Source organism: Pinus tabuliformis, chromosome J, assembly GCF_031772625.1.
Source record: "Pinus tabuliformis cultivar Carrire ecotype Pingquan chromosome J, CPIR1, whole genome shotgun sequence".
Lineage (NCBI taxonomy): Eukaryota > Viridiplantae > Streptophyta > Pinopsida > Pinales > Pinaceae > Pinus > Pinus tabuliformis.
The window spans coordinates 1,505,826,159-1,505,970,337 of NC_142295.1; the positions used below are offsets into that span (position 1 = coordinate 1,505,826,159).

Sequence of the window (144,179 nt, forward strand, 5' to 3'; positions counted from 1 at the left end):
TTCTTATGTCAATCATCTCATTGGACATGGACTTTAACACTTTTTTTAATCCTTCCATATCGAAAGGATCTCTCATTTGCTTCTTCTTGGTGTCTTCTTTGAAAGAGATTTTCTTAGATTTGCATTCTTCTATTGCAGATCTCTTTTCTAGGGCAACTACGCGTTTTTCTACTGCTAATGCCTCTGTCAAGTTTTCAACTAAGGTCATCTTGTTTGCCCTATCTACGAAGATAGCCAAGTTTGATGGTAAGGCCGTGATGTACCATTCACATCTTACTTCCTCGCTGGGTTGAGAAGCAGCGGGAATTTTGTTGAGGATCTTATTGAACCGTAAATTAAAATCTTTAATGGGTTCTCTAGCCTCAGCTTTAAGATTAGATAGGTCATTGATCAATGTCGCTGTTGATCTGTCGTCGCCAAACTTGGTGAGGAATTGACTTTGAAAAATGTCCCAACTTGTGATGGACCCGGAAGGTAACGAAAAGTACCATGACCCGGCTGTTCCTTGCATTGTATAAGGAAAAAGCCAGACGATAGCATCCTCGTTGGTAACTCCGTTGAGATTAACAGAAAGCATGAAATTATTGATATGCTCTTCAGCTAGCATGCCTATTTCTGGATTGAATTTAGGTAGCCATTTCTCAGGATGGGCCGGTATTGGGCTTAGGGGTGGAGGTATTAAAACCGCCCCAGGATTGTTCCATGGAGACTGGGCCATCGTTGAGCCGCTAGTTAATGAAAGTGCAGAAGATGATCCCTGATGCTGAGAAGATGAAGATATTATGATCTTTGATGATTGAAGAGGAAGGGTTGTGGAAGATGGATGAGTGATTTGGGATGAGGATGTGGGTGGTTGACTTCGCGGTGAGGGGGTTGAAATGGACGAAGTAGATGAAAGAGTCTCACGGTCAGACTCTGGTGGTGTTTTCCTTGCTCTTTTCCTAGTAGGGAGAGGGAGTTCACTTGGTTGAATACCAAATTTTTCAATCTTCAATCTGGTTAGGGGATGAGTAGGATTGTACTGTGAAGTCACGCTGCTGTGAGATTTATCAGACCTCTGAGAAAAAATAGAGAATCCCTGGAGTTTACGAATCAAAGTTTGAATTTCAGGGGGTTCAATGATGAGTTGGTCTGATATATTAGGGTAGGTAGCAGCGGTGGATACTCGAGCGACTTCTAACTCCAGGTTTAACTGTACTGGAGAAGTCGGGGGAGTTGATGAGGGTGCTTTACTCTCAGAATGGTATTTGGATTTTGACTTAGTTGCCATTCATAGTTCGTGCCCTCCTTCTAGCGCCAAATATGTTGAGGGCCCTAAAATCGGGTCAACAACAAGGGGGATACCCACCTGGTCCGGAACCTGGTTGGCGGCTCCTTGCCCGTTTGGTGTAGCGGGTCCGACTGGGGATAATGGGACCAACTTCCCAATCTAAAGGATGTGTGTGTGTGTGTGTGTGTGTAGATTTTGATGATGCTAATATAGAGGTAATTTTAAGCTAATTTAATTCTAAAACTCTAAACTGACTCTATGCTACTGTAATCTAACAAAAATAGCACATCTAATCTATACTAACCCGGGGTAGAATTCTTCTATTATGCGATCTAAAAAGATTTCATACAATAACTGGTAATAAATATCATTCAGCTATCATAAGAATATAAATCAATTAAGATAAACCATTCTCCATAAGAAGTTAGGCAAAACAGTTGTGAACATCATATCGCATAATCAGTTATTCATATGTCAAGCACAAACAAATGACTCCACCATACAAAAGTGCCAAATGGTAACCCACACATTCATACATTAACATATAAACAACTCAGCTGTATATCACTCTAAGAATATGAGCAAAAATTAATCAAGAGATAAAAGTACCATTTATGACTGATTTCACTCACAAACTTCAAGCAATAACGATTTATCTCTACTTACTTCTAACATCTACTAAGAGTACAGAAGTGCAACATCAGTAGCAGACATTAAAATGCAAACATAAATAAATCTCGATCCATCCATTCATCAAAAACCCCCTCCGAGGGTGCCAAAGTGCATGTTCTGAGGACAAGTTTTTTGACAAATTTCCGGACCCTTCTCCAAATGCCATGAGAAGGGTTAAATACTACTAACTAACTAATCTTAATTACACAAATTTAGGAAATGGCTTCAAATGACCGCCCTTTTACTAAAACAAATTTATTTCTAAAAATTGTATCTAATTTCTAACCGTTTCTGTATCTGCTCCTTAGTGCTATAAGCAATGCAAGGTTCGCCTGGAAAGAGTCGGCTGGTTGTCTTTTCCTTTTGTTCGAGCGATAAAAGTAGAAATAACAAAAGTTGGCACCTCTTTCTGACAAACTAGAAGATATTTTCGAAAATCTTCCTCTGGCTGGGTGTATTTGCTCTGTGTATACTTAGTATAACCCAGATTTCTTTCAAACTGATTGTGCTGTTGCTATTTCGGTTTTCGGCCGTGCGAATGACTTAATGAGTTAGGGATTTCGTTTCCTGAAAAATCTTCCGTATTGAAAATTGCTTCCGTTCTTTGTTCCAGGCTTTTCTGGAGCGTCCTCCCTCTTTAGCGTCTTTCTTTTTGCTTTACCCAGTCTGAGCTTCAGGATCTTTTGCAAACATGCTGCTTTTGCGCGCCTTTGACTCTGAGTCTTGGATAGTCTATTTTCATCAGTGTCAGTTGAGTGATACTCTGGAATCCGCGGCCCTGTGCATGCGGCATCCATTTGCTAAGGCATCTCCTCTCTGTTCTTCTAGTATTGGCGCTTTCCCCTCTTCCTTAGATGTTTCCTGCATATAGATTTATATTAGTTGCTGCCTTACAGTTTACGCAAAGGAAAAAAGAATTGACGAAAAGATTGACATGAAAGCTTTAAGCTCTAATGAATTCATAATCATGACACTCATAATGACTTGACTCTTCGAAAAATGCAACAAGATCATCCTTGGATACTCAGGCGTGCAATCATTAATTTCCCTTAAGGTGTGCGCTCAATTTTGGGTTTACAGATCATGCCGAGGAAACTTTGCGATGAGTGGTTTCTGCGATTCACATCGCAGCATCGAGGATTGTGATGTCGAGAAGTGTCATCGCAGCAATCGATAGTCTCATCCATCGTAGATCGCAGATCGCAAGATCGCAGTTTGTAAGATCGCAGATCGCAGTTTGTAAGATCGCAAATCGCAAGATCGCATTTTTCATTTGATCACTGTGCGTTGTTTATGCGACGTTGCGATATGCGACGTCGCATATCGGCCGTCGGCGATTCCTTAGGTTTTCTTTAAAGGGCGCTTTCAAAATATGCGATGCGATGAATTTCGCATCGCTTCTTTGCAGCTTATTTATGTGCATAGGAAAACGCTTCACTCTCTCTTTGCGATGCGATATAACTTTTAGGGAGTTAAATACAAAAATTTTGTCAAAAATATTTTTGGGATTTTTTGTTAAGGGTCCCCCTTTGCTTGATGTTATTGCTAATACCAAACAAAGAGGGGGGTTGTTGGTGACCACAACAGAACCTTTGTAGGAGTTTGTGTCTTCCCTTGTCTAATTCTAGTACTCTTCCTAGTTCTGAAATATATTTGACTTGGTCCTGATTGCTTCCTCTTAGGCTTGAAAGGAGTGCCCAATGTATCTAATGTTTCAACTACTTCTTGCTTAGTATATTATACTCCTTGGGGTGGAGAAGTCTCCTCAAGGCTTACTCTTTCTTCTCCTTTCTTCTCCCCCTCTTTTCCTTTCATCTCTACTTTTCCTTCCTCAGCCTATGTTGCTTCTTTTTCCTTTGTTTTCCTTTCTTATTCTTTTATTATTGTTGCTTCTTCCTCCTTTGTCTTTTATCCTTCTTCTTCCTTTTTTTTTCCTTCTCTTCCTCCAATACTATAGGCTAGAGTCTCTCCTGAGGTGAAGGCTTGTGTTTCTATGAAAGTGTCCCTGTCCATGCCCATAAATTTGTTCCATATGACAGGGATCCTCAAGTGGTTTAGAGAATCCACCACTATTAACTTGATGAGGCCATGGTGAGCTAAATTTTGGTGTTTTTCTTCCCTCACCTTCTGACTCACCTCCATGATTAACTGTAGGAGGAAATCAGGGACACTAAGTCTTTGAGGAATGGATAATTCATCCTTGAATCTTAGCTCTTAGAGCAACCTGAAGTGGTAGGCATAAACCATACTTAATCTCCCTGCATATAATATATATATATATATATATATATACATATATATATATATATATATATATATATATATATATATATATATATATATATAGATATATATATAAGGGTATGGTAAGCTACCTCAACCCAAGGGTAAGGAAAACTTTCTCTTCTCACTCCGTTGTTTTTTTTTCTGAGTAAAGACTAATTTTATTAAGAGAAGCAAAGTATAATACAATCAAGATTGCATGCAAGTGAAGCAGAAAATCAAGGGAGCCAAAGGTGAAAGGCTAACCACTTCGCTCCACAGTGACAAACATGGAAAGGACCATAGAGAACATGGGAAAACAAAAAGCTATAACTTCAAAGAGAGAAGCTACCTTGAGAGGGCAGTTGCTGCCACACGACATTTTTTGCCTTTTGTCTTGCTTACTTTGACCCATCCAGAAGAGTTTGGATGAGCCGTAACAAGTTGTAGACTATTCTGCCCTGGGGACTGAATATCCTTATTAGAGTCTGAGGACGAAGATGAATGAGAATGTTTCTGAGAGTTGTGAGGGGCGGAGGGGTTTGCCGGACCGACCGAGGGAGCTTCCAGCGTAATCTCCACATTCTGCCCATCTGCTACGATTTCTTCCTCATCCGAACTAGAGGAATCTGTATCATCCATAGGAGGGGGAGGCACACATGGATTCCAGCTTTTGGATTTGGGTTTGCGATCCAGATTCTTCTTTTTGTCGAGGAACTGTGTACAGGAACTCTAGAGGTGCCCCGTTTGATGACAATGGTGACAGCGGAAGGCTGTGTTCTCATAATCCAAGGTTTGAGTCGAGAGGAAATCGCCATACTTGATATTATTCTGATTCGACAGTCCTTTGCTAATATCTATTTCTACACAAATTCTGCCGTAGGTGAAGAGTCCATTTCCCCTTCGTGTAGAATCTACCTGCAGGTAGCATCCTAAAGTGTCTGCAATGGCTAAGAAGACAGAGATATGCCATAGATGCGCCGGAAGATTTGGGAGCCTGACCCAAATGGGAATCTTGGTGATGACAACTATAGAAGGGTCGAAGTCTGGAAACCAAGGGGTGAGAAAGAGCCAAGCCGAGCCCCAAAACTAGGGGCCTCCTATTAAGGCCTTCTGGTAATCTTCATTTGAGTCAAAAGCCACAATGAAGAATCATTTTGAACATAAGTAGATCTCGCTTTTTTTAGTCCGGTGCGAGGCCAGAGCCCGTTAAATTTGCATATAAGTGCGGATTCTACAAAATGCTGATAGCAATCGTCAATCCCATAATGTGAGGAGATTGATGGAAGGAATTTCCTCTGATTTGTCTACCAAAAATGGCTTTGGAGCCCCAGAAGGTTGGGCTGCTTCCGCAGAGGCCTGCAGATGGGCAGCGTCTTTGTGGACTGCATCTTTATAAGAGAAGGAGGGGGCTGAGGAGGATTGCCTAAAGGAGCTACCTCTTAAACTAAAGGTAGCCACAATAGAAGCGTCCTTGAAAATGTTGTAAGTAGAGAGAGGAAGGGAATTCATAAGTTTCTTACCCTTATATAGCAATCTGAGGTAAGAGGAGGGGATCCTCAGTCGGTGTTTGAGATTTTGCAAAAGATCCTGCACGAGATCTGTTGCACGTACCCATAGCGATGTTGTTTTGCCCAAGAGATTGATTTGGATCTGAAATGCATGTTTCCCTTCAGGCACATTCCGCGTTATGACCTTTGAAGCCGGTGTGTTGCGAGGCTTCAAACCCTCGGCTTTGACCCTCGTTGCCACCTCCTTGTCAGTTATGATTCCAGAGCGAAAGGCGCTGTGATCCGTGAGCAAAGCAGTGTCAACCCTGCGCATGGCCATACGACAGCCAACTTCATTTACTAACTTGCCCTCTGTAATGCTGAGCGCCTTGAACAATCTTAGCCTTTTCACGGTGTCTTGGCACATCTATTGATTGTGAGCTGGATTGGTTAGATCCGGGGCTAAACCAAGGATTTTATGCCTTTCCACGGTGGGAGAGGACAGCACGGCTCCATACAGCAGCCTTTCTTGGGTTGCAGTGGCCGATCCGGTGAATGGACTTGCAGATCCAGCCTTGTTGGCACCGAAAACCCCAATCCTTTGCTTCCTTCTATTATTGCTCAGTGAATACGGCATTCATATATGTTGCTGGAGGTGGTTTGCTCTGGCCCCTTCTGCAGTGAGCTTGGATGCTACTTCAGTCTTTATTATTTCACGTTTCAAGACATTCCATTCTCCAGAGCCATGATAACTTGCAGATGTGTGAGCGTAAAGGGTCATGGCGCAGATCTGGGTGCTGTGCATTGAGTTCTCCTGGCCTGGAAAGCCCTCCCCGACATCTTTTGAGCCGAACCGTTGGGTTGTAGAGGCAGCCATGGGAGTCGATCTATCACCACTGTATCCGGAGCCCAAATCACTCAACACCAACAACATGCGATCTTCTCATTCCATTGTTGTCTTCTATACGATTCACTTTTGAAAGGAAGAATGCTTTCCTAGTTGTGACACTTGCTTGTCTTATTTTCTCCATCTAAATCCTAGAAGCAAGGCGGTCACTCTGTTGATGGTTTCCAGGCTGAGAGAGACGACCAACCTTCTGAAAAAAATTGTAGCATTGTCTTCCTCTTGAGAGTGTAATGTCATGGAAAATTCATGGGAAAGATAATCATCATACCCATTTAGCAACTCAAAGAAACCCAAACACTAGTTCATTCTGGAGATGTCAACTACAGGAGGGTGTTGGTGAATTCTCTTGGTGTCTGAGGGTTCCCTTATGATCCATGAGGATCTCATCAGATCATTGCATAGGTGTTCAAGTGTCGTCATCAGTGTTTAGTGTCATCGTCAATTCAGTTCAGTTTTGACAGTTCGACAATGTTGGTTATAGATCAGGTTGTTCAGGTAATGTTATGGTTTCGTGGCGATCAGTTAATATGGGTTTGTACCTAGCTGTCGACTTATGTTCATCGACAGTTCTTCTAGGATTGGTCAATGACATGTGTCTTGTCATTTGACTCACATAATTTGGTGTCAACATGGGTTGTGTCGTCCGTTGCAAAGGTTCAATATGGTTCATCGTTAGGTTATCGTCGCAACTATAGATTGTGTCGACAATATGCATTAGTTTTGTCACATGGTGACAATATGTTTTACATGGGTTGTTAAAACAAAATGTAATCCAAATGCATTATCAAATCTAAAACCTAAGTCCTAACCTATTGAATTACAACTATAACCTAATGCTCAAACCTAACACCAAAACCTTTGGTATTAACCCTTGGGCATATGTTATAAAACATTACAAACATTATAAAATAATACATAGTCACCTCTGACTGCATGGGTGACCTAACCACATCATAGGTCATGTGATTAGTCATGTGTTAACCATAATGAATGACCATCGGAGTTAAGCTATTGGGTTAACTACAATCCTAACCATGTCGAAAAGTTGGCATGTGAATAGGAAGCAGTAAGGTTTGGAGTTGACTGCGTGGGGTTTCCAAACTATGGATAGGCCACATGTGAATGCTGCATCGTTGATCGTCGGGGTCTTCATAACTACAGAGCTTACCTCTAACTGTGGAAAGGTAACATGTGACAAGCATGTGTTGACCGTCCAGGTCCCGGGGAACCGTCAGCGAAACTGTTGGCGAGTTAACTGCGAGTTCGGTCACCTCTCACATAAGATGTCCAACCTCTGCCAAATTAACCTGACCACCAGTGGGTTTAGTTTTATAATATGTTTATTTTTGGGTTTTTTATAAGTTTTGTTAAAACAAACTAATTCGATGACCATTCCAACCTAGCCTAGGTGTCAAATACCAACAAGACCGAGCTCCAAAAATCATCCAGAAGATAACCTATTCATCTGAAATTTAGAAAAAGGTGGTTTGATGTACCTATAGGCCTTTAAAAGGTGGTTTTCCTTCATTAAATAGGAGGGGGGTAGTTTTGGTTTTTGTATGCAGATTCTGGAGGTCATAGGCAGTGTTGTTTTCAGTGTTATAGGAGCATCTAGAGTCAGAATTGGGAACTGTGAAAGGCGTTGGAAAGCTAGTTCAGAGGGCTATCTAATGACAGTGATCAAAAGTGCTTGAGTGCACATTTAGACTGATCAAAGCTCTATGTAATCAACTCCTTCTTTTATTTCCTAATAAAAACGGTCGCCCATCTTGAAAGCGGACTTGGAGATGTAGTCCATAAGGGACGAACTCCGTCATCAATCTCACTGTCTAGTATCATTGTGTTTTTATTGTTTCCACTTCTGTTATGCATCTATATTGTGTTTAATAATTTGTCGTAAAGTCACCTTCTCAAGCAGTTTTCGTTGATTTTCGCACTTTTCAGCTAGCATTCAATTCAATAATGGCTAATCAATTCTACATCAGTTTTAATAAATGATCATTTCAGATGATATAATTTGGTATCAGAGCAGGTTGCGTTTGTATAATTTTCCATTGAATGTTAACCAGGTCAAAGTCGCAACGAGGAGAAGGAATCCTTGTGCAGATTGATCCAGAGATTGGAAAGCGACGAGTCGATCATAAATCGACCATGTCAGGACCTGATGCAAGTGAAAACACTAAAAATAAGATGATTGAAGAATAGTTTCAGCAAGAATTCTTGACTATGTAGCAGATGTTGGGAGAATTGTACGAAGACAAGAAGGTGAGAGATGCATCTTCTTCTTCAAAGGCATCGAAGAAGGACAAAGGTAAAGGCAAGGTTGATAAACCTCCTTCATGTCCATCATCTCCATCATCATCATCATCTTCTTCTTCTTGTAATGTAGAATCTGAAACAGAAAAGAAACCTAAGAAAATATCTCTTTTGAAACTTGATGTGAAATTTGAGTTACCTGTTTGTGATCGTGAAATGAATCCTAAAAAGTTAGATAACTGGATAAAGCAGTTAGAATTTTATTGTCGAATTCAGAACATTTCTAATGATAAAATGAAAATTCAGTTAGCTACACTTAGAATGGGGGGAACAACTTTAATCTGGTGGGAAAGTAAAACTCAGATAGATGTAAAGCATAAAGGAATAGTCATCTCTTCATGGTCTAAGTTTTTAAAAGCTCTTAGGAAAAAATTTTGTCCTTTAGGATACATGCAGCAAGTTGTTATTGACTGGAAGCATCTAAGGCTAGGTAAAGGGCAGAGTGTTCAGGAGTTTACTCAGGAGTTCAGAAAGAAAGCATTGGTGCTTGGTATTTCATTGGATACAAGTGAAACTTTGTTAAAATACATCGGCAATTTACTTTCATATTTGCAGCATACATTATTCATGTTTAATCTTGATGATTTTGATGAAGTGTGTGTTTAGGCCATACATATTGAATCAGGTGGCAGACCATTCAAGTTTTCGTTGCAGTCATCCAAAGATTTGGAAATCAAAGATTCCAATGACAGTAAGGGAAGAACATTTCAAAGAGAAAGAAATTAGCGATTGTTCAGAAGGAAAGACTGTTAGGCCCCTATACTACTAGTGTAACCCCTTATTGTTATTAGTATAACCCACTTATTATATTGATGTACCCATGTAGTGCCCATATTGTTACTATTGTGCCCCATAGAAGCCCACTATTGTTATTATTGTGCCCTTACATTATTATTGTTATGTCGGCTCTGATTATGTTATAACCCCTTAGACTCCTATATATAGAAAGGAGGTCTTTTCATTTGTATCATCGAAGAATTGTTCATTTATGTAATGTAAAGGAGGTTGCCCCCTCGAAGAGGCTGAATTCTAAGGCGTTGATCTATCTTTTCTATCTTTTCTTGAGCTGGTTTCATAACATTTGGTATCAAAGCTTTGGATTCTAGGGTTTCGCTGCTCCAAACAGGTCATCGTGGCATTTTCGCTATAACTTTTTTTCTGTGACGTTTCAGAAGTCGCAAAAAAGACCCACTTGAGAAGAAATTGCGCTGAACCTTGGGTCCAAATTTCAAAGCTTTTCGCTCGATATTTGCGGAGATATGATCTGAGGAAGTTGGTCTTTTTGCAGACTCCTGAATTACATTCAAAACAGGTGACCTAGGGAAAATCGTCATAACTTTCTCTCTAGAGATCGGATTGAAATTTCGTAAGAAGGTACAGAAATAGGATGGACTGTAGTTTCTTATATGCATGTTTCAAATCCAAAGGTCGAAACAGTGACTCGTGGCACGTCGTACAAGTTCGCTCTACTGAACTAGTCTATAAGAAAGTCACTGTGGGAGATTTCACATAACACTTCCTTGGAGAATCCAATTTGGGTCAGACTTGTGGCATTGGAAAGAGGACACAGAGGGCTACTACAACTCAAAAATTCAGAACTAGATGATTGGAAAGTATAGAGTTACAGTCGTTTCAAGGTTGAGCTCCTAAAATCAATAAAAAGCAAGATGAGGAAGTTTGATGGCAAGGATCCGGTAAATTGGATACTTCAGATGGAGCAATATTTTGATCTACATGGTGTACAACTGTTACAAAAGGTATGTATTGCATCTTCATATTTAGAACCAGATCAATTTTTATGGTATGAAGGGCTTTGTTCTCGTAAAAAACTTGTTACGTGGTCAATTTTCACGGAGGAAATGATAGCACATTATGAGGATACAAAGAGCAACACCTTCTTTAGAGCAACATCACAACAATTGGAAAGAGTAAAAGGGCTTTGTGACATAATGGAAAGCAAAATTATGGAAACCAGGAAGCATACCCCTCACAACTATAAAGATGGAAGTGTTGTTTCTCCCAGCCTTCCACAACCTACAAGGGTTACACCACAACAATTGGAAGAAAAAAGAGAAAAAGGGCTTTGTTACAATTGTGATAGCAAATGAACTAAAGGTCATAGGTGTGCTGAGAAGAAATTATTTTACATGGAATATGAAGAAGAGGAAGAAAAGTATCAAGAAACATCAAAAGAAGAGGATATACGCTAGGACACCACCCCAGAGAAAGAAGAAATGAATAAGACCATATCTTGTAAAGCATTGGCAAGAATTACCACTCCTCAAACTCTCAAGATAGAAGGATATATCAAGAATAAAAAGGTGCAAGAAGTGAAATATCACATCGAGAAAGAAGAAATGAATCCAGCCATATCTTGTAATTCAATGGATGAAATTACCACTCCTCAAACTATCAAGATAGAAGGACACATCAAGAAGAAAAATGTTCAAGAAGTGAAAGATCACATCGAGCATCAAGAAATGAATCCGACCATATCTTGTAAAGGACTGGAAGAAATTACCACTCCTCAAAAGATAGAAGGACATATCAAGAAGAAAAAGGTTCAAGCAGAGAAAGATCACATCGAGCATCAACAGCAAGTTCTCCAACTTTTAAAGGATAATGCCACTTCGGTGCAAAATCAAACGAAACAACAGGTAGATCAACATCGTAGTGAAAAATGTTTTGATGTAGGTGATTGGGTATTTTTACTACTACATCTCAAGCAAGCCATTTATGAGAAGGAAATTTTGGCAATACTACATGCACTTAAAAAATGACGACCTTACCGAATGGGAAGACTCTTCAAGGATGAGGATGTGGAAGCATTGGCTTGTGATATTTATATTATCCAACCAGATTGGATAAACAAAGCAAGGGATGAATGGAAGAAGGACAAAGAAGTACGACCACTTATTCAAAAGTTGCAAAAGATCCCAATTCAAGCAATATTGCTAGAAATTGAAGAGGAAGGAAAAATCATATTGGAACCTAGAGCAGTCACAGAAAAAAGAACCCGACAGCTACGAAATCGATCAATTTCAGAGTATCTCATCAAGTGGAAGAACTTACCCGCTGAATATTCCACATGGGAGGACAAGAATTTTATACAAAATCATCAAGAACTACTCAAGCGTTGAGGACAACGCTTTTTGAAGGAGAGGGGCATGTTAGGCCCCTATGCTACTAGTGTAACCCCTGATTGTTATTAGTATAACCCACTTATTATATTGATGTACCCATGTAGTGCCCATATTGTTACTATTGTGCCCCATAGAAGCCCACTATTGTTATTATTGTGCCCTTACATTATTATTGTTATGTCGGCTCTGATTATGTTATAACCCCTTAGACTCCTATATATAGAAAGGAGGTCTTTTCATTTGTATCATCGAAGAATTTTTCATTTATGTAATGTAAAGGAGGTTTCCCCCTCGAAGAGGCTGAATTCTAAGGCGTTGATCTATCTTTTCTATCTTTTCTTGAGCTGGTTTCATAACAAAAACCTACTTGTTCTCATTGCCAGAAAATCGGCCATGATGAATCTAAGTGTTGGAAACTTCATCCAGAAGTTAAGCCCAAAAAGTTCCTTAAGGAGAAGGATGAAAAGAAGGCCATTGCAACAGTCCAGCAAGATCTAGGTTCAGATTCAAGTGACGAAAGGAGGATAACCACCATGGTTATGACAGGTAAAACTTCTGACACTGGTTCAAGTTCGAAAACTATTGCATCTTCATCAAACATAAATCCCTCAAATGAGGATAAAAGAGTTGAATTGTTTAACATAAGGATAAATTATAAGCATACAAAGATAGATACAATGTTTGACAGTGGATCACAGGATAATCTAATATCTGAATATTTAGTTAAAAGTTTGGGTTTGGAAAGACAGAATCATCCATGACCTTACCCATTAGGATGGCTAAATAAATCAACTCAAATAAAAGTCACCAAACAGTGTCGATTAAGGTTTGCCATTACAACTAATTACATTGATGAAGTGGAATTATATGTGGTTCCAGTAGACATATGTGGAGTTGTCTTAGGAAGTCTTTATCTTTATGATCATGATGCAATATTTTATAGGAGAGAACATAAATATCACCTCAAGAAAGATGGGGTTGAATTTATTGTCAGGGAACATCAAAACAAAATCACTTGAATTCAGTTAATGTTAATCAAATGAAGTGATTAATAAGTTCAAACAAGTTATTTATAATCATGTGTGTGAAAGGACAACATAACAATCGACATGATGGTTGTTTAAGTTATGATACTCAGCTTAAATATGGTTTGTTTAAAGAGATAGAAACAATTCCAGTTCTATGTAAAACCAAACATCTTATTCATAAGCAGGGATTACAACATGAATTACAGTGTGTGCCTAAAGCTCCTATTCCTAATGTCAAAATGAATCAATTCAGTTTAAGTTTGGAACTTAACAGTTGTAGGGATATAGGTCAATATTGGGGAAAGTCAGTGTTCAATTTCTCTTGTATTATGTCACCATTTCATGTCTCAAACAATTTGGAAACCTCGTTTGAACTGGAGAGGAAACCTATTTGTTTTCATATTCAAGCCTTTCCTAAAGCAGTGTCAAAGTTTCTAAGGGAACTTATGCATCAGAGGAAAGTGTTAATCAATGGAAACATCATTTAATGAATGAAGAAAAAGTGATTCAAACAAATCAACAACTAATTCAATACTTTCAAAGACAAACTATGTTGCAACAAATTTCACCTTACAACTTGATAGGTTCATTGCAACAAGTTCACTTAGTAAACATGAAGCATGAAAGTATTTTTAATCAAGTAGCTGGTTTGATGTCAAGAGTATCTTTTATTGTCTCTATTATTCCACAAAATAGATTGTTAATACATGTTGATGGTATTGAACAATGTCCAGTAGAGACTGTTTTCAAAGATGATTATGAATTACTAACTCATGGTTCTTCGTGGAAAGAATTCAATTGCCATGTTCATAACAAGTTATTTTCCCATCATCACAAGTTGTTCAAATTGCAGATGGAAGAAATAGATCACCGACTCAAAATGTGCCATGGTCAGCATCATCAAGATCATCACTTGCAAGTGATTGATCTAATGTATTTATACATTATCAGGTCAAGGTGGAAAGAGAGGGAGTTATACCCTCATCGAATATTTCATTAGTCAAACTTTTTTGGTCCAAAATCTTTCAAGTGGATAGGAATGATCCAATAGGATCTCATCAGATCATTGCATAGGTGTTCAAGTGTTTTCGTCAGTCACATTTAGTGTCATTATCAATTTAGTTTAGTTTCGACAGTTTGACAATGTTGGTTATAGATCAAGTTGTTCAAGTAATGTTATGATTTCATGGTGATCATTTGATATGGGTTTCTACCTGGTTGTCGACTTATGTTCATCGACAGTTCCACTAGGATTGGTCGACGACATGTGTCTTGTCATTCGACTCATAGGATTTGGTACAACATGGGTTGTGTCGTCTTTTGTAGAGGTTCAATATGGTTCGTCGTCAGGTTGTCGTCGCAACTGTAGATTGTGTCGACAATATGCATTGGTTTTGTCAAATGGTGACAATATGTTATACATGGGTTGCTAAAACAAAATGTAATCAAAATGCATTATCAAATCTAAGACTTAAGTCCTAACCTATCGAATTACAACTATAACCTAATGCTCAAACCTAAGACCAAAACCTTTGGTATTAACCCTCGGGCATATGTTATAAAACATTACAAACATTATAAAACAATACATAGTCACCTCTGACTACACAGGTAGCCTAACCGCATTGGAGGTCATGTGATTACTCATGTGTTAACCATAATGAATGACCGTCAGAGTTAAGCTATCAGGTTAACTGTAGTCCTAACCGTGTCAGAAAGTTGGCATGTGAAAAAGAAGCAGTCAGGTTTGGAGTTGATTGCGCGGGGTTTCCAAGTTGTGGATAGGATGCATGTGAACGCTGCATTGTTGACAGCTGGGGTCTTCATAACTGCAGAGCTTACCTCTAACCGCGCGGGGTTCTAACCACGGAAAGGTAACATGTGACAGATGTGTGTTAACTGTCGTGTAACCTCCAGGTCTCGGGGAACCATCAATGAAACCGTCAGCGAGTTAACCGCGGGTTCAGTGACCGCTCACATGAGCTGTCCAACCTCCACCCAGTTAACCTGACAGCTAGTGGGTTCGGTTTTATAATATGGTTATTTTTGGGTTTTTGATAAGTTTTGTTAAAACAAACTAATTCGATGACCATGCTAACCTAGCGTAGGTGTCAATTGCCAATAAAACCGAGCTCTAAAAACCATCTAGAAGATAAGCTATTCATCTAAAATTCAGAAAAATGTGGTTTGACGTACCTGCAGGCCTTTAAAAGGTGGTTTTCCCTCATTGAATAGGAGGGGAGTAGTTTTGGTTTTTGTATGCACATTCTAGAGGTCATAGGTAGTTTTGTTTTCAATGTTACAGGAGCATGTGGAGTCAGAATTGGGAACCCTGATAGGCGTTGGAAAGTTGGTTCAGAGGGCTATCTGATGACAGTGATCAAAAGTGCCTACATGCACATTCAAACTGATCAAATCTCTATGTAATCAGCTCCTTCTTTTCTTTCCTAATAAAAACGGTCTCCCATCTTGAAAGCGGACCCGGAGACATAGTCCATCAGGGACGAACTTTGTCATCAATCTCGCTGTCTGGTATCACTATGTTTTTACTATTTTCACTTATGTTATGCATTTATCTTGTGTTTATTCAGCTGTCATAAAGTCATATTCTCAAGAATTTTTCCTCGATTTTCACACTTTTCAGCTACTATTCAATTCAATAATGGCTAATCAATTCTACATCAACTTTAATAAATGATCATTTCAGATCCCCTTATGTTAAATTCTCCACCCATTTATTCTCTATTACTCCTCGATGCTATGTAGGTGTGGAATTCGGAAAATTTCTAAATAGTCTTTGTGGTGAAATAATGGGAATGTTCTTGGTAGTAGTGCGGAAGAAGGGCGGCTTGAATTGATATCAACCAAACTATTTTCTCTTCTCTTTACCAAAAAACAATTCAAAAGGACCTCCTACTGGTCAATTGACTATTATAGGCTCTTAATTTGAAGCAAACTTCTCATGCAATTGTGTGTAGAAACAAAGAAGGAGGGTGTCACTTCTTTTCAGAGCAATTCTGGTTATTCATGAAGGTTTTGAGACAATATCGAGCCACTATGACTCTTTTTCCCAAATCTTCCTGTAGCTCCTCTCAGCCCTCCTATATCAATTGCAAGCCTGCATGTAGCTTTCTCTTGTAGCACTTGCAGACAGGGTTCGAAACTCCTCGGTGGCACTCTAGGTTGCTCGATGCACTAGCTCATCCTTCCTCTACCTGTTTTTGGAATGAGTGATGGTGAAAATGAAGTCGAGCCAACACATAATATCCTATTTTGGTTAAAATCTTGGAGCACTCTAGTGACTTGGCATTAACATGAGTTTCCTCTTTTGGACCGTTGTCCCCACTAACTGTAATCATTTCTCTCTCCTCATGATTATCACCCCACTCTTCAAGGACACCACTTCATTTTGAGTTGAAATTTCCACGTTGCATGGGTGACTTAACTCACACTTGAGTTTACTAGTCAAGGGTGGCCAAGTTCACTAGCCACCTCTAGCTTATTAAAACACCTTTTCTCACTCAAAACACATTTTTGTCATTTTTATGTAGAGGGAGGAGGTTAGGGTTTCCATACCTGAGCCTACCTATGGATCAAATTGTTGCATAGGTTTGCATGTTGGAGTTGGACCATATATCATTATGATCAAGGGAGTTGACCTCTTTGACTTGTTTCCTGTGCATGTCTTCATTCTTGATGATACCTTGATTGTTTTATTTCTATTTTTTGTTTGAAGTTGCCTCTTTTGATATCCAAGTTGCTAATGTTGGTAGAAATCATCCATGAGAATGAGGTGCCTCTTCATAGTTGAAAAAAAAGCTTCATCATCCCTTCTAGTGGTGAAAAAAAATAATATCAATGATTGTTGTTGTGGTTGAACATGGCGCTACAGGAGGAGTATATTCCTGTAGCAATCTTTTTATCTCCCCTTTAAGTCTTTAGTTTGCATGAGAGAGATGATCATAAGCTATGAAAATAGGGTTATATTCATGGAGGAGTAGTGTAGACACTGTATAAATAGAAAATAGTAGCTTTTGTGTCTTTTTTTAAGGTAGGATAGAGTGGCAAATTTGATCAAATTATTGGTGAAATGGAGTGGATAGTTGATGGATGGATGATGGAAAAATAATAGGAGGACTCCATTTATCATTTCTTAGAGTCAAAATGGTCCTTTTGGCTATTCTCCTCTTCTTATCTCCCTCCTATAGCTCCACAGGATCCTCCTGTAGCATTACATGACCTTCTTGTAGCAATACAGGTCCTTCCTATAGTATCACAGAGAGGAGGTGAAATTTGGATTTCTTGATGATGGTATTGTGGAGAGAGATAGTAATATGAATGGAGAGGATGGATATGAGGTGTATGGATGGAGGAATGGATGATGGATTGTAGGTATTGGCCTGTAGCCATGAAATCTTCCACTGTGTGCAATTCTGCAAAACAAGAGAAAGGCTAGAAGACATGATATAAGCTTCTTCCTTGTTCTCCTTTTCCTCCTTTTTTTAATTTTTCTTGAGAAACATAGGATGCCTTAGAGGAGGTTTTCAACTTGCATGCCTACACCTAGGTTGTTAGCCCCCTATAATACTAGTGATTCCCCCATTACTATTGTCATTATATCCCTCATTGTTATTATTGTGCCCCTATTTTCCCCATATTGTTATTAGTATGCCCCATAGAAATCCACTATTGTTATTTTCGTGCCCTTATGTTATTACTGTTATGTCGGCTTGATTATATTGTGACCCCTTAGAATCTTATATATCGAAGGGAGGTTTAGTCATTTGTATCATCCAAGAAATTTTCATTTGTTTAATGTAAAGGAGGTTGCCCCTTCGAAGAGGCTAAATTCTAAGGCGTTGATCTATCTTTTCTATCTTTTTGTGAGTTGGTTTCCTAACATTTGGTACCAGAGCTTTGGATTCTAGGGTTTCGTTGCTAAAAATAGGACATCATGGAATTTTCACTATAACTTGTTTTTTGTGATGTTTCAAAAGCTACAAAAAAACCTATTTGAGCAGAAATTGTTCTAAACTTTGGGTCCAAATGTTAGAGCTTGTCTCGCTATATTTGCGGAGATATGATCTGAGGAAGTTAGGGTTTTTGCAGACTCCCGAATTACATTCCAAACAGATGACATGGGGAAAATCGTCATAACTTTTGTTTTGAGCATCAAATTTAAATTTCATATGAAGATTCATAAAAAGGACATCCTATAGTTTTATGTGTACCAGTTTCAAGTACTAAGGTTGAAACTGTGACACGTGGCATGTCGTACAAGTTCGCTCTACCGAACTAGCCTATAATCCAGTCACCGTGGGAGATTTGGCATAGCTCTTCCTTGGAGAATCTAATCTTGATTAGACTTGTGGGGTTATAAATAGGACTCAGAGGTCTACCATAGGACGAGATTTTATAGATTCAATATCCGCAGTTACAAAGATACAACAGATTCAATATCGAGCTCTTACAAAGAGAAAAAAAAGGTGTGTAGTTTTTTTAAAATAGCATAAAATTGGGTTGAAAAATTAGTTTGAATGAATTCAAAGGGAATAGTGAAGAATTATTAGCATTAATTAATGCACCAAAGAAAGAAAATGGAAACATCTAGTAAGAAACCTAAAAGCTCTAGCATGACTCATGAAGAAGAGGAAAAAATGCAACTTGATATATCAAAATTACAAGACCAAGTACAAAAAATTTCACTCTCACTAAAGGTAAATGAAGCCAAGATGAATGGCGTGGAAGCTAATATGAATGACATGCAAGTTAATATGGATAGCGTGGAAGCTAAGATGAATGGCATGGATGATAAGATGGAAGAATTGAAGATAAATTTGAATAAGTTGTTACAAGAAATGGTCACTAATGGTGAAAGGGTAGTAAAGGAAACTCATGATGAGAACAAAAGAAATGTTAATCATGATTTCATAGACTCTAATGTTGGATTGAAGACCCACCATGTTCCAAAAATCGATATGAGGAAGTTTGATGGCAAGGATTTCAGAACATGGATACTACAGATGGAGCAATTTTTCGATCTCCATATTGTGCAAAACACACAAAAGGTACTTATTGCAACTTTATATTTGGAACCAAATCAGTTTGTATGGTATCAATGGCTTTGCTTTCATAAACAAATTTTCACTTGGGCAATTTTTACGGAAGAAATGATAGCACATTATAAGGATACAGAAAGCAACACCTGTTTTAGCTAATTGATAAATCTCAAACAAAAGGGTTTAATGATGGAGCACATTGAGGGCTTCCAAAAATTGAACATAAGGGTAAAATATATTCCAGAGAAGCATAGGATTGATGTGTTCATAGGGACTTTAAAGGATAATATCCAACATGAGTTTCGCCTTTGGGAACCTGTTTCATTGGAGAAGGCATTCAAGTTAGCAAGAAAAATGGAAAGAAAAAGTATGGCAACAAGGAAGCCTACCACTCACAACTATAAAGATGGAAGTGTTGTTGCCCCTAGACTTCCACAACCTACAAGGTTGACACCACAACAATTGGAAGAAAAAGAGCAAAAGGTCTTTGTTATAGTTGTGATAGCAACACTAAAGGTCATAAGTGTGTCGAGAAGAAATTATTCTACATAGATTGTGAAGAGGAGAAAGAAAAGGAACAAGAAATGTCAAAAGAAGAGGATATACTCCAGGAACAAACCCTAGATAAAGAATAAATGAATCCAACCATGTCTTCTAATGCATTGGCTGGAATTACCAATCCTCAAACTATCAATATAGAAGGACATATCAAGAAGAAAAATGTAATAGTGTTGATTGATTCGGGAAGTACCCATAATTTTATTCATTGTAAGATAGCAAAGGAATTGAATTGCTTCCTATATCCAACACTAGAGTGTCAACTGATGGTTGCAAGTGGATGAACCATAAATTTCTCTAGAAAGTGCCATAGTATCAAGCTATCCATGGGAGAATATCTATTGAATAGCCCAATGCTTTCCATTCCAATGGGTGGTGCTGATGTTGTACTAGGAGTCCAATGGCTACGATCCTTGGGTACAATAGCTTTTAATTTTCAAGAACTTTTCATGAAATTTTGTGCAGAAGGAGAGGAATTTGAATTAAGGGTATTGCAGGGAAACCAGGAAAGATAATCAGCTCTAAGGGTATGACAAATCTTCTAAATAAGGAACAATGAGGTGTAATTGGAGGTTCCCACATCAAAATAATCTATTTCTCCAGATCTCCAAAAAGTCTTGGACAATCATTCCAAGGTATTTGAGGCTCCCAAAGGTCTCCCACCTATTCGTGATCATGATCATGCTATTTATTTGATTCCAGGAAGTGTTCCTCCAAACATTAGGCCGTACAGATATCCCTATGCCCAAAATAGTGAAATTGAACGTATGGTTGCAGAAATACTAGAGGTTGGTATAATTCAACCTAGTCAAAGTTATTTCTTTGCTCTAGTAGTATTGGTGCACAAGAAGGATGGATCATGGTGCATCTGTCTGGACTATAGGGAGCTCAACAAGCTCACTATTAAAGATAAATTTACCATTCTTGTCATTGATGAATTATTGGATGAATTGCATGGATAAATTTACTTCACCAAGTTGGATATTTGTTTAGGATATTATCAAATCAAAATGAAGACTTAAGGCATTTTGAAAACAATATTTAGAACTCATGAGGGTCATTATGAATTTTTAGTCATTCCTTTCGGCCTTACCAATGCACCTTATACATTTCAAGGTTTGATGAATTCCATTTTCAAACCCTTCCTTAGAAAATTTGTGTTAGTATTTTTTGATGATATACTAATCTATAGCAAGTATTTGAAGGATCATGTTGAACATGTTGACAAGGTGCTCAAACTCTTGGAGGAGAAACAATTATATGAAAAAGGATCCAAATGTTTCTTTGGAGTACAAGAGGTGGAATATCTGGGTCATATTGTATCTCATGAAGGTATTAAGGCAGACCCTGGCAAAATTAAAGCCATTAAGGAATGGAAAATCCCCACATCCATAAAGCATCTGTGAGGATTTCTTGGGTTGACAGGGTATTATCCCAAGTTTTTTAAGTATTATGGGAGAATAGCAGCACAACATTATTGAAGAAAGATGTATTTTCATGGACTCCAGAATCAACAAAGGCCTTTGAACATCTTAAAGAGGCAATGTGCCAAGCACCGGTATTAGCTACACCAGATTTCACAAAAACCTTTATTATGGAATGTGATGCTTTAGAAAATGGAATTGGTATTGTTTTAATGCAAGAAGAAAGACCCATTGCTTTTGAAAGTCTTCCAATAAAGGGAAAGTATTTACACAAAGCTATTTATGAGAAGGAAATGTTGGCAATACTAGATGCACTTAAGAAATCATGACCATACCTAATGGGAAGACACTTCAAGGTAGAAAAGAATCATGATAGTCTTAAATACCTTTTAGAACAAATATTATCCTCTGAAGAGAAACAAAACTGGGTCACAAAGATGTTGGGTTATGACTTTGAAATCATCTACAAAAAAGGGAAGAGAAATGTTGTGGCAGATGCACTCTCAAGAAAGGATGAGGAAGTGGAAGCATTGTTGTGTGCCATTTCTATTATCCAACCAGATTAGATAAACGAATCAAGGGAGGAATGACGAAGAAGTGTGGGTAATCATTCGAAAGTTACAACAAGATCCTAGTACATCTGGTACATTTAGCTAGAAAAATGATTCATTATGGTACAAAGATCGCTTATACCTATGTAAGAATTCTGAACTCAAACAAAAGATTCTTATGGGATTGCACAATTCTCCCTTAGGAGGGCACTCAGGATTTTTTAAAAATTACCACAGGGTTAAGAAGGAATTTTTTGGGGATGGCCTTAAATCAGATATTCAAAAGTTTGTGGTGGAATTTTTGGTTTGCCAACAAAATAAAGTTGAAACAATTAAGACACTAGGTCTATTACAACTTTTATCCATTCCAAGCCAACGTTGGGAGGAGATTTCAATGGATTTTATCACAGGTTTACCCAAGTCTGAAGGAAAGAGTGTCATCATGGTGGTAGTTGACATACTTACCAAGTATGCACACTTTTGTGCAATATCACATCCATTTAAAGCCAGTACAGTTTCTGCTACATTTATGGAAACAATTTAGAAGCTACATGGAAACCAAATGATTATTGTAAGTGATAGAGATCCAATTTTCACTGGAAAATTTTGGACAGAATTATTTTCTTGTCTTGGCACTCAGAGATCTCATAGCTCATCTTATCATCCTCAATTTGATGGGAAAATTGAGATAGTAAACAAATGTTTGGAAGGATATCTTCGTTGTTGTGTATCTGATAAACAAACACAATGGGTCAAATGGTTGCCTCTGGATGAATGGTGGTATAACACTTCCTTCCATACTACAGCAAAAATGACTCCATTTATTGCACTTTATGGATATCATCCACCATCCATCACATCATATTTAAGAGAAAATTCTAAGGTTCAAGAAGTAGAAAATCACATTGAGCATCAACAACAAGTTCTCCAACTCTTAATTGATAACCTCATGTTGGCGTAGAATAGAATGAAACAACATGCAGATCAAAATCACAGTGAAAGAAGTTTTGATGTAGGTGACTGGGTATTTCTACAGCTACGACCATATAAACAAATGTCCCTCAAGCAAGCTAAGAAGGATAATAAATTATCACCAAATTATTATGGTCTATACAAGGTGTTGCAAAATATTGGTACTATGGCATACAAATTGGAGCTTCCTGCAGCTTCCTAAGTGCACCTAGTTTTCCTTGTTTCATGTTTAAAGAAGGTTATGGGTGACAATCTCCCAGTTCAAAAAATATTGCCAGAACTTGACGAGGAAGGAAAAATCATATTGGAACCCGAAGCAGTCACAAAAACAAGAACTTGATAGCTATGAAATCAATGAATTCCAAAGTATCTCATCAAGTGGAAGAACTTATCCGCTAAAGATTCCACATGGGAGGATGAGAATTTTATACAGAAGCATCCATAACTACTCAAGCATTGAGGACAACACTTTTCAAAAGGAGAGGGGCATGTTAGGCCCCTATAATACTAGTGATTCTCCCATTACTATTGTCATTGTATCCCTTATTGTTATTATTGTGCCCCTATTTTCCCCATATTGTTATTAGTATGCCCCATAGAAACCCACTATTGTTATTTTTGTGCCCTTATGTTATTACTGTTATGTCGGCTTGATTATATTATGACCCCTTAGACTCCTATATATAGAAGGGAGGTTTAGTCATTTGTATCATCCAAGAATTGTTCATTTGTGTAATGTAAAGGAGGTTTCCCCCTCGAAGAGGTTGAATTCTAAGGCGTTGATCTATCTTTTCTAACCTTTTGTGAGTTGGTTTCCTAACATAGGTGCCTGAAGGGAGGTTTTCACCTAGGGATCTTTATTATTTTTTTCTTTTTCTTTTCCTTTTTTTGCTCCTGGGCTACCTCAGAGAGGTTTTCAACCTTGGAGTTGGCCTCAGATGCCTCATAGAGGTTTTAATCCATGCCTTTTTATTATTTTAATATTTCTAGGAATCTTGTTGACTGGAAGCTATGAAACTCACAATCACATTTAATTATTTGATGATGGAACTGATAAATCCTTCCATGGACAAAGATCTTCTATATAGCTTCAACCTGTAACCATTTACAAGTAAGGGAATTTCTTACTCATTAATGCTTTTGATCTAGACAAATCCATTTTCATGAAATGTTTCTAATAGGTAAGGTCCCAACCATCTTGGTATTAGCTTCCCCTTAAAATATTTGAACCTAGATGATGAGCCTTAGTATTGTAACAAGAATGCTACAACTTCCAAGGCTACCAATTTTAATTATCAACTCGAGGTTCATAAAAACTTAATAGGTATCGACACTATATGTGCAACATAAAATGTGTCATTCTTTTGTTGATCTGATGTAATAGAGTGAATTTCATGAAATCAAAGCCTAAACTAATTGCAAAAATGGAATTGCTACTCTAATTGCAAGAAATGGAAATGCTAGTTGCTCAACTTGTAAATGCTAACTAATCAATTCATGTAAGGAAAAAGGTTAATATAATTGCAGAAAGAAAGCTATTTTATCTTTCAAAATTCATCAAACTACCAATCATAATTGCATGTATCATCTACATAGTTCACATTTGCTTGTAAATTAGTAACCCACTTGCATCATACTTGTGATAAAGAAACTAAGTCTACTATGTTTTTGTAGTGAATAAAAGGAAGGGTTGGAGTGGCTTATGAGCTTCCTTTGATGATGAAATCATAGATGTGGGTCATTATTCATCTATACTAAGTTATAGTTGTAGTGGGGGTCAAAATTGATGAAGGAAAGTGGTGTTACAGGTTTTCTATAAGAAGGGACAAATTTGCTACAGGAGAAGACATAATTGCTACAGGAGGAGATAACTCACCGAATGACCAAGTAAATCAAATGAAAATGGTATAATTATTTATTTATTTATTGATTAGTATGTATTAGGTCTCCATTCCAAGCCAAAGCATTCCAAAATACCCTTGTTCATACGTGCTAAAAAATAACAGAAAAATTACCAGTCTAAAATCTGGAAATTTGAGAACTAGTGAGCTAGTTAACCTATCAAAATTCCTAACATAATCAAGTGAAAATGAAATGGGGTGAATTCTATTATTAACTTGAGTGTTTTTATGATCTAATGCAAGTGGAATAAACTCAAATGAAGCTCATTAAGATGTTCTAAAAAATAGCAGAAACTTACTACTATTTTTCTACATGGACTTCCAGAAATTCTAGATTCATGAGCTAGTTGTTGTTGGGAAAAGTATCCATTCGGAATGCCCCTATCCCACTCTAAGGTGTGATAGTGCCTTAGCAACAAAAAAGGAAAACTAATTGAGTATTTCTTCTTTATGAAATGTAAATGAGGAGAAAGGATGTAACTAACCTGTGTCTTCCGCTAGTTTGTTGATCCAATCACTCCTCTCTTCAGTGGCTCTCAGCTCCTTGCTCCTTTACCGGCCCAACTTCACCGAATTCCTGCAAGATCACAAGAGAGAGAAACTACACAAAGATACAGATATACATTCATAAAAAGCTCAAGATCAGATTAAGCTAAACATGTAAGCATAACAATACATCATTGATACACAACATGTAGGAGAAACTCAAATAGTTTATTGATAGAATAAGAAAGTCCAAGAGGAGATACAACCAAGTGAGTTCCGATCCAGCATCTACCTCCCAGCAAAGGAATCCCTTCCTCTCCTCCAACAAAGCATAAATCACCCAATGTACTAATCTCAATCTCAAACCAACAACAATTCTCTGCAAAGTGCAAAATTCCAGCCTTTTGAACCTCTGGGTGAGAGATCCATATATAGATGTAAGCAGAGAGGATGAGTCAGCTTATGTTTTGACTTGTGGCTTCTCTCTGTCAGTTCTTGCTTCCACTTGGAGGTTGAGAACCTCTTACTCATCACTAGTCGAATTCATTGAGGCAAGTGTCATTGGAGAAGATTCTGGAAGCTTCCATGGTCTTTCCACCTCGTTGAATGAACTTGCCATTTGTCATTTCCTGCTCAACGCACCCTGGTAGTGCTTCCACCTGTGTTGCAACGCACCTAGCCAGTGTAGCCTCTGCATTTCAACGCAGGCAGCTAGTGGAGCCTCTGAATTGATCCTGATTTGACTAGTTTTGGGCAGTTTCTGGTGGAGAACTTCTAGGAGAAGCTGTCATTTGTTGACCTTGTTCCTTTAGGGGTAGGAACAACTCTTTTAGGGACTTTGGATCCCTTGGATTATGGACATTTCATGCTCAATGCTGTAAGGCACAAAAATGTCTATAACAGTTGCCCCCTAAAGTATGAGGCCGTTTATCGGGTGAAATGCTTTATTAGGAGGATCCGAAGTTCTTTCAATGCTGGGAGGAGACCTGTAATAAGATACAATACAATACATTATTTTTCATACTGTTTTCATGATCTAGCTGAGGCGGGCATTCCCATGCTCAGCTTTATAAATTCATTTTCCTGTACATAGAACAGACAATCGTCTGATGGTAGACTGATGATTTTGATGAAATCATCATCCTTTTGGTAGGATGATTATCTGCTGCAATGCTGTACATGTCAATGTCTTTATTTTTCCTGAATATATATCGCAGCCCGGATGGATGAAACTAGATCCGGGGTCTTCAATCTCGTCCGATCTTCACTCTAAGTACAAGTCGATCCATGTGAGAAATGTTCTGAAGTCGAACATGGAAAGACATCGCTTGATTACCGGTCAATGATGTAAACCGTTAACAAGCGCGAGAGGAATCACCGATAATGATAATGACCCTCAAGGTACTGCAGTACAATTCACGTGGTGTGAATAAAGGACTTGGCGTTGAACACCACGCAAAATCTTTCGGTCGAAGGTCATTGATGTATACCTGTCGCCGGAAGTGATAAACTTGCCATTGAGGCATGCAAGCTTCAAAGTACTGAAGGGGGTGTTCCTAGATCAACTTCTTGGATAATGAGCTGATGTCGACAAGAAGCGATCCATCAAAGGAGGGCCTTAATGTATCCCACATCAGTGACACGGAACGGAGCAAATGATTTTGATGGAGGTGAAAACGATCTGATGATATATGGTTCAGGGTGGCAGTCATGAAAAGAATGAAGGATAATTTATGGTAGTGGATGGGACACGGTTGACTTCTCTGGATGACTTCTCTTGAACATATCGGCGACACTTATGTGATGGATTGGTAGCATTTACCCTAAAGATGGATGGTATGGCGAGACCATGGCGATGTGACCGGTGAATGAAACAACCCAACCCGACTCAAGCACTGAGTGGAAGTGTCATGTTCAAGAGCGACTTGCTACCAATAAAGTTCTTTGAGTTTCTTCCCAATTTTTCCCCAGTCATTGCTGACCAGTACCTCTTTATTTTTGTCAAGCTTGAGGAGGATAACATATGCTTGTTCTATAATTTTCCCTTCGGGCAAACCCATCGCTATGTTTTAACGAGCCTAGCGATAGTGAAACTCGTTCTCGTCTAAAGACAAGTTTGTCGCTATTAATGTTTTTTAACGAGTCTAACGACAAAGATAACTCGGTCCTTTTCATTTTTAGAGAGTCTGAAAAGGTACGTAAAGGTAACTCCAAAGTTCCTTTTTCGTCATCTAATCCCTTAAGTCCGAAAAAGTATAAAACAATACAGAAGGGATGAGTTTTCGATAGTTTTAACGAGACGAACAAAACAAGCGCTCGATCTTTTTGTGCAATAATCCCTCAGGTCCAAAAAGATTAAAATCTAGAGGAGGGATAGCACTTCCGGTCGCTTTAACAAGCTGGAAGGCCAAAACTCGGAAATCTTTTCATATTTTACGAGTCAGATGAAAAGAGCTTAAAGAAGACTCGTCTTTTGAGGAACGAGTGATAAAACGGGTTAGCAGCTGATTCCAGGTAAGGGTTGGAATTTTCCAATCACGGCAATGTCACAAGGATGGCTAGTGAAATCACTCTTCGCAGCTGTTCCTCAAAATGGGTAAACATTCAAATGGAGGTGAATGATCGGCCAATGGAAAAGTGGAGGTGACGGTGCAAACACGACCAAGGCTTTAATGGCTGATACTGTTACATTCACGGTGGTTATTTACCGGAGGATAGTTCATTTTTTAACGAGCTTAAACGCGGGTTGAAACACTTGCTCGATATGTTTATTTTTTAACGAGCATGAACTATGCGCTAAAACTGCTCGATGATAAGTTTGTATGCCCCCAGCATAATAATGCAAAACGAGGTGCATGCCCCCCAAGCTTCATTGCATTCAACTCGGTGGTTGGAATGAAGGTTTACCTTTGAGAAAGAGGATTTGTTTCATTTTTTAATGAGGTTGACACAGTAAAAGAACTATCCTCATGACTCCTTGTTTCATTTTTTAACGAGGTTGACACGAGATAAGAACCGTCCTCGGAGTCCAAATCCATTAGATATAAAAGGCTTCATATTCCACTGTGGCCACTTCCGCCAGATTACTCGGAGGCGGTAGGGCAAAAGTACCCATTAAGGCAGGGTCTTTTAGGAGACCTACTCCGATATTTTGGAGTGAATGATTGCTTCCATGGACCATTGGAATGCTTCCAGTAACTTGAGAACCATTGGGGAGGAAGTTTTGCTGATCGACGATTGTAATCCCTCCTTGAAAGGGAAATGCAATCTTTCTGAAATAGGTCGACACAACAGCTGCCATGGCATATATCCATGGTCTTCCTAGTAGGATGTTGTAATCAAGATTCCCATCTATGACTTCAACATCTATTTCTACTGTTTTTCCTCCTAGTTCAACTTTCAAGTTATTTAGAATACCATATGGGGTATATGTCCGTCCATCAAATGCTTTTAATGTCGTCGAAGATTGCGACAAGGTTGGAGATCCTAAAGTTTTCCAGCAATTCATCGACATAATGCATGTAGATGCTCCCTCATCAATAATTGTTCGATGAACAGTTTTGTTGAGGGATTTCACTTGAATAAGGAAAGCTAGTTGAGCTGGTAACTAAGGGTCATATCCCTTATGATTAAAGGCCACAAGATTGGAATCCATTGGGTCAATCCCACCTATTGCTGATAATAAAGCTTGCTCTTGGGAGAGGCAATTTTGTGGTACCTCAAGCGTCGACATAGCGGACGGCGATTGGGCCAGGTCCTCTATTATATTATAACTGTGCTATTTTTGCACGAGGATTAAATGTCGACTTGTGTACTACCCCCTTTGGCGACTTTATCATTTGTTCAGGAATGATGGGTGGCACAACTTTGGTCAAAGTTGTTGTCGAACTACTAGGTTGTTCATTAGCCTTGTTATTCGACACCTGTGGATTCCCGTAATCTTTATTCCTTGCCAAAGCATCATTTTTCTGCTTTGAGATAGGCAACATAAGCACTTGGGATTGGGAAGCATTTTGATTAGCAACCAGTTTGGTTCCCGAGCTTGGAAACGGATCAGTCAATACTGCTGAGGTTTTTGAACTCTTAAAGAGTTTCTTAACTTCAGCTATATGTGGACAATCTCTCGTCCAATGATCCTCATCTTATATATGACACCTCGCAGGGGGTTTCCTTTTTCTCCCTTTCTTTTTCTTCTTGCCCCCTGGTTGCTTCAGTTGTTTGCCCTTGTCGGTCGACACGGCATTTACTTCCGAGGTAAGAAGTTCCTCATTTGCATTTTGACTGGAAATCTTACGGGCCATTTTAGATGTAGCCTTTGTCGATTTGGTGTCTGTCACGCCAATCACGCCATCGCCGGCGTGAGAGTCATTGTTCGATTTAGGAGGAGGAGGAATTGAGAATTCTGGTCTAGGGGCGTCCGGTATTTTGTCGTAGAGCGTGCCAGACTGAGTATAGATTAAGTCCAGATATTATGCATGAGCTATAACTTGCTCTTCCGTTACGACTCCCCCCTTTGCCACATCTTCCGTGATGGAAGGTAATAACGACTTGATAAACCATTCAGCTAATAGCTGATCGGGAACGTACGTTTTTACCATCCTGCGACGACGTCGCCACTCATGTATATGATCAGATATGTGAGTGGCCGTTGTCTGTTTGAAGTTGGTAAGGAGTTCTGTTCCCGTTTCATACCTTATCAGTAATTGAAAATGGGTTAAAAAGGTTGTGGCTAAGGTATTGAAGTTGTCGAACGAAGCTCTGGGCAATTCAATATACCATTTTGCCGCTGGACCCGTTAACGTCCTCTGAAAAAGGCGAAGCCTAATCGAATCATCGTTTAGGGTGTTTGATGAACACCACAGATGAAATGTCATCACATGATTCGACGGATCTTCACCCGGATTTCCATTAAATTTAGGAATATCTGACGGAAGTTTATGTGGAATCGCTGGCCACCAAGGGGCATAAGCAATTGGATCATTTGTCAGCCGGTTTAGATCTGGTAATTCTAGAGTTGCTACAAAGGGCAAATGTTGATTCAGGTTAGGCGAAGCATACCCAGGATAAGATGGAATCGCCTGAGCAATGGGTCTTTGCATACCAGCATAATGTATTTGATGTTGGCAACTTTGACAAGGTTGATGGGCATAACCACTATAATATGGTTGTTGATAACCGCTTTGGAAATGTGGTTGCCCATTACTTACAAAGACTTGTTGCTCAGGTCCTTGATATGATTGCTGGAATGGCGGTTGTTGAGTTTGAACCAGCTCTGGTTGTTGGACCATTTGCTGTTGACCAATACTGGATGATTGACCATGATGAGGAGTCACAGTACTTGTTTGATCCTGAGTCGCTCCAGATAAGGAGGCACTAACCTGAGGTTGTGATTGAGTCGTTGAGACAAGAGGCTGTTGTATTGCAACCTGAGAAACTTGTGGTTGACATACAACAGGTAACGCTTGTACTTGCGATGCAGTCACCATAGCAGGTATAGTGGGAGTATTCGACACAGGGTGGACTGGTTGCATTGAATATACAACCCTTGGTTGCTGAGGCAATATTGGTACCCAACCGCTGGATGTAATTCCAGTTTGACCTGAACTTTGTTCTAAACTCTCATATGGTTGTTCTCTGGGAGGGAACAATGAAAAAGCATACTGCCCTCCATATGGTGGCAATCCAGTACTTAAAGGGTGGATTGGCCTTTGAAGACACATTGAATCAATTTGTTGAGTTTCAACATAAGAAATACCAGATGATAATCCGGATGAAGAAATAGGAACTAACCATTTCGTCGAAGCAGTCCCTAATGGGACTCCGGCTTGTTGTTGATAACTTGCCAAGACAGATGGTATACCATTGAACATCGTTGGAGTAGCAGTAGGAGGCTGTGCGACTGCTGTGTCGGATGACACAGTCCTGGATGTTGACGGTTGTTCAGACATTTTGAGTCTATCCAAAAGATTACCTAGCGATTGTACAGGAACTTCCACTGGTGGTAGACTAACTTCTGATGTCGAAGGAAATAGAGTGACCCCGACTCCAAAATGTGTTGGGGTACTTGCTTGCGGATCTTCTACAATTTCCTCTATCACAATCAAACCAGGTGGAAGGGGAAGACCGTCAGGTCTGTAAAATATTTCTGGTGCCGAAGAAGGGGTTGAATCAACAGCGACAGATGTTTGAGGAACAAGACTCTCTGAACTGGTTACAGATGGAACTGGTTCAGTAACACAAGTGTTTGCTCTCAGACTAGGATCAATATCACTGTCCCTCTGTGGCTGTTGAACTTCTTCTGTGGCTCCTTTACCGGCCCAGCTTCACCGAATTCCTGCAAGATCACAAGAGAGAGAAACTACACAAAGATACAGATATACATTCATAAAAAGCTCAAGATCAGATTAAGCTAAACATGTAAGCGTAACAAAACATCATTGATACACAGCATGTAGGAGAAACTCAAATAGTTTATTGATAGAATAAGAAAGTCCAAGAGGAGATACAACTAAGTGAGTTCCGATCCAGCATCTACCTCCCAGTAAAGGAATCCCTTCCTCTCCTCCAACAAAGCATAAATCACCCAATGTACTAATCTCAATCTCAAACCAACAACAATTCTCTGCAAAGTACAAAATTCCAGCCTTTTGAACCTCTGGGTGAGAGATCCATATATAGATGTAAGCAGAGAGGATGAGTCAGTTTATGTTTTGACTTGTGGCTTTTCTCTGTTAGTTCTTGCTTCCACTTGGAGGTTGAGAACCTCTTACTCATCACTAGTCGAATTCATTGAGGCAAGTGTCATTGGAGAAGATTCTAGAAGCTTCCATGGTCTTTCCACCTCGTTGAATGAACTTGCCATTTGTCATTTCCCACTCAGCGCACCCTAGTAGTGCTTCCACCTGCGTTGCAATGCACCTAGCCAGTGTAGCCTCTGCATTTCAACGCAGGCAGCTAGTGGAGCCTCTGAATTAATCCTGATTTGACTAGTTTTGGGCAGTTTCTAGTGGAGAACTTCTGGGAGAAGCTGTCATTTGTTGACCTTGTTCCTTTAGGGGTAGGAACAACTCTTTTAGGGACTTTGGATCCCTTGGATTATGGACATTTCATGCTCAATGCTGTAAGGCACAAAAATGTCTATAACACTAGTAACCTGATCCAAGTGAATGTTGGTGGCCATCCACCTATTCCACTAGGACCCCCACCCCTGTCTCTTTCAATTTTTCATTTTCCTTAATTGTAGCACAATTTACTATTTTGGCAATTTTTCGGGTCTTGAACTTCCGAAGACATTTTGAGGCCCTAAACAACATTTTTTTTTGGAAAACTAGGGCCAACATTGGGCTTTGACCAATGTTGGCCACTCAAAAGTTGTATTTCTTAGATATATCTTTCTAGTGAGGTATTTTGCATGTCAAACAAAGATCGTATGCCAAAGTTCTGACCTCGGGAAGTTGATGTACCAATTTACCCAAACGAGGCCCATAGTTTTGGCACTTCATCCCATAGGGTTAGGTTTTTGGATGTTTATGGTTTTTCCTTTCCTCTCAATAATAAATAGAACTTCGAGCCTCATTGTAACACAGTTCAGAGGCATGTATCCACCACATCTCGTCTCAGAGATAAGCTACCATTACTCGAGCTAGTTTATTTCCATTCTGTATGTAAAAATATTTAAGTTCTTTGGTATTTATGAACTGAAGTTTTATTTTTGCTGCATCTTTATGTTCATGTTTATATATGTATTTTGTTACATCTCTGCATAAGTTCGGATCATAAATCAATCCAGGTAGCTCAATGATGACGATGAATTTTAAAATATATTCTAAGGATTCATGATGCTTGTGTCTCTGTGAATAACCTACTAAACAACTCACTTCAATGATTTAACCCCATTCCTACAACAAAATAAGCATCAATACTAAATGTAGAAATAGGAAAAACAAGAATAAGAGATGCATGTGAATAAGAAGTAATATATATTTTTTTAAAGGGATTTTAGGCTCCATTGATGTCCAAGCCCAAGGATACCCATAGCCCTACGAAGGAGGCCAAGCTTTAGAAGCTAAAAATGGCTCCAAACTTCATTATTTGAATCAATCCAATTACATACCTACTAGAAATAAAAGTGGAGCTGCAAAAATACAAGTTTTCTTCACAAGAAGACTAAGAAATAGATGCCCCTAGATGAAAATTGGAATTGGTAATTATACAAAATGATGAGGAAGCATTCTCCTTGAAAGGAGGCCCCTCCAAAATCCCTCAAATAGTGTATCTGTTTCCCAACACAAGGAATCTACATTAAATGAGAGGGAACACATTCCTAAATTTTCTCAATCATTGGAGCTCCAAAATTTGTGCAATAATTTCATAATATCCTATTTATTTATTATCAAATATTGATCCTCCCATAGTAGGGAGCAAGTTCCTATAGTATCTCCTCCTCCAAATATTCATAATCTGCCTAATATTCTCACAATATTCTACAAAAATAAATAATATTAGGCACAAATATGAAATTATCTTTAAACCTTCCTAATGAACATATTAAATCTAGAAAAACATTATTAAATGTAGAATGAGAGGTTTAATGTAGCCTTCATGTGCCTAATAAAGGTTAGATGGGCCTTAATTTATGTCTAATTTAGAGGCCCATCATACCCCCCTATTGAAACTATTGCTCATCCTCTAAGAAACCTATCCATCTTCTTGCCCTGTTGTTCTTTTCTTATGCCTCAGATGACTTTAATGATATCCCATACTGATGTGGATGTAACTACCCCTGTTGGATAAGATTTGTGTTTATCTCAATTTCCCATCATTCCTTTGATTCTCCCTCTCCTTTCATGACTTCAATAAACTTTTATCAATGTAGAACAAGGAGTTTCTTTTTTCTGCTACATGATTGAGAGTGTTTATGGAAAAAAGGTAGAACAAATGTTCTTTTTATGATGATGAGGAGAAGGTATAATTCAACACGCAACCCAAGACAATTTATCCTTAATGACACAAATTCATTGAACTTTCTTACTGATAATTAAATGTGGCAGCTACAGAGTATTCTTTTGAGAATTGAGAGATTTTTAAGGGTTTTCATGCCAAGTATTGGTGGATAAAATTTGTACTTACCCTTTTCCTCATGATTATTTCCACCTTCATAGGGTTTGAGGGCAATGTTGTCCACTACCAAGCTTCCTGTAGAAACCTGTAACTTTCCTGTAGCACTTTTTGCAGACCCTGTAGGTTCCTATGCAGTGGAGGTTGTTGTAACAAAAGAAGTTTTTGACGTTCTTGTTTCAAGGTTGAGGAAAGAAAAATTACAAGATGCACCCTATCCCTTTTCAACACACCATATTCTTAAGCAAATTCTCAACCAATCCAATTGTTTTCTCAAACTGTAAATTTGCAGAGTACTTTTTCTTGATGATTGAGGTGCTTTTGGAATCCTTATGCCAAATTTTGGAGAGAAGGAATTTTTACTTACTTTTCCTTTGAATATTTCCTTTCTTCGCAAATCTCTAGTGGATTTTCTAGGCAAAATTTGCCATCCTGTAGCACTCTGATAGCTTCCTGTAGCAAATTGTTTCTTCTTGTAGCCAATTTGTCCTTCCTATAGAAGTTTTGTTTTCTCTTGTAGCAACCAACCCAAATCCTATAAAAACTATTCCTTGCATGCCAAGAGGTGGTGGGTCCACCTTTTTTTATTTTTATTCATTATTTTTCCTTTTTCAAATTTTGTCTCTCTTTTTTTATTGCATGCAAAATAAACTCAAAGTGCTTTGATTTAACTGAGTTGGCCCTCACTTATCCCTTCACATTCCTTGTCCTCCATCATTACTAAATGATTACAACCCACTTTCTCAAGTCCTCTTCACTTTTGTCTTGTTCCTCTCCCACACATGTGGGTGTGTTGGCAAAAGGGTGTAGTTATCTACTAGATAAGGCTAAGGTTGCTTTGGTCTTCATTTTGGCTATCAAAATTCCTTTTCCTTCATACACTTACAACTTTTTCCAAGCTGAAATAAGTTCATAGGAATTCTTTAGAGGATTTCATACCTGAGCCTTACCCTTGATGTGTTTTTACAAGTGATATTGAGGCTATTGATATGATTCTTGAAGCTACCTTTGGTGGTTTTGAAGCTACTGCTAATGATCCTGGAGCTGCATGTGATAATTTGTTGGAGGTCCTATTGCTAATATCCTTTAATCTGGAGGTATTCTTGGTTTTTGTTGTTGTTGTTGCTACCAATTCACATCCCTAGCTAAAATGTTGCTGCTAAGATGCTCATGATCTGAGTGTTGTAGTTGATGATTCACTTGATGCTTACATGAGGCTGTTGGAATTATCTTTGAGGTACAAAATGCCACTTTCATCAATCATGTTTCATTGGATGGAATCTTCTCATTGCTCATTGAAGTTCCATGTGATCAAAATATAGGTGCCACCATGGATCAAAGGTTGTTGTTGGAGATGAACAATGATCTTGAAACAATTTGTAGAAGTCCTGTAGCTTTCCAAAATTGAGGGAGTGACTCTCCAATATCTTCAAGATTATTAGTTCTTCATTCTAGTGCTAGCAATTGTGGTTTTGTAAGGTAACTACAGATTGTTATAGAAATGTAGTTCTCCTTGTAGCAGTTACAAAAACCCTTCTATGACAAAAATATCCTTTAGATAATTCTTTCAAAAACACTAATAATTCATGATCAATCTATGGAAAAGGATAAAAAACCTTTGTTGTGGTGAAAGTAATGAAAGAAGGGGTGAAAATGAAGTTTTTTCATGGACAGGGATGAAAATGAGAGTGGAGAAGAGGTCAAGTGGTGTGGAAAATTAATGATGAGGCTATAGTGGACTTATATCAACATTTCTTAAAGAATACATGACATTTTGGCTTCTCTCCCCAATCGGATTTTCCTCCTGTAGCAATTTTGGTCCCTCTTGTAGCATTTCAGGACAACCTCCTGTAACAGAATTGTTTTATCCATATCTCTCAAACAATAGACTGGATTGACTTGAAATTTTTTGATCCTGTTTCCATCATCCTTATGCACCTCCCCATAACCGATCTTGGCCAATGGATGCATGAATCTTGAGAAAATTTAAAAATGGCTGTAGGTGATGCAGGTCAATTTCTTGAAGTGCACTCAAATTTGCTGAAATTACTTGAGCATGTTACCATCATCCAGATGCATCTCTCCATGAAACAAATAGGTAAATAGATGCATGATTTTCAAGATATGATAAAAATAATTTTATGCTCTGTGCATTTTGGCCTCTTGTAGCAAAATAGAGCCCTCCTATAGCATTTTAGGACAATGAGATAATAGGTGAGGGTGATGGATTGACATGGCCTTGGTCCTGTTGGAGCATTTGGGCAAAGGAGGAGAAAGCCCAAGTTTGACTTCCTTTGACTAGAATTTTTTATCATTTTTTTCCCTTTTCATGCTAAAGTGTTCTTGTTTCTTGCAAAGTTTGGAGAGCACTTGCATTCATTAGAGAGAGAAACACGAATTTTTTTTTTCCTTTTCATTTTTTTCATTTTTTCTCTTTTAGGCCTACTAGCTATCTAAATAAGGTTTTCATCTAGTAGGTTTGCCTAGGTTCCTCAATGGAGGTTTTCACCTAGGATTTTTTTTTCTCCTTTTTCTCTTTCTTCCAACCCATTAATCACCTCATGGAGGTTTTCAATCAATGATCCAATCTTAGGCACCTCAAATGAGGTTTTCACCTGATATTTTATTTTTTCCTCTATTTTTTTAATTTTTTTTTATCCTACTCTACTTGAAAAAACAAAATTTCTTTCAAGTATAGGAATACTTCCAATGAAGCCATGTGCACATTACAGATAAACGGATGTGTAGGCTTGAAATATATGCTTTGACATGTACCTAAAATTCAGAGTCCAAATGCTTTGACTTCGACAATATCAAGCATAGTTGAAGAAGAGAGCAATGCTCCACCTTGTTGATTTTCTGGAACCAAACCTCAATATAGTTTTGATGCCCTTGGTTATCTCACTCATATGGATCATTCTTCATGTCTTCTTCTACCATGACATTCAAATATTCCTCTTTTTGCAAATTATCCTCTTGAACACATGGAGGATATGATGGTAAATAAGAGGGAACTTTCTCAATCTCTGATTCTGATGTCTGCTTTTCATCAAGTGCAGCCTGTGATTCTTTGGTATTGATGTAGGAGGTTGATGAAAATGAGTTGGTAGTTTGGAATTATACTACTGGTTAACTTTGTAACCAATCTGTTGCACTTAAATCAGAATCTGTACATGTATTTCCTCTTGAGGGTCCCACTTACCCAACTAATCATCGTTGGTCCTTCTTTGACTTTTTCTTTTTTCAGATGCTTCAATCCACACTATCGATTTCACTCCTTCAGATCCAATGGATATCACGCAATCTCGCGTGGAATCTTGCACTACTGATATCAGGTCAAAAGCGCGTAAAATTTCTGGTTTTCTCATGCTACATGTCACCCACTTAGGCTAATCACATGAATTTTAGGAGTACTGTTTACCACTTTCAGGGTGCGCGAGATACCACTTCCCGCTTATTGAACACTACCCACATGCTTAATTCATAATTTAAGAAAGGCTCTTAAGGAAAGGTTTAACGCTTAAGCTCAATATTAACCCTTAATACTAATCGACTATTATTTATAAATAAATTGTTAAATAGAGAAAAATACTCGATTAGGGTCTAGAACGTCGATACATAGTTATAACAGAATTTTTGCACCAAAAATAATACGCAACAACAAAATCGATCAATTATTCAATAGAATATAAATTACAGAGTCTTGGCCCTCTTGGCTTGATTACAACAGTTTTTCTGACCTCTGTTTCATTCTCAACCCTATCTCTCACTTAGTCTCTTGCTTACTCACTCTACTCCCGATTATCTAATCTCTTTGTCATTACATTCTTTCCTCATCAAATCCTATCCTAACTGAATTGACAACTCAATATCTATTTTTATCAACTCAACCATTAAATCTCTATTATCAAGCTTTGATACACACCTATACTAACAACTTATCCCCTATTATACAAATAATACAATATTACAATTATTACAATAATTGGAGTAAAGATAATTTTTGGGAGATCCAACCCTCTCTACTAAGAATTGATTTTGACCACTCAGGTCAATGAAATTCATCTATTGTTAGCCACACCATGTGAACATACAATCACATTGCTAGCTAAGTCCAAATGCTCCTGCATCAGACTCCCAGGGAAGAAAAGAATCCTTCGCCAAACTTTTAGTATTGACTCCATACTTTTGTAATTCCTCTGTTGTTATCCAACTGGCATCCTCTATTGGTTGTCCCCTCCACTTGACTAAATATTGAAAATAAACTTGTCCTCGGGTTCTTTTAGATATTCTTTTCTCCAGAACAACTTCCACCTCTTTCTTGACTATCTTTGGCATTTGTTCTTCCCAATTTAAATTTTGAACTTCATCTCCTGCAGCTTCCTTCTGTAGCTCTGAATCTGTCTCCTTGTATGGATACAAATCTGCAACATTGAAGATAGGTGATATTCCAATCCCTTCTGGAAACTCAATTTCATAAGCATTAGTTGAAAACTTCCTCAAAATTCTGCATGACCCTATCTTTTTGATCTTTAGTTTATTATACGTCCCAACAGGAAATATTTCTTTTCTCAAGTATACCATCATTAGATCTCCCACTTGGAATTATTTTTATCTCCTCCTCATATCAGCTCTCTGTTTGTATTTTCCACTACTTTCCTATAATCTGTCTTTGACATCTTCTTGTAGTCTCTGCATCTTCTCTGTAAACTCTTCAGCCTTTGCACTTCTTGTCTCCTGTTTTCCTAAATTTCTAAGCTCATAGACACCTCTTGGATTCATTCCAAAAAAATCTGAAATGGAATTATTCCAGTACTTCAGTTTGGAGTTTCATTATAAGCAAACTAAGCTTGAGAAAGTGCTAAATCCCACCGCTTAGGATGGTTATACACTAAACTTCTCAATATGTTTCCCAAGATTCTATTTACCACTTCGGTTTGTCGATCTGTTTGAGGATGATATGCTGAATTAGATTCTTTCAAAGAGTTCTCTAGAAATGACCAACAAACTTTGTATCCCTATCAGACAAAATACTTACAGGAAATTCATGTAACCTTACGACCTCTGAAAAACAAATTAGCAATATGTGTTTCATCGCTAGTCTTTTTACATGCAATGAAATGTGTCATTTTGGAAAATATATCTACCACAACATAAATGGAATCATTCCCTCTTTTAGTTCTAGGTAACTCCAAAATAAAGTCCATACTAATTGCATCCCATGGTCGGTCTGGTATTGGAAATGGCTGGTACAATCCTATATTTTGGCTTCTCCCTTTAGCATGTTGACAGATTCTGCACTTCTCCACAAATTTCTTAACATCAGTTTGCATCTTTGGCCAATAGTAAAAAGCATTTACCTGAGCAAAGTTTTTGTCTTGTCCAAAGTGACTAGATAATCCCCCATTGTGTTTCTCCTTGATTATGTTTTCCCTCATAGAACATTTGGGAATGCACAATTTTTTATCTTTAAATAGTAAACCTCCTTGGATAAAATAATCTAACCACTGACTTCTATTATGAACTATTTGATTTTGTACAACTGCATAAATATCTTTGAATTCTGCATCATCTTTATACATATCAACCATTTCTTCAAATCCTACAACACCAACTCTTAATTCTTGTACAATGAAATTTACCCTGATCAAAGCATCAACAACTTTGTTCAACTTATCACTTGTGTGTTTTATCACAAAATTAAAACTCTGTAAAAATGCTACCTACTTGGCATGTTTCTGGTTTAATTTTGGCTGGTTGTTTATGAACTGTAATGCATGATTGTCAGAATATAATACAAACTCCTTTGGTGGCAAATAATGTCTCCATTTTTTTAAACTTGCACAATAGCATAAAATTCTTTATCGTAAGAAGAACACTTCTTCCTAGCTTCATTTAGTTTCTCACTAAATTAGGCTATTGGTGTCTATTCCTAACTCAAAATTGCTCCAATTGCAACTCCACTAGCATCAATTTCAACTTGAAAAACTTTTCCAAAATCAGGCAAAGCTAAAACTGGTTTTTATGTAATTTTCTTCTTTAACAACTTAGAATTTTGGTTTGTTGCTTCTGTCCATTTGAATGGCTGATTAGTCTCTTTGATTGTTTTAATAATTGGTGCACAAATCTGACTAAAAATTTTGATAAATTTTCTATAAAAACTTGCAAGACCATGAAATCTTCTTACCTCAAATATGTTTCTTGGAGTAGGCCAGTTCCAAATTGCTTGGACTTTCTTTGGATCCATTTTCAAACCTTCTTTAGAAACTACAAATCCAAAATAGATTAATTCTTCTTTCATGAAACTACATTTCTTCAGATTTATCAGTGGTTTCTCTTTCTGCGGAGTTCTTAGAACCAACTTAAGATTCTCTAGATGTTCTTCTTTTCTTCTACTAAAAACTAGAACATCATCAAGATAAACAATGAAAAAATTGCATGTATATTCCTTCAAGACTTCATTCATTAATCTCATGAATGTGCTAGGTGTATTATTGAGTCCAAAAGGCATCACTAACCAATCATACAACTCACTATTTGTTTTAAATGCAGTCTTCCATTCATCTCCTTCTCTAATCCTTATTTGATGATATCCACTCTTCAGATATATTTTAGAAAAATACTTTGACCCACTTAAACAATCCATGAAACCATCCATGCATGGTAAAGGAAATCCATACCTGATAGTAATCTTGTTTATGAATCTGGAATCTGTGCACACACGCCATTCACCACCTTTCTTTGGACAGAGTGTTGTTGGTACAACACATGGACTAAGACTCTCTTTGATTAATCCCTTATCCATCAATTCCTATACTTGTCTTCCAAATTCTGCATTTTCTTGAGGAGTTAACACGTATGCTCCTTTGTTTGGCAAACTTTCTCTAGGTATTAGATCAATATGATGACTAATACTCTTGATGGGTGGTAATGCATTTGGAAACTCATCCAAAATAATATCAACAAAATCATTCAACAGAGTTTTGATTTCTTCAAATAAATCATCTAAGTTTGTGGAAGTTAAAATTACCTTAGGTCTCCTCATGACAACAAAATGCATTTGTTCATCCTTCTTGACTTCTTGCAACAATTCTTTCCCACTCATCAGCATAACACTGTTTCTAGGCGCTTCTTTGCCTGATTCATCCTTCAATGGTAGCAGTGTGTGTTTATTTCCATCCTTCTCCAGAGTGTAAGTATTTCTTCTCCCATCATGAATAGATTTCTGATCAAACTGCCAAGGTCTTCCTAGCAACACATGGCATACATCCATTGGCATTACATCTCACAATATCACATCCTTATAAGTACCAATCTGTATCTCTACCTTGCATCATTCTGTCACAATAAGTTGATGTCCTTTTTGCATCCATGATACTTTGTAAGGAGTAGGGTGTATTGGTTTCACTAGTCCTAACTTTTCCACCATCTATGTAGAAACAAGGATATCAATGCTTCCACTATAAATTATCACTTTACAACATTTTCCTTTGGACTTGCATGTAGTTCTGAATAAACTCTTTCTCTGAGCTGGGTCTCCTGTCTATTTCTATGCTTTAAGCAATGCCCTTTTCAACAACAAGGATTCTCCTACTTCAAGTGATTCTTCCTTGTTTGCAATTTGAGGTTTTTCTTCCCTTGCCTCAGCCACATTCACATTCCTCTGATTTGTTACTTTATTATGAGGACAGTCTCATGATCCATGTCCCCATTCTCCATATGTGTAACACCGAATTTCTCTTCTTTGGCCTCTTCCTCTGGGTAAAAATATTCCTCTACTAAATTCTCCTCTCTATCGTGGTATATTACTTGAACCTCCTGCTTCACCTTGAGGGTGCTGAAATCTTGATCTGGTAGTTCCTCTACCTCTTGCTGAACTTTTTCCTCTATTCCTCTGATTTTGCTTCCTCAACATCTTCTCTTCTGCCTTTAAAGTTGCTTGATATGCATCTTCAATTGTCTTTAGACTTAGCAAGCTGATTTCATCTTGTATGTCATACCTTAAACCATTGATGTACTTGGCTACCTTTTCTACATCATCCTCTGCATGTCCTGCTCTAATGCTCAACTTATAAAACTCTTCTGTGTATTCTTTGACAGTCATTCCTTTTTGCCTCAAATTTTGTAACTGTCTAAAAGGATTTAATTTGTAATATTTTGGCATAAATTTGGCTTTCAATCTACTTACCATTTTATCCCATTGTTTGATCTTGGGATTCCCTTTCTCCCTCGGGCTTTCCCTTTCTCCCTTTGGATGTTTGTAGTTCATCCCACCAGATAGCTACATGATCCTTCAATCTGGTAAATGCAAATTTCACCTTCATTTTGTCATCAACATCCTCATAGTCAAAATAATTGTCTAATGAACTGATCCAGTCCATTAATTCTTCTACATTGAGATTCTCATCATACAAAGGTATTTCCACCTTTGGTCTCCCACTTGCTTTGGCCAATATCTTGAGAACTTTATTAGCTTCACTTTCATCCTCCTCTTCTTCCTCAGAAGATTTTTCTGCAGCACTGGCATCTCCTTCATCAGGTGCTCTCCTATGAGCAGTCTCCATTGTCTCCATCCTTGTACACAGATTTCAGATCTGATCCAGCAAAACTACATTTGCTACAGGTCTCCCATGACTTGTGCCAGCTCCTCTCCTAGGTGGCATGTTTATGGTAGCAGTCTTAATACTTGGTCTGATACCAAAATGATGTAGGAGGTTGATGAAAATGAGTTGGTAGTCTGGAATTAGACTACTGGTTAAATTTGTAACCAATTTGTTGCGCTTAAATCAAATTCTGTATGTGTATTTCATCCTAAGGGTCCCACTTACCTGACCAATCACCATCGGTCCTTATTTGACTACTCATTTTGTTAGGCACTTCAATCCACAGCGTCGATTTCACTCCTTCAAATCCAACGGATATCGCACAATCTCGCGTGAAATCTTGCACGACTAATATCAGGTCGAGAGCGCACAAAATTTCTAGTTTTCTCGTGCTACGTGTCACCCACTTAGGCTAATCGCGTGAATTTCAGGAATATTGTTTACCACTTTTAGGGCGCGCGAGATACCACTTCCCGCTTATTGAATACTACCCACGTGATTAATTCATAATTTAAGAAAGGTGCTTAAGGAAAGGTTTAGTGCTTAAGCTCAATATTAATCCTTAATACTAATCGACTGTGATTTATAAATAAAATGTTAAACAGAGAAAAATACCCGATCAGGGTCCAAAACGCCGATACACAGTTATAACAGAATTTCTGCACTAGAAATAATATGCAACACCACACTTGATCAATTATTCAATAAAATAGAAATTACAGAGTATTGGCCCTCTCAGCTTGATTACAATAGTTTGTCTGACCTCTTTTTCAATCTCAACTCTATCTCTCACTTAGTCTCTCACTTACTCACTCTATTCTCGATTATCTAATCTCTCTGTCATTACATTCTTTCCTCTTTTATGAATCAAATCCTATCCTAACTACATTGACAACTCAATCTCTATTTTTATCAACTCAACCATTAAATCCCTATTCTGAAGCTTTGAAACACACCTATACTAACAACTTATTCCCTATTCTAAAAGTAATACAATATTCTAATTATTACAATAATTGGAGTAAAGATAATTTTCGAGAGATTAAACCCTCTCTACTAAGAATTGATTTTGACCACTCAGGTCAATGAAATTCATCTCTTGTTAGCCACAACATGTGAACATACAATCACATTGCTGGCTAAGTCTGGATGCCCCTGCATCAGGTCTTCTCATTTGAATCTTCTTTTTCTACATGTTGTCCTTCAATGGCATCAAGATATTCTCTCTTTTTCAATGCTTTTCCTAAGCTAACATGAATACCAATGAGATCGAGAGGAGATGTTATGAAGTGTTTTACCTCAACATTGTAAGTGGGTTGAGCTACTTCCTTATGTGGGTTTCAAAATGGTGGTACAAGTAGTTGAGTGAGAGAAGATATTTGAGATGGATGTGGTTGGGGTTATGGTTGTGGTGGAGGTGGATGATAGGGATACCATGGATTTGGGTATGGAGAATATTAAGGATATTGTGGATTTATCTCATAAGGTTCTTTCCAACCTTGTTGCCAAGATTTGTTTTAGGGTTGAGATGGCCAAGGTTTCCAAGGAAAGGGTGTGTTCCAATTACTTTGAGATGGATGTGCATAACCTTGAAATTATGAATTAGGCTCTTGCATCATACCAGGTTGACTAGGTTGCCATGGTCCTTCTTGGAGCTACATAACATAGCTTCTTTGGTGATTGACTTGCTCCATTGTCCTCTAGGTAAACTTACTTCAACCTTGGTAATGATGGGAGATATTTAATAACATGTGATTCTACATGGACAAAACAAATATCAACATCTTCTTTTTCCTCATATTGCATTCTTAACATTTCTACTTGTTTTCTTAGATTGCTAAGAATTTCTATTTTAAAATCATCAAACAAATTTCCAAGTTTAGCTTGACTTACTGATCTTGATGCTGACTTATTTACTGTTGCCCTTTCTCTTCATATGTTTGCATGTTTAAAAAAATTCTTCAAATGATAATTGGTATACATCACCTCTACTCATGAGATCAAGGAGTTCAATCAACTCATCCATAATTGTTCTAAGTAAGAGGGTTTTTAGTGTGTCAGATCCTAAACGATTTATTTTTTCCCTCTTAACATTATACATGAACCTCTCTATTAGATCCTCAAGGCTCTCATATTCTTTTTGAGTCATTCTAAAGATATCTTCCTTTAGATCATGGTCTTTATATTTTTTATAGAAATATATTTTTCATATCATTCCATGATCTTATTGAAGTAGTCTCTAAACTCATGAACCATTTAAGAGCTCTATCCTTCAATGTTGCTGGAAACAATCTCAATTTTTGAGTGTTTAATAAGTAAATATAAGATTTGTAAACAATTTCAAATTCAAAGAGAAAGGTTTCTGGATCCTTCAACCTCATACCATGGAAGTTGGGAAGGAAAGATGGAGGGATGTTCTTCATATGCATAATGACATCAACATCTTGAATGGGAAATCCAAGAGGATCTTCTTCATTGTCATAATTTCCATCCATTTCTTCTACCTTCTCTTTCACATGCTCTTCTTCTACATGCAAAAGTGGATGGTGATGTGGCTCTTACTGCACCACGTGATCAAATGGGGTGGTGGTGTTGGAGAAGTTTTTTTTTTTTTGAATATGAATGCTAATGCAATGCAATTTTCTATTTTTTAAATAAAATATACCGACTGAAAATATTTTTTGTTTTCATAGAAAGTAAAAGAAATGAATCAACAATGGAAGAAAATAATGCATGATTTGACACCTCCCTGACAACGGTGCCAAAAAGTGATGAGCCTAATTATTGCAACAAGAATTCTGTAATTACCAAGGCTACCAACTTTAATTATCAACCCGAGGTTCATACAAACTTAAGAGGTATCGACACTGTATGTACAACATACAATGTGTCCTTCTTTTGTTGAGTTGATGTAATAGAGCGAATTTCATGAAATCAAAGCCTAAACTAATTTAAAAGATGGAATTGCTACTCTATTTCCAAGAAATGGAAATGCTACTTACTCAACTTGTAAATGCTAACTAATCAATTCATGAAAATACAAAGGTTAATATACTTGCAGAAAGAAAGTTATTTTATCTTGCATAATTCATCAAACTACCAATCATAATTGCATGTACCATCTACCTAGTTCACACTTGCTTGTAAATTAGTAACCTCCTTGCATCATACTTGTGATAAAGACACTGATCTAGGTGGATCTCCAAACACCAGTCGCATGGAAAAGGCTCAAAATTCAAAGTGGCAGAAAGATGATGAACTTGACATCAAATCGAAGTGCTCATTGCCCTGATTCCAATGGTGTGAAAAACACTCTAATCCGAGTTCGGATCAAGGAGATAAAGGCAGTCAAAGTTGGGTTGAATTTTTTATGACTGAGAAGGATTAACAAGGACACAATTTGAACTTTTCCAACGGACAAAATCCAGCCAATTCTAACCAAATTTCGAGCGAAATTGTCGCCTAGTTAAAATGACTCCTTCAGTCAAAAATATAATTTTTCAAAAATCGCACATGGTTTTGTTTTAAACAAAAAAAAGATAAAAAAAGGGTGGTGGGCCACCAACCCCACCACCCCAAATCTATCTACATAACAACAATGTTAATTATGGAGGGGCAGGCCACGATCCCTGGCCCATCCCCCCATCCCACGAAACTGTTACAATAACAAACAAATGGGGTGGGCAGTCATGACCCTACCACCCCACACCACAACTGAATGATAACGGGTGGTGGGCCGGCCCTTGGGCCATGGACCCAATCACACCCAAAAAGAACCACTGCCAACCTTAATTGCGATGGAGCCAATCGAGGTATGGTGGGCAGACCGCCCAAGGTAGGCCCAGCCCAACTATATGTTAAATAAAGGACTTGTGGTATTAGAAAAGGAGGAGGCGAGGTTTGACTGCCTGACATCCTCCATCATAACCAGATCATAAACCAACATGCCAACCATCAAATTTGGAAAATCCACTAGCAAATTTATATTTAAACACAGTTTATCAGTGTGCCCAGGAGAGGAGGTAGTGCACGCAGTTCGAGGCAAAATTTTGCAGGAGGGCTGAATTTCCACTTTGTCAGATTTTGAAAATTTTTATATGGTTTTAGAATTTCTCGATGCCACGAATGCAATGGAGTTGTCCATTTCTCCATCAGAGTTCTGTATTTTTTGGTCATTTTTCAGTATGGAGGTATAAAACTCCTTTTTGTAACTGATGCTTGCACTCTTCTTTCTCATGCCACTTAATGAATGAAGGCCTCCACATTGATCGAGTAGGGCCCGGAGATGTAGTCCAAGTCAGACGAACTCCAATATCAATTCTTGTTGTCTTCTTTCATGCTTTATGTGTTTCTCCTGTACTCTCATGTGCACATTAAATTTCTATGTTAAGCTACAATTTATGCATGTAATTATTTAACACATCTATAAGCAAAATATTTTGGATCAAGTGGTATCAGAGCAAGTCTTTTTAGATGTGAATTGCATGTTTGTATGCTAACAAGAAACAGGCTCTGAAGAGGCGAAGGGAAACTAAAGTCTTTCGATCCTGAAGCAGGGAATGCACATCAAAGGAGAAACATGGCAGATGAAGAGGCTCATCATGAAGAGGAGCGCACTTTCCACAAAACCTTCTATACAATGGCAGAGAATGTTGGTTAGTTGCTTTCAAGTCTGGAGAAAGCAGAACAGAAAAATCTAGAAGAACAAGGTTCAATGCATGGAAATGGTGGAGAAGAACCCCCTCCTTCTCCTTCAACGAGTGAAAGTTCGTATTCCTCTCATCACCATTATCATAGAAATTCAAGGGATGCATCTATGAAACCTTTCTTTAAATTAGATGTCAAATTTGATCTTCCCATATTTAATGGTGAAAGTAATGTAGAAAAGCTTAATAACTAGATTAGGCAGATTGAAATCTACTGCAAGATTCAGTAGATCGAAAAGGACGAAGAAAATATTTAGCTGGCCTCTCTTCGGCTGAGTAGCACCACTCTCGTTTAGTGGGAGAGAAAATTGCGAAGCAGTGAGAGTGTGGGTAATCTTCTTTCCTCATGGCCTAATTTCATTTCTACATTAAAGGAACAATTTTATCCCTTGGGTTATAAACAAAAAGCCTTAATGGATTGGTAATACTTAAGGCAAGGCAGAGGTCAGGATGTTCAAAGCTTTACAGAGGAATTTAGAAAAAAAGGCACTTAATTTGGGCATTTCACTTGAATCACTTGAAGTAGTAACTAAGTATATTGGATCATTACATAGTTACCTTAGACATTCATTATTATTGTTTGAACCAACTACTATTGACTCGGCCAATGTAAAGGCCATCCATCTTGAGAACAAGAGAAAAAATGAAAGAGATGATCATTTCAAGAAACCACCTTTCAAACCTCCAAATGGAAAACCCAAAGTGAAAGGAAAAGGAAAGGAGAAGAGGAAAACATCAACCAAGAGAGATGAAGAAGAAAGACCTTATTGCACTCACTGAAAAAAGGAAGGTCATGATGACGATCATTTTTGGAAACTATACCTGGAAAAGAGACCAAAGAAGTATGGAGGAAAAGGCAAACAAAAGATAGTGGATACTGTGCAGCAAGACCATGGATCTAATTCCTGAGATGAAGCATTGATCACAGCAGTAGGAACACAAGGTACTCTTACACCTCATGTTAATTCTAAATCACATGAAGGCACTAGTTCAATAGATGAGTCTCTTCCTAATGAATGAAAGAAAATTGAGCTATTTCATATTAGAGTTGTCATAAATCATACAAAAGTGGAAACTCTATTTGATACCGGATCCCAAGCAAACTTAATTTCAGAGTCCTTGGTAAAGAAGCTAGGCTTAGGAACCAAACCACATCCAAAACCTTACCCACTTGGATGGCTACATGATAAAGCAAAACTGAATGTAACTAAGTTGTGTAAGGTTAAATTTGTGATCTCTTCTAAGTTAGTGGATGAGGTAAAACTTGATGTGATACCATTGGATATCTATGGCATGGTGGTAGGGAATCCATATCTATATTATAGAAAGGCAATATTTTTCCGTCATGAAAACAAATACCTGATCTGAAAGTCACTCGTGAGTGATCTCAGTTAAATAATTAATGAATGAAGGTATTACAGAATCATGTGCTGGTGTGTGCCTATGTTATGTTAGGCAACGGATCGATCAGATTGCAAAATACATAGACACTGGAAAATGGAAAACAGTAAGAGAACACAATAAGCAAATACAAGAACACAACACATTAATAAAGAGTTCACCCTATTCTCCAGGGCTACGTCTCCGGTCTAGCTTTCAATGGTGGCCTTTTCTTATTGTGTCTTTAAAGCAGAGATAACAATGATGAGCTCAACTTGAGTTTCCTGAAACAGAGGATGCTTGGTAGGGTGGTTCTTGGATTCCCCAAGCCACTAGAGTGCACAGACTCTTTCCTTACCAAGTCTCGACCTCTCTGGTCTTTAATGGGAGGAGCCCAATGTGGTACTCAATTCCCGACAGATCCTCACAGGGATTGCTTGAACCTCTCAAGCCTTTTGTCTGCTTGATGTTGCCTTACGCTGCAGGTCAGCTCGGCTCTATGTTTTTCTGCCTCTTGCTTCACTGTCTCTTTCGTCTTTTTTCATTATTCCCTTTTCTGGTTCTTTCTTCTCTTCTCTATTTTGTTCTCTATCTGTTCATGGCTTAAAGCCAATTTGTCTCATGACTGCTCACTTCCTCTTCTGCCCCTTCGGATCGCTTACTGCTGTTCGCTTGGAGTTCCCTGCCTTTGCGTCATCGCCAACGTCTCACAGGGAGGTGGCCACTTGTCCTCTCACGAACTGCGCCAGCTCTTCCTCAATGGTTTGGTATTTTGGTTACGTTGTGAGATGATTCGTCCGCCAACTCAGCGGTCAAATCAGACTTCAGACTTTTATATGCCACGACTTAATTCCCCCGTCACATCCAGTTTTCCATTGGCGCAATCTCCACCATCAGATCTGGAGCCCCTAGATCCTATGGTGTTCGCTCATTTTGCCCGGTTGACTTGCTCAACTATTAGCACGTGATGAGAGGTGGTTTTCTCTCTCATCCGCTGAACATGCGTCATGCGATGAATGGAATCGCTCGTTCTCTGCCAAATCTGCTTAGCGCCCCAAAGTGCCTCTGATATTCTGCTAGTTTCGGAGCGCGAGACCCGCCTTTCGCATTAGTGCTTTCCCTATGGTTTCCTGGCTTCCCATGCGACCGAGCGCTCGGGACCTTTCCTTCTCGAGGGGTTTTTCCCAGTGATGGCCTCTGTTTCCTGATCCGGGCTTCCCAACTACCAATTTTCCTCCTATGCGGTCTCCATGGGCCTTGGTTAGCGCACTTTGACTAAGGTCCTTGTCATTCTTTGCTGGCTACAAATTGCCACTGTCTAGAGGTCTTCCTGATAGCTCTTTGTTCATAAATTCGAAGTCTATCCTGATTTGATATGGTCATGGCACTTTGATAATTTTCATGGTTCCAATTTGGATCATGGCCTTCTCACTGAAAAAATCTTTTGGACCACCAAAAGTTGGTTTTCAAGCATCAACTAAGTGAGGGTACAATTGTCTCACTTGTCCAATCTCTATCCACTTTGCATTGCTCGACTTTGAACCCTTGAGCCCAATTTTGAGGTACTCAACATCTCCCCTACGCGTCGTCCTCACCTTCCTGTCTAGAACTGTGTCTTCCTGCAATTCATTAAGATATTCAGGTAATAGGTCATCAATAGAGGGCAATTGACTCTGCTCTTCGCGATCCTCAATTAGTGAAGGTTCAAACAATCTCAAGCAATCTACATTCACGACCGAGTAGATGTGCATGTAAGTTGGTAGATCAAGGTGAAAAGCATTCTCACCAATCTTCTCAAGTATCTTAAAAGGTCCATACTTGATAGGCTTTAGCTTTTTATCTTCACCTTGCATCCTATCCTTTCTGATTTACAACTAGAATTGGTCACCAACTTGGAAACTATGCTCCATCCGATGCTTGTCATGCCTTGCCTTATATTTGGCTTGGCTCTTTTCCAGCTGTTCCTGTACTGCCTAGTGGATCTCTTGGATTTGTTCAATGAACCTAGTTTCCCTGTCGACATCACTGTTTCCCTCAACTATGGTGTCTTTACCAAAGACAAAAGCCAAAGAAGACCTTGGTGTGAAACCAAAACAGGTCTCAAAAGGAGATCTCTGTGTAGAAGAATTTTTTGCTCTGTTGTAAGCATGATGCACATAACATAAATATTCATCCCAAAGCTTAGGATGCTTGCTGCAATATCCCTAGAGTAACTGGATCACTGTCCTGTTAACTACTTCTGTCTAGCCATCAGTTTGTGGATGAATTGCTGTGCTTTTCTTTAGTTTGGTGTCCATCAGTTCCCACAGACTTGACCAAAACTTCCCCACAAATTGGGTGTCTCGATCAGATAAAATGGATGTGGGTAATCCAAAATGAACCCATACATGTTGAAAGAACAGCTTTGCAGTTTGTTCAGCTATAATCTGTCTATTACAAGGTATCAAAATACACATTTTGCTGAACCTATCCACAACAACATACAAATAATCATGACCTTTCCTAGATTTAGGCAGCCCTCCAACAAAATACATGGAAACACTTTCCCAAGGGTGAGAAGGAACTGGTAATGGAGTTTACAAGCCTAGTTTTCTGTTGCTGGGATTGCTTTTAGTACACATAGTACACCCTCTTACATATCTAGAAACTGTCTCGTTCATTTTTGGCCAATAACAAAATCTTTGCAGCTGTGCAAATGTTTTACTTACCCCAAAGTGACCTAATATTAGAGAAGTGTGTGCTTCTTGAATTATCTTTACTCTTTCAGTTTGTGGAATGCATAACTTCCCACAATGGTATAAGAGTCGGTCCTTTACATGATAATCCAATTCTTCTACTCATTTGCCTTGACTTAAAGTTGCATTTACATATTTAAAGTCTATATCCTGAGCATATTGTTCAATGTAACTCTCATGTAACACAGAATTATGCTTGAGTATAGTAGATGCATTTATAATGGTTTTAGATAACATATCTGCAACTTTATTATGTATGCCCTTTTTATTTCGGATGACTAAATGAAACCGTTGTAGAAACCCCATCCACCTATAGTGTCTTGATTGTTGCAACTTAGTTTGTGAGTGTAAATATTGGAGTGTGTTATCTCAAAATCAGATCCTGATAGGCTGCTGGTCAGGTTGACTCTAAGTAACTATTTCAGACCTACTTTAGGCCGAGGCTTAGCCTCCTCAACCTGAGAGGGCTCTCTCTTAAAGGATTAATGACTTTGATTAAAGATAAGATGGCTAACTCTTATTGAACAATTGTGAAAAATATGAATGCTGGAAATACATTAAACAACTATCCATTGGGCTTATGGAGTCAACAACACCTCAATACAACAATGAAATCAACCTTACATAGAAGTCAGGGCGCTCAGCATTTAGACATTCAGAACACAACTCATATGGGACCACAGTTTATAAATGCATACAGGAAATTATAGCACATTCAGTGAATTCTGAGTGATTATACATCTATACCACTGTAAAAATTATGGAAAGGACAAGATCACATATTCTGAACATAGGAAATCCTTCATGAATCCTGAGAAGTAAAGTCAAAATTATATTACTGAAAATGAGTCTTATACATAAGCCAAATACAAGCTGTATCATAAATTTTTTCCAACCTTGATTACATTGCTGTTTCAGCTATATATAGCCTTCTTCTACCTGACTGAGATTCCTCCTCAAGCATGAGGGGAAGTCGAAGTCTACTTCTAATGACACCTATTAAACCTTTAACTAACTAATAAATACAACTGACTACTAATTGACAGCTTTAGAAACCTAAAACAATTAGGATTCTAATTCTACATCATGCTGAACATAGCATTTATTACAATCAAGATTTATTCCCTGACAAGTGGTCTCTTTTAGTTTGGCTGTGATAGATGTCTGTAGCTGCTTGCTGGCCTTTAATGTCATATCCTTTTACCTCTGCTGAGAAACAGGAAACTGCCTTGGTACTATGCTTTTGGTTTCCTTAAAATTATTCGAAAGTAATTAGCCACGTTGATTTTCTTGAATTAGTAATGAGTGCCACGTCCTTGGTGTGTTGTAAGCCTTTGCCATGTACCTGTGTGATGACAAACCATTCAAAAAGATTTGTCGATTTGTCAATCATAATTGATCAACTCAATTGTAACATGCAGCTACAGCAATTTCGTAGCGCGCTACGAAACTGCTGTGTAATTTCAAAAACACAGTCTTCCTTTCATAGCTAAATGATCGCCGCTGTTCATGGCTTAAGCACCTTACTCCCTTGATCATTTTGACAAGATTTGCTTGCAACTTTTCAAGAAACAGATATTTCTCCTGAGGAAAAGATGCAATGACACCAATAACACCATTCACTGTTCCAAATATAGCTGTATGAATCTGGCTACAAGAACATCATTCAGAACTGAACCTTGCCCTAGAAGCATGCCATTTGGTGTAATATTGAAGTCATTTGTAGCTCGAGTGACAACTCGGAGGTACTTAGATATGTTATTGAAATAGCCCTGGAGATAAGAATCTCTTGGAAGTACCACTTGTTGCTCTAAACCTGATTGAAACCTTGTAGTTAATGCAATGCTTGCAAAAGCAAAACCACTGAACACCAATAGGACTGCAACTTTCACTGTTGGAATGCTTAGTACAGGTGCATGGATATTCTTCATGTACTGCATCAAAAGGCCAGGTTTTTGGTGCCTCCTGCCCAAATTATCATGTTCAAGTTCAGTTGTTGATGGACTAACTCTAATGCAAGGAAAGCAATCAACTCTGTTTCCTTCTGTTCTTATCAAATCAAATGTCATAAGAGGAACAAATGCAGTCACTTGCAGTAAGAAGTCCACTAACACCGCAAGAGCTGCAAACATCGAGAACACTCGACACGCAGGCATAGGGATGAAACTTCCAACTGCAAATGCCACAACCTCTGAAAGGGTTGAAAGTGTTATAGATGGCCCCACTTCAGCAAGTGTGTTTCCCACTCGTTCTTCCAAGGCCAATTCGACTGGCTGGCATTTAAGTGCATGCACTAAGATGCACATATTGTCAACTCCCACCGCAAGCACTAGAAATGGAATAACTTCAACAATAATTAAAGTGGACTTCACTCCAAGTGCACTGAATAGCCCAATAGATCCAAGTACCGAAAGGACAACAACAAGAACCCCTGACAAACCAAGTAACACCTTCGATGAAACATAAAGAGGTGAAAAGTGTGGTGAAATATCACCCAGTGTCACTGATATGTAGGCAAACATGACAATGTAGCTGATCAATATGGTTACAACATCAGCAGTGCTCTCCCTCTTAAGTTCTTCCTGCACAGAACTTTCTGCAGAAAATGCAAGAGTAAGATTGTGCAACTTTGCCATTGGAATAAGCTCTTCTTTCACTAAATGAATGAAAGAATTCTCCCATGCTAACGCTTTTCCATTTTCATGTCCTGTCTTGTCCACAGCATTATTAACAGGATATGTGATAACAAATGCAGTAGCCTGTGAATAGTTGCTTCCCTTGTAACCCCCTAATATTGTGCTTGGGTCAACAGGAGCATGATATGAACTCAAGCATGGCTCCGAAGATGTGTAATGCTCAAAGCAAAACAACGCATGTGAAGACCCTTCATAATCATCAAACAGTTCTGGTTTCATTTTATAGTATTGTAAAACAGTTTGACTAGCACACTCCTCACCAACCGGCTTCATGCAGATATCCTTTAGAGATACCAATGATCCAGAGTAGTTTCCTTGAATTCTATCCACCTTTTTCTGCATTTCAAATAATAACTTGATGTTCTTCTCTGTCACAATACTTGGAGCTGGATTATCTTCTGAAAGAGGAATAGTAGCCAAGATAAGCTGTTCTATTCTATAGAAAGGAGACAAGTGGGTGTCAAAGAAGGATGACGCAGAACAGCGTTTACATCCTCTGCTAATGTTCTTCTCAAAGACTTTACAAAGTACATATGATTGCTGCACAGTATTTGAATTGCTATCGTTGCAATAATCAAGAATGTACTCATGCATCTGCCAATTGGTTCTTTCTCCATGGCGAACACGCCCTCTGTAGAAAACTAAAGTCTTCTTAATCCCTAGAACTTCAGAGGATGCAACAATAGTTCGATTTTTTTGAGTGACCTTTCAGTAACCCTTTCAACCTTTCAAATTTCTTCCTTATGCTACTGCCGGTGGTTGTGGTGAATTGAAATCATTACCAAAACTTTCTACTTGCACGATTGCCTACATAAACAACAACATTCATTTCAGGCAGCCAATTGAGGAGTACTTTGATTTCTTTGCAAATAGCGCCACTTCAGAGCACGTCCAGGGAACTGTAGATCGCATGGAATTTCTCAGCCTGCGAGGAGGGTAAGCAACGCAATGAGGAGAAGATCTTAGAGCTTCGACATTCAGATGAAAGGAACCTCTCAAAGTGAGAGAGGGAACAAACCACAAGCAAAGACATATGGCACACAGAGTGCTGTCAAAAGCTTTACGAGTATTGGTTTGGCGAAACACCCATAACCCACGTAAGCAAGAAAACCCATCTGCTTTGACTTGCTTGAACTTTATCCACCAACTGTCATCTGTAAGGGGTGCCATTTGACCCAGCAATACCAATTTTTTCCATATCTTGAGAAATATAAGCCCAAAAGTGCAATCCTGATAGAGAAGAAACAAGGGACTTTCATCCACAGGAACCTGTAAAGGGACTACCACCAGAAGATGAAACAAGAGTCTGATGAAACAGGTATCATGATGATCTATAATGATAGAAGAATACGACTTTTCAGAAGCATTAAAGACCATTTTATGAACTACACGAAAAGAACTCTGAAGCTGTAAACTCTCAAATAGTCTACTAAATATCCAACTCCAGCTTTCGCAGCCCAAATGACATAATATCCGATATTGAAGGCATAAATATCGTTGCACTTAATGCCATGGGTAATTGGAAGCCATGGAATTGAAGCAAACATTTCCCACCCTAGCGAAATAGATATCACAAAGATTGCTAAGTTGAAGCAGAGCATAGTGATCACTGAAGAAAGCGTTGTTTCAAAAGAGAACTAAACTCGGACTAACACTAACCTCTACAATCAAATTGATGTTCCAAATTTTAAAATATTTTTTTCTTGAGTGATAACAGGTGGCTCCACTTGGGATAGTGTGCCCTTGTGGTACACTAAGAACATGCAGGTCCAGTGCTTTGTCCTCTTTATGAAAAACATAGATTTGCTTGACAAACATCCCTTTCCAACTTCTTGAGCTTTCACCTCGGGGTTAAGCTTGATGATTACTGTAGGAGAAAGAAATCTACATCTACTGAAAAAAAATAAAAAAAAATGCTCAGTCAACCTTGAGCTTATTTGCATTTTCCGACCTACCTACCCTAACAATTCAAATTTCTTTCAGCTCAATCAATGTGAAATTTCCAATGTAGCCAATCATTTGTCTTATCTGATATTTGAATTTTTTTACTGCATCGGAGTTCAGAGTAACTATGATATTGTGATGACCACTGCCACTGAAATTTCCTCTGATCTTCATAGAAAAACTGAAACACTGGAGAGTAAAACTCTTCCATATATTTAGCTATAGGATCCCAGAATACATGATCAGCTTGATGATTCTTGTAACTTTCAGGTTGTGCAAACTGATCTTCAACAACAGTGTACACTTCCTCAATCGTGAAAGAGAAAGGAAGCAACACTCTCTCCTTGTGTTCTGCCATAGAAAGCTTCTGAAAATAATGATCATGATTATGAAGATTATATGCCTGAATTTGACCTTGTAAACCTTCAATGTCTTTCTCAATATCTTTAGCAACTTCATCCAAAAATTTCATCTTATCCTCTGCCTTGCACTTAAATGATTTTAGATACGAGGACAAGGACAAAGAAAAATTTTCATCCATTTCTCCATTACTATGATCATCATTCCATTGTTTGAAACCTTGAATTGAAGGAGAGTTTGCCACCACATCTGATCTATCTATCCATTCCTCCAAAAACATAAGCCAAAAGCCTTCAAATGACTTAATGGATTTGGCCGGAAAGCTTTCAATCCACCGTTTACATTTCCCTTGAAATGAATCATAGAACAACATAATGCAAACATCCTCATGTTTAACTCTAAGAAGCTCAGTAAAATCACAGAAATCTGATATATGCTTCAAAGTTAAACTCAAATCTTCTCCATTGAATTTTGGACCATTCTTTAGAAAATATGCATCCTTGGGAAAATGATTTGGGAAACCATGAATTCCTGAAAAATTTATGCATGCATACCTTGGAATAAGAATGGTAGCATCTGGGTCCTTCATAACTCCAGTGGAATCACCATGAATGTATGAATTTTGAATTCTTCAACAATGGAGTCGCCCAGGTAGATTTGCAGCCTCAAAAACCTTCTGAGCTCCTGCTACCTTCAGAAGTTCAGCTTCATGATTTCGGGAATGAATAATCTTTAGGCTCCCGGCAGACGCACCAAAATGTTATCTCAAAATCAGATCCTAATAGGTTGCTGGTCAGGTTGACTCTAAGTAACTATTTCAGACCTACTTTAGGCTGAGGCTTAGCCTCCTCAACCTGAGAGGGCTCTCTCTTAAAGGATTAATGACTTTGATTAAAGATAAGATGGCTAACTCTTATTGAACAACTGTGAAAAATATGAATGTTGGAAATACATTAAACAACTATCCATTGGACTTATGGAGTCAACAACACCTCAATACAACAGTGAACTCAACCTTACATAGAAGTCAGGGCACTCAGCATTTAGACATTCAGAACACAACTCATATGGGACCACAGTTTATAAATGCATACAGGAAATCATAGCACATTCAGTGAATTCTGAGTGATTATACATCTATACCACTGTAAAAATTATGGAAAGGACAAGATCTTCTGAACATAGGAAATCCTTCATGAATCCTGAGAAGTAAAGTCAAAATTATATTACTGAAAATGAGTCTTATACATAAGCCAAATACAAGCTGTATCATAAAATTTTTCCAACCTTGATTACATTGCTGTTTCAGCTATATATAGCCTTCTTCTACTTGACTGAGATTCCTCCTCAAGCATGAGGGGAAGTCGAAGTCTACTTCTAATGACACCTATTAACCCTTTAACTAACTAATAAATACAACTGACTACTAATTGACAGCTTTAGAAACCTAAAACAATTAGGATTCTAATTCTACATCATGCTGAACATAGCATTTATTACAATCAAGATTTATTCCCTGACAAGTGGTCTCTTTTAGTTTGGCTGTGATAGGTGTCTGTAGCTGCTTGCTGGCCTTTAATGTCGTATCCTTTTACCTCTGCTGAGAAACAGGAAACTGCCCCGGTACTATGCTTTTGGTTTCCTTAAAATTATTCGGAAGTAATTAGCCACGTTGATTTTCTTGAATTAGTAATGAGTGCCACGTCCTTGGTGTGTTGTAAGCCTTTCCCATGTACCTGTGTGATGACAAAACCTTTCAAAAAGATTTGCCGCTTTGTCAATCATAATTGATCAACTCAATTGTAACATGCAGCTACAGCAGTTTCGTAGCGCGCTACGAAACTGCTGTGTAATTTCAAAAACATAGTCTTCCTTTCATAGCTAAATGATCGCCGCTGTTCATGGTTTAAGCACTTTACTCCCTTGATCATTTTGACAAGATTTGCTTGCAACTTTTCAAGAAACAGATATTTCTCCTGAGGAAAAGATGCAATGACACCAATAACACCATTCACTGTTCCAAATATAACTGTATGAATCTGGCTACAAGAACATCATTCAGAACTGAACCTTGCCCTAGAAGCATGCCATTTGGTGTAATATTGAAGTCATTTGTAGCTTGAGTGACAACTCGGAGGTACTCAGATATGTTATTGAAATAGCCCTGGAGATAAGAGTCTCTTGGAAGTACCACTTGTTGCTCTAAACCTGGTTGAAACCTTGTAGTTAATGCAATGCTTGCAAAAGCAAAACCACTGAACACCAATAGGACTGCAACTTTCACTGCTGGTATGCTTAGTACAGGTGCATGGATATTCTTCATGTACTGCATCAAAAGGCCAGGTTTTTGGTGCCTCCTGCCCAAATTATCATGTTCAAGTTCAGTTGTTGATGGACTAACTCTAATGCAAGGAAAGCAATCAACTCTGTTTCCTTCTGTTCTTATCGAATCAAATGTCATAAGAGGAACAAATGCAGTCACTTGCAGTAAGCAGTCCACTAACACTGCAAGAGCTGCAAACATCGAGAACACTCGACACGCAGGCATAGGGATGAAACTTCCAACTGCAAATGCCACAACCTTTGAAAGGGTTGAAAGTGTTATAGATGGCCCCACTTCAGCAAGTGTGTTTCCCACTCGTTCTTCCAAGGCCAATTCGACTGGCTGGCGTTTAAGTGCATGCATTAAGATGCACATATTGTCAACTCCCACCGCAAGCACTAGAAATGGAATAACTTCAACAATAATTAAAGTGGACTTCACTCCAAGTGCACTGAATAGCCCAATAGATCCAAGTACCGAAAGGACAACAACAAGAACCCCTGGCAAACCAAGTAACACCTTCGATGAAACATAAAGAGGTGAAAAGTGTGGTGAAATATCGCCCAGTGTCACTGATATGTAGGCAAACATGACAATGTAGCTGATCAATATGGTTACAACATCAGTAGTGCTATCCCTCTTAAGTTCTTCCTGCATAGAACTTTCTGCAGAAAATGCAAGAGTAAGATTGTGCAACTTTGCCATTGGAATAAGCTCTTCTTTCACTAAATGAATGAAAGAATTCTCCCATGCTAACGCTTTTCCATTTTCATGTCCTGTCTTGTCCACAACATTATTAACAGGATATGTGATAACAAATGCAGTAGCCTGTGAATAGTTGCTTCCCTTGTAACCCCCTAATATTGTGCTTGGGTCAACAGGAGCATGATATGAACTCAAGCATGGCTCCGAAGATGTGTAATGCTCAAAGCAAAACAACGCATGTGAAGACCCTTCATAATCATCAAATAGTTCTGGTTTCATTTCATAGTATTGTAAAACAGTTTGACTAGCACACTCCTCACCAACCGGCTTCATGCAGATATCCTTTAGAGATACCAATGATCCAGAGTAGTTTCCTTGAATTCTATCCACCTTTTTTTGCATTTCAAATAATAACTTGATGTTCTTCTCTGTCACAATACTTGGAGCTGGATTATCTTCTGAAAGAGGAATAGTAGCCAAGATAAGTTGTTCTATTCTATAGAAAGGAGACAAGTGGGTGTCAAAGAAGGATGAAGCAGAACAACGTTTACATCCTCTGCTAATGTTCTTCTCAAAGACTTTACAAAGTACATATGATTGCTGCACAGTATTTGAATTGCTATCGTTGCAATAATCAAGAATGTACTCATGCATCTGCCAATTGGTTCTTTCTCCATGGCAAACACGCCCTCTGTAGAAAACTAAAGTCTTCTTAATCCCTAGAACTTCAGAGGATGCAACAATAGCTCGGTTTTTTCGAGTGACCTTTCAGTAACCCTTTCAACCTTTCAAATTTCTTCCTTATGCTACTACCGGTGGTTGTGGTGAATTGAAATCATTACCAAAACTTTCTACTTGCACGATTGCCTACATAAACAACAACATTCATTTCAGGCAGCCAATTGAGGAGTACTTTGATTTCTTTGCAAATAGCGCCACTTCAGAGCACGTCCAGGGAACTGTAGATCGCATGGAATTTCTCAGCCTGCGAGGAGGGTAAGCAACGCAATGAGGAGAAGATCTTAGAGCTTCGGCATTCAGATGAAAGGAACCTCACAAAGTGAGAGAGGGAACAAACCACGAGCAAAGACATATGGCACACAGAGTGCTGTCAAAAGCTTTACGAGTATTGGTTTGGCGAAACACCCATAATCCACGTAAGCAAGAAAACCCATCTGCTTTGACTCGCTTGAACTTTATCCGCCAGCTGTCATCTGTAAGGGGTGCCATTTGACCCAGCAATACCAATTTTTTCCATATCTTGAGAAATATAAGCCCAAAAGCACAATCCTGATAGAGAAGAAACAAGGGACTTTCATCCACAGGAACCTGTAAAGGGACTACCACCAGAAGATGAAACAAGAGTCTGATGAAACAGGTATCATGATGATCCATAATGATAGAAGAATACGACTTTTCAGAACCATTAAAGACCATTTTATGAACTGCACGAAAAGAACTCTGAAGCTGTAAACTCTCAAATAGTCTACTAAATATCCAACTCCAGCTGTCGCAGCCCAAATGACATAATATCCGATATTGAAGGCATAAATATCGTTGCACTTAATGCCATGGGTAATTGGAAGCCGTGGAATTGAAGCAAACATTTCCCACCCTAGCGAAATAGATATCACAAACATTGCTAAGTTGAAGCAGAGCATAGTGGTCACTGAAGAAAGCGCTGTTTCAAAAGAGAACTAAACTCGGACTAACACTAACCTCTACAATCAAATTGATGTTCCAAATTTTAAAATATTTTTTTCTTGAGTGATAACAGAGTGGTTGATGATCAGTATGTATTACTGTCTCTTTGCCCATTAAGTAATGTTTCCACTTTTTCACACTCTATACTAATGCATACAATTCTTTATCATATGGAGGATAGTTAACTACTGCACAATTAAATGTCTCAGAATGATAACATATGGGTTTACCGTACTGTGTCAACACTTCTCCCATGGCATAGTCATTGGCATCCATTTGGATCTCAAATGGTCTTTGAAGACCAGGCAGTGCTAGTACAGGTGTTGTACTAATCTTTTCTTTCAGGGTGTCGAAGGCTTTCTGTTGTTTGCCTCCCCACTGAAACACCTTGTTCAATCCTGTTAAAGCATGTAAGGGAGCTGTAATTAAGGAAAAGTTAGAAATGAACTTTCTCCAATATTGTGCTGCTACTAAGAAGCTTCTAACTTCTATAGTAGATTTTGGTTTAGGGCAGTTTACAATGACTACCACCTTAGAGGGATCTATCTTCAATTCACCACCCCCTACTATGTGACCCAAATAATTCAGAGATGTTTTTCCAAATTCAAATTTTGAGAGTTTAGCATAAAGTTTTTCTCTTTTTAAAACATCTAGTGTTTGCCTAACATGCTTTAAGTGTTCTTCCCATGTTTTGCTAAATATCAGAATGTCATCCAAATACACAATAACAAAATCATCAAGAAAAGGTTTGAGTACATCATTCATTAATCTCATGAAAGTAGTAGGAGCATTAGTTAAGCCAAAAGGCATAACCAGCCACTCATAAAATCCATGTTTTGTTTTGAAAGCAATCTTCCATGCATCTTGTTCTGCAACTCTGACTTGATGGTATCCACTGTGCAAGTCTAACTTGGAAAAATAAACAACTTATTTCAATTGATCTAACAGATCATCTATGTGAGGAAGGGGATAATGATTTTTTATTGTTATCTTATTCAGTGCTCGGTAATCAATGCAAATTCTCCACGAGCCATCTTTATTTCTCACCAAAACGATTGGTGACTGACATGGTGATGTGATAGGTATGATGAAACCCTTCTCGAGCAACTCCTGCACCTGCTTCTTGATTTTATCATTCCTAAATCAGACAACCTGCACATTCCAATGTTAGGCAATGGAGCGTCTTGCTCCAAAATAATATCATGCACTATTTCCTTTTTGTGTGGCATATCTTTTGGTTCTTAAAACAAGATATCATACTCTGAAACAACCTTTTCTAAATCAGCTTGCTGTTTAGCATTACAGCCTTCAAATACATTGGTTTTATCAGGTTTCTTTTCCTTTACAACCATTAGTAAGAATTGTTTACATGAATTTATCATTCGTTTCATCTGCCCAAAGTTTATGAGAGTATAATTATTCGTGAGCTTATGAGCTCTTACAAAGTATTTGATTCCATCTTTAACAAGTAGATACTTGTTCTCCGCTCTATAGAAAATAGCTTTTCTCTCATACAAGTAAGGACTTCCTAAAACAATTCCACATATATCTAAAGGAATTATGTCTAACTCAACCTCATCTACAAATGTTGATCCAAAAGAAAACTTGAGTTTGCATTGTCTAGTCACTTGTAGTTTGTGATTTATCATTTAACCATCCTAATGGGTATGGTTTCTTGTGAGGTCTAGTTACTAATCCCTACTTCTTTACAATTGCTTCAGAAATTAAATTTACTTGTGAGCCACTATCAAGCAAAGTATCAATCTTTTGATGTTTGGAAATAACTAGAATATGGAAAAGCTCATGCCTTTTTCTCTCATTTTCTTCATCAATAGTAGATTGTGCAGAATTACTAGTAGATGCTTCAAAATTCTTACCTTTCATACTTGTGGCTGCAATAGTTGTTTCATCTCTTTAGTTTGACCCCAAATCCTTCTGAATAGCTGCAGCAGCCTTCTTCTTCTTGCCCTCGAACTTCTTAGGTCTCAGCTCTGGATGCAAAATCCAACAATTCTCATCATCATGCCCATCCTTTTTACATTGAGTGCATGAAGCCTTGTTTTTCCGTGCAGTGTTAGCCTTCCTTGCTTTCAATTTCTGCTTTTTTTTCTCCTTATTCTTGCTTGCAGTGTTGGGATGATCCCCCAAGTTCTGGACTTCCATTCTTTCCTCTAGGTTCTAGATGAGTAGCTTGTACAGATACCTCATCTATACTAGTGGGATTAAACATGAGGATAGTGTGCCTCATGTAGCTGTGTAGACCACCAATGTACTTCAACAGAGTCTCAGGTGAGTCTAATGAGATTCCTAGAATCAATACTCTCTTTCTAAATTCTTTAGTGTACCCTTGCACACTTTACCCTTTAACCTATCGAAGAGTTTACCAACTCATCATGGCTTGCTGCATGTAGGCCAATGGATAGAACTACTTTTTGATTGCAGGAACAAATTCACTCCAGACAGAGATAGTCTTAACATGTCTCTTCATGTCAGCTTGGGTCCTGCCTTACCACCAAACCAAGGTAGTGCCTCCAATGGGTAGGCTTTCCAGCTAAATCTTGCTCTTGTCTAAGTCGATACTCTGCACTCTACAATAAACATCAATTTTTCTAATCCAATTGTCCAGCTTTTCTGCATTCAACTCTCCATCATATATAGGTAAATCAAATTTAACATCTAGTTTGATCAAAGATGCTTTCTTTTTGTGTTCAGGGCTATTAGGAGGTGTGAGAAAGCTTTCCTCTTTCCCTTTTCCTTTTGAGTGGTCATGGAAGTGAGACTCATCTTCTCCTTTGTCTTGTTTAGAGCTTGATGAATCTTCATCCTTATGTTTTCTAAAGTCCCTATACATTTCCTCTACCATGGACTTTATGGCTAGGAAACTATCTATGAATTGAGGGTCTGGCCCCATAGAACCTTCCTCTGACATTGTCTTCTGAGGATAGACTCTCCCAATTTCAGGATTAGTTTCAACCAACTCTCCTTCTCCTAATTTGAACTTTGATCTAGTTAGCATTCAACAGCTAAATCCAACACAAGCTTGTCTAACCTTAACAGCCTAGAGCTCTGATACCACTTGATTTGAAATTCACTCATGAGTGCTCTCAGTTAAATAATTAATGAATGAAGGTATTACAGACTCATGTGCTGCTGTGTGTCTATGTTATCTTAGGCAATGGATCGATTAGATTGCAAAATACATAGACAATGGAAAATGGAAAACAATAAGAGAACACAGTAGGAAAATATAAGAACACAACACATTAATAAGGAGTTCACCCTATTCTCCAGGGCTATGTCTCTGGTTCAGATTTCAGTGGTGGCCTTTTCTTATTGTGTCTTTAAAGAAAAGATTACAATGAGGAGCTCAACTTGAGTCTCCTGAAACAGAGGATGCTTGGTAGGGTTGTTCTTGGATTCCCCATGCCACTAGAGTGCACAGACTCTTTCCTTACCAAGTCTCAACCTCTTTGGTCTTTAATGGGAGGAGCCCCATGTGGTACTCAATTCCTGACAGATCCTCATAGGTATTGCTTGAACCTATCAAGCCTTCCATCTGTTAGATGTTGCCTTACGCTGCAGGTTAGCTCATCTCTCTGTTTTTCTACCTCTTGCTTCATTGTCTCTTTCGTCTTTTTTTCACTGTTCCCTTTTCTAGTTCTTTCTTCGCTTCTCTGTTTTGTTCTTTGTCTGTTCATGGCTTCAAGCCAATTTGTCTCATGACTGCTCACTTCCTCTTCCACCCCTTCAGGTCGCCTACTATTGTTCGCTTGGAGTCCCCTACCTCTGCGTCATCACCAACGTCTCATAGGGAGGTGGCCACTTGTCCTCTCACGAACTGCGCCAACTCTTCCTCAATGGTTCGGTATTTTGGTTATGTTGTGAAATGATTCGTCCACCAACTCAGCAGTCAAATCGGACTTCATACTTTTATATGCCGCAGCTTAATTCCCTCGTCACATCCAGTTTTCCATCGACACAATCTCCGCCATCAGATCTGGAGCCCCTAGATCCTATTGTGTTCGCTCATTTCCCGCGGTTGACTTTCTCAATTGTTAGCACATGATGAGAGGTAGTTTTCTCTCTCATCCGCCAGACATGCATCATGCGATGAATGGATTCACTCGTTCTCTGCCAGATTCGCTTAGCGCCCCAAGGTGCCTCTGATATTTTGCCGGTTTCGGAGCACGTGACTCGCCTTTCGCCTTAGCGCTTTCCCTATGGTTTCTCAGCTTCCCATGTGACCGAACGCTCAGGGCCTTTCCTTCTCGAGGGGTTTTTCCCAGCGAATCGCGGATCAGAAATGGCCTATGTTTCCCGATCCAGGCTTCCCAACTGCCAATTTGCCTCCTATGTGGTCTCCATGGGCCTCGGTCAGCGCGCTTTGACCAAGGTCCTCATCGTTCCTTGCTGGCTACAAAATGACACTATCTAGAGGTCTTCTTGATAGCTCTTTGTTCATAAATTCAAAGTCTGTCCTGATTTGATACAGTCATGGCACTTTGATAATTTTCATGGATCCAATTCGGATCATTACCAAATCACAAAAGATGGGGTAGAATATATTGTAAGGGATCATAAAAAAAAAATCAATGCCAGCCTTGTAAATGTAGGACAAATGAAGAGGTTGGTGAATTCCAGTAATAGTTGCATGCTTATGGTTGTAAGGGAAAAAGATGCAGAATTATCCAATGCTTTCTAGGGTTGTGATCATGTGCATAAAAATGAATTATGTGAATTAATTTCTGACTATGATGAGATGTTTCAGGAACCAAGGGGATTACCTCCGAAGAGGAAAATCCAACATGAGATCCATTTGCAGCATGACGCTCCTTTACTGAATATTGGCATGTACAGGATGTTGAGATGGAGGAGATCAAAAAGCAGGTGCAGGAACTATTGAACCAAGGGGTCATTATACCGAGCACTTCTCCATGCAGCTCACCAATTGTCTTAGTGTCGAAGAAAGATGGCACGTGGAGGATGTGCGTGGACTATCGAGCACTAAACAAAATCACGGTGAAAAATCGTTACCCTCTTTCCCACATTGATGACTTATTAGATTAGTTAAAGAATGCTATCTATTTCACCAAATTGGATTTGCATAGTGGTTATCACCAGGTTTGAAATCCAGAGCATGATGTGTGGAAAACCACCTTCATGACCAAACAGGGGTTGTTCGAATGGATGGTGATGCCATTCGGACTTTGCAACGCTCTAGCCACTTTCATGAGGGTCATGAATGATCTCTTTAGGCCTTTCATTGATGAATTTTTTCTTGTATATCTAGATGATATTCTTATCTTTAATAAAAGTTGGAATGAACATGTATGCCATGTGAAGAAAGTGCTTGATGTATTGAAAAAAGAAAAACTCTATGTAAAATTGTCAAAGTGTGAATTTGGGAAAACCTCTTTGGTTTACCTAGGTCATATTGTTGTTCATGGTCAGCTAAAAATTGATCCTTCTAAAGTTGAAGCAATTGTAAATTGGCCTAAGCTTACTAGTGTAACCGAGGTTCTCAACTTTTTGGGTGTTGTACAATATTGGAGGAGATTTATTGCCAATTTCTCTATTATTGCAGCATCTTTATACACATTGAAAAGTGTAAAGAAAGTATTTCAATGGGGAGGAAAGTAGTATAAGTCCTTTGAAACATTGAAAGAAAATATCAGCACCGCACCAGTCTTGGCCTTACCATATCTCCAACATCCATTCATGATCAAAATAGACACCATTGTACTGATGCAGCAAAAGAAGCCGATCTGTTACCATTAAGAGAAGTTCTCTCAGGCTATAATAAAATATCCAACTTATGACAAGGAATTATATGCCTTGGTCTAGAGTGTGGAAAAGTGGAAACAATACCTGATCAGCAAGGAGACCATCATCCATATGGATCATCAGCCCTTGCAGTATCTTTAGTCACAAACCAAGTTGTAACAATCTTGTCATTTCCAGTGGATGGGTTTTCTTCAAGAGTTTCATATGGTAATAAAGTATAAGAAGGGAACTAGCAACAAAGTGGCCAATATGCTATCTTGCCCTCCTATTTCTACTTCTATTATTTTGCATAATGCTTCGTTATCTTTTGAAAGTTATGTTGAACAATATGCTAACGATGATGACTTTAAGGAGATTTATGCAAAACTAACCCATGGTTCACAGGTGGACAACTATCACTTGCAGGGGAAATTGTTGTATCACCTGGGAAAATTGTGCATACCCACAGGAGAAAGGGTACATGTAATCCGGGAGGCCCACACCTCCATTGTGTCTGGTCATTTTGGTATTGAAAAAACTGTGTCATGTAAAAATATTTTGTTTTTGGCCTCATATGAAGAACATTGTGACTTGCTATGTAAAGGGATGTCTGATGTGTTCTGTTTCAAAGCCCTGTAATAGAAAATGTAGGCTCTACACACCACTCCCTATTCCGAGTCATCCATGGGAAAGTGTGTCTATGGATTTTCTAGGAGGTTTGCCTTTATCTAGAAAAAGTCACGACTATTTGTATGTCGTCGTTGACTGTTTTAGTAAGATGTGTATTTTAATGCCCTATAAAAAGCAGATCACTGTAGAGAAGACTACTCATATTTTCTTTTAGCATGTTTGGGTCCATTTTGGGTTGCCTACATCGATTTTGTCTGATCAGGACTCTCGCTTTCTTGGAAAGTTTTGGACCAGCGTGTGGAAGATGATGGACACCAAGTTGAAAAGAATCACGACATTCCATCTGCAGGCTGACAGACAGACAAAGGTTTTCAACCAAACTATGGTACACTTGTTGTGAGGCTATTTTGGAAAAAATCCTAAGTTGTGGGATGAGCATCTTCCATATGTGCAGCATTCCTACAATCGAGAAGTGAACTCATATATGCATTGTTCACCATTTGAGACATGTTTTGGCTACTTGCCAAAAGAACCTTTTGATATGGTCTTTGGAAGGAAAGATGACTCCAGTGGACATGATGAAAGGGACAAAGCGCAGTAGTTCATTCAGACCAATTGATTCACCAAGAAGTACAGGAGCTATTGGAGAAAAGTCAAGCCTGGTACAAGGCTCAACATGACAAACACTCAGTCGACCATCAATTTCAAGTGGGCGACAAAGTGTGGTTCCATATCAGCAAGGACAAGATGAAGGGAGAAGGGAAGAAGTTGTGAACAATCTGGTATGGTCCATTCACCATCTTAGAGAAGATTGGAAACAATGCCTTTCGTCTTGATTTGCCGATATATATGAAAATGTACTCTATAGTGAATGTGGAGAACTTAAAGTTGTATGAGTCACCATAGATTATGGCCACCGAAGAGTTGGGCACAATTCCTACAGTTGATGACTTTGCACCAGAGTATCTCGATGAGTTACCTAAGGACATCATCCTTGACAGAAGAACCAGGAATTCACGACAAGGAGATGTGGAATACCTTTGAGTGGTTTCAAGGGAATGCACCCTAGCAAGGAAAAATGGCTGGAAAAAGAAAGAGTGAGGGAACAATTCCCTCACTTGCCAATTGACTGATAAAGCTTTTGGTGGTCCAAAAGCTCCTCAATGGGGAGGGTTGATCCAAGCGGATCTCTAGACACTAATGGCATGGAAAAGGCTCAAAATTCAAAGTGACGGAAATATTATGAACTTGACATCAGATCGAAGTGCTCATCGCCATGATTCCAACAGTGCAAACGACACTCAAATCTAAGTCCAAGTGAAGGAGATAGAGGCAGTCAAAGTTGGGTTGACTTTTTGATGAATGGGTAGGATTAATAAGGACACAATTTGAACTTTTTTGGTGTACAAATTCGGACAATTCTGGCTAGATTCATGGCAAAATTGTCGCCTAGTTAAAACGACTCCTTCGGTCAAAAATACAATTTTTCAAAGATGGCACATGGTTTTGTTTTAAACAAAAAAAATATAAAAAATAGGGTGGCGGGCCACCAACCCTGCCACCCCAAATCTATCCATATAACAGCAATGCTAATTATGGAGGGGTAGGGCACGAGCCCCCTCCCCTTCCCCCATCCCACGGAATGGTTACAACAGCAAACAAACGGGGTCGGTGGTCATGACCCCACCACCCCACACAACGATTCAATGTATAATGGGTGGTGGGCTGGCCCTTGGGGCACGGACCCAACCATGCCCAAAAACATACACCACCAACCTTAATTGCAATGGAGCCAATGGAGGTATGGTGGGCAGGCCGCTTAAGGCAGGCTCAACCCAACAATATGTTAAATAAAGGACTTGTGGTATTAAAAAAGGAGGAGGTGGCGTTTGACCACCTGACCTTCTCCATCATAACTGGATCATAAACCAACATGCCAACCATCAACTTGGGAAAATACACTGGTGAATTTATATATAAATGCAGTTTATTAGTGCACCTAGGAGAGGAGGTAGTGCACACAGTTCGAGGCAGAATTTTGCAGGAGGGCCGAATTTCCACATTGTCAAATTTTGACAAATTTTATATGGTTTCAGCATTTCTCGATGCCATGAACGCAATGGTGCTATCTATTTCTCCATTAAATTTTTGCATTTTTTAGCCATTTTTCGGTATGGAGGTATAAAACTCCTTTTTGTAACTGATGCTTGTACTCTTCTTTCTCATGCCACTTAATGAATGAAGGCCTCCCCACTGATCGAACAGGGCCCGGAGACGTAGTCCAAGTCAGATGAACTCCGTTATCAAGTATTGTTGTCTTCTTTCACACTTTATGTGTTTCTCCTCTTCTCTATCTACAGATTAAATTTCTATGTTAAGCTACAATTTATGCATGTAATTCTTTAACACATCTATAAGCAAAAGATTTTGGATTAGAAACTGAGTCTACTATGTTTTTGTAGTGAATAAAAGGAAGGGTTGGAGTGCCTTAGGAGCTTCCTCTGATCATAAAATCATATTTGGAGGTCATTATTCATCTATACTAAGTCATAGTTGCAGTCAGGGTCAAAACCGATGAAGCAAAGTGGTGTTACAGATTTGCTACAGGAAGGGACAAATTTGCTACTGGAGACAACATAATTGCTACAGGAGGAGATAACTCACCGAATGACAAAGTAAATCAAATGAAAATAGGAAGGGAATTTTCTTTTTTATTGATTAGCATGTCTTAAGTCTCCATTCCAAGTGGAATCACTCCAAAATACCCTTGTTCACATGTGCTAACAAATAACACAAAATTACTAGTCTAAAATCTGGAAATTCGAGAACTAGTGAGTTAGTTAACCTATAAAATGCCTAACCAAATCAAGTGAAAATTCAACGGGGTAGTTTTTCTTATTAAATTGAATGCTTTTATGATTGAATTCAAGTGGAATAAACTAAAATGAAACTCATTAACATGTTATAAAAAATAACAGAAAATTACTACTATTTTCCTACAAGGACTTCAAGAAATTCTAGATTCATGAACTAGTAACCCAATCCAACTAGCTCAATGATGAAGATGATTTTTCCAATCTATTATATGGATGCATAATTATTTTGTCTCTATGAATAACCTACCAAAAAACTCACTTCAACCATTTAACCGAATCCTACAACAAAAGATGCATCAATACTAAATGCAGAAATAGGTAAAACAAGAATAAGAGATGCATGTGCATAAGAAGTAAAAATAAGAAAATAAAATTATGAAAAGGGGCTCTAAGGCTCCTGGGATGGCCAAGGCCAAGGATACTCAGGGTCCTATGAAGGACACCAAGATTTAGAAGCTAAAAATGGCACCAAACTATTATTTGAATCAATCCAAGTACATCCCTGCTAGAAATGAAAGTGGAGCTACAAAAATACAAGTTTTTTCCACAAGAAGACTATGAAATACATGCCCCTAGAGGAAAATTCGAATTTGTACTTATACAAAAATGATGGCGAATCATTCTCTTTGAAAGGAGGAATATTTACCTTCCAAAATACCTCAAATAGTGGATTTGGTTCCCAATAGTAGGAATCTACATTAAATGACAGGGAACACATTCCTAGATTTTCTCAATCATTGGAGCTCCAGAATTTGTGCAATAATTTCATGATATCCTATTGATTTATTATCAAATATTGATCCTCCTATAGTAGGGAGAAAGTCCCTAGATTATGTCCTCCTCCAAATCTTTGTAATCTGCCCAATATTCTCACAAAATTCTAAAAGAATAAAATAATATTAGGCACAAATATGAAATTATCTTTAAACCCTCCTAATTAACACATTAAGGCTAGAAAAAAATTATTAAGTGTAGAAGGAGAGGTTTAATATAGCCTTCACATGCCTAAGAAAGGTTATATGCGCCTTAATTTGTGTCTAATTTAGAGGCCCATTACTAGAATAATATAAGAGGCCCAATCCCCTTCTTGAAAAGTCCTTTCCTTGATATGCTTGTCATGCCAAACCTTCCTGTGCAAATTTATGAATTTAGTGTGTAAGAGAGCTTTCATTTTTAACTCATCTAGGCCATTTAGTTTGAGACACCTTTCTTGCTGTGTTGTGGTGACATCTAAGTCCAATTGAGCTGCGATTCTCAAAGTGTTATATTCAAACTCAATAGAAAATAGAGCTTTCTTCCCATCAACCAAATCATATGGAGTGAATCCAATGGTGGTTTTCAAAGTGGTATTGTAGGCCCAAGTGGCCTCTACTAGTATCTCTACCCAATATTTCCTGCTGCTTCTAACAATCTTGGTGAGGATGCTCTCCAATACTTTGTTTGTGACCTCTACTTTCCCATTTGCTTGAGGGTGATTCATATGGAGTGAATCAAATGGTGGTTTTCAAAGTGGTATTGTAGGCCCAAGTGGCCTCTACTAGTATCTCTACCTAATATTTCCTGCTGCTTCTAACAATCTTGGTGAGGATGCTCTCCAATGCTTTGTTTGTGACCTCTACTTGCCCATTTGATTGAGGGTGATAGGCAATGGATATCTTGTGCTTGATATGGTGTTGCCTCATGAGATATCCAATCAAATTAGATGTGAATTTTGCTCCTTAATCAGTGACTACCTCCCTTGGATACCCAAACTTGTAGAAGATGTTTTCTCTTAAAAAAAAAATCCACTTCTTCTCAGTTGCTTCTTTTACTTCCTTTGTCTCAGCCCACTTGTCAAGTAATTAGTGCACATAATGATGTAATTTTTTTGTCTTGATGGTGGATCAATTGGCCCAATGAAATCCATGCCCCAATTTTCAAATGGATCTAAGGCCACTTGAGGTTTTAAGGGCATTCATCCCTAGGTGTGGGTTTTCCCTTCCTTTGGCACTGATTACATCTAGTGGTATATCCCCTTTTATCTTCATGTAAAGTGGGCCAATAGTAACCAACTTGCAAAAATTTAAAGGCTATCATTTTTGCAGCAAAATGGCCTCCACATGGCCAATCATGAAATTATGAGAGGATGTCAAAGAACTCCTCTTCCCTTACACATCTCCTTAAGATTTGATTTGGTCTCAATCTAAAAATATTGCCCCCAATCCAAGTGAAAGGAGAGATTTCCCTTACAATCTTGATTTTCTCCTAGGATGATAGATTAGGAGCAAACCTCCCAACAAACAAGTAGTTTTCTATGTCATCAAACCAAGGAGAAAGCACAAATATGGAAAAGAGCTGCTCATCTGGCATTTGATCATCTACCATCTCTTCATTACCTGAAAGCAAGGTTAACTTGGACAAAAAATCTGCAACTACATTTTCTTTCCCTAGTTTGCTAATAATAGTCAAATCAAATTATTGTAACAATAAAAACCATATAATTATCCTAGCATTAATATTATGTTTGTTCATCAAATATTTAATGACTGCATGATCAGTATGAATAACAGTTTGGTACCCAGTGATATAGTGCCTGAATTTGTTTAAAAAATGTACTACAACCAAGAGCTCTTTTCCAGTGACAGTGTAATTTAGCTCTACTTTAGACAAATTCTTACTAATGAAATAAATATCATAAGGAAACTCATACTCTACTTATCACAAGCCCCCCCTCCCCCCCACTTCTTTATCAGATGCACCAGTATGGATATGGAAAGGCAATGCCCAGTTGGCACCCCTTAGGATGCGTGTAGTCGTCAACTTTTCTTTCAACACTTCAAGGGCCTCTTGAAAACTACTGGTCCAACAAAAATCTGAATCTTTGTGTTGTTGGGAAAAGTATCCAATTCGGAATGCCCCTATCCCACTCTAAGAGGTGATAGTGCCTTAGCAACAAACGAAGTAAACTAATTGAGTAATCTTCTTTATGAGATGTAAATGAGGAAGAAGGATGTAATTAACCGGTGTCTTCCGCTAGTTTGTTGATCCAAATCACTCCTCCCTTCAGTAGCTCCCAGCTTCTTTCTCCTTCATCGGCCCAGCTTCACCGAATTCCTGCAAGATCACAAGAGAGAGAAACTACATGAAGATACAGATATACATTCATAAAAAGCTCAAGATCAGATTAAGCTAAACATGTAAGCATAACAAAACATCATTGGTACACAACATGTAGGAGAAACTCAAATAGTTTATTGATAGAGTAATAAAGTCCAAGAGGAGATACAACCAAGTGAGGCCCGATCAAGCATCTACCTCCCAGCAAAGGAATCCCTTCCTCTCCTCCAACAAAGCATAAATCACCCAATGTACTAATCTCAATCTCAAACCAACAGCAATTCTCTGCAAAGTACAAAATTCCAGCCTCCTGAACCTCTGGGTGAGAGATCCATATATAGATGTAAGCAGAGAGGATGAGTCAGCTTATGTTTTGACTTGTGGCTTCTCTCTGTCAGTTCTTGCTTCCACTTGGAGGTTGAGAACCTCTTACTCATCACTAGTCAAATTCATTGAGGCAAGTGTCATTGGAGAAGATTCTAGAAGCTTCCAGGGTCTTTCCACCTCGTTGAATGAGCTTGCCATTTGTCATTTCCCGCTCACCGCACCCTGGTAGTGCTTCCACCTGCGTTGCAGTGCACCTAGCCAGTGTAGTCTCTGCATTTCAACGCAGGCAGCTAGTGGAGCCTCTGAATTGATCCTGAATTGACTGTTTCTGAGTGGTTTTTTGGTGGAGAACTTCTGGGAGAAGCTGTCATTGGTTGACCTTGTTCCTTTAGGAGCTGTAACAACATCTTTAGGGACTTTGGATCCCTTGAATTATGGACATTTCATGCTTATAGCTGTAAGGCACAAAAATGTCTATAACAGTTGCCCCCTAAAGTATGAGGCCGTTTATCGGGTGAAATGCTTTATTAGGAGGATCCGAAGTTCATTCAATGCCGGGAGGAGACCTGTAATAAGATACAATACAATACATTATTTTTCATACTGTTTTCATGATCTAGCTGAGGCGGTCATTCCCATGCTCAGCTTTATAAATTCATTTTTATGTACATAGGACAGACAGTTGTCTGATGATAGACTGATGATCCTGCTGAAATCATCATCCTTTGGTAGGATGATTGTCTGTGCTGCAATGCTGTACATGTCAATGTCTTTATTTTTCCTGAATATATATCGCAGCCCGGATGGATGAAACTAGATCCGGGGTCTTCAAACTCGTTCGATCTTCACTCTAAGTACAAGTCGATCCATGTGAGGAATGTTTTGAAGTTGAACATGGAAAGACATCGCTTGATTACCAGTCAATGAGGTAAACCGTTAACAAGCGCGAGAGGAATCACCGATAATGATAATGACCCTCAAGGTACTGCAGTACAATTCACGTGGTGTGAATAAAGGACTTGGCATCGAACACCACGAAAAATCTTTCGGTCGAAGGTCATTGATGTATACCCGTCGCCGGAAGTGAGAAACTTGCCATTGAGGCATGCAAGCTTCAAAGTACTGAAAGGGTTGTTCCTAGATCAACTTCTTGGATAATGAGCTGATGTCGACAAGAAGCGATCCGTCAAAGGAGGGCCTTAATGTATCCCACATCAGTGACACGGAACGGAGCAAATGATTTTGATGGAGGTGAAAACGATCCGATGATATATAGTTCAGGGTGGCGGTCATGAAAGAATGAAGGATAATGTATGGTAGTGGATGGGACACGGTTGACTTCTCTGGATGACTTCTCTTGAACATATCGGCAACACTTGTGTGATGGATTGGTAGCATTTATCCCAAAGGTGGATGGTATGGCGAGACCATGGCGATGTGACCGTGAATGAAACAACCCAACCCGACTCAGGCACGGAGTGGAAGTGTCATGTTCAAGAGCGACTTGCTACCAATAAAGTTCTTTGAGTTTCTTCACAATTTTTCCCCAGTCATTGCTGACCAGTACCTCTTTATTTTTGTCAAGATTGAGGAGGATAACATATGCTTGTTCTATAATTTTCCCTTCGGGCAAACCCATCGCTATGTTTTAACGAGCCTAGCGATAGTGAAACTCGTTCTCGTCTAAAGACAAGTTTTTCGCTATTTAATGTTTTTAACGAGTCTAATGACAAAGATAACTCGGTCCTTTTCATTTTTAGAGAGTCTGAAAAGGTACGTAAAGTTAACTCCGAAAGTCCTTTTTCGTCATCTAATCCCTTAAGTCCGAAAAAGTGTAAAACAATACAGAAGGGATGAATTTTCAATAGTTTTTACGAGCCGAACAAAACAAGCGCTCGATCTTTTTGTGCAATAATCCCTCAGGTCATAAAAAAGATTAAAATCTAGAGGAGGGATAGCACTTCCGGTCGCTTTAACGACCTGGAAGGCCAAAACTCGGCAATCTTTTCATATTTTACGAGTTAGATGAAAAGAGCTTAAAGAAGACTCGTCTTTTGAGGAACGAGTGATAAAACGGGTAGCAGCTGATTCCAGGTACAGGTTGGAATTTTCCAATCACGACAGTGTCACAAGGATGGCTAGTGAAATCACTCTTCGCAGCTGTTCCTCAAAATGGGTAAACAATCATATGGAGGTGAACGATCGGCCAATGGAAAAGTGGAGGTGACGGTTCAAACACGACCAAGGCTTTAATGGCTGATAATGTTACATTCACGGTGATTATTTACCGGAGGGTAGTTCATTTTTTAACGAGCTTAAACGCAGAAAAACACTGCTCGATCTTATGTTTATTTTTTAACGAGCATGAACTATGTGCTAAAACTGCTCGATTATCCAGTCATATGATAAGAATGTCTCATGTAAGATGCCATTTTTTATGGAGCTTGCACCTTACCAAATCTATGCCCCGCATCCTTTCTTTATGCAAGTTCGGAAACGACTAATCCTACGAGTTTAAAGGGTTAGACCTACAGGTTTAAAGGGAGGACCTAAAAATTTAAAAAATAAATAGCCGCCCCTTGCTTGCACTCCAAAAGGTTTGCATGCCCCCAGGTATAAAATAGAGTTTCAAGGTTACCTCTACTTCACTTCCACTAAAACAATTGTTTTACCGAGAGAGGCCTACCTCTTTCAGGTTACCCAAAGATTGTTCTGTTAATCTTTCAAACAAAACACTTCTTCGGCGATGTCTACCGAGATAAACAAAGGTGAGCGACGATGCCCGCCAACTCACATAACTTTGACAAAAGAATCTTATTCTAGAACAACCCCTCTTCCAACCACAGACGGGGTACGGACTAGTCATATTCTCCCGCGGAAACCTACCCTATACCCAAAGTTGTCCTGCCGAAGCAGACCAGGACGCATGCCCCCTAGGTTCCAGTCATATCCTTCCGAATCACTCGCGCTCATCGGGAGGATGGACCGTGGGTTGAGATATTTCTTGCATGAAGAGACCATTTAGGGATGGTATATGACTATTTGCGATGCGTGATCCGGGAAATGAAAGCTGGTCCACGAGCTTGACCACTCTTCCTTCGTGCGGAAAACACATTACTCTAAAGAGTGAGGAGACGATGGCTCCCATGCAATATATATAGTCTCGTCCAAGGAGTAGGTTATAATCCAAGGGTACTTGAATGACCATCACGTTCATTTGAACAGTCTTCCCTTTCAATGTTATGGGCACATTGGGGAGGATCCCTAAAGGTCGACTGGTTCCTTTATCAAAGCCTGTCAGATTTCTCATTTCAGGCAAAAGCGCTGGCGAACCAAGCGCTTTCCAAGCAATAGAGGAAAGGATACTCACAGATGCCCCCTCATCAATGATGGTGCCAGCCATGACTATTCTGTATATTTGGACAATAATTCTGAATGGTATGCTTGCTGGCAAACGGGGTCTGCCTAGTTGGTTCCAGTCGAAGGAGACAACTAGGTTTCTTGGTGGTGGGACCGAGTAAACGGCCGAGTATCGCTCTGAAAAACTTCCTTCCTGCGATAAAGGATTGGAGGGAGTGCCCCCGTGCTCGTCGGAGTCTGTGTTGACGAAGAGAATTTGGATGGTGTCATCTTTATCCTCTTCAGTGACTGTATCATTCGAAGATAAATCCTCTGAAGGCAAGACCGGGTCAACTGCCGCCTCAACCTTTTGACTTTCGTTGGGTATGGATTCAGCTGGTTCATCTTCAATGACCGGCGCTTCAGCTGACCACTTGAGCGGGCCAGTTGGATTTTCAACTAACGAAGGACTCGGCAAGAGTTTTTTATATCCAGGAGGAAGTCGTAACGGTGAAACCGGACGATCATCCAAAACTCTTTTTGCTTCGTCTAAGAAGGGACAACGGTGGATGGCATGATTGCCTTCGCACAGTCTACAGGGGGATCTAACTCTCCCTTTTTGTCCAAGGACTTAACTTTCGCTAGTTGATGGTATGCATTCAACATGGCTATCAGAGGTTGATGCCACCGGATTGTGCAAACGGGGCGACCAGTCCCTTAGTATCCGAGGGATGCAGGGACAATCTCCGTGGAAGTGGTCTCCCTTGCATATGACACATGGCGATTTAGGGCTAGTCAGTGCTGTGTGTGGATTTTTGTTAGACGACACTTGTTTGACCCCAGTCACTTTTGGCTCCTTCTTCTTCTTCTTTTCCTTCTTCTCCTTGGGAACTTGGTTTTTTGTTTTACCAGTTCCGTCAAGCGAAGAGGAAGGAGGAGAGGAAGAATTAGAGGAAGTAGAAGGCTGGTGGACAACTCTGGACTGGTCTAACTGTTGATTCGACTGTTCAGGAATAGTGGTGTTCTGAACGACATTGGTTGACAAGAGCTAGACTGGCAAGCCAATTGTCAGTCCTGGAAGCGACAATGTGGCCATATGGGGCGTACCAACATCTACCCAAGAGGAGAAGGGACTAGGATTTCCACAAAGGGGAATTCCTTGGTTGGTGGGTTCCATTTTCTCAACCTAAAGATCAATGCACGAAAAAGGGGTGATTGTTCCGTTTAAAATAAATTTTAACGACGCTTAGACACAACTTGCTTTTTCAATTTTAAAGAGTCGAGAAAAATCTAAAGATGACTCTAGTCTCCTTCGATGTTTTAACGAGCCCGAAGTGACAAATGCTCGGATGGACTTTTTCTGTTATAGAGTCTGAAAAAGCCAAAAGGAACTGCTCTGGAGTTCTAGGTAGAGGGTGTGCCAAACTTTTCGCAAAACCGCAGAATACTTTTTAAGGTACGGGTGGTCAATCTTCCCGAATGCTGTGTTCAGTGCATTGCGATCAGTAGGGCGGCCGACACGGCTTCCTAAGGATAAAGGTTTTATGCCTATAGGGGTCTCCCAATATATACTCGATGGTACGTGGGAGCACAATCCGTACTGGCGCTATCGTCCCTCAGGAGGAATCACCCAACCATCAGCGAGATCGACAGTCACCAGGCTTTACGACGCTGGAACACGTCTCTAGCCTAGACCTCTATGTTGTGCGTTAAGTTACAAAGCGTTGTTAATTTCATTCAATTTATTTTAGGTTGATCTTTCTTAGAAGTTTGTCTTTTTGGATCACCACGAGATGTATGATACAATTCCTAAATGCAGTCTAAAGATGATAAGCAAGCTTTTATATCTTTTCAACAATGAAAATCCTAGCTACAAGGGGAAAAGAAAGACACAATCTTTTCTCAAAGAGCATAGAGCACACTGTAAATGCACTTTTCCTAAATCAAATCATGCAAACTATCAAAATGCAAATGCACATATGCATGTATTTTTTTTCGCTTTCTTAATATTGATGCCTAAAAAGAAAGCTGTTGTACAAAATTGAATTCGATTTCAAGTGAAAACATAAACAAGTTCCTTTTTCAAAATCAAAAAGACGATTACGACACTTTATGATTTACTTGTTTGGACACTAGAAATGCATAAATTCAAACCAAACGACAAAAGTAAAAGCTCAATCAACTGTGAACAGCAAACAAACTCACTCCTAAGATCAAAACGACACTTACGACAGGTCTAGATCTAAGGGCGACAGTATGACTAGTTTACTTTTGTAATGGGAAACTGCAAATGATGTGAAAAATACACAAAGAACAAATACATTTTCTTTATACAACTTGAGGTGGAATTGAGGCAAAGAAAAGGGGTTTTAGATAGGTACACTGACTGATAACAGGCTGCAAAAAACAGAGATAAAACTGAGCAAAAGGAAGTAGGGAACCACAGCTGCACAAGGAAAAGGCTGATCAACGCACCCTCAGCACAGAGAAACTGAACTTCAGCGCAGGTATCCTTCACGGGACCTACGTTGAAATGCATAACCTCTTCACAGAGTTTGCGCTGAAGTAGAAACGAGAGTTGTTTCTGGGTTCTGGGTCACGGTTTGCAGTTAAATCTACAATTTTTGGCCAGATCAAAGCTATCAATTAGGTACAATTAGGAGGATGATTTAAAGGAGGACTAAGATCTATCACAAAGGGCTGTTAGAGCACTTGTGGATCAATTTGTTCAGATCATAAAAACAGGCCCAGTGAGTGGACTAGAGTGGCAGATCTCTACTTTGCACTTGAAAATGGCAAATGCATTTCGATTCGGCACTCCTGAGTTTATGAGAAGAACAACAATAGAAACACAAATAAACTAACAAGATACGATCCCCAGTGGAGTCGCCAATTTGTTGTTGGGAAAAGTATCCAATTCAGAATGCCCCTATCCCACTATAAGAGGTGATAGTGCTTAGCAACAAACGAAGTAAACTAATTGAGTAATCTTCTTTATGAGATGTAAATGAGGAAGAAGGATGTAACTAACCGGTGTCTTCCGCTAGTTTGTCGATCCAAATCACTCCTCTCTTCAGTAGCTCCCAACTTCTTGCTCCTTCACCGGCCCAGCTTCACCAAATTCCTGCAAGATCACAAGAGAGAGAAACTACAAGAAGATACAGATATACATTCATAAAAAGCTCAAGATCAGATTAAGCTAAACATGTAAGCATAACAATACATCATTGGTACACAACATATAGGAGAAACTCAAATAGTTTATTGATAGAGTAATAAAGTCCAAGAGGAGATACAACCAAGTGAGGCCCGATCCAGCATCTTCCTCCCAGTAAAGGAATCCCTTCCTCTCCTCCAACAAAGCATAAATCACCCAATGTACTAATCTCAATCTCAAACCAACAACAATTCTCTGCAAAGTACAAAATTCCAGCCTCTTCAACCTCTGGGTGAGAGATCCATATATAGATGTAAGCAGAGAGGATGAGTCAGCTTATGTTTTGACTTGTGGCTTCTCTCTGTCATTTCTTGCTTCCACTTGGAGGTTGAGAACCTCTTACTCATCACTAGTCGAATTCATTGAGGCAAGTGTCATTGGAGAAGATTCTGGAAGCTTCCAGGGTCTTTCCACCTCGTTGAATGAGCTTGCCATTTGTCATTTCCCGCTCAGCGCACCCTGGTAGTGCTTCCACCTGCGTTGCAGTGCACCTAGCCAGTGTAGTCTCTGCATTTCAACGCACGCAGCTAGTGGAGCCTCTGAATTGATCCTGAATTGACTGTTTCTGAGTGGTTTTTGGTGGAGAACTTCTGGGAGAAGCTGTCATTGGTTGACCTTGTTACTTTAGGAGCTGTAACAACATCTTTAGGGACTTTGGATCCCTTGAATTATGGAAATTTCATGCTTATAGCTGTAAGGCACAAAAATGTCTATAACACTTTGGTCAATAAACCAAAAAAAAATTGAAGCCACTTTCTTAAATTCTTTGATGAATATCCTATAATACCCAACTATTCCCTAGAAGCTCTTACCATCTCTTTTCTTCTGAGTGGTAGCAATCATTTTGATGATGGAAATTTAGTTTGGGTCTACCTGTATCCATTCCTTGGATATGGAATGGCCAAGGACAATCCCCTCATTCATCAAGAACTCACATTTTGGAGGGCTTAGGTAGAGATTCATTTCAATGAATTTCTTCAAAACCTTGCACAGATTGGAGAGAGCTTCATGGAAGTCACATCCATAAGGAGTGAAATAATCCATGTATATTTCAACAAATTCATTAACCAATTCAGCAAAAATACTCAAAAATACCCTTTGGAAAGTAGCAGGGGCATTGTAAAAACGAAATGGAAGAACTCTATAAGAAGAGGTACCTGAAGGGCATGTGAATATGGTATTATCTTGGTCTTCGAGGCTTATATGGATTTGGTTGTATCAACTAAATCTATCTAGGAAGGAGAATAATTTCTTCCCTGCAAGTCCATCTAGGACTTGATCAATGAAGGGTGAAGGAAAGTGGTCCTTCTTTGTAGCCTTGTTGAGTTCCCAGTAATCAACACAGATCCTCCACTATCCATTCTTCTTAGGAACTAACACAAGAGGTGTAACACCCTCCTCCCACATATACCCAAGTAACCAACCAATGGGCTTGACATGTGATGAGAAGTTACTATGATATGATTTGACCTCCTAAGTCATATTAAGGAAGCGAAACTAACAGAAACACGCCATAAAGACATTCCACATCAGTAATAGGACTCCCAAGAACCATCCCAACCTCTCAGGTAACTAGCCTCTGCATGCCACTAAATTTTGAAACCATTAAACTCCCAAACGCTCCCTTGCTATGGGCATGCATGTGTCCATGAGGCCCTGGACACCCCCACATCATGGGTATGCATCCATCCAGGGACTTTTTTGGCCAGTGTTGTGCTTACGTCTATGGGATTTTAGCCACTTTTTGAAGCCCAGAGCCTAGGTCACTCCCAAAAACTAAACGACACCTTCTAAATAGAAAGATAACAATGGAATAATGATACAAATGCAATTTATTGAACAAGAGATTGAATAGACCCCTACTAGCCATGAGAGGCATTTCGTCAAACATATAAAAAATATGTAATCCACATATTTAAAAAATAGATCTGAGCAAGGGGGTCTTGTACTCATCTAAGAATCATGAAGAAGCATTGATGCCTCAACACATTAGTTGCAGTTTCATCCATTAGGTTGTAGATACATTTTTCATTCATTTACAAGTAAAAGCATGGCTCCCAAATTTTGGCTCTCATGTGAATTTCAGAGCCTACCTTGGATCCTACGATCGATCATCCTTTGTCACTTGTTGGTAAGATGATGATTTCAAGCTCCCCTCCTTCATCTTATGAGATGTCCACATTCTCATATTTATGTAGCATGTGTCATTTTGGGGCATAGGGGTTGTTGTTTGTCATGCAAAAGGAATGTTCTTTTGCTTCAAGGGGAAGAATTTTCACATGAGTGGTTGTCTCACATAGACATGTTTCACACTCACTTCACACACTCTTGTCATGAAGGTTGTTGCATCAAGAAAAGTATGTCTTATTCATTCTGTATGGTCTACATTGTGTCACTAAGTGTTCATGTGCGATCACAATAAACTTTTATCAATGTTTACATATGTTTCATTGATTTCACACTTAGCCATTTTCTCGAGCAACTTAGCCTCATCTAGCTTCTCAAAAATGTGTGCTTTTCTTCTACAACCATAAAGCTTTGATCCAAATTGGATTTTGGATAGACTTCTAAGTCTAAGTGTTCCTCACAGAGGAAAATGAAGTCCAAGTATTCTCTTGGAAATAGTCCCATTGTATAGATCTTTTCATGCTGAATCTACTGCGATTTGAATGGACTAAAATGGACTTCGGATGAAGAAGTTATCACAAAAAGAAGTTTACCTTTGTCCTTTGAAAAGGAGGAAAATTCTTATATAAATGGGACTTAAGGGAAAAATGTGTTTTTTAACATAAAAACCCTTAGAACCCATCACATTGCAATTCTTCATCGCATCACAATAAACAAAGGGAAAAGGCTTAAAACAGGTGCAAAGGCCCTTTAGCGGACCCGACGGATTTATAAATCAAACAAGTAAAAATTTTGAATTCCGAAAGGAAGGCTGTAAGTGGTATTTTAGGTAGGCCTTGAGTAGTAAGTGGTTTTGGATGGGCTCTGCCCGATTCCATATATTGACTAATGCGTGGCACGGTGAAGGAGAGAGGAAACGTCTCTTTCGGGTGGTTAAACCCCATGCAAGTTACGCACCCAAAATGGATTGTCAACTGTCGGATTAGTGGCCGCGGATCAACATTCAGGATTTGATCAGCAGATCAACGATCCACTGTTATAGGACAAATTGAACTCCTAATCAACTCAGAGGAGAAAGACAAGATGACTGAAAGAAATACCATAGTTGCAGGGCCAGAATCCACACTAATGCTCTCTGTACACTGATAACCTGCTTTATAAAGCTTGTTTACAAGCATAAAGGAGTGTTAGTCAACCTGCTAACTCTTGTTTTTAGACCAGGGGGAGCGTTAGTGAACTTTAGTAATGCTCAAGTGGTTATGCCAACAAATTTTCCATAAAATATCTAGATATTATTTTCCTAAATTTGTGCAAGAAAAGCAGAGAATCTCCAAAAATCAAGATATTTGGAGAAATTCTATTCCGGAAACAGAGGCAAATGGGAAAAAGCTGGTAAACGAGGTAGGTTCATGGTTTTTTACCCAAATGAACTACAAGTCGAGTTGGGCAGCCCTAAATCAATTGCTATATAAGCAATGAGAGGGCCATTGCAAAAGGGTTAGAGCATTTAGAAGGATAGTACATGGTGCTGTTGTGATATTGTCATATTCTTGAAGGAGCTAGCTGAAAGAAGGAGAGAGAGAGGAAGAAGGGATAAGGAAGGTTGACACAACAGGGTTGTTGTAATCACTCTTCTATTCTGAATATTGGACTTCGGTTGTGTTCCCTACTCGAAGTGTCAGTGATATTGTGCATTTATTTGTTCATTCTAATGCTTGTTGTGTTGAGTAGATAAGTTACACATTTATACATGTTTGTTACGGATTCTTATATTAATTGTCAGATGTATATGATGTGATTGGTTTGCTTTGTTCTTTTGTGCAGAAATCATCTTGGAGCCAGTCAGGAGGATTTCTTCTTACCGCACGGAGATCCCTGAGCGAATATAGAAAGAACCAAAGGTGATCCTTTCTCCATATCCTATCAATATGTATGTCTAATAGATGAACATGTGTGTAACAGGTACCTTTTGCAGATAACCTTACGGTCTGTAAGAAGTCCCGAGAAGACTTTTGAGGGTAGTTTTCATCTCGTGCATTTTACCCCATAGTAGAATTGGCAACTCTGCTGGGGACTATAATTTAGTTCTTGGTTATCCAGACTCCTCTCAGATCTCTTCTCTCTTCTATGAGCTTCCCGCTTCTTCATATCCTTATCTGATCCACCATCTAACTTGTTGCATCTTGCAAAGTTGCTTTCTCTTTAGAAACTGATCCCAAAAGCCCACTTTTTGAGCTCTTTCTCTCACTAACACAGGTTGTTGGTCTACATAGAGCTTTATAAAGCTCTTTGACTGTGCACAGGGTGCGTTAGTGGCCAAAATAAAGCTCTGTTTACACACAGACAAAGCATTAGTCTCCCATTTCCTGGCTTTTCAAGAGATTTTTGTGGACCAAAAGGGGGGGAACTTGTCCCAAGGGCTAAATTAAGATCTGCAACAGTATCATGCTAACAAATTTGGTGTCTTAAAATTTATTTTTTAAGAAAATGCTTTAGTTTTTCTCTCATAAAAGAAATTTTTGTTGAAAGAAAAGTTGATAAACTGTACATCTCCTTCTGTCAAATTAGTTGTAGGTTGCTTTCTTTTGGTTCAATAGTTGTTAGGGAATATTGAGAAAAGGAAATTTCAGTTATGCAAAGTGTTGATTGACTTTAGATGCACTAACGAATACATGAATATGTGAAATAATACATGTGTATAATAAGACTTGTTTGCATAAGAAATTGAATTTTTTTTAAAGAATTGCTTTGCACAGTTTATTGAGTCGAGAATCTCATCATATCCATACGTCAACACCCCCTCCAAAGACAAATAAGAAAGTACACTGAAATTTACACTAAAATCAATCAGATACTCTTTTGTAGAGCAAACCAACATTAAATAGATTAGGACCTTGGGATAAGAGAGTGAGTCAACTACCCAAGGTTGAAAATCAAACTAGTGTCGTTAAAGAGTGAAAAATCATGTTGCACTCATATTACCGGGACCACTCCACTCACAACGGAGCTAAATAGGAGACAACATCGGATTTTAATCGAAGGTATCCTGCCTTATTTTACAACTCCTTTGGGCATTCTGTGTAACGGGGGTCCCTTTTGGGATTTCGGAACTGAGTCGGGGACTCAGGTATCATGCCCACACAGTGTGTTGTCTACGACTATGTCCCCCCTGGTAATATCTGTGATTTGAGGCATCTCTAGTGGCCAATACTTCTAGGTACTTACCTAAGGTGACTGGGATGGGTTGTCCTTGTTATAGTCATTTTTGGGCACTGCAACCCCAATCATACATGTCCACAAACCGAGGGCTCCTAAGTCCCTAAAAGTGTTGCTTCACACCCTAAAGGAACAAGGTTAGCTGATTACATCATCTCCCAGAAGTTCTCCATAGAAAAACTACTCAGAACTGGTCAAAGCTAGACCATACAGATTGCCTAGTGCAGAGGGTGAGATGCATCTCACCTGCCCAGTGTAAAGGGTGCGATGCATACTCGAAAGCCCTTTTGTAGGGTGCGATGGGTGAGAGTAGACAAATGGCAGAGATAGTTTGCAAGGTGGATCATCATGGAATCTTCCAGAAACTTCTCTTGTGACACTTGCCTCTCTGAATTCGCCCAGGGATGAGTAAGAGATCATCAATCTCCAAGTGGAATCAAGAACTATCAGAGAGAGGACACCAATCAAAATCCCAGAAGCTGACTCACCCCCCTGCAATCATCTATATATGGATCCCTCATCCCAAAGATCTAGAGGCTGGAATTTTGTATCTTGTAAGGAAGTGTTGTTGGCTTCTTGGTGGAATAGCATAGTGTTGGGTGATCTAAGCTTTTCATGACGTGAAGAAGGGCTTTCATGCTGGGAGGATGACATTGGGTCAGAACAATTGGTTGTAATCTTCTTTTCTATTCTTGATATTAATAAAGCTATTCAAGCTTTCCTCCACATTCTTGTATGTTTGATGATATATGAATTTGTGTGGTCAATATATATCTGGTCCTATATTGTTTATGATTGTAGATCTCTGTTCTTCGATAGTATTATGCTACTTTGATTCCACAGTTGCTCTTTGAAGTTGGGTAGACGAAGGAAAAGTGGCAAGGATCTGTCAGAAGGGAGAGGAACTAAGCGCAAGACTGAGGTTGGTGTCCTTCGTTCCCCTCTTATCTACTTCTCATAAAGGAAAGCGAAAGTAGTTTTAGTTTGTTTGTTTCTAAGATAGCTACCAGTCTTAGTGGGACTAGCAGCTCCGAGTGGACACTAGATTTCTCGATAACAAAATGGTGACTCCACTGGGGAGCGAATAGGTTGTTTGCTTGTCTATATTTTTTTGTTTTATAAACTTACAGACGGAGCCTGAAGTTAAGCCAGCTAGTCTTCGAACTGCATTTGCTATGCAAGTGCAAAGTAGATCAATGTTGCTTTAGTCTATCTCCGGGTTTTTTTATAAACTGAACAATTGATTTGTGAACCTTCTAATTGCCCTAGTGGTGGCTCTAGTAACCTCATTAGATCAGCCCCTATGATTTCTATTTACTGACTATCATTAGCTCGGCCTAAATCCCTGAACTAAGCTGCAAACTGTGACCTGGAACCAAGTTGAAGTCTCGTCCCTGGACCATCTCACTTTCTCCTCTTGGGAATCTGGATGCATCGCACCTCCCATGTGCAGTAGGTGCGTTACATCGTGCTTTCCCTGTGTTGCAGGTGCACTGATCAGACAAGACCTCTTCTGCTCTCAGATTTTGGTTTCTGTGTTCACTCTCTTCAGCTCTATTCAGGAGTTTTGCTGTCTTTGATCAGTATACCACTATGGAAACTCCCTTCCTTTGCATGATTCCACCTCCATAGTACAAAGAATTGTGATTTTTTTTATGTATTGTGCACCATTTACAGTTCTCTTTTACAAAAAGTAGCATAATCAAACTGTCGTCTTTTGATTTGAAAGTGTCACAAGTGTCATTTTCAGTCAAAGAAAAGAATTCTATTGTTCTTGATGGTCGATTATACAGTTACTCTTGTATTTGATTTGAATTAGTAGTTTTTCAAGTCTCAAAGGAAGTTTTCAATTCAAAATAGCAAAGTTTCATCATTATCTTCCTTTCATTTTTGAAGAGAAATTTGTTAGTACTGTCGCTTTGAAAAGATAATTCAGATTTGTACTTAGCATTCTTCTTTTCATTCACACATTAAGAAAGCTAAAAACAAATACATGCATGTGCATTTGCATTTTGACTGCTTGTTGGTTTGATTTAGGATAGTGCATCTAGTGTGCGCTCTCTGCTCTATGTTGAAAGAATATCATCTCTCTTTCTTTAGTAGCTAGGATTTTCATTGCGAAAAGAAGATTAAATGATTGCTTATCATCTTAGATTACATTTTAGGAATTGTATATATACATCACGTGGTGAAATTGAAAGGCAAATTTCTTAAGAAGATCAACTGTAAAATAAATTTAATGAAATAAAAATGCTTTGGAACCTAACGCACAACATCTAGAAGTCTAGGCTAGAGACGTATTCTGGTGTCGTAAAGCCTGGTAATTGTCGCTTTCACTGTTGTTTGGGTGATTCCTCCTCTTTGAGATGAAAAGTGCTAGTATAGCCTTGTGCTCCCACGTACCGTCGAGTATATATTGGGAGACGAAAATAGGCTATATCCTTTATCCACAGGAAGCCGTGTCTGCCGCCCTATCGATCGCAATGCACTGAATACATCATTCGGGAAGATTGACTGCCGTACCGTAAAAAGTATTCTGCAGTTTTGCGATTGGTTTGGTAATCCCTTTGTCTAGATTTCCAGAGTAGTCTCTTTCGTTCCTTTTCAGACTCCTTAAAGGAAAAGGTCCATCTGAGCACTTGTCACTTCAGGCTCATTAAAAATCGAAGGCGACTAGAGTCATCTTTTGTTTTTTCTCGACTCTTAAAAATTGAAAAAACAAGTTATGTCAAAGCGTCTAAAATTTATTTTAATCGGAATAATATCACCATTCTCGTGCTGGTCTTAGGTTGAGGAAAATGGAGTCCACCAACCAAGGATTTCCCCTTGGAGGAAATCCTAGTCCTTTCTCCTCTTGGGGAGATGTTGGTGCACCTCATATGGCCACATTGTCACTTCCAGGATTGACTATTGGCTTGCCAATATGGCTCTTCTCGACCTCCATAGTTCAGAACACCATGATTCCTGAACAATCGAGTCAGCAACTGGATGATACTAAAGTTACCCCCCAACCTTCTACTTTGTTCGATTCTCCCTCTCCTCCTTCCTCTTCGGTTGATGAAGCTGGTAAAGCCAAAAATCAAGTAACTAAGAAGGAGAAGAAGGGGAAGGAGAAGAAAGAGAAGAAGAAGAAGGAGCCAAAGGCAAAAGGGGTAACCAAGCGTTGTCTAGTGAAAATCCACACACTGCACCATCCAAACCTAAATATCTATGTGTCATTTTCAAAGGAGACCACTATCATCGAGATTGTCCTTGCATCCCTTAGATCTTAAGGGACTAGTCTCCTCATTTGCACAATCCGATGTCATCAACCTCTGAAGATCATGTTGAAAGTACACCATCAACTAGTGAAAGTGAAGCATTTGGACAGAAAAGGAAATGTAAATTTCCTTGTAAACTGTGTGAAGGCGATCACGTCGTCCACCATTGTCCCTTCCTAGACGAAGCTAAAAGAGTCTTGGATAACCATCCTGCTTCACCGCTACGACTTCCTCCTGGATACAAGAAACTCTTGCCGAGTCCATCACTAGTTGAAAATCTGACCGACATGCCATTGTGGTCGGTTGAAGCATTTTTCATTGAAGATAAACCCGCTGAATCCATACCAGATGAAATTCAAAAGGTTGAGGTGGCAGTCGACCCGGTCTTGTCTTCGGAAGGTCCATATTCAGATGATGCAATCACCGAAGAGAATAAGAACGAAACCATTCAAATTCTTTTCGTAAACACAGACTTCGACGAATATGGGGGCAATCTACCTATTCCTTTACCGGAGGAAGGAAGTTCATCAGGGTCATATTTGGTCATCTATTCGGTCCCACCTCCAAGCAACCTAGTCGTTTCCTTCAATTGGAATCTACTAGGCAGACCCTGTTTACCGGCTAATGTACCATTCCGAATCATTGTACAAACTTAAAAAATGATCATGGTCAGTACCATCATAGATGAAGGGGCTTCTTTGACTATCCTTTCCTCAACTGCTTGGGAAGCGCTTGGTTCGCCATCGCTTGTGCCTGAGATGAGAAATCTGACAGGCTTCGACAAAGGAACCAGTCGACTGTTAGGGATCCTTCCCAATGTGCCCATAGCATTGAGAATGAAAACCGTTTATATGAATGTAATGGTAGTCCAAGGACCTCTAGATTATAATCTACTCCTTGGGCGCGACTATATTTATAGCATGGGGGCCATTTTGTCCTCACTCTTTAGAGTAATGTATTTTCCGCATGAAGGACAAGTGGTCTAGCTCGCAGACCAGCTTTCATTCCCCAGTTCACACATAGCTAATAGTCAAATGCCATCCCTAAATGGTCTTTTCACGCAAGAAATGTCTCATAAATCTCTAGTTCATCCACCTGAAGAGCGCGAGTAATTCGAGTGGACATGACTGAAACCCAGGGGGCATGCACCTTGGTCTGTTTCGGAAGGAAAACCTTGGGTATAGGGTAGGTTTCCGCGGAGGATATATGACTAGTTTGACACACCTGTCTGTTTAGGAAAATGGGATTAGACTGGAATAAGATTCCCTCGTCAAAGTTATGTGAGTGGAGGCCACCGCGCCACTCACCTTTGTCTATTTCGGTAGACACCTCCAAGGAAGTGTTTTGTCTGCAACGCGGATGGAACAATCTTGCAAATGAGAGAACTTTCATATGGTAACTTGGAAACTCTATTTCGCGATGCCTGGGGGCATGCAAACCTTTTTGCCTAAAAGTAAAGAGCGACCATTTATTTTCTTAGTTTGTAGTTTCTCAACCCTTTAAACTCGTAGGATTGGTTGTTCCTAGCTTGCATAATGAAAGGATCTGGAGCAAAGTTTCGAATGGTGCAAGCTCCATAAAAATTGAACCTATCGATGAGACATCCTTATTATATGATTGGCATGAGAAGTTTTTATGTGAAGTTCAAGCTCGTTAAAAATTAAAGCTTAACAATGAGCAAACGTTCCCCCAGAGTTTAAGCTCATTAAAAAATGAACCAATTCTCGGTAAATAACCATTGTGAATGCATTATCATCAGCTTTTGAGCCCTGGTTGTGTTCTTACCATCACCTCCACTCTATTTTAGCCGATCATTCACCTTCATTTGATTGTTTACCCCTTTTGAGGAACAGCTGCAAAGAGTGATCCTGTTATCCTTGTGACACTGCCGTGATTGGAAAATTTCAAACCTCACCTGGAATCAGCTGCTACCTGAAATTATCACTTGTTCCTCAAAAAACAAGTCTCCTTTAAGCTCTTTTCATTTGACTCATGAAATATGAAAAGATTGCCGAGCAGTTGGCCTCTCCATCTCATTAAAGCTACCGAGAGTGCCATCCCTCCTCTAGATTTTAATCTTTTTGGACCTGAGGGATTATTACACAAAAAGATTGAGCGCTTGTTTTGTTCGGCTCGTTAAAATTACTGAAAATTCGTCCCTTTCGTATTATTTTATACTTTTTCGAACTTAAGGGATTACATGACGAAAAAGGATTATTTGAGTTTCCTTTACGTCCCTTTCAGACTCTCTAAAATGGAAAAGAACCGAGTTATCTTTGTCATTAAACTCATTAAAACCAAATAGCGACAAACTTGTCCATATAGACAAGAACGAGTTTCACTGTCGCTAGGCTCGTTAAAACATAGCGACGGGTTTTCCCGAAGGGAAAATTATAGAACAAGCATATGTTATCCTTCTCAATCTTGATAAAATAAAGAGGTACTGGTCAGCAATGACTTGGGAAAAATTGGGAAGAAAAATTGAAGAAACTTTATTGGTAGCAAGTCGCTCTTGAACATGAAACTTTCACTCCACATCCGAGTCGGGTTGGGTTATTCCATTCACCAATCATATCACCACTGGTCCATTGCACCATCCATATTTGGGGTTAACGCTACCAATCCATGTCAGTGTCGCAGGTATGTTCAAGAGAAGTCGCTCAGAGAATTCACCTATGTCTCATCTGCTGCAATACATTCATGCTCCATTCTTTCATGACCACCACCCTGAACCCTGTATCATCGGATTGTTTTCACCTTCAAAATAATTTACTCCATTCCATGTCGTAGATGTGGGATTCATTAAGGCCCTCCTACGATGGGTCACTTCTTGTCGACATCATCTCATTATCCAGGAAGTCGACTTAGGAACAACCCTTTCAGTACTTTGAAGCTTGCATGCCTCAATGGCAAGTTTCTCACTTCCAGCGATAGGTTTACATCAATGGCCTTCTACCGAAAGATTTTACGTGGTGTTCGATGCCAAGTCCCTTTTCCACACCATGTGAATTGTACTATAGTACCTTGAGGGTCATCATCATTATCGGTGATTCCTCTCGCGCCTGTTAACAACTTACATCATTGGCTGGTAATCAAGCAATGTCTTTCCATGTTCGACTCCAGAACATCTTTCACATGGATCGACTTTTACTCCGAGTGAAGATTAGATGAGTTTGAAGACCCCGGATCTAGTTTCATCCATCCGAGCTACGATATATTCGGAAACATAAAGAGATCAAATGTACATCATAGCTGCACAAATGATCATCTGAATCAAAGGATGATGGCTCTATCAGAATCATCAGTCTGCCACACAGACGATTGTTTGTCTTATGTACATGAAAATGAATTTATAAAGCTGAGCATGGGAATGCCTGCTTCAGCTAGATCATGAAAAATATTATGAAGATAATGTATTGTATTGTATCTTATTATAGGTCGCCTTCCAACTTGAAAAAACTTTGGATCCTCATGATAAAGCATTTCACCCGACATCAAAAGATTAACGACCTCATGCTTTAGGGGGAAACTGTTATAGACATTTTTGGGCACCGCAACCCCAATCATACATGTCCATAAACCAAGGGCTCCTAAGTCCCTAAAAGTGTTGCTTCACACCCTAAAGGAACAAGGTCAGCTGATTACATCATCTCCCAAATTTTCTCCACAGAAAAACTGCTCAGAACTGGTCAAAGCTGGACCATACAGACTGCCCAATTCAGAGGGTGCGATGCATCTCATCTGCCTAGTGTAAAGGGTGTGATGCATACTGGAAATCCCTTCTGTAGGGTGTGATGGGTGAGAGTAGACAAATGGTAGAGACAGTTTGCAAGGTGGATCGTCATGGAATCTTCCAGAAACTTCTCCTATGACACTTGCCTCTCTGAATTTTCCCAGGGATGAGTAAGAGATCATCAATCTCCAAGTGGAATCAAGAACTATCAGAGAGAGGACACTAATCAAAATCCCAGAAGCTGACTCACCCCCTGCAATCATCTATATATGGATCCCTCATCCCAAAGATCCATAGGCTGAAATTTTGTATCTTGTAAGGAAGTGTTGTTGGTTTCTTGGTGGAATATCATAGTGTTGGGTGATCTAAGCTTTTCATGAGGTGAAGAAGGGCTTTCATGCTGGGAGGATGACACTCGGTCAGAATAATTGGTTGTAATCTTCTTTGCTATTCTTGATATTAATAAAGCTATTCAAGTTTTCCTCCACATTCTTGTATGTTTGATGATATATGCATTTGTGTGGTCAATATATATTTTGTCCTATATTGTTTATGATTGTAGATCTCTGTTCTTTGATAGTATTATGCTGCTTTGATTCCACAGGTGCTCTTTGAAGCTGGGTAGATGAAGGAAAAGCGGAAACGATCTGTTAGAAGGGAGAGGAACTAAGCAAGGAACTAAGTGCAAGACTGAGGTTGGTGTCGTTTGTTCCCCTCTTATCTACTTCTCATAAAGGAGCGAAAGTAGTTTTAGTTTGTTTGTTTCTAAGATAGCTACCAGTCTTAGTGGGACTAGCAGCTCCGAGTGGACACTAGATTTCCCGATAACAGTCCTGGTACCTCAAACATAAGGACCTACTTTGCCTTCATTTTTTGGGAGGGTGCTCGTCTTCATGAGAGTACTTGGCCCCTCAATCTGAGGTTCAAGCAAAGCTCAAAAGTTACCATAACCGTACATTTGGCCATCCTTCTCTGTTACTCATGGAGAGACTATGTTTCATCTCCAATAATCGGTGTTTATTAGACAAGGTAATTTCACTTTGTTTGTTGATTGTAATTTTTAGTGTATTTTTTCTTTTTAGGTACCTGAGTGCTATCGTTTTTGAGACTTAAAGAATATCACTTTAAAATTTATCTGATAAAATTTACCAGTCATTATGGCTACATCCGGCCCTCACCATCAATCTAGATGGTTGTTAGGACCTCCTCCACTCATTTTGGAGGATTTGCCGAGATCCACTAACTTGGATTCCTCATCTTCGAGGAATCAGTCTCCTAAATTGCACACGAGATCGTTATAGACGACCAACGATTCTAGTTTGTCGGAGGATTTCTTCATGGAATGATTTCGTTCTCATTTTAACACATCACTTACAAATCTATTGGATCCTGTTATTGCTCCCGTCGTACTAGTACTTCACTCTTCACTGGGAGGAACTCTCCCATTTATTTAGTCAACACCTCAAGGGTTGTGGAATTATAGAGACACTGTGAGTCCTCTAATACTTCCCCAGTCGACGATCATCACAACACTGACAATGTGGAACCCCACAATCCCGTTTGTCCTAGGTACTAAAACTTACATAACACCCTCTATTAGTGGAACCCAACAGATGCAAGGTTCCAATCCTATGGTGCGCCAAAGCATACCTTTGACTAGTGCCACATATAGTGCTCCATATAAAACTCAATGTGGCACTATGGGCGCAGTTCCAATTTACCAAAACCAAGGTCGGCCACCAAGGTATGTTTCTAACCCCCAGATTCAAATATCTAGGGCAGTTCCCAATATGCACATGTCGGCAGGGAATTTCACAGTCCCCCAACTATTCTCAGGCATGCATGGATAGTCGCTGATTGACACGAGTTTTCCCTCTGTCAATCAAATCCATATGGTTAGTTCAATGTCGATTGGGAATCCAAAAGGGATCCCCACCCAATCCATGGGGGCAGCATACTCACAAACTCAGATGAGTCAAGGGGGCACCACTTATACTGGGGGCAACTTCATATCCCAGTATCAAAACCCTCATGGTAATCCACTTTACAACACCGTACTGTAAAGCAACTGTTACACCACGCAACCTATGCACACCATGGGGAACCAAACGATGGGAGGAGCGTAGAGCTCCTTAGGTCATCTGTCGTCACAATGGTCCGAGTCAGGGGCACCCGACAATTTTCCTTTTTTGGCAACATTGGATATCCCGAACTTATACAAGTTGACTAATGACCCCATCTACCATAACCTACAATAGCCACTGATCCCGCATAAAATACCGGCAGATATTCCTAAGTTCGACGGAAAACAAGGGGAGGATCTGGACACTCATGTCACCACCTACCATCTATGGTGTGTTTCTAACTCCATGGTGGATGAAAGTGTCCGGTTGCGTCTTTTTCCCTTCACACTCACTGGCAATGCTGCAAAGTGATATATTGAGTTACCACATGCGTCAGTGAATACCTTTGATGCTCTAGCGATGGAGTTCCTAAAGCACTTTCAGTTACCTATCTGTTATGAGATAGGGACAAAGCTCCTTACTTAGTTTCGTCAAGATACTGCCACCCACATCTCCAATCACATCCATGAATGGAGACGTAGGTGGAGGTTGGTCAAAGCTCCCATCCCTGACTTTCTCTTAACAAACTAGTTCTGTAAGTCATTGCTCCTACAAATCACTAGAGATGTCGCTTTAGGTGGTGCGGTCACGAAGGACCAATCCATACATCGTGCCCAACACTTGGATTTAATTTATTCATAGTCTGGCACTCTCTACGACATTATCCTCTATGCTCTCGGTAACCCCAATCCTCCCACCACTCAGCGACCTGGAGTGCATGCTGGCGGGATCGTTGGGACAACCTCCACAGGCGCTATAAAACAAATCAGTGGGTTTGTTGCCAAGTTGGCAATGGACCCCTCTACCCAAACAACTTCTCTTCCCGCCATTGCGATTAACTCTGTGCAGTCTACACAAAAATCCGGTAGCAAGAACAAGAAGAAACAGAACAATACCGATCCTTCTGAGGAGCAGTCATCTAAGCAGCCCAACCCGAAATAGAAGGTCGTTGCACCTACTGATGCGGAAAAGGATAAAGGCCCCAACTATTCATGCAAACTCTATCTTGAAGATCACGTAACCTAGCATTGTTTGCGTCTTCAAGAATGCACGGATTACCTTACCCAGAAAGACTCTGATAAGACACCTGCGGTCCTTAGAAATCCTTTTCCTAATCAACAGAAGCAAAATCTCGTTTCCAACCAACCGCAACCCATGCCAAGGGGTAGCAACAGTTCGTAACATCCTTCAGCTGGAGAAGGATCTTCTATCGTTTACACATTTGGAACAGTAGATCTCACCACAAGAGCCAAATATTATGGAGCTCCTATTGCACCGGTAGCAGAACTATCCACAGGTCAAAACCCATCGCCACCCAACGATTTGCAAATCAAAAGGCTGGTTGAGGACTTTTTAATTCAACCCCCCAAGGAGGCACTTCAATGCAGAATGCACAACACATCTACACGTGCCGCCCAAAACTACAACATCGTAGAGGATTTGGCACAAGCGTCATCGGCCATGTCGGTGCTCAAAGTATTACAAACATGCCCCAGCCAAAGGAAAGCTTTGCTTTCAGCTATCGGGGGTATTGACCTTGTGGATTTCATGCTTACTATTTTCAACATGGACAAGTGTAAACCTCCCCTTTCCCACCAGCTTGCATTTCAGGTGCATATCACTTCGAAAGGTAAAGGTATACACTGAACTATCATACACAAAGGTGCTTCAACCTGCGTCATGTCGGCTTCATGTTGGCTCGCCTTGGGTTCCCCAACCCTATCCCTACCGTCAAACTCCCTTAAATCTTTCGACGGCCACACGTTTGTCCCAAAAGGATACTTAGCTAGTTTTCCCATCACTTTGGCTGGGAAAATGGTAACGGTGGATGTAGAAGTTGTAGATAGAAAACTTGACTATAATCTGTTGCTGGGTTGTAGTTGGACATATGCCATGACAACTGTCGTATCTATTGTCTTTTGCATCATCCAATTTCAATTGGATGGAAAGGTTATTACAATAGATCAGTTATCTTTCTGCACCCTGATTATTCACCATTACCAAGTGGCTTTATACCCCTAGTAGGAGGTGGAATTGACAGTTACATCAGTTTAGGTACCAGTCTACTAAAGGCTTCTTCCTTCATGTGTTGTTTCCCTCTTTAGCCACCGAAGGTTTCACAATCAGTCAACATGCTTTCATCTTTTCCTCATGAACATACTGATCCATGGATCCTACCATCTCCTTCAGACATTGACACTAATTCCACTGTCACTAGCTGAATTGGACCACGAAGCCATTCAAATTGCATCTGAATCTCTGGTCACTTTGGTTTCGGCCAACGGTACGACTGCCCCTCACATAACCACTCCTTCTTTTGATCCACTCAATCAAGTCCTATCGGTGGACGAAGCTATTAAAGGGATCACAAGGTTAGAAGAGCGACCTTGGGAGGATTCACACCATCATATTTCGATATCTGATTTGAACATGATACCTCTTCAAATCCTATCACTTGATGCACATGAAATCATTTCCTCACCATATACGACTATCCAACTTTTGGATTCGAAAGGAAACAGGGGTAATATTTCAAAAACATTGCTCCCCGATATTTTTGTCATGACAGGGATCATTGAAAACAAACAGAGTGGAGCCAATCACAATACTTTTTACAATACATAGACATTAATCGTTCTTTTTACGATACTTTTCAAACTCTTAAAAGATGAAAAAATCGACGAGTTTGCCTATCTGGACTCATTAAACTAATTAGATAGGGCAAAGAGTTGTTCTTCTTGTGAACTTTTTCACACTCTCTAAACATGAAAAGATCGATGAGTTTACTCGTTTGGACTCATTCAAAATCAGAAGGGGAAAGTGGAAATACAACTGTATCTTGAAGCGTGGTTTGGCAGAAAAAGTTCCCTTGAACATGGCACTCCCTCAGATAAACCATCATTTTGATAGCCTCTCAATATGAACCTACCAACCTATGAGTTTTTAGCCTATATACCCTGATGCCATTGCATCTCTATATCTTAAACACTCTGTAGTGTTCATGAGTCTAGTTCTATCTAGTTAAAACCGTTGTCATGCCTTCTATTGTTCAAGGGTCCCTACTTGTTTCCTCGATCAACTAACCCTACATATCCTTTCATCATGACCTCCATTTTTTAGACCCAAAAGCTCAAAATATTCTTCAGAAAACAAAATCATCCTTATCCGGTTTCGTGTCGACTGATGTAGGACACATCATTACCTACCTTTTAACAGGTTCGTTCCTATTGACTTCAACACTCTATCTAGGAAGATAACCCAAAAACACATTTAGTGCCTTGGTGCTTGTAGACATTAGTGGCAGGTTACCTTGTGCTTGATCACAAGTTTTCATCATTGACTCCTGGTTAAGCGATTCTATGAGTGTTCAACGACAAAAAATCTTTCACACTTGCTAGTTTGCAATATGCATCTCGGAGACCATCACCATTATCGGTGGCCTTCCTCGCATCTGTTAACAGTCTCCATTATTGGCTGGTAATTAGATTATTTCGTGCATGTTCGACGTCAACTCATTTTAACAAATGTACCGATCTATGTTGTTCGGTGAAGCAGGAATCAAGATCTTGGGTAGAGGCTTGCATCATTCAGCCTTGTTTCCTCTCCGAAGCTGTGATATTGTTCTTTGAAGACAACCATTTCAAGATGATCTATTATGACATTAGATCCGCCTTGTGCCATATTGGCAGCCAGCATTATTATATCTCTGAGGAGAAAGTTACTTTGACATAGCTACTGAGCATGGGAATGCCCGACTCAAGACATGATTTTAAGCAGTGCATATATATGTACTTTTGTTGTATCAGGTTTTCCTTATCGCCCGAAACTTCTCTCTCTCTCTACAAAGATTTTGATGAGAAACTACAGTATTTTCATAAAGTATTTCGGCCATCGTCTCTGCCTCTGATCTCATACTTTAGGGGGCATCTGTTATAGGACAAATTGACCTCCTAATCAACTCAGAGGAGAAAGACAAGATGACTAAAAGAATGACCATAGTTGCAGGCCCAGAATCCACACTAACACTCTCTGTACACTGACAACCTACTTTATAAAGCTTTTTTACAAGCATAAAGGAGCATTGGTCAACCTGCTAACTCTTGTTGTTAGACCAAGGGGAGCATTAGCGAACTTTAGTGATTCTCAAGTGGTTATGCTAACGAATCTGCCATAAAATATCTAGATATTATTTCCCTAAATTTTTGCAAGAAAAGTAGGGAATCTCCAAAAATCAAGATATTTGGAGAAATTCTATTTCGAAAATAGAGGCAAATGGGAAAAAGCTGGTAAAAGAGGCAGGTTCATGGTTTTTACCCAAATTAACTACAGGTGGAGTTGGGTAGCCCTAAATCAATTGCTATATAAGCAACGAGAGGGCCATTGTGAAAGGGTTAGAGAATTTAGAAGGATAGTACATGGTGCTGTTGTGATATTGTCATATTCTTGAAGGAGCTAGCTGAAAGAAGGAGAGACAGAGAGAGAGGAAGAAGGGATAAGGAAGGTTGATACAACAGGGTTGTTGTAATCACTCTTCTATTCTAAATATAGGACTGTAGTTGTGTTCCCTACTCGAAGTGTCGGTGATATTGTGCATTTATTTGTTCATTCTGATGCTTGTTGTGTTGAGTAGATAAGTTACACATTTATACATGTTTGCTATGGATTCTTACATTAATTGTTAGAAGTATATGTTGTGATTTGTTTGCTTCGTTATTTTGTGCAGGAATCATCTTGGAGCCGGTCAGGAGGAATTCTTCTTACCGCACGGAGATCCCCAAGTGAATCTAGAAAGAACCAAAGGTGATCCTTTCTCCATATCTTGTCAATATATATGTCAGATAGATGAACATTTGTGTAACAGGTACCTTTTGCAGATAACCTTACAGTCTGTCGGAAGTCCCAGGAAGACTTTCGAGGGTAGTTTTCATCCCGTGCATTTTACCCCTTAGCATCGACATGACCAAAGGGAAGACCCCCGGGCCAATGTGATAACGATATGCGATGTGCGATACCAGCTACTAGATCCGGAAAGGAATGGACGATCCAGATTTAATCGGAAATCAGCGATCGATGAACCCCCCCGATACCAGGGCCAATGCACATTGTGATTGTGACTTGCGATATGCCGATGAAAAGGTGGACCCGATATGAATTATGGACATGATTGCATAATATTTGAAATCCAGAAATTCATATTTTCAATGTATTTCTCGTGTAAATGGGTTTTTGACCATTTTGCCATGCAATGATGTGGTTGTGATATTACGATGGATGGCTGACCCGAAAGGGATTATAGACCTGATTTCATAGATTTTTAAATCTGGGAATGCGAGATTTCTTTATATTTCTTGTGTATTGAGGTTTTTCGACCTCCCGCCTAAGTGATATTTGGACAGACCTGATAGGTTTATAGGGCCGATTCCATAATATTTGAAGTCTGGTCTAAAGGCCCATGATGTGTTTTGCATGTGTTTCCTGTGTATTTTTGTTATTTGGCTGACACGGCCAGAGGAAGGAAAAACGATTGGGTTTTCCTGGCCACCTATTCTTTTCCATTTATAAATGGATTCTTTGGAGGGAACAATTTGGTTCTTCAATGATGGAGGATTGTAACCAATGCACGATAAAAAAACAGAGAACACGAGAGCTGAAGGTGGCTGGAAGGGAGTTGAAGGTTACTGAGGGAGCTAGAGGACTGAAAAAGGTCGCTGGAAGGTTGTTGAGAGTCGCTTGGAGGTCAAGCGAACTATAGAGGCATGCAGAGGCCGAGAGAGAGAGCTCAGAGAATCCAGAGCCAAAGCCAGAGCCAGAGCTAGAGCTAGAGCCAGAGCTACAAGCCAGAGCCAAGAGCCAGAGCCAGAGCTAAAACCAGAGCCAAAGCCAAGAGCCAGAGCAAAAGCCAAAGCCATAAAGCTGAGAGATTAAAAGCCAGGGATAAGATGGTGTTCTAAGCCCATTGTGTTCTATGTAAATGAGTGAAGTTGAGCATGGAGCTTGTAAAATAACTTTTTCCATAATCCCGAAAAGCCTAGTTGATTTGACTAGAGCTCAAGGAGACGTAGCCCAAGAGTTTTGGGTGAAATCCATATTAAACTTGTTGTCCTATGAGTTTGTTATTTGCTGTAATATTTTACTGTTATATGTATGTTATATCAACACAAATAACTGAATTTTAAAGCACATAAACAGTAAAAAATAAACACCAACATACACCTTATTTTCAAGCACATTATTAATTCCACAATTGGTTAATCATTTGGGTCTTGGGAATATATAAGCTTTGGGAGTGGGAGAGGTTCTTGTAAGCTTGACAAGAAGCCTTTTAGCGCCCCATTTTCAGATCAAGTGGTAATGGAGCCTAAGATTGGTTAATCCCACCTTCAAGAAGGTGATATCAAAGCTAGTTATACCATAGCAAGTGGTATCATGAAGCATAATGCTTGATTGACAGAGCAAGGATTGCTTGTCTGAAAGGTGTTTAGGCAATCAAGGATTGATTCTCTGATTGATCATATGCTTGTTGCAGACTGACTATTGTTTGAGTTTGCAGAGGTGAAAGGAAAGCTATTGATAGCTCAGTCCAGGAAGGACAAGAAGGAAGAAGGGTTGAAGGCATTCTTCTATCCCAAAGGACCTCAAGGCAATCCTTGAAGCAAAAGTGCTTTGTTGCAAAAGGTTGTTGAATAAGCTCTTTATTAATCTTGTTTGAAGTTATTTTGTTCATTGGCATAATGACTACTTCTACAAGTCAGTCCTCAAATTCTTCTTTCTTCACAAGAGTCTTTGATGAAGACATGAAGCCAGACTTATCCACCATGATGGATATGGTGAGAGATATGTATGAGGATGGAAGGAAGAGCAGCATACTTAGAGAGAAGTTGAATTCCATGGAGGAAGAGAAGCAGATGCTTTCTGACAAATTGTAGGAAATGGAGAGGCAACTTCATATTGCAAATATGAACCTCAAAAGGATGCATGAGTTGGAGTCACATATATTTGTTTCCAAATAAGCCTTGGTAAAGTATCAACTTGAAGAAGAGGTAAACCATTTGAGTTTGTCTTCAAATTCTTCTAAGAATGCTTGTATTGGTTCTTTTGAAAAACATACCAAAGGCATAGGTTCCAAGCTAATATCCAATATGGGCTATGAAGGAAAAGGCTTGGGTAAACATGCACAAGGTATTGTTGAGCCAATAATGGTTGAGGAAAGGCCTAAGTATTTGGGTCTTGGCTATGAAAAATCTTATGGAGGAAGTTCCAAAGCTGCCATGAAGGCCATTGAAACAATTCCAAGGAGTTTCATTTCAGGTCCTCTACCTCAAGAGTGTGAACATTGTATTAAGAAGGAATGCAATAGCTTGAAACATCATTTGTAGGATGCAGGTGTTCAGAAGCACACACTTGAACCAGAGAGTTGTGGAGACTCTAACAGCCTCGAAGATATTGATGGTGTTCCAAAGGGAGTCACTTCTTCACTTGCTTCACCTCCTCATCAAGGAAATAAAGGAGAAAGAGAAAGGTATAAATCTGGTTCTAATCATCTTCCTTTTGATTTTGCAAAGCATGATAAATTTCCACATAGATATGGGAAAAGAATTGCATGTTCCTTTTGTGGTTTGGATAACCATCATGTTTCTAGATGTTGGAAGAGAATGGCCACATACAGGAAACTTTTGAAGGAAAATAAGCAAGAAGCCAAAGATCCATTGTACAAGGAAAATCATGTTGTCAAGAGGATGCACATGCAGTGCACTTACTGCCATAAGCAAGGGCATCTTGCTGAAAAGTGTTGGATTCTGAATCCAACAATCCTTCCACAAAATCTAAATAAAGTGGAAAGAGAAGATGGCAGAAATGGAAAGGAAGATTCCATGATTGATGTGTTTCAGGATGATTCACATGTTGATGCTGATGTGCAGACAAAGCTAGTACCTTTGAAAGGGATTGCTGAGAAATGGTTAGAGTTCTTATCCAATTAAGATTGCATGTCTATTGATGCATCTATTTACTTTTCTTTGTTAATGGAATGCAAGTTGCATGATTTTACCAAGAAGGTGAACGGAGAAGTTGAGTAGGAGAATCAATTTGTTGCTACAACCTTATATTTCATTTCAGCTTCGAAAGTAAAGTGTGCTTAAGCGAAAGTTGAAGGATGAAATGCATGCATAAGCTTGATGTGCATGAACACAAGAATTTTGATGATTTCCTTGTATTTGAACATGTATGTGTAATTAACTTGAATGGTTGATTGCTTTGTTGTAACATACATGTAATGTTGACTTGGGAGAAGTTAACTTGGTCTCCAAGATGGAGATGATGATGAAGTGTTTCATCTTTTGAAAAAGAGTCCTAATGGTAATTTTCTACATGCTTGACTTGAAGGGTCATTTGTTTTAAAGGGATGTTTTGGGGTCTTGTTATCTAGTCCATCATTTGTATGTAGATGTAAGACATGGAGGTGTTCACAAGATGTGAAATTTGTTTCTTTTGTTGAAGTAGGAGTTTATACCATCCATTTGTTGTATGTATTTTTGTTGTTGTTAATAGTCGTTGTTGATAGCTTTTCAAACAGGTACAAATGAAAGTTTCGTGGAGTAGATGTACTTCACATTTGCTTGAGCCACCTTGGATCAATGATCAAGATAGAGAAGTTCAAACTACCTTCTATGGCCATTTCAGCAGGAGTTCTGCAGGAAGGCAAGGAGGAAGGCAGTTCTTCTGAGGAGGACTAGCACATCCAGGAAAGTGGTCAAAGGATTTGGTTCAGACGCACTATGCAAGGCAAGTGTGTTGAGGCTGAAAGAAGAAGGTGTTGTTACTCTCATTTACTGTTCAGATCAGTATATCAGTCTTTTGGGGACCAAAAGTTCTTTAGTAGGAAGGCATGATCCAAAATGGATTTTGGATAGACTTCTAAGTCTAAGTGTTCCTCAAAAAGGAAAATGAAAGTCCAAGGATTCTCTTGGAAATAGTCCCATTGCATAGATATTTTCATTCTAAATCCACTGCAATTTGAATGGGCTAAAATGGACTTCAGATGAAGAAGTTAACGCAAAAAGAAGTTTGCTTGTGTCCTTTGAAAAGGAGGCAAATTCTTATATAAATGGGACTTAAGGGAAAAATGTGTTTTTTAACATAAAAACCCTTAGAACCCATCGCATCTCAATTCTTTATCACATCGCAATAAACAAAGGGAAAATGCTTAAAACAAGCACAAAGGCCCTTTAGCAGACCCAACGGTTTTATAAATCAAACAAGTAAAAATTTTGAATTCTGAAAGGAAGGTTGTAAGTGGTATTTCGAGCAGGCCCCAAGTAGTAAGCGGTATTGGATGGGCTCCACCTGATCCCATACAATGACTAACACGTGGCATGGTGGAGGAGAGAGGAAACCGCTCTTTCGGGCAGTTAAACCCCCTACAAGTTACACACCCGAAATGGAATGTCAGTCGTCAGATTAGCGGCTGCGGATCAATGGTCAGGACCAAAGGGAAGACCCCTGAGCCAATGTGATAATGATATGCAACGTGCAATATCATCTGTCAGTGGTATGATTCGGATTATCCACAATTTCTTGTTCATTCCGTCGATGTTTCAAACCCCAAAGGGGGTCCATCATCAGGACTAAATCAGAAAGAATATGAATGATTTAGTCTTGATGATGGACCCCCTTTGGGGTTTGAAACGTCGATGGAATGAACACGAAACTGTGGATAATCCAGATCATACCACTGCAAAAAGCTACCACAGAAGCTTAAAATCTAACATCATCTGTCAGATCAGGAAAGGAATGGATGATACATATTTAATTGGCGATTGGCGAACCCCCCCCCTGATACCAGGGCCAATGCACATTGCGATTACGACTTGCAATATGCTGATGAAAAGGCGGACCCGATATGAATTATGGATGCAATTGCATAATATTTGAAATCCGAAAATTTGGATTTTCAATGTATTTCCCATGTAAATGGTTTTTTGACCATTTGGCCATGCAACAATGTGATTGCAATATTACAATGGATGGTGGACCCGAAAGGGATTATAGACCTGATTTCATATATTTTTAAATCCTGGAATGTGGGATTTCTTTATATTTCCTGTGTATTGAGGTTTTTAGACCTCCCGCCTAAGTGATAGCAATAAACGATATTTGGACAGACCCTATAGGTTTATAGGGCCGATTCCATAATATTTGAAGTTAGGGCTAAAGGCCCATGATGTGTTTTGCATGCGTTTCCTATGTATTTCCGTTATTTTGTTGACACGGCCAGAGGAAGGCAAAACGACCAGGTTTTCTTGCCCGCCTTTCTTTTCCATTTATAAACGGATTCTTGTGAGGAAACAGTTAGGTTCTTCAATGATGGAGGACTGTAACCGATGCATGATAAAAGCAGAGAGAGCACGAGAGCTAAAGGTGGCTAGAAGGGAGCTGAAGGTTGCCGAGGGAGCTGGAGGATTGAAAAATGTCACTGGAAGGTTGCTGAGAGTCACTTGGAGATCAAGCAGACTACAGAGGCACGCAGAGGTCAAGAGAGAGAGCTCAGAGGAGCCAGAGTCAAAGAGCCAGAGCCAGAGCCAGAGCAAGAGCCAGAGCCACGAGCCAGAGCTAAGAGCCAGAGCCAGAGCCAGAGCCAAGAGCCAGAGCCAGAGCCAAATCCAGAAAGCCGAGAGCTTCAGAGCCAGGGATAAGAAGGTGCTCTAAGCCCATCGTGTTCTGTGTAAACCAGTGGAGTTGAGCATGGAGCTTGTAAAAGAATTGCTGCCATAATCCCAGAGAGCCTAGTTGAATTGACTAGAGCTCAAGGAGACGTAGCCCAAGAGTTTTGAGTGAACTCCATATTAAACTTGCTATATTATGTGTTTGTTATTTGCTGTAATATTTTACTGTTATATGTATGTTATATTAGCATAAACAACAGAATTTTAAAGCACATAAATAGTCAAAAATAAACACCAGCATACACCTTATTTTCAAGCACATTATTAATTCTACAATTGGTTAATCATTTGGGTCTTGGGAATATATAAGCTTTGGGAGTGGGAGAGGTTCTTGTAAACTTGACAAGAAGCCTTTTAGAGCCCCATTTTCAAATCAAGATTACTCCCTTGCCTGCTAAAACCCCGTAGCCCTTAGAGACACGAACCTCCCTCGTATGTTGAAACCCTACAGCCCATAGAGACCCTAGCCAACACTACTCTCCAAAAATTCATTGAGCAATAAGAAATTGTGTAGAGGTGTCTTCCCACGACCCCCATCCCACAGCAGTGTCATGTGCCTAAGAAATGCATAATTTTTTCCAAGTTGACCTGTCTATCTTACATGTAGAAACTGCACAGACGGGCCTCCCAGGGTCTCATCCTGGCAAAAGTCACTATTCATTGAAATTGTGTAGATCTACCTCTCAGTGACTATAGGAAATGGTGACATGTTGAAATCGTTTCCAGGGAGTTGAGGAGAAGGACCAAGGAACCAAGTAATGGAAAATATCAAGATTGCATGCAAAGATCGTCAAATGCATGATCATCTTGAGGGTAAGTAGGGTAAGTAAAGAACACGTTTTGAAGTACAACTCTTAGTGGAGTTTTCGGGACTGCTTGTCATTGTCATATCATCCTGTCCTCAGTAACTGGCATGTGTGTAAACATGAAAAGTCATTTGATGTGTTTCTTCTACATGTCTTGCTTCCTTTTCGCTTTTTCGACCATGTTTCGTATTCAGCATGTTGATTGCTATGTCATTCTTGTGACTTCGTTCTGGTGATGTTGAAGGTTTTGTTTGAGTTGTGCTCACTACGTAAACATCTATTTCACTCACACACAATGTTGTAAGCACTGTCGCGCAAGTGTCGTCGTGGTCATTCAACGATCTATCACAAGTGTCACACTTGTCTCTTGCACCGTCGGTTAGTCACACTGACTGTATGTTGTCTTGATGGTTCGAGGCATCTTGTTGTCAAGTCATGTTGAGTGTGTGTTCGGAAGGTCATGCATGTCCGAAGTCACTTGTTCACACACTTGTCATTTTTTCGAAACCCTATTAACCAGACCACCCTCCAACACCGAACCTTTGTTGAGTTGCACTACACAGTATTAGCTCTTCGTGAACATCTATTGCTACACAAATTTGCGTAGAATTTGAGGTTGTTTCCCAGGCAGTGTTCATTGCACAATCCTAGAGTCGACCCGACTGACTGTCACCAGAATAATGCACAATTTTTCTCAGCAAGCCATCTCAATCTGTGCTGCCCACAAGCAACACCATCAAGCCTCTAATTGGTCAAGTAGATAGTTTGACTGGATTGTGACCCTGGGACTCACTCCTCCAAAAAATTGCGCAGAAGCTTCCAATCATGCTCGCTTTCGTTGACTGAAAACTACGTAGACATGCCTAATAGACACCCACTTCCTGTCACTACATTGCCCTAAAAAATAGCATAGTTTTTCCAGCCAATCACTCTGTCAGTTGGCCTGCTACTCCTCCTAAAAACTAAGTAGTTTTCATGAGCAGTCTCCTAGCTTCCCAGCATCTCTCTCGGCTCAAAAACTACATAAGGATGTTTAGCAGGCCAACCTCGCAGCTCTACGCAGTTTTTCTAGTAGCCTCCCATAGCACATTTCCAGCTCCCTAGAAAAAATTACGCAATTTTTTCCAGCAGCCTCTCGCAGCCCATTGCCAACTCCCCAGAGAAATTGTGTAGTTTTCACTCCCAGTCTCCCTATATTTCCTACACTGTATCCCTCAAAAAATTGCGTAGATCTGTCCTCCATCCGAGCCAGATCCCGCAAATAGTCACTGTTGATCCAGACTGCCTATCTCAGCCTCCCAATGACCTATGCAGAATTTTCATGGATAGTGCCCATAGCCCACATCCTAGCCTAAAATGTGCTCTACACAAGTTTAGACTCTTTTCCTCTCTCTCGGTCACCTGCACCCAAAAATGAAAGGAAATACATCATGTTATACTAGGATATTTCTAGATTTGATGTCGTCTCATCATGAGTGATTGTAGATATATGTACATGGATGAGACATGGCGCAACGATGAACGGGATGAAAAAGGAGCGCATGGTAGAAGAATTGTTCACCAACAAACAAACATGTGAAGCGTACCAAGTAATAAGCGAAGGAGACACATGCGCATGCATGAACATCAAGCGAACACGAAGACCATCAAAGACTTCATACACCTTGCTATGCGGAGGTGATGCTATGATACACCAAGAGCACATCCATCACTCAGCAGCACTACAACTCAACATGCACAACACTAGTATAATGAACATACCAGCTTTGTCATGTCGAGTCATGTCATGAGTCATCTTAGCCACATCACCACTGTGGGCCTCAATGTTGTAATCAATGTAATGTAAGGTGGAAGTCCAAGAGGCCCACATGTAAATATGAAGAGCCATGTAAATTTGAAGAGCCATGTAACTCAAACAATCATGAGGGAAGTCGAATAGTCACAAGGGTCAGTTTTACCCTTAGCTATAAATACCCCTCATTTTTACATGCAAAGGAATTTTCACCTTAGCTCCTCCCACATAGCCTTGAGAGTCTATAATATTTTCTTTGAGGAGCGAGAAGTGGCTCCATCGCCCGTCTATCAGGGTTAGTGATGTAATGGTGTACGGATGTGTCTTGGAACTTTCATTTAATTCAGAAACTTGTTAACAGGCCAACACATTTTCACACATGTATTGTATTCGTTTGTAAGACTATAATTTGGATGCTTGTAATTCATGTTTCTTTAACTTGTATTAAGACAGTTGAACTGTTTCAATTTTTTTAGTACATATGTTGTTAAAAATGTGTAGTATTAGTTGCTAACGTTGTCTTTCTCGTGTGGGCTATCCCACCAGACACTCAAAAAATTCATTCTTGTAAACTGGATATAACACCCGTCGCACTCATGTGAACTATTCCGCTGGGGTATATACATGCCATCTATTCACCTTGTGTTTGTGGCTACTGCATCTGTGTGAAATACTCCGCTAGAAGATGTGCATGTTCTGATGTGTTGTGTGTCTCTAGCAAATTTGGGACTATTCCCTTTCAACCTGGCACTCACTTCTAGCCTCTCCCTCTGTAGTGAATTTTTTTTAACATAAGTGGCACTAAGAACTCAATAGGCACGTGAAACCACATTGTTCAAAGACAAAGAAAACCACTCTCATGTGCTGAAAAGCAATACTGGATGGGACTCCTACACCAAACAGTGTGAAGTATAGTTGGGAATTCATACCGGGGAGATCCCATGAATGTTGGTGGGTCCAACATTGTCAACATTTCTGGCACTAGAAGGAGGGCCATATGACAAGCTGAGTCCTCACAATATATTTTGAATCATTGCATACTTATCATGAATAAACACAAAATTTATCTTCCAGAGTGTAAGTCTTATGGAAACAACTTTGAGATCTTGGAAGATCTCCGGAATAACTTGTCACATAAAACATATGATGGTGGAGGCCAAGTAGCATTGGTTAGACACGCGGTTGGTATTGTAGGCTCCTATGAAAGGCATGAAACCTTTGAAGATTACATGACCTACTTGATGTTCGTATACACATTGTTGGCTTAGTGGGGCCTAACCAAGGTTCGAAAGTGATTTAGCCAAGCAAATCCCAGTACTACTGGCCCTTTCTGCAATAGTCCACGGAGCACGAATTGAGGTCTCACTGGAAGTAGTATGGGAGGGTGTTGGAACTAGATTTCCACACCCTAGGCATGTATGATATGAGGTGATTGGAATGCAGTCCAACCTTCACACTTACTGTGCTACACGCACCTGCGGGCACCCCGCGCCCTATGATACTATCTTCGCGTAAGTCTAGCCGCAGTGTGACCCGTGTTATTCACCCAAGTCTCCCTTAATTAGTCTCTGTTAGCTGCTTACTTAGATTAACTTCCAATATAAGCATTCATGCAAGTATTCATCAAGTGTGCATAATAAATGAACAAAATAAAGGTAAGGCATAACATTCAACCATGGATTCAAGAATAGATGCATAGAATAAACTTCTCTTTATTATCTTTCAAATCCAAGTACAATCCCACTTACAGACCCAACTTCGCCTTGTGCACTCAGTTGTAGGGGTCTATGCACTCAGCTGCAGAGTCTACTAGGCCTCTACGCACTCAGCTGTAGAGCCTCCTTCTACTACTACGATCCAATACACTTCAACTTCCCCCCTATGCTCTAACCATGCCTTGGCATCTATCTATTACTTGCTTACCAACTAACTATATTTTCACTTAGAGCCTCACTCTATTTATACAATCCCATGGTATGCGGACCATGGCTAGGTCGACACAACTTTACATTATTTTACAATTCTTAGGGCAGACAACCCTATGACTCATCCTAGACATTTAGGCTTCGCACTCGCACTTCGCGAAGTCTTACAATACAATTGACCAAAACTCGGGCTTTAAGCCCCAAAACCTGCTGCGGGGGATCCCATGCCAAACAGGCCCCCAACATAATCATTGTGACTTGTCTCGAGTCACTCTGTTGGTGCGACGATCTTGGCACGAGGCCCCTCCAACTATGCCTGGGCTACGTGAATGTTTGCAACACACTTCTCTACTGTCTGCTAGATCTGTTCTACTATTCCTGCCGAATGCTTGTTGTTAGGGGCACAACCTTGTCTTAGGACATGCATCACCTTCATTTGTGTGAGCTTTCCTTTGATATCAACAGTGATGTGGAAGGCCTCGTCAATCCATGGCTGGATGCGCATTTTAAGTATAGCCTCTTTCTGTCGTGTGGAATCCCCCTGTTCCTTCAACACCTTTGCTTGTTGTAGTTTCGCTAACCACTGGGTCAGGACAACTATCTGTGCTGTTTCGCGCACACTGTCATACTCCACTTGGAGCTCCCACGCTTCTGTTTCTAGGCGCTGTATGGTGAGGTCATCCTGTAAGGAAGTGAGGACTGCGAGGGATTCTTCCAGCATTATAATATAGTCCTACACTGCTCATCCTATTTCCTCCAGCCCCTCTTGGATAGTGCTAGCACGCTATTCCCTAACTTCCGGGGGCGTGGATGATTGTGCCTTCAATCGCAGTTTGGCACTCTGAAGGTTGAGGTCCAAATGTATCCTCTTTGCTTCCTCCTTTGCCTCGTGGAATCTACTAGCGAATCTGTGAATTCGCACTCCTACTGGTAAGTCCGTCGTAATTTCTAGATCCGGGGCACGGTAGCATGCTTCCTCGACTATCTGTTCCAGCTGTTGATTCTACATCAGTGCTTCATCGTGTTGTAAAATAAGATGCTCGATGTTGATTCATTGTTCACTAAGAATTTGTATGTCGTGTCCTTCCCTAACGCAGAGTTCTGTCATTGCTCCGTCCTGTAGTTGGCATAATATATCCCGCAGAAGGACAGCCAAGTTTAGGCCAAGTCCCTTGATCCAGCCCACCACGGCTCTATCCTTTATGTTGTCTATTATCAATGCTCCCTTCGGTAGTGCAACGGTGTTAGCCATTTTCGCCCACAGCAACTGCTCCGTTTCTAATGTACCTGCGGCACTGTAGACGGCTACCATTCCCTCCTGGGGGGTTACACCTCAAGGTGCTAAAGCTGTGCCCTGAGGGCCCCCAACACATTCTGTTGCTCCATCATTGCTTCCCGGAGCGCTTCCCAGGTGACCTCGCGAACTGTGTCACTGATGTCGTATAGGTCACCCTCTGGCAGTGTAATGGGTTCACCATCCAGTTTGGAAGCCTCAGTCTTCTTCTGTGGCCCTGTTCATTTCATACCACGCGGTCATTTCAGTTGTGTAGATGTCGTGCTTAGGTTCACACCCTCCACCATGTATTCTGTCCCCTATCCTGTGGTTAGGTCCAGGCCTCTTTCCTCCTACGTCATGGTGGCTCTAGGTGCCAGTGCTGCTACTTATTTTTCGGTGGCCTTGGTCTTCTCTACGGTGGCCTTCGCTACCTCGCAGGAAGCCCTTACCTCCTTGGCCAACTGCTCATTTCACTTCTGCTGTGCTAGTAGCTTGCTGGCATCCTTTTATTTTCGTATCGATGTCTCATCGATCTGGAGGCATGCTAGTCACGTGGCCATGAGTCGAGCACAACGAACACGACATCATCAATCGCAATGAAAGGAAGTTTGGTCCAATTCTGCACCAGAACCTTACACGCCTTGATATACACATTGTGCATATCCACCTTTAAGTTTGAAAATCTCCATAGATTTTCGTATAGTGTGGGGGATAGGTGTGGCCTTTTGTTGACCCACATCCGGACACTCGCCTCCATGAGCAGCCAGAAGATCTTGGTTTCGCAGATTCACGTGGTGTCCTTCATCACTTAGAGCGATGCGTAATTTGTTGCCTATGGAAAGTCTTGTTCAAGGGGAGGGAATTGACTGTCCTTAGGCAGTTCCCTTGTCACCAATAAGATAGGCAAGAGAAACCATGTGTAGTGGAAGGTCTTGCCCTTGTCTTCCATAGATAGTGTTATCACTGAAAATGCTGTAGTCAAAAATTTTTAGCCTGGCTTAAAGAGTGGGTGTTTTCGCAGCGCCTGAATTATTTTTAGCAGTTTTGCAGCGCTACCTGTTTGCGTGGTTTCGTAGCGTGCTACGAAATTGGGAATTGGTTCAAGTTTTCAGCGAAGGTCTAAATCCTAGCATGCCTATTGTATAGAGTTTTGCTTCCCTCTAGGGATGTTGATGAGAGCAGTGACAGTGTGTCCAAGGAGGCACCCTATGATGATGCAGCTATTGTGGGATTGGCATCAAGTACATTAAGGGAGTTATCTCTGAATTCTGGCTCATGGGTGATTGTGAAGGATGTCCATACTAATGTGGGAGACTTGCAAGAGTTTTCGTGTTGAATCCTTCAAACAAAAAATCTATTAAAATTCCACAAATCATAGAAAGTATTATGGGCCTTCTGTCAGCGTTCTGTTTGTCTGAACATTATGCTTTAGTTATTGATCCACTGGTGGTGTATCTATCATTTCAACTGGCCTTTGATATTGGATTACATTTAGCATGCCTGAAAACATATAGGGCGCAACATCAGGTGTTATAAAAATGCTTCAGGGGTCCTTTAATAGACTACTCAACAATGTCACCAAGCTCAGCTATGCTCAAAACAATGTCTTCAACACCTCTTTGAATGTTCAAGAACTGATCTGTACTTCTACAAGAGGAAATCTGGTTTACAAATTCAAGGCTCCGGCTGAGTTACTTAAAGAATGCTTTTGTCTTATGTCGTGTTTTCAAGAAGAGTGGACTTGGTGAAAAAGTGGAGAACAGTACACGGCATCACTTGAGAAGGGTGATTTATCTCCTACAAAGAAAAATCCCTCCCCTGGTTACTCTGGTGACATTGAAGTGCAATCAGAAGATCATTCAAAGCCAGTGGAGGGGATTGATGTAAATTTACATTTACTATCAAAAATATCATCGAAGATTTTAATTGATACAACTGGAGATAGTGCGCCACTTAAGAAATGGTTAGACATATTTCTGGATGACACTAGTTCAAACTCTTAAAGTGTGGTAGCTGAGGAGGACACAATTCACACACAGGTTGATGCTATGCCAGACACTTCAAGGATGCAATGTGAATCTGCATGTCTTCCATCTGTGGAAAGTGAGTTCTCAAAATTTCCAGTTAATATAAGTTTTTCTCAGTACAGAGTTCCAAATGGACGTATGGATGCATATTTTGAAGAAGAAATTATCAGGGAGCTTCTCAAATGGTGTCCGATCTTTGTAAATATACCTGCATATCAGACATCACCCCAAATCATTGAGACGTTATGAAGAATACCCAATAACGTATAGATATCTTTACTTATGGCGAAACAATTCTAATAGAATAGAATTATCATCAATCATGAATGAGATATCCACAATCTCTGCAAATGTAGGCTTGTTTCGAAGTGACTCGCATGGTAATTCTGGGAAGACCTGCTGCCCCATTTATCTGAGGCCACACAGACGCATCACCATTGGCAAATGTAGACTTCAGGGCGTATCTGTCTGCAGGCAATCTTAATCCCTGGCCAGGTTGCAACTGGGTCAGTACACAATTGCCTTTATTACTGGTAATGGAAGCTCTGGAAGATCCCAGAGGCGGAGTGCCTATGGCTAAAGTCCTCGGCGGCACGCTGGATCGGTAATTGTGCAGAATAGTAGTTATTGATTCTCTGGAATAATACATGGGCAATGCCCCGAGGAGCGTGGCAATGCATATTACTGCATTCGAAGGGCATGAATTTCTCCAAACGCAAAAAACAACATTGGCGTGGTAATTGCTCTCTGGGCTCCAATAGTACTTGTTTATTTCGTGGACATACAGATTTGGTATACTATTTACTCCACTGTCTTTGGAGGTATATATCGTGCCTTTCGCCGACTTGGTGAGATAGTAACATTGCCTTTCGCCGTTTTGGTGAGATACGAACATTGGGGATGCTGAGGTTAAGATTCCGATCTTTGCTTATAGCTTTCTATGCACATTTAAATACCACTTACAGAAAAACAAGAGAGTGGAAAGTTGAAGTTTCTGCACTGATGATTGAACAACAGCAGTGTGTACACATGGCATGCATCAGAGCATGATATTGAACACATGTCATTGTAAATGGAAGATGACGGTGATGACGACGGATCCAGCTTTCAATAGATATAGCTTATTAAATTAAGGCCGAAGACTCATCCTGGGATACCCGCAGTTTTCGCTTGATCAATTGAAGAGATGTATTGGCGAACGCTGGTCAAATATCATTCATGGGTTATCTATACCAAGAAAAGGAGGGTGTGCTCAAGCAGACACGGTTTATCATCATCACATGTTAAGGTCCAGAAAGAGACAAGTTTTGTGGTCTTGTTCGCGTTTTCGTTCATAAGATGCCAGACATTCTCCTCGCAGGCATTCCCCGTTTTCTTTTCATGAGGGCAGGTGCAAGCAGTCATGGTCTGGATCATCTGTTTGAAGGAGGCGACGAAGTTAAATGCTGACTTTAAACCACAGTTAGATTTTAAAGGAGTGGCACAGTACTCGAAAATTAGATTACTGTAATCTCTTAATGAAATAAAAGCTTTGTATTGAAAATTACTCCATCGCTTTACGAGTCCACCATCTTGAAGAACGAAACAGAGCATGGAATGTTGGTTTATATTTTCTGTGGTAGCCTGCTCATCCATGAAGCAATGTTTCTCTGGCCTGCTCATCGGAAATCAAGGATAATATAAAAATTGAGGCTGGTTTTAATGCTGCTTCTCTCCTAATATGGCCGTTATAATGGATTTAGCAGGTCGGATTAATATAATTGTTGCATATGTTATAATTCCATTCAAAAGGGCGTTTGGTTCTGCAGTATGGTGGCTTAGTGTTGAGCAGGGGTGATGTGCTCGATTCAGAGTACGGGATGTGCCATTGTTTTGTGCGCTTAAGGAATCAGAAATGGAAACAGTTTCAGATGGCAGAGCCAAACATGAGTTTGATGCAGATTTCAATTTAATACATCAGGAAGCAGATATTGAAACGACAGGACAGTTACATGAGAAAGATGGTCAGTGTTCGGGCTTTGTTGATATTGAAGCTACACACTGTCAATCATTTAGCTATGAGAAGAAGACTGTGTTTTTAATCACTCAGCAGTTTCGTAGCACGCTACGAAACTGCTGTAGGTGATGATTTTAAACGCATAACAGCTATGCTCTGGTGAGATGACTGAGAAACTTGAAAGAAAGACACTTGTCTATCAGTATAACCTACAGCACATTCAATATGTGGCAGTCCGCTCTATTTTAGTCAATTAAGGATAAAAGACAAGCTCTTTTAGATTTGAATATGGTGAGGCAAAGCAAAGACCGACAGACAGGAAAAGTTTCCTATATTTTAGGATGACGGAAAACATATTATATTAGGAGCCAATTAGCAACTGCAGACACCTGTTCAGCTCATAAGGTTTCCAGTTCATTTGAAAGGTGTGGTATTATGCGTTGTCATTAAAGGTTTAAAGAACTTGGAGTGTGGTTTTTAAATGATGAAGAGGAATGGAAGACAGGGGACCGTGGATATAGGGTGATTAATTTTATCAATTAATAAGCTGTCTTACAGCTAGCATCCGAGACCAGCTTGCTCGGTGAATGCTCCCTTAACATATCTTAGCCATAATGGAAATCATACAGCTGTCCAGCATCCAAGAAGAATCATATTACGAGGAGAAATGAGTTAGTGTTTCAATTTGATTAGGACTTTATGTAATCATAGCTCAGCACTTTTGTAATTAATGCATTAGTTAAATAGCATGTAGGAGTAGTTAATAGCCACCTTCGAGGCTCCCCTCATGCTGGAGGAGGAAGCTCGAGGTGGGTGAGTTTGCTTGCCTATATAGGGATCAGATTAGAATGTAAAAAGGGTTGGACTGTATATACAAAAACAGAGTTTTTTTTGAGCATATGTAAAGACTGTTACAGTAATGGTAAAACAGGTTGTTTCTTCTCAAGATTCTCAATGGATCACTGTGTTCAAATGTGATGATGGTTTAGTTTCTTAATGTTCTTTTTACAGCCTTGTTATAGCACAATCCCTCAGAATTCATATTATATGCTCTGACTTCCTGTGTGTTTGGCAAGCTGTGGGTTTTGGTGAAGCATGTTTGAACATCACTCAGAATTCATTTTTAATGCTCTGACTTCCTGTATGTTTAGCAAGCTTTGATTTAGGTAAATTATGTTTGAACATCTGATGATGCAAAGAGCCTTGACTTCCATGAGATGACTGTGATTTTGTTTATTAACTGTGAGAGACTCCATAGCCCAATGAAGACTAATTTGATGTATGTCCAGCCAGCTATATTTTTATAAATGTGTGAAGAGTTAGCCCTCTGTTGTTGTGATTAATTTTCTATCAAAAGCCTGTGAGAGAGCCCTCTCTGATTAGGAAGGCTAATTCCTAGTCTAAAGTCTGGTCTGAAACAGTTACATGAAACCTTGCTTGGTTGCAGCCCCTAGTACTGGTTTTGTGATAACAGATAGTTTACCAAACTACAGACTTCGTGGAGACACACAGACTGGTCCTGCTACTTGTGGATCCTTTTTGGGCCTTGGCGTCTGGGGTGATTTTGGAATTTCCAGTGCATCCCCCACTGACAGTGTAGGGAATTGCGCAACTTCCTCAATTTTCGACATCATTCTATTCAGGAAGTCCTACGTCTCATGCGGCAATGTCTCAAACACTGAACTTGCTCTCAAAGCCTCCAAATTTGTAAGGTCCATACCCACTTGATAGCGCAACAAATGAATTCTCAAAACACCAAGGGTTGTTCGCTAGATAGCCACCTATGATTTATAGGCCTTTTTAAATTCAAATTCGACCGTTCCCCCCTTATTTGGCCCATTAATGCTATATTGGTGGCAGATCATCCCAAATCTAGTTCTGACTTCATGTCTTAATTGCCCACTGCCCGTTCCTTATTATATTAAATTGGACATCTTGTCATGAATAGTGACACCAACGGTCACTTCCTAGCCTACCTGCACAGTAGCACAACCCCCTATGCATGGGCACAACCCCTGTGGCATACTCATCCTGAATGCAACCTCCTTATTGCACAGCTCCCATACAGACTCTTCTATAGTCTCGCGCCCTCTTTCAACTGCTTGTAGCGCTGAGACTGTGCTCCCTACAGATAGTTAGGTGGTCACACCACTTGTGCAAGGCTTCAATTTACCTTCTAGCCTAGTCCATGGGCACTCCTCAATTACCCTTGTGATAGTCAGTGCCAGGCGTTCTTCCTTATGTGGTGTGCTCCCCTGGTTACTTTTTTTGGTAAGGTGCGGTCACAGCCATGGTAGTAGAGCCACAAATTTTTGATGGCAATCTTCTAATGTAGTAGTATGGCTGCCCATATCTTGTCCTGTCATTCTTAGTTTATCAATGCGACATGCTTGCATGATTTTGTTTTCCAGTTTTTTGATCTCCATGTCCATTAACATGCTCTTCTTCCTTATTTGTACCTGATCTTCTTTGAGTTCGTGAAGCTTAAGGTTCCCTCACCAAATGGTTTCCTATACCCGCATCTATTCGCCCTCATGTAGCTTCATAATTCCTTTGTCCTGGTCCTCGCGTGCTATCCCCACTATGGGAGATATTGTGTGAGGATTCCTTTCCTCCAAAAATATGGTCTTGACTCTACTCTTCAGCTTCAGAATCATCTTCGTGCTCAATTTTTTGCACATGGCCCTATAGACCCATTAGACCATTAGTACGCGGAGGTCCCAATCAATTTGCCTCACCTGGTGAGCCCTGTTCAGGATTTCGCATACATTATTGAATTCTTCTATGCGGAACGGTTGTGGTGCATGTCGCCTCTCCTGCTACTGTGTCTTGTTCTGATTTTTGACCCTTAGTTGGGGGTGTGCTTGTGTGGGCTATACAGCACACGACTGTACCCATCGACACCAGTGGGCGCACAAGTTTCTCCATCTTGGTTGCCCAACTCTCATTCAAAGCTGGGGGCTTCCAAACCGTAGGCGCATCATCCTTCTACATCCACACCAGTCCTCAAAGTTTTCTTGATGTGTACCCCACCATCGTGCGGGTGTTGCACGCAGTCCCCATTTCAATGCATCGAACCACTACTATTCCAGTACTGCGCTTTCAAATTTTCTCAAGAATTCATTCGCCGCTATCAATCCATCATATGTTGGTAGCTCTCTTGCCTCTATTCTCATGCAACACAGTGATCTAACCATCATGTTGTAGTTCAGTGTTGTCACTTCGTGCAACCGATTCTACCAGCGCTCTACTTCTTCATATCAATCCAAAGTGCAGGAGCTTTCACGCTCCCACGAGATCCTCCCATCTACAATCGGATTAACCCACTCTTGGTCTCGCACAATTATCTTGTATATACAAGAAAGATTATCGTCGCTTTCATTGTTGCACATTGGTTCAGTGTAGCGTGCTTCTTCAGCTGGGTCCATTAGGACTACTACGCGTAGTGACTTTTTCTCGAAGATCATTTTTTGCTTCTTTAGATTGATGAATCCATTCATATCGGTGGCCCAGTCTATTCCTAACAATGTGGGATAGGGATTGCTGTCATTGACAATCTCTATTACTTAAAAATCTATATGTGTGCTTGCGTCTTCAATATAAATTGTTACCCCTTGCAACCTTCCCATGGGCAAAATCTTCTGTTGGTTAACTATTCGTAATTAAATAGGGGACCACTGTAATGCAGGCATGACCATGCATTCCCATGTTTGCTTCGGTAATACATTCGTGTCTGAACCTAGATCTAGGATTACCTGATCCATTTCATACTCACCAATCTGCGCAGTCAACGTCATTTCCCTTCCAGTGCGCAATGCATGATTCCCCAATTTCTGGACTATGCACAGTTGTCTTGACCCTGCACACCTGGTGATCAGCTCTTGTAGTCCCTTAATTGCCTTGTTGTTGCACAAAAATTTCATGCATGTCTCCAGAAAGGTAGTGAGCATTGAAGGATCCATTCCAGGCTTTCGTTGATCCTTACTACCTGAAGTGGATGCCTCTGTGAAGCTCTTCTTAGCTTCCATGAATGTCTCCTTTACGCATTCTAAGTCAAACTTGGGTTCCTTTGCAGGAGAATTTCAAACCCATGTACTCTCCATTGGTTGCTTTGCCTTATCCTCTCCTGTGGTCGCACCACTCTTGAGCATCATGTTTACATTCGGGACCTCTTCACGTGGTTCAAACCTCGTCATTTGTATATTCTGAGTTGGGGGAGGCTGGGATATCCCTTTTTCGTGCATCTTTGTGATCAACGTAGGAAAGTCTGTTGTTTCATGATCAAACTAAGCACAATACGTATAGGATATCCTCGTTGGGTTGGTGCAGTCACGGGAATAGTGCCCTGGTCCTCCGCAATTGTAACAAATTAATTGTCTGCGACCCCTTCCTGGTCCCATTCCTCCTCATCCTCGACCTTGCTCCTAAAATCCAGCACGTGCCATCCCCGCACCTGGGTTGAGGGCTCGTGTTTTAGTCTGCATTCTATAGGCTAGGGTCTAATCCATCATTAGCTCATAACTGTGGCAAGTGCACTCATCATGGCCTACCGACCTGCAAAAATTACAAAACAATTGCAGCGTTTGTGTATTTTTCTGCAACAAATGATAATTTTTTGTTCTGTGTTTCCCTCCTATCTGATAGATCGCGCACCTCCTCTTGCCAGGTAGTTCGCAAACACTGGATAGGGATCTTTGTCATGACCCTGGCCTTTGCATTTTATGTACCATACTTCCTCACACACCTCTGACCACGGTGCCTTATCCTGCTTCAAGCTTTGCATTTCCAAACATAGATCCTGTAGTTGCGTGTGGATTTTCTGAACTCCCAACCCAGGGTCCTGTATCGGGGTCTCATGTAATCTCATCACCATCTCCAATGCTTCGGCTTGGGTAGAAAGTTTCTGTTGTGATAGAGCCGTCCTCAAGTGTGGTGTCAGAGATGCTACAAACCATGCATGATGTTGTGCATCTATTAGTGTCATATTGGCCTCGCGGATCGTACTCTTCAGCCTTTGGTCTAGATCTCAGGGGGTCTCACCCGGAAGCATCGCGATATCTTTAAACCCGATGATTGAGTGTGTCTCTGATTTTGGCCTGCTAAATTCTCTGTTCAACGCATTTTGGATCTCTGCTATCCCTGCATTTGGGTGGTCATTTGAGTGCTTGATGTACCACATTAATGTGTGGTCCTGTAGCACGCTCACCAATGTATTCCTCTTAATGTTTTCGTCTGTAACACCTTGTTCTTCCCATACTGCTCTTACCACAAACCAAAATTGTTTTGGGTCCTCATTCCCTACTCTGAATACTAGTAGTTTGATCATGCTCACCATACTAAACCGTGGAGGTGGTGGAGGTGGAGTGAGTGGAGATGGAGGTGAAGGAGGTGAAGTGGGTGGCGGTGTGGGTGGTAACTGCGGAATCCACTGTCTTATCAAAATGATCGTGCTTCTCAGAGAAACTTTCATGAGCTCATGCTCACTCTCTCGCGAGGGTGAAATTAAGGGGTTGTTTTCTAATTCTTCACTACTTCCGCTTTTGTAGATTATTCCACTCCGCGTAGTCCCAAACATTAATTTATTTGCATAACCCGCTTTTCACATAACAACATCTTAATCCAAGTATTCAAATATTTAATTTACTTACCTTGTGGTCCCTTGAGAAAACATCGCTCTGCCTCACTATAACTGATGATCGTGTCCACTGCAAACTCAGGGATAAATCCTCCTATTATTCAGTCGAGCCAATGGTCCACAGCTCGCACTATCTTATCTTCTGAGGTTTCCAATTTTCGCACTAATTCTGGAGTCCACACTATCGATTGGTCGAGCCTACACCTTCCCTAATTGTCGGCTAACCTTGCGATCCAATCATACAGTTCAGAAGGAAAGGATGCAAAGAAAATCTCGTGCATTTCTATATACACATAGCGATCCAACCACTTTTTCTCAAATACTTGTGGAGTCTTGTTTTCCTGTGTCGCGAACTCGTGAATCTTCTTGTCCAACCACTCTTCAATTTCCTTCTTTTTTGGGTTCCAATGGCATGACATTAGACATCCCTCATGCAGATCTCGGTCCCAGCCAATGGAACCATTTGTTGGCTTAGTGGGGCCTGACCCAGGTTTGGAAGTGATTTAGCCAAGAAAATCTTAGTACTATTAGCCCTTTTGGTAATAGTCTGCAGTGTGCGAACTAATGTCTCACCCAAAGTAGTATGGGAGGGTGTTGGAACCAGGTTTCTGCACCCTGGGGATGTTTGATATGAGGTGATTGGAACATGGTCCAACCTTCGCTCTTACTATGCTACGTGCACCTGCGGGCACCCCGCGCCTTGTGATACTATCTTCACGCAGGTCTAGTTGTAGCGCGACCCGTGTTATTCACCCAAGCCTCCCTTAATTAGTCTCTATTAGCTGCTTACTTAGATTAACTTCCCATATAAGAATTCATACAAGTATTCATCAAGTGTGCATAATAAATGATCAGAATAAAGTTAAGGCATAACATTCAACCATGGATTCAAGAACAGATGCACAGAGTAAACTTCTCTTTATTATCTTTCAAATCCAAGTACAATCCCACTTACCGACCAGACTTTGCCCTGCACACTCAGTTGCAGGGGTTCGAAAACTCAGCTGCGGACTCTATTATGCCTCTGCGCACTCAGATGCAGAGCCTCTTTCTACTACTATGACCCAATACACTTCAACTTCCCCCCTATGCTCTAACCGCGCGTTGTGAATTGTTACCTCAACCTTCATCCCCGTGTTCTATTGATCCTCTATATTGTAATATATTGTGTTCTTCTATTCTGGACTCCATACGTGTTGTGAATGAGGATCAAGTTGTAGACGGAGTTGGTGTTGTGTAGCCAACCTGCACTATCATTCATGATGAGTGTGTGTGGGGATGTAAAGAAGAACTTGCGGTGAAGGATGACTCCCTTCCATCTACTCCTCATCTACTCTATGCTGATATCCCTTGTGATTCTACAATTGTTGATTTCCCTTGTGAAAACTTGTTTCCAGATGCTTCTACTTATGATCATTCACAAGACACATCAAATGTCAGTATTTCATTACATTGCGGAGAGGACATATTCATCTGAAAATTTGTCCCATCCATCATCTATCATTTTTGAAAACGTAGAGGGTGAACATCCTTGCTTCTCATCTATCCCTTTTCACAATTCATCAAATCATGAGGATGCCAATGAACATCCCAAATTTTCTGATCATGGCTATCGTGATCTCTATACTTCTTCGTTTGATCATGACGTTGATTCACTTGCTTTATAATATGTTTAGGCCACTAGTCTTTGATGATCTACTTATTGACGGAGTGGAAACCCTAGAGGAAGTCAAGGCACTTCAACCTGTGCTGATGGTTATGTCAGACCCTCATTGTCTTGAGGTTAGTTCCACTTCCAATCAGAAAATTTTCAAAACACCCAAGGCTCCTCATCACTCTCTACTTTGCATTAAAGATTAGCCAAACACCTGGATTTCGCTTCCTCCACTCGAATCACATGATCCCACCGCTCAAGCTTTGGAGGAATATTACACAACGAGTGTGGTTACAAAGCATAAGCTATTGGTATTTCTCATGTTCTCTCATATGTCACAATACAAAGAGTGTGTATGTTTACCATCTTCACGCAGTGCATTGCAACACCATGGTACGTCTGCAAAATGTTTGTTTTGTGCATTCACTTTTTTATATTCTTCGTATGTTTTAGAACTCAAATAATGTTGGTCCTCGTTGGTCTATATTTATTTTTTTCTGGTTTACATGCATAATTTCTTGTTAACCATGCCTTCACCAACATGGGCCATCTAATGTGCCAGTGGCTGCATTGGAAATATCGCTTCATGTGAGTAGCCCATGCACTGTTTAGCGTAGGAGTAGGAGTAGTCTTTTCTTCTTTCTTTTCTTTGCTTCTTGGCTTGCATCTTTGTTTTCTTGCTTACTTGGTTTGGTTTTCTTGCTTGCTTGCTTTTCTTACTTGTTTTTATTTCGCTTTACTTCTTCTTTTTTCCTTTTGATTTCTTTGCTTGCTTATACTTGTAGGTTAGCCTCTCATGAAACCGTGTTTGGCTCTCGAGACAAGCTTGGAAAATCTAAGAGGAATTTTATAGCTATCAACATCTAGTTATATGGTGTCCTCTCTCTTTATTATTGGCTTAAGGGGGCCTGACCCAGGTTTAGAGTTAATCACTCCAACCAACAAAACCCTAACTATTGGACCTTTTGGTAACAACCTGCATAGCGGAGGCTGCAATCTCACAGAAGAATTATTGGGGGATGCTAGAACCAGGTTTTTGGATCCAGAGATCATGTGATAAGTCATCTGAAGCCCTCATAGCTTAAATCTACTTTCACACAAATGTATGTCTTCCTATGGTCTGCTACTACAACTCTATGAAAACGGCTCTCAGACCTTTGTGAAGGTCTGAGATCAGACTTTACAAACCTAAAAGAAGCATACTAACAACTTTTGTGTAGTAAATATTAACCCTAGATCTGCTTTCACGCAGATCTACCTACTTCGAATAGTTACCATAACAGTTTTAGCTAATACCTTCGCGAAACTAGATCATTACTCATTTGAAGCATAGACATTAAAGATTTAACATATTCACGAAACAATTATACTTTATTTCATAGAAAATAGATCATTGAGCGATCATACATAACTTGATCATAAATAAGAATAAGACACAGATGCAAGATATTCATTCCAAAAGAAGTATTTATTATATTCAATGTTCAAATCATAGACTTTTCCACCCTGCGCACCCAGCTGTAGGGGCCCATGCACACAGCTGCAGGAGCCTTCCCCTTTCATGTAAGTACATGAAAAAGAGCTTTCTTACCTTAGTAATTGCACAAAACACTAATCTTGTATCTTAGTTACCTCTCTAAACTCACTATGACTCATCTATATATAGCATTTTCTCTTATGATATCATGGCTCACGGCCTATTGGTGAGTCTCAAAATTGACCTATTACTTACCCATAGAAGGGGCTAAATCCCCTTTGACTCCTAATTAGTTACGCGCTCTTCTTCCACATTTCATGGAGACTTTACATTCTTTACAAAATTTTATTCAAAAATTGGTTAAACCAACCCAAAATTGACCCTAGGGACCCTATCCCAACAGGCCCCCAACACAAATATGGTGATTCACCCTCGAGTCACTCAGCTAGCTTCTCAACCTTTTTTTAAAAGCTCACTGAATTGCTGCTTCAATGAATTCAGCCCTACGGTACTCTATACTGTTGTTGAGTAGCGAAGGCCCCACGTAATGGTTTTGGGGCTCAAAGCCCGCAATTTTGGGTAAAGGTATGGTAAAGACTCAGCGAGATGTGTGGAGCGCGAAGTGTAATAAGTCAAGTCAAAGGGCTGTCCGCCCAAAAATAATGTAAAATGAGTCAGCCTGTCCATGGTCCGCGGGCCATGGAAATGTATAAATAGAGCAAGGCTCTATGGTTAGAAGGCAGTTTTTTTGGTAAGTATTATTTTTGATCTGGAATGTTATGGGTTTATGAGGCAAGAAGTCTTGGAGCATCTGTAAGTCCAAGTCAAGGGTGTTGGTAGAGAGATAGAGGCTCTGCAGCTGTGTGACCAGAGGCCTAGTAGAGTTTGCAGTTGTGTGCATGGACCGCTGCAGCTGAGTGCGTAGGGTGGATCTGGTTGTACTAAAGAGAAGATCAATAAAGATAAGAATTTCTGAGTCATTTTATGGTTTCTTGTGTATTTGTCTGTTGCTTATGATTTGAATTTATGCATGATCTGTTATGTTAGTTTATATCTTTCTTTATAACTGTGTGCATGGAGTTTTAAGTTTGAATGTTTGCTTAAAGACTATAACAAGAAGATCAGATCTATAATAATTTCATTAATAAGTAAGTACACCCACACGGATCTTTGTAGAAGTCTAATAATTATCCAGAGTGGCGTGAGGCCACATAATGGTTCATGACCCCTCCAGATCTCATCAAGACATCCCAAGGGTGCAGAAACCTGGTTCCAACACCCTCCCCTGCTACCTCGAGTGAGACCTCAGTCCGAAATCCGCAGGCTATTGCCAAAAGGGCCGGTAGCTGCGGGATTTGTTTGGCTAATAACTCTTCCAAACCTGAGCCAAGGCCCAATAAGCAAACAAATGGTTCCATTACCGGGCCCAGGATCTGCCTAAGGGATGTCTGATGTCAAAACACTGGAACCCTACAAAGAAAGAGCTTGAAGATTGGTTGGATCAAAAGCTTCACAAGTTCATGGTTTAGGAAAACAGAAATCCGCAGATATCAGAAGAAAGGTGGTTGGATCGTTACATATAGACAGAGATCCACGAGATCTTCTTTGCATCATTCTCAATAGAGTTGTACAAGTAGATCGTGAGGCTGGCTGACAGCGTGGGAAGGTGCAGACTAGATCAACCCATTATGTGGACTCCGGAATTGGTGCGCAGGCTAGAAGCATCTGAAGATAAAATCGCACGTGTAGTAGATCACTGTTTGGATTGGATAATAGGAGGGTTTATCACTAAGCTCGCAATAGACACAACTGTAAGTTATAGTGAAGCAAAAAGGTGCTTTCTCCAAGGGCCATGGAGTAAATATATCAAATCATTGAATACTTGGATTAAAATGTTGTTGTGTGAAAAAAGGATTATGTGCATTCATTAATGTCCGACGTAACGCGGAGCGAAAGAAGCTACCGAGGAACTGAAGGATTAGAGAACAACCCTCTAATTTCTGTTTCGTGAGAAAGTGAGGAAGAACTCACAGGGTTCACTCCGAGAAGCGCAGTCCAGTTGATTAAGCAGTGCATCCCACTGATACCACCACTGTCCATGCCATCACCTACTTCACCTACATCAAATCCATCTTCACCGACCCCACCTCCACCACCACCGAAGGTTGTAATGGCGAGTGCAGTCAAGTTGTTGGTATTTAAAGGCATAGGAAACGAGGAACCAGGTCAGTTCTGGTTTGTGGTAAAGGCTGTATGGGAATCCCAAGGCATAACAGATGATAACATCAAAAAGGCTACTTTGGTTAGCGTGCTTCAGGACCGCATGTTGATGTGGTATATAAAGTACTCAAGTGATCATCTGAATGCGGGTATAGTGGTGATCCAGGACACGTTGAATAGAGAATTTACTTGACAAAAATCAGAGATGTAGTCGGTCATTAGGTTCAAGGAGATCGTGATGTTACCTGGTGAAACCTCGTGGGATCTAGATCATAGATTGAAAAGCACAATCCACGAGGCTAACATGACATTGACAGATGTGTAACACCACGCGTGGTTTGTGGCATCTTTGACACCACATCTAAGGACAGTGCTATCACAGCAAAAGATCTCAACCCAAGCTGAAGCATTAGAGACTGCAAGGAGGTTGCACGAAACCCCAATACAAGATTCGGGGTCGAGAGTTCAGTAAATCCACACACAAATACAGAACCTATGTTTAGAGATGTGAAGTTTGAAACAAGGATAGGCGCCTCGGTCAGAAGTTCGCAAAGAGGTGTGGTGTATCAAATGTAAGGGCTAGGGCCATGATAAGGATCATTGTCCACTCTTCACGAACTGTGTACTGGGAGGGACCAATAACATTGCGACTAGAGGTACAAGCAGGGACAAGCACGGTGCCCACACTCTGGTGCACGATCTGTCAGGTGGGAGGAAAGCATGCCACAGACAACTATCATCTATTGAGGAACCTGAGACAAACCTGCCCCCCGTAGTTATTTTGCAACTTTTGTAGGATGATAGGCCACGATGAAAGAAATTGCTGAAGTTATGAGTTGTTGATGGATCACACACCTGCTTACAGGATGCAGATGGAGGTGCGTGGGCAGGATCCCACTGCAACAATAGCGCGGGGCGGATTCCAAGGACGCGGACAGGGGCAAGGGGGAATGGGACCTGGACGCAGACGGGGATAATTAATATGCTATAATTGTGGAGGACTGGGCCACTATGCGCGCAACTACATAAACTCGACCAGAGCTTGTTGCCCATACTGTTACCAATTTGACCACGAAGCAGTCGATTGCCCCACGCTGATTTCTCAGATGTGGGAAAAAGGGGTGCTTCTCGCTACTCCCACTTAGAACGTCCAAATGATGAAATGTGAACCACGCGTGGAAGACCCTAACATAAATATGATGCTCAGAAGTGGTGCAACTACAGGATAAGCCAAGGGGAAGAAACCAGAGGAAGATGTATGGGTTCATAAGGCCCCCACAAAACAACCTAAATTTGATTTGGAGCATGCGAAGGAAACATTTATGGAAGCTAAGAAGAGCTTCGCGAAAGCTTCTACTTCGGGTAGCAAGGACCAAACAAAGCCGAAGAGGGATACTTCTATGCTAACTACCTTCTTAGAGACATGCATGAAGCTACCACAGACACTAAAGCGGTGAAGGGACTGCAAGAGTTGATAACTAGGTGCGCAGGATCGGATGAACGTCGGATCCTTCAAAAACTAGGCAAGCATGCATTACGCACTGGGCAGGAAATGCGATTGATTGCCCAAATTGGGGACTATGATATGGATCAAGTCGTTCTGGACTTGGGGTCAGACGTGAATGTCCTACCTAAACAGACCTGGGAGCACATGGGCAGGCCCACACTACAATGGTCTCCTATCCAATTACGAATGGAAAACCAATAGAAGATCTTGCCTATGCGAACACCGCAAGGAGTTACAATAGACATTGACGGTGCAAGCACACAAACTGATTTTGAGGTCATAGAAATTGTGGATGACAGTAACCCATATCCTACATTGTTAGGGATAGACTGGGAAATAGATATGAATGGAGTCACAAACCTAAAGAAACGAAAAATGATATTTGAAAAAAATTCTCTCCGTGTGTTGGTTTCGTTGGACCTAGCCGAAGGGGCACACTATACTGAGCCGGTGCGCGATGAGGACAGTGACAATGAACTGGACTATATCTACCAGATCACAGCGAAAGATCAAGACCAACTGAATCTGACAGCAGACAGAAGAATCTCATGGGACCGCGACAGTTCCTGCACATCGGACTCAGATGAAGAGATTAAGCGATGGCAAAACAAATTGCATGAGGTAACGACACTAAATTGTAATATGATGGTTAGATCACTACGCCGAGTAACAATAGAGGCAAGGAGCCGGCCAACTGTTGAGGATGCCATGAAGGTGGAGGAACCAGTCGACCAATGCAAAATGACGATTCTAAGACAAAAGCTTCAGGATTCCCCCATGGAGGCACCATGTGCAAAAATTTCTCACGAATGGATTACATGCCCAAAGATTCAGAGAAAGTGGCACGGATGTCGAAGGCAGGTGCGCGGACAGGTTGGAGGGAAAAACAGGGTAAGCATCCATCACCAGCATAGGTTGTAGGTATATGTTGTGCAGGCACCCAACCAGATCAGAATCATAAGTCTGAATTCACCACAACAATCTAGTTCGCCAGTGGGATGCGACAAAATTAGGAGGGGAGCAGGGGGAAGCATGCACAGTGTCTGCCTGATAAAATGACCCACTAGGAAGTTGCAGATACCATGGGTTCGATGGGTCCATAATAGAAGGGAGGCGAAGATGAGATTGCCAATAATAAGATAGGAGGGAGCCTAGAATAAGCGGGGTAGCAGAAGGCCTCGCAAAATCAACGAACTATGGGTGCAGCTAAGAAAGAAAAGTGCGCTAGTAAGGGAGAGAATCAACAATATGGAAAGTAGCGACGACCGTGCAAGGTTGCACATAAGGGAATCAGGCCCGGTCAGGTCTCCCGCAAAACTAGAACGAACCATGACCCTTCTATCATGGTTGCACCCGCACCTATGGAAGGATACACCCCACACAACAACACACGAAAAGATAACGGCTATAGAGGAACTTGAAAGGTGCTCGTAGCTCGGGCTAGCAGGAAAGCTGAGACATTGCACCAGGGGTGCGACCAACTGAATAGTTGTAGAAAGTACAGTCTTAGCACCCCAAGTAGTTGAGAGAAGGTGTGGGATTATAAACAAGTCTGTGGGAAGCCGGCAGGGAAAACATGTTTAGAACAGAGTTATTCAGTTCGCCAAATCGTGGCTGCGCCACAATGGTTGCGCTGCCACGTGGAAAGGTCAAAAGGTGACCATTAACACCACTATTCCTGACAAGAAATTCAAGTTACGGTAGAGGGGAGTAAGCGGCGAGCCATTAAGATAGAAGTTCCGAGTTAAATACGAAAATATCTATAGCCTAGCTATTATTAATGAACTAAAAGTGGAGGGAAGGATCTATTCAAAAATATCTTGCCAACACTGGGTTATTCAAGATTTGAACCAGTAAAGACCAGCAAACACTTGGCTACTAGGCATCCCATGAGTACCATGGCGAGAACCCGAGCACGATTCATGGAAGAGATATACTCAACCCAGGAGGAGCTAGACAAAGTAGCTGCGGCCCTCGAAGTTCCAAAATCCCCATGCACACCGCGGCCTAGGAAAAACAAGCAGATGATGGGGCCAGTCAAGGTATCACCAAGATTCAGTAAGTTATCAGTCACCGAAAAGGGGAAAGAAATCACCACCAAACTCGAGGAGGATGATGAAGATTTGCAAGATTTGATTGCTCAGATTGAAGCACAAGATGAGGATGACGAGGATGTTTTCCAACTCCCTTCACAACCCCCATATATCTCCCCATGGAACAGGACGACCAAGATACTGAAGGACTTGGATGCTGCAAAGAATATGCTCCAGACCCCACTTCTTCCATATGAGATAAGGTTTGATGGTTTACCATTGGGATGAGTTTTGAGCATCAAGTTCGAAGATTGGGACCTTGCAAATAGTGACAAGTTCCCCGAATTGGATGAAGACCAATTATAGCTGTAGAAGTGGTTACTAGGTGTAGGCGAGATTACTTAATATAAGGTGGATGCCCCACTTGTTACCGGGAAATCTAGTGTCTATGCAGAGCTGCTAGTCCCACTAAGACTGGTAGCTATCTTAGAAACAAACAAACTAAAACGACTTTCATTTTCCTTTATGAGAAGTAGATAAGAGGGGAACAAAGGAGACCAACCTTTGTCTTGCGCTTGGTTCCTTGCTTGATTCCTCTCCCTTCTGATAGATCTCTGCCACTCGCTTCCTCATCTACCCAGCTTCAAAGAGTACCTGTGGAATCAAAGCAGCATAACACTATCCAAGAACAGAGATCTACTACCATAAACAATATAGGACCAGATATATATTGACCACACAAATGCATATATCATCAATCATACAAGAATGTGGAGGAAAAATTGAATAACTTTATTAATATCAAGAATAGCAAAGAGGAATACAACCAATTTTTCTAACCCAGCATCATCCTCTCATCAAGAAATCCCTTCTTCACCTCATGAAAATCTTAGATCACCCAACACTATGATGCTGCACCAAGAAACCAGCAGCACTTCTTTACAAGATACAAAATTCCAGCCTTTGGATCTCTGGGATGAGGGATCCATATATAGATGATTGCATGGAGGTGAGTTAGCTTTTGAGATTTGATTAGTGTCCTCTCTTTGATAGTTCTTGATTCCACTTGGAGATTGATGATCTCTTACTCATCCCTGGGCGAATGCAGAGAGGCAAGTGTCACAGGAGAAGTTTCTGGAAGATTCCATGATCCTCCACCTCGCAAATTGACTCTGCCATTTGTCCACTCTCACCCATCGCACCCCATAGAAGGGATTTTCAGTATGCATCGCACCTCCCATGTGCATTTAGGTGGGATGCAACGCACTTTGACCATGGAGTAGGTGAGATGGTCCAGTTTTGACCAGTTCTGAGCAGTTTTTCATGGAGAACTTCTGGGAGATGATGTAATCAGCTGACCTTGTTCTTTTAGGGGTTGGAGCAATACTTTTAGGGACTTAGGAGACCTTGGTTTATGGACATGTTTGATTGGGGTTGCAGTGCCCAAAAATGTCTATAACAGTTTCCCCCTAAAGCATGAGGTCATTTAATCTTTTTAATGTCGGGTGAAATGCTTTATCATGAGGATCCAAAGTTTTTTCGAGCTGGAAGGTGACCTGTAATAAGATACAATACAATACATTATCTTCATAATATTTTCATGATCTAGCTGAGGCGGGCATTCCCATGCTTAGCTTTATAAATTCATTTTCATGTACATAAGACAGACAATCGTCTGTGTGCAGACTAATGATTCTAGTAGAGCCATCATCCCTTAAATTGGATGATTATCTATGTAGCAATGATGTACATTTGATGTCTTTATTTTCCTGAATATATATTGCATCCCGGATGGATGAAACTAGATCTGGGGTCTTCAATATCGTTCGATCTTCACTCAAAGTACAAGTCGATCCATGCGAAAGATGTTCTGGAGTCGAACATGGAAAGAGGAATCACCAGTGATGTAAGCTGTTAACAGGCGCAAGAGGAATCACCGATAATTATGATGACCCTCAAGGTACGACAGTACAATTCACGTGGTGTGAAAAAGGGACTTGGTGTTGAACACCATGCAAAATCTTTCAGTCGAAGGCCATTGATGTAAACCTGTCGCTGGAAGTGAGAAACTTGCCATTGAGGCATGCAAGCTTCAAAGCACTGAAAGGGTTGTTCCTAGATCGACTTCTTGGATAATGAGCTGATGTCGACAAGAAGTGATCCGACATAGGAGGGCCTTAATGAATCCCACATGTACGACACGAAACGGTCAAATGATTTTACTAGAGGTGAAAACGATTTGATGATATAAGGTTCAGGGTGGCGGTCATGAAAGAATGGAGCGTAAATGTATTGCAGTTGATGAGACACAGGTGAATTTTTTGAGCGACTTCTCTTGAACATATCGGCAACACTGACATGATGGATTGGTAGCGTTAACCCCAAATGTGGATGGTGTGATGAACCAATGGTGATAATACCAGTGAATGGAACAACCCACTCGACTCGGATGGGGAGTGAAAGTGTCATGTTCAAGAGCGACTTGCTACCAATAAATTTTCTTCAAGTTTTATTCCCAATTTTTCCCCAGTCATTGTTGACGAGTACCTATTTATCTTTGTCAAGCTTGAGGAGGATAACATATGCTTGTTCTATAATTTTCCCTTTGGGAAAACCCATCGCTATGTTTTAATGAGCCTAGTGATAGTGAAACTCGTTCTTGTCTGTATGGACAAGTTTGTCGCTATTCGGTTTTAACGAGTTTAACGACAAAGATAACTCAGTCCTTTTCAATTTTAGAGAGTCTGAAAGGGACGTAAAGAAAACTCCAATAATCCTTTTTCGTCTTATAATCCCTTAAGTCCGAAAAAGTATAAAATAATACAAAAGGGATGAATTTTTGGTAATTTTAACGAGCCGAACAAAACAAGCACTCGATATTTTTATGTAATAATCCCTCAGGTCCAAAAAAGATTAAAATCTAAAGGAGGGATAACACTTCTGGTCACTTTAACAAGCTGGAGATGCCAATTACTCGGCAATCTTTTCATATTTTACGAGTCAGATGAAAAGAGCTTAAAGGAGACTCGTTTTTTGAGGAACGAGTGATAAATTCGGGTAGCAGCTAATTCTAGGTAAGGTTTGGAATTTTCCAATCACGGCAGTGTCACAAGGATGGCTAACAGGATCACTCTTCGCAACTGTTCCTCAAAAAGGGTAAACAATCAAATGGAGGTGAATGATCGACCAAAATAGAGTGGAGGTGATGATGAGAACACGACCAAGGCTTCAAAGGCTAATGATAATGCATTCACGATGGTTATTTACTGGAAATTGGTTCATTTTTTAATGAATGAGCTTAAACTCTGGGGAAAACATTTGCTCACTGCTTATGTTTAATTTTTAACGAGCTTGAACTCCACATAAAAACTGCTCAATCCAGTCGTATAATAAGGATGTCTCATCTAAGATGCCATTTTTTATGGAGCTTGCACCTTACAAAGCTTTGCCTCGGCGCCTCTCGCATGCAAGCTAGGAACGACCAACTTCGCCTCTCTACTTAACTACCAAGATCACCGCCAAGGTTAGGTAGGAAACTTTCTCCTTTACTTTGCCGGCGCCATCTAGCCCCTGCGAAGACGAATGGTCGGTTAGACCACTCACCTGACCTAGGTGGTTGAAGTCAGTGGAATCATAGTGTTAACGTTAGTTGGTCGTTTCTCGCTTGCTCACAAGAGGTTTGCATGCCCCTAGGTATAGCGAAGTAGAGTTCCCCAAGTTACCTCCCAATTTGTAGACAAAACATTTGTTTTATCAGGAAAGGCCTACCTTTTAACAGAGGTATCTTATTCTGGTCTAATTCCACAAACCAGTCATATGTCCTTCGCGGAAACCTACCCTATACCCAAGGTTTTCCTGTCGAAACAGACCAGGGTTCATGCCCGCTGGGTTTCAGTCATGTCCTCCCGAATCACTCGCGCTCATCAGGTGGATGGATTGGGGATTGATGAGACATTCCTTGCGTGAAAAGACCATTCAAGGATGGTATTTGACCATTTGCTATGTGTGAGCCGGGGAATGAAAGCTGGTCTACGAGCTTGACCACTCTTCCTTCATGCGGAAAACACATTACTCTAAAGAGCGAGGAGACAATGGCTCCCATGCAATAAATATAGTCGCGTCCAAGGAGTAGATTATAATCTAGGGGTCCTTGGACTACCATTATGTTCATGTGAATGGTTTTCCTTCTCAATGTTATCGGCACATTGGGAAGGATCCCTAACGGTCGACTGGTTCCTTTGTCAAAGCCTATTAGATTTCTCATCTCAGGCAAAAGCGATGGCGAACCAAGCGCTTTCCAAGCAGTTGAGGAAAGGATACTCACAGAAGCCCCTTCATCTATGATGGTACTGGCCATGACCATTCTGTATATCTGATCAATGATTTGAAATGGTACACTAGCCGGTAAACGGGGTCTGCCTAGTAGATTCCAATCGAAGGAAACAACTAGGTTTCTTGGAGGTGGGACCGAATAGACGGTCGGGTATGACTCTAATGAACTTACTTCCTATGGTAAAGGAACGGGTAGACTGCCCCCATGTTCGTCGGAGTCTATGTTTACGAAGAGGATTTGAACGGTGTCATTCTTGTTCTCTTCAGTGATTATATCATCTGAAAATGGACCTTCTGAAGGCAAGACCGGGTCAACTACCGCCTCAACCTTTTGACTTTCATCTGGTGTGAATTCAGATGGTTTATCTTCAATGATAGACGCTTCGACTGACCACAATGGCGTGTCAATTGGATTTTCAACTAGTGATGGACTTGGCAGGAGTTTCTTATATCCAGGAGGAAGCCGTAACGGTGAAACCAGATGGTCGTCCAAAACTCTTTTAGCCTCATCTAGGAAGGGACAACGGTGGATGGCATGATTACCTTCACATAGTTTACAAGGGAATTTACTTTTCCTTTTCTGTCCTGACGTGTCGCTTTCACTAGTTGACGGTGTACTTTCAACATGATCATTAGAGGTTGCTGACACCGGATTGTGCAAACGAGGAGACCAGTCCCTTAAGATCCGAGGGATGTAGGGACAATCTCAATGATAGTGATCTCCTTTGCAAATGACACATGGAGATTTAGGCTTTGACAGTGCAGTGTGTGGATTTTCACTAGATGATGCTTGGTTTCCCCCTATCGTCTTTGGCTCCTTCTTCTTCTTCTCTTTCTTCTTCTTCTTCTCCTTCTTCTTAGTTACTTGACTTTTGGCTTTACCAGATTCATCAAGTGAAGAGGAAGGAGGAGAGGGAGAATCGGATGAAGTAGAAGGTTGGGGGGTAGCTTTGGTATCGTCTAGTTGCTGGCTTGATTGCTCAGGAATCACGGTGTTCTGAACGATAGAAGTCAAGAAGAGCCATATGGGCAGGCCGATTGTCAATCCTGGAAGCAACAATGTGGCCATATGGGGTGCACCAACATCTCCCCAAGAGGAGAAAGGACTAGGATTTCCTCCAAGGGGAAATCCTTGGTTGGTGGACTCCATTTTTCTCAACCTAAGACCAACGTAGGAAAGGTGATGCTTATTCCGATTAAAATAAATTTTAGACGCTTTGACACAACTTGTTTTTCAATTTTTAAGAGTCGAGAAAAAACAAAATATGACTCTAGTCACCTTCGATTTTTAATGAGCTTGAAGTGACAAGTGCTCATATGGACCTTTTCCTTTAAGGAGTCTGAAGAGGAACGAAAGAGACTACTCTGAAAATCTAGACAGAGGGATTACCAAACCAATCGCAAAACTGCATAATACTTTTTACGGTACGACAGTTAATCTTTCCGAATGCTGTGTTCAGTGCATTGCGATCGATAGGGCAGTAGACACGGCTTCCTATGGATAAAGGATATAGCCTATTGTGGTCTCCCAATATTTACTCGACGGTACGTGGGAGCACAAGTCCGTACTGGCACTTATCGTCTCAAAGTGGAGGAATCACCCAACCAGTAATGAAAACAATAGTTACCAGGCTTTACGACGCCGAAATACATCTCTAGCCTAGACTTCTAAATGTTGTGCATTAGGTTCCAAAGAATTTTTAGATTCATTAAATTTATTTTACAGTTGATCTTGTTTAAGAAATTTTCCTTTCAGGTTTACCACGTGATGTAGATATACAATTCCTAAAATGCAATCTAAGATGATAAACAATTGTTTAATCTTCTTTTTGCAATGAAAATCCTAGCTACTAAACAAAGAGAGATGATATTCTTTCAACATAGAGCAGAGAGCACAAACTATATGCACTGTCCTAAATCAAACCAACAAATAGTCTAAATGCAAATGCACATGCATGTATTTGTTTTTAGCCTTCTTAATGTGTGAATGATAAAAATAAAGCTAAGCGCAAATCTGAATTATTTTTCAAAGCGACATTACTAATAAGCTTCTTTTCAAGACAAAATGAAGACAATGGTGACACTTTGCGATTTGGAATTGAAAACTTGCTTTCAACACTTGAAAAACTACTAATTCAAATCAAATACAAGAGTAATAGTGTAATCGACTATCAAGAACAATCAGATTCTCTTCTATGACTGAAAACGACACTTGCGACACTTCCAAATCAAGAAACGACAGTTCAATTACGCTACTTCTTTGTAAAAGAGAAATGAAAATGGCTCATAATAAATAAAAACATTTACAGTTCTTTGCACAATGGAGGCGGAATAATGGCAAGGAAGGGGGTTTCCAACAGAGGTATACTGACTACAGACAGCAAAAGTCCTGAATAGAGTTGAAAAGAGTGAAGAAAAACCAAAGTCTAGAGGAAAAATTAGCCTTCTCTGATTAGCGCACCTGTTACACAGGGATTCCAGTATGCATCCCAACTACAACACATGGGAAGTGTGATGCATACTGATATCCTTGAAGAAAGGGTGCGATGGTACAGTGCGAGAGTTTTGATCCAGTTCTTGATCATAATTTGCAGCACAGTTCAGGGATTTAGGCCGAGCAAGTGATAATCAGTAAATAAATCATAGGGGTAGATCTAAGGAGGTTACTAGAGCCACCACAAAGGCAATTAGAGAGTTTGTAAATCGATTGTTCAGTTCATAAACAAAACCCGGAGATAGACTGAAGCAACATTTATCTACTTTGCACTTGCATAGCAAATGCAGTTCGAAGGCTAGCTGGCTTGACTTCAGGCTCTGTCTGTAAGTTTATAAAGCAAACAAATATAGATAAACAAACAATCTATTCACTCCCCAGCGTGGTCGCCATTTTGTTACCGGTAAATCTAGTGTCTATGCAGAGTTGCTAGTCCCACTAAGACTGGTAGCTATCTTAGAAACAAACAAACTAAAATTACTTTCGTTTTCCTTTATGAGAAGTAGATAAGAGAGGAACAAAGGAGACCAACCTCTGTCTTGTGCTTGGTTCTGTTGAGATTGCAACAAGATGATGGAGCTTAGTGAAAAGAGTCGCCTTCACTAAGTGGGCCCGCAGGCTATTTTTGGCGCAAGTCTATTTTTAGACATATGGATCATGTCTATGGATTGGAGGTTGCTGTTTATGGATGATTGATCAAGTTGGGAAAAAATAGATGGACTTCTATTTTTGATGAAAGTGTGAGTGATCACAATGTGAGTGATCAAAGTCTATTTTTAGACTGGCTGTCAAAAATAGAAAAGTCAAATATTATTATCTCACAATAATATTTGGACTATAAACTTAATCTTATTCTCTTGGAGCACTTCAGTTTGAGCTACAGAGGTGGCACATGCATCTGTCAGAAGGAAATACGTTTTTCTTATGAGTCAGTTGAGTTGTTGCATGCATGACTTCAGTTAGAACTCAATCAGTTGAGTTTGGTGGAGTTGATTGTGGAGTTGATGGAGTTGTGTTCAGTTTAGCTTTGTTAAACTGGTTGTATTTAGTCTAACTGGCAAATAGACTAGAGATGAGTTGGGTGAATTAGTTATTAATTAATTCACAAGTTATTAACTCATAATACAACTAATGAATACATCAGTTAACTCATTTGCATGTCAGTGCATGTTCAGTTCAACAGGGACAGGTGGTAGAGAATCAGATTGCTATCAGTTGTGACTATAGTTGTGCACCAGATCTTGCACAATCAAGGGATTGAGTATGCCAACAAGTTTTCTCACGTATTTTCCCACATTATAGCTTGTGATCACGTCCAAAAAAGTGTGAGTGACTATTTTGCAGGTGAAAAACGAGTTTGGTGAGCCATTCTCATCAGTTCTTGAGCAGGTATTGAGTAGTGGAGGCAGGCAAGCAGTGGAAGAGATTTGGAGATCAGATCTGAGCTGTATTATGTGTAACAGAGGTGGAGATACTTGTGAGAAGTATTATGTTGTGTAATGCTACATGACTCAATCATTAATATACAGATATTTGGGGTTTTTAGCGAGATGTTTTCCCCGGGATACATACTGTGTTAATGTGTGAATGCTCTTGATGTTTTATTGTTATTGATGCTGCTATATTGATGATCAACGTAGAGGAGCTTATGTATTGTGTATGTTTTCCGCAATAGTACATGATCAGGATAATCTCCATTGAATATGTGTTAAATTATTCAAAATTTCTACAGGTTCCTTGCTTGATTCCTCTCCCTTCTGATAGATCTCTGCCACTCGCTTCCTCGTCTACCCAGCTTCAAAGAGTACCTGTGGAATCAAAGCAACATAACACTATCCAAGAACAGAGATATACTAACATAAACAATATAGGACCAGATATACATTGACCACACAAATGCATATATCATCAATCATACAAGAATGTGGAGGAAAACTTGAATAGCTTTATTAATATCAAGAATAGCAAAGAGGATTACAACCAATTGTTCTGACCTAGCATCATCCTCTCAGCAAGAAAGCCCTTCTTCACCTCATGAAAAGCTTATATCACCCAACACTATGATGTTGCACCAAGAAACCAACAACACTTCCTTACAAGATACAAAATTCCAGCCTCTGGATCTCTGGGATGAGGGATCCATATATAGATGATTGCAGGGAGGTGAGTCAGCTTTTGAGATTTGATTAGTGTCCTCTCTTTGATAGTTCTTGATTCCAGTTGGAGATTGATGATCTCTTACTCATCCCTGGGCGAATGCAGAGAGGCAAGTGTCACAGGAGAAGTTTCTGGAAGATTCCATGATCCTCCGCCTCGCAAATTGACTCTGCCATTTGTCCATTCTCGCCCATCGCAACCCATAGAAGGGATTTTCAGTATGCATCGCACCTCCCGTGTGCATTTAGGTGGGATGCAGTGCACTTTTACCATGGAGTAGGTGAGATGGTCCAGTTTTGACCAGTTCTGAGCAGTTTTTCATGGAGAACTTCTGGGAGATGATGTAATCAGCTGACCTTGTTCTTTTAGGGGTTGGAACAAAACTTTTAGGGACTTAGGATCCCTTGGTTTATGGACATGTTTGATTGGGGTTGCAGTGCCCAAAAATGTCTATAACACCACTATAACCCTGCGGCCATCACCATTTTTGTTATCCAGCAGTTACTATGTCTAGTACATGATGGGTATCTCTAGTTGGAGGAGTCGATTCCTATCACAACCGATTTAGTATACTATATTACCCACTTTCCTATCAAAGGGAACGACCCCACACACATAGCCGGAATGAGTAGCGATGTGGGTCTTGCAGAAACAATGTAGTTGCACCCAGCTGCAGGGGGCCACACACTCAGCTGCAAACTTGCTATTTTCTCCATGCCCTCAGCTGCATGAGCCTTCCCCTTTCACATAAGTATAGGAAAAAGAGCTTTCCTACCTTATTACTTACAAAAAACAATAATCTTATATCTTAGTTACTTCTCGAAACTCACTATGACTCATCTATATATAGCATTTTCTCTTACGATACCATGGCCTGCGATCTATGGGTGAGTCTCAAAACTAACCTATTAATTACCCATACAAGGGGCTAAATCCCCTTTGAATCCTAATTATTTGCATGCTCTTCTTCCACATTGCATGGAGACTTTACATTATTTACAAAATTCTATTCAAAAATTGGTTAAACCAACCCAAAATTGACCCTAGGGACCCTATCCCAACAGGCCACTAACACAAATATGGTGATTCACCCTCGAGTCACTCAGCTGGCTTCTCAACTTTGTGGAAAAGCTCATTGAACCACTGCTTCAATGAATTTAGACTTGCCATACTCTATACTGTAGCCTTCTTCGCTTCTTCGACCAGCATTTCAGTAGTTGTTCTCTCAATCGCGAGCTGCATCATCCGATGAGTCTGTTGTAGATCTTTCAACTTCTCCTGAATGGTCTAAGAAATTTGGCTTGCCTCTTCTGTCTAAGGTTGAAGAAAAGCATTTAGCACTGATTCTTTTTGTTGTAATTCATGTACTTTTGCCTGTATTAGCTTTCCTTCCTATAGGCACACGAAGCACTGGAATGGCGGCAATGTATACACAGTCACCCGGATCTCATCATAATTCTGCTAGGACTCTCTGATTTTTGTGCTCAATCTTTGCAGGTTGGGGTCCTCCTACAAAGTGTCCCATAATTCCATGGCATGGTTAAAGAGAAAATCACATCCTTTAACTGCAACCTCCAAAGTTTTTCACCATAAATGGCACCTACCCACTCCTCTTAACGGGATTTTTGTCATCAAATCATGAATAGTGACTCCAATAGCTACTTTTTGACCTATCTGCGCGATACCATCTGCCATGGCATAGCTCATCCAACACAGCTTCACCTGTCACACTCCTTTCTTCCATCGCCAGAATGTCCTTACTATATTTTTCTCTTGCTCAGGCAGCGTAGTTTATAGTCCCGCAATCCCTTGCAGATGCCTAGATTATTAAGATTGGCTTGCTATCATGTAGTTATTGCGTAGGGGCAGGATCCCTTGTATATAGCTTCAACCTGCTTCCATTCACTTTCCTAGGGAATGGCTCCCCATTCAAATTTGCGAGCTGAACTGCACCACCATCCGTGATCTCCTTAAATACATATGGCCCCAACTAGTGCATTTGAAATTTCCCTGGAAATTTTGTGAACTTGCTGTCATATAGCAATACTAAGTCATCCACCTTGAAAGTGTGCAGCTTAATATGCCTATCATGCCATGCTTTCTCACGTTTCTTTTGTACTTTCTAGTGAAATCCTATAAGAAAGTAGCCCTCTTCTAACTCCATCAGCTACACAAGCCATTCCTCTAGGGTCTCGCGATCCACCATCTTTGTCAAATTTGCAATATGTATACTTGGCATGATATACTCCATAGGCATCACTACTTCAATCCCATAGACCAAGCTAAACGATGTTTGGCATGTCAAATTCTTGCAATTCATCCTATATGCCCATAGCATTGTTGGTATGCACATATCCCAGTCATTCCTCTGCACTTTGCAGACCTTTGTTAACGCATTATCCAGGATTTTCTTAAATTCTTCCACTGTTTCATTCACCTGTGAGTGATATGGCATGCTCTTTTGGTGTTATACTTGGAATTCTTTAAGCATCCCACTGATATTCTCGTTCAAGAAATGTGCACCCTTATCACTCATCAATATCTTAGGCAATCTAAACCGTGTTAAGACATATTCAAACAAAAAAGTTGTAGCGGTGGCAGCTATACTATCCTTCACCGGTTGCACTTCCACTCAACTAGTTAAATACTCTATTGCAGTAATGATATACCATGCACCGTTTTCTTTCCAGGTGGTTGTATTGAACCTATGAAATCAATAGCCCACTTATCAAATAATTGCAGTGAAACTTGAGGATTTAGAGACAATTCATCTCTTTACGAAGGCTTTCCCATCCTTTGGCAAGCATCACACACCTTGCAGTATGCCTTATAATCCTTATGTAATGTCAGCCACCATAACCCAACACCCAAAATCTTCTATGCGGTCACTTTTCTTGCATAGTGTCCTCTTGCCACTCCTCCATGTGCTTCAGTGAGGATACTAGCGCGTTCAAACTTAGGAACATACCTTCGCAGTATTTCATCCATTCCCATCTTATACAAGTGACCTGCAATCACTGAAAAATATGCAGAGCAGACTACTAGTTCCTTCTTCTGCTGAGTAGAATATACTTTCGGAGCTATACCCATAGTTTAAAACTTAATCATATTAGCAAAATGGTCATTCACGATGCGCACCGCAAAGATCTACACATCAGACAGTCCTTCCTCCAAACTATTTGCTTCTTTGCCCATTTCAATCCTTGACAGATGGTTAGGTCCTGCATTTAGCCTACCACACTTCACAATCTCTTCAAAGTCATATTCTTGAAATAACAATAACCATCAGAAAATCCCCCTCCCCCCAACACAGACTTAGTGACTAGGTACTTCAGGGCAAGGTGATATGTAGACATTTTAAAGTGTCTGTTCAACAAATAATGCCTAAATGTTTGCAGCGCATAGACCATCGTGATCCCTTCGCGCTCTGTGGTAGAATAATTATTTTCAACTTTCGATAACTTCTTGCTTGCGAAGGCTATCAGATGATCAATTTCTCCCTCTCCCGCCTGTGTTAATACTACATCTAGTGCAATGTAAGATACATCTACATACACATGGAACTCTTTCTTCAATTCTGGAAAGAACAACTAGGTACAATTACCATCTTTTCATTCAAGGCATCCAAACTGCGCTACCATTCTTCATCCCAACAAAACATCACATCTTCTTCAATATCTTTTCCATTTGCGTAGTTATATGATCATATGCCTTGATAAACTTTCGATAGTACCCAGTACCCAATGTCGTGCACAATTGTTTGACATTCCTAAGAGTTTCCAAATTCACAATCATAGCCATATTCACAGGGTCCACAGTCAGTCCCTACTTACCTACTACATGGCCAAGAAAAATCCCAAAGGGCACACAGAATATGCACTTCTTCAAATTCAACGTGATTTGATACCTTTGACACGTATCTAGCATAAGGCACAGATTCAGAACATGGCGCTTTACCAACCCGAGCACAATCCAATCATCAAAATAAACCTCTAATAATTTATGAATAAATTCCTTAAATTCCACGATTACTACCCAGGATAATATTGCAGGTGTGTTCTTTAATCCGAATAGCATCATTGCATACTGGAAGGGACCCCACTCCATTGTGAAAGTTGTCTTGCTTCAATCTTACGGTGCGATCTTGATTTGTTGATATCCAAAAAATCCATTGATTAACGAATAAGCCTCATGTCCTACAACATTCTCTAATACTTCATCTGTAATTGGTGTTGGAAATGGATTGTGCACGCATGCATCATTCAACATTCTGAGGTCTACGCATATCCTGATTTCTCACTTTTGTTTCTTATCTTGGACAATGATTGGGATCACACAATCTGATTCCTCCACTAGTTCAATGATACTGGCATCCAACACCTTATCAATCTCTTGGTGTACCTTTTCTTTATACTTGGGTTGAGCCGATACGGTCTTTGCTTAATGGGCTTTGCATCTAGTTTCAATGTAATCTTCATGACACCCAAATCCCCAATTTGGCCCTCATTTTTGGTCTAGTTTTTCTTAAGAAAACATACTTAGATTCTATATTTTCCATCAATTTACCATCAAATCCACCTCATTTTGATGTATTTTATGCATATTTAGGTATTTAAATTTAATTTTGCAATGTCTAGAAGTTTTTATGAAAATTGAATTTCAAGTGCAATTTTTGGACAAAATTAGAAATTCCCCTAATAGCTATATGTCTGTCATATTTGCAGGACACGTGGGCACATTTATGGAAAGCTTGGGAACTAGGACTAAAGTAACTCCAATTGGTTCAGTCAAACCAAGCTAAATCAGGCCTGGTCAAAGCTAGTCAACCATGACCAGTCACTTAGAAAATCCCTAGAAAATAGGGCAGTTTTATGATTTCATGGGATTTTCCATATTTTTAGTGATAGATTGGATGAGTTCGACTTGGATAGGTGGATGTGGATAGATATAGTCGTTAGAGATACTTTCGATCAGTTCTTTTCATGATCATGTATTTAAGCCAAAACTTTGAAGGCTTATGCATGTAGAATTTGTATAATTTATGTTGAGACATTTGAATATTTAAAGTTAATTTGAAGAACCTGTTCTACTTTCATTTTTTTGTTCAA

At 40.0% G+C, this 144,179-nt stretch overlaps 2 protein-coding genes across 2 annotated transcripts; both read right to left on the reverse strand.

The window, feature by feature from the left end:
- Positions 1-53,199: 53,199 nt before the first annotated feature.
- On the reverse strand, positions 53,200-54,870 carry LOC149233152 (uncharacterized). The gene has a single exon (XM_089382107.1). The coding sequence runs from the start codon at positions 54,868-54,870 to the stop codon at positions 53,200-53,202; it is 1,671 nt and encodes a 556-aa protein (XP_089238233.1).
- A 3,721-nt stretch (positions 54,871-58,591) lies between these two features.
- On the reverse strand, positions 58,592-110,984 carry LOC149233153 (uncharacterized). The gene is made up of 3 exons (XM_089382108.1): positions 110,694-110,984; positions 60,422-60,475; positions 58,592-60,208 (listed from the first exon to the last, which is right to left on the reverse strand). Exons 1-3 carry the CDS (start codon positions 110,982-110,984, stop codon positions 58,592-58,594), a joined length of 1,962 nt encoding a protein of 653 aa, XP_089238234.1.
- Between the last annotated feature and the right edge of the window lie 33,195 nt (positions 110,985-144,179).

Excerpts from the sequence above, each read along its gene's own strand:
- LOC149233153 (XM_089382108.1), bottom strand. The coding sequence starts at position 110,984 with ATGCTGGAAGAATCCCTCGCAGTCCTCACTTCCTTACAGGATGACCTC. Across the intron at positions 60,476-110,693 it reads GAAAGCTCACACAAATGAAG|GCAATCGTGCAAGTAGAAAG; the intron begins GTGATGCATGTC and ends TTGTTTATGTAG. Across the intron at positions 60,209-60,421 it reads TCAATTCACCACAACCACCG|CAATCATATGTACTTTGTAA; the intron begins GTAGTAGCATAA and ends AATACTGTGCAG.
- LOC149233152 (XM_089382107.1), bottom strand. The coding sequence starts at position 54,870 with ATGCATGAGTACATTCTTGATTATTGCAACGATAGCAATTCAAATACT.